Genomic DNA, 119774 nt, shown 5'->3' with positions numbered 1-119774 from the left:
CGGAGCACCCGGAGGAAACCCACGCAGACACGGGGAGAACGTGCAAACTCCACACAGTCAGTCGCCTGAGGCGGGAATTGAACCCGGGTCTCTGGCGCTGTGAGGCAGCAGTGCTAACCACTGTGCCACCGTGCCGCCCACTAATCTTCTGATCATGATTGCGGTGAAGATCCAGAGGTAAGTGGGCTCCAAGAATACTTACCCATGTTTGGAACAGGCAGATGTGAATGGCTTTATGGCATGAAGTTTTCCCCATATGTAGAACTGTACCTGCAACTGGGTTATTCTGGAGATTATATTATTATATTGATATTAACACTGCGCTATGAATCCAGTGATCCAGATAATGCTCTGTAGAGTCAGGTCTGAATTAAACTTTTTAAAAATGCATTTTAAAGACTAATTATGGCCATGAGACATAACATTTTCAATTGTTGCACATACCCATCTGATTCACTCATTGCCTTTAGGGAAAGTTATCGGCAAAGTTTACCCAGTCTGGCCAAATGTAACCCAACCCAATATGTGAATGACTCTTTCCTGCCCTCTGAGCAATTAAGGATAGACAGTAAATGTCAACTTAACCAACGATGACAACATTCCATAAATAAATGAAAATATAAGCCGAAATTGTATCTGAGCTGATATTCATGTAGCAGTGAGTTAATGGAAACCAAGTCCATATAATTAAAAAATTTTAAAAAGTCGCATTTTTGTGTAGACTTAATTGGTAAGACAACTATCCATTCTACCAACAATAGCAAAAGGCTGCAATAATTGCTTACATTTTTGCTTTGGATTGTCTCATTCATTGTAACAGAAATATAATTTCAAATATGAATCTATCATCTAGAATGATGATGGGAAATGCAGGTGGAAAGCATGAGGGACGTTGTCTTTCATACATGACAATAAATATGCAAAGACTGCTTCCTGCACAAGACATTGTGAAAAGTCCCATTTACTTTACCAGTTCAAAGTCCCCTCCCCATCATCTCAAATATATATACTCAACACCAATAAGCTGCCCCAAAGAAATAGAAAAACTGATCGACTGTCACCGAGAGATCTTTGTTAGCTCCATTTATATTAAATGAATTCTCTGGCTGTTTTTTGAGCTGGAGTCAGAGACTCCATTTTTGGAGGGAAGATGCATAGTACCTTGACCGTGCAAACATGGGGATGTGGGGTCACTTGCAATAAATTAAGTTAGCCTTAAAAATATCCCATAACCAGTGTTCCCTTGGCTAATTGCTTGCTGAAAGAAACAGAAAGTACGCTCCAGTCTGGAGATAATGACATTGTATAATTTTTAAACATTGTGCCTGAGTTCGAGTGACTCATATAAGTAGAAGCTTGCAAACAGCTTCCACCCTAACAAACCCACTTAGAATCCTTTATGTTTTAATAAGATTACCTCTGCAAGGTTTGTGAAGGTTTGTCGCTCAAGTTGAGGTTTCGGGTGTAGGTTTGCTCGCTGAGCTGTAGGTTTGATATCAAGACGTTTCATTAGCTGGCTAGGTATCATCATCAGTGGCGAAAGATATCCTGGAGAAAGATATAAATAGAAAGCAGGAGACAACAGCTTCGCTTCACTTGGAGGTCGCCACTGATGATGTTACCTAGCCAGGTAATGAAACGTCTGGATATCAAACCTACAGCTCAGCGAGCAAACCTACACACTAAAGATTACCTCACATTCTTCAAAACTCCATTGGTAGGGATACCACCATTCCAAACTTTCCTGATAAGACAACTGTCTCATCCTTGACACATTTTCTTCTTTTTCAAATATTCATTCACAAAATGTGGGCATCTCTGGCAGCATTTATTGCTTAATTACCCAGAAACAGTTGATAGTCAATCATATTGCTTTAAGTCTGGAACACGCATAAACCGGACCAAGTCAGGATGCTAGATTTCCTTCCCAAAATGATGTTAATGAATTGGATCGATTTTCCCAAAAGTTGTCTCATGCTCATCATGAGACGCCTCGCACCAACTTTTGTACTTTTTTTCATCATCTACCTTCTGCAAGGTTTGAACCCAGATGAACAGAAAACTGCCTGGGTTACCAGCTTAGCGATGAGAGCAAGAGGTGATTGCATTCCATGTTTGTTGTTCAATACTTGCTTATGAATCTGTATAAGGTTAAGCTTGCTTTACACACAGAATGTTATTGAAATGAGAGAGATTGATACATATGGGTTAACAGTAAACATGCTATGACTATTTTTAAGTATGTTCTTGAAAGCTTTTAACAATGTTTTTGTGAGCAGGAAGGAAATGAATGGCATTGATTTGATCCCCACAACTTGTTCAGTCCAGCAGGTACTTAACACGGAGGTAAGTCAGGATGGAGACTTTGACCTGCTCCAGAAGGAGATGGTCACATGATTTTATATATTGCTCTTGTACAATTTTAATTGCACATAATGAGAATTCCAGAGAATACTGAAGAACCGTGTTTGGAGGAGCTTTTAAAGCACGGCCTCATTGTTTCAGTCCACCAGCTGGGAGTGACCCCAGATGTTTTCATGGATACCTTCTGTACCAGGGATCTCTGATCAAATCAAAGTTGGTCATGCAGTTGTGGAATCACACAGCATGAAAGCAGAACGTTCAGACAAACTAATTCCCACTGACCATGTTTCCAAACTAACTTGGTTTCATCTGCCTGCATTTGGCTCATGACCATGCAAACCTATCTATTCAAGAACGTATCCAATTTCAAACAGTGCAGCTGTACCATCATCCGTCACACCTTCTGGAAGTTCGTTTCACAGAGGAACCACTGTCTGTCTACAAAAAAAAGGCCCCTCATGGCTTTTTAAAAACTCTTCTCCTCTCACCTTAAACATATGCTTCCTAGTTCAGAACACACCAACCTTTGCGAAAAGACACCTGCCATTCACCCTAACTATTTCCTTCATGATTTCATAAATCTCTGCACAGTCACCCCACAATCTCCTACAATCCAGTGGGAAAAGATCCAACCAATAGAGCCTATTGTTACAACTCAAGCCCTCCATTCCCTACAACACGCTGGTAAATCTTCTTCTGAAACCTCTCAAGTTTGAAAATATCCTTCTTACAAACACGCTGAACAGAACTGCACACAGTACTCCACATGTGGCCTCACCAAAGCCCTGTTCAAACTCCGTGTGTTGTCCCAATTCCGATACTCAAACGTCTGAGCAATGAAGGCAAACATGACAAACACCTTTGTAACAACCCTGCCTACCTATGAAGCAAACTTCTAAGAATTATGTACTCGAACCTCTAAGTCTCTCTGTTATACAACACTACCCAGGGCTCTATCGTTAGTTGTATAAGTCCTTAACACAAATTTAGCTCCATATACCACTTCTCAGTCCATTGATCTAGTTGATCAAGATCTGTTTCTAATCTTAGATAACTTTCTTCACTATCTACCACCAGTTTTAGTTTAATCCACAAACTTACTAAACATGCCTGCTATATTCACATCCAAATCCTTTATATAAATGACAAACAAAAGCGGACCCAGTGCTGATCGCCCTGCAACATGGCTGGTCACAGGCCTTCACTCCAAAAAACAACAGTCTACCACTTTTCTCTGCCTTCGACTGCAAAACCAATTCTGTATTCAATTGGCATGCTCACTCTGATTCCCATGTGATCTAATTCTACTAATTAGTCTGCCATGCAAACCAAATCAAAGGCTTTGCTGAAGTCCAACTAAGCAACGTCTACCCATCTAGTTTCATCAATCTTGTTGGTTACTTCCTCAAAAACCTCAATCAAACGTGTGAGACATGATTTCCCTCGAATACAACCACAAATGATTAGGCCTAAAGCTAATCATTCCTTTCTTCGACAAATACATGTAAATCCCAATTCTCAGAATATCATCCGAACACGTATCCACCACTAATATCAGACTTATAGGTCGGCGATCCCATGGTTTTCCTCACAGCCTTTCTTAAATAAAGGCACAGCATTAGCACCCTTCCAGTTGTCTGGCACCTCACTCACGGTTATAGATGATAAGAAGTCTTTCTGCTGGGGCTTGGTAATTTCTTCCCTAACTGTCCTGGGATATACTTGATCAGGTCCCGGAGATTTATCCATCCTTGTATTTTCTACGACTGCCACCATTTCAACTTTTGAAATGTGAACTATTTCAAAACATAATATTTATTTCCCTGAGTTATCTAGCCTCCATTTCTTTCTCTGCAGTAAAAACTGAAGTGAATTATTCGTTTAATATCTCTCCCATCTCCTGAGATTCAACACAAAGATGACCTCATTGATCGTTAAGGGTCCCTAATCTCTCTGTCGTTGTGCTTAATGTACTTGTAGAATCATAGAATTTCTACAGTGTGGAAGCATGCCGATCAAGTTCACACCAACTTTCTAAAATACATCTCACTCAGACTACGCTATATATCCTGAACATTCCGGCCAATTTAGCATGATGAATCCACATAACCTGCGCATGTTTTGACTGTGGGAGCAAACCCATACAGAGATGGGGAGAATGTGCAACCTCCACATAGACAGACACCTCAGGGTGGAATCAAAGCAAGGTCCCTGGTCCTATAAGACAGCACTGCTACTCACTGAACCATCGTATCACCCCGTGTAGAATCTCTGGATTGCCCTTAACCTTATCTGTCAAGGTTACCACATATCGCCTCTTTACCTTCCTGACTTCCCTCTTAAGAATGCCCCGACATAAGGCAATAAGATCATAAGACATAGAAGTGGAGGAAAGGCCATTCGGCCCATCTACTTCATTCTGCCATTTAATCATGGCTGATGGGCATTTCAACTCTACTTATCTGCACTATAAGAATGTGAAGATAAAAAGGTTTAAGGACGCATTTAATGCATAAAGGAATAATAATAACAAAAGAAATCAGAAAGAGTATCTCAAATACTGTAACAAGGAAGTCCAGGGTGAAGCATGAGGAAAGTATGGCAGATTGCACTAAATCAAGTAATAAACTGTGCTTCAACCTTTGTAAAATAAAAGATTAGTGGAAATTAGATTGGGGCGCAGAAGCAACAAGCAGGGTAAGCTGCTCATTGAATCAAAGGGTATAATAGAGTTGCTAAATTACTGAATTGTTTCTAGCTTTATCAAATTAGAAATTGTTGACAATGGCCCAGTTGAGAATGTGGGTGATTAGCAACTGAGCAATATAGTGACAATTAAGGAAGAGGCGCAGAAATGCTGTAGCATACCAGGTAGCGATTTCATCCCATATTGACGAAAAAGGAAACAAATCAAATTGTGAAGCCATTGTTAGAACTTTTATAGGCCTCTCCGAAGCCAGGGTTAGTCCCAATGGGATTGCAGTATTGCAAATGTAAAATCATTGTTTTATAAAAGTGGCACAGAAAACCCAAGATCTATAAGCTTGACCTGTAAGCTTGATATCAATTGTGGGAAAAGTGATGGAGACCGCAGTAAGATGTAAGGAATGCGTTAACCTTGAGACAAAATATGTTAATGCCAGACAGTCAACATGGCTTTGTCAAGGGCAGTTCAGTTGTGTGGCTACTTTTAGAATCGTGCATACAATTTTGATCGCCCTTCGACAGGAAAGATGTCTATTATGCAGTAAAAGATTTTAATGGATGCTTCTGGGACTGGACGATTTGAGTTCGAGGGAGAGGCTTAATAAGCTGATGTTTCTTTCCCTGTAGCATCGGAGGCTGAGTGACTGACCTTATAGAGGTTTATAACATCATGAGGGGCATGGATAGGATGAATAGCCAAGCTCTTTTTCTTTGGGGGGTGGGGGGAGTTCGTAATTAAAGGGTACAGGTATAAGGTGATACGGAAAATGTTTAAAAAGGATCTGAGGAGAGACCTTTTCAGGCAGACAGTAGCGCGTGTGTGCAACAAACTAGCAGAGGAAGTGGTGAAGGCTGCTACATTTACAATATTTAAACGTTATCTGAATGTGTATATGAATAGGAAAGGTTGAGAGAGACATGGGCCAAATATTTACAAATGGGACTCCGTCAGATAGCGATGTCTGGTCAGCATGGATGGGTTAGACAGTGCTGTATGACTCTATGAATCCACGCCTGATATTTAATTGAGTTCTTGGATGAGGAGCCACAGATCAAGGATAAGGGTAATTCTGTTGATGTTATGTATTTGGACTTTCAGAAATTATGAGATAAGGTCTTACACGTTAGATTGGTTAGCAAATTAGAAATATTTGGGATGGATTGATTTTTGGCAGCATTGTTTAGACGTTGCCTGAAAGATAGGTACCACAAAGTACATATGAATGGGCATTTCTCAGAGTGAAGATGAGCTGAATGTGTTCGTCACTGGGATTGGTATGGGGACCCTTGCTCTTTATCATTTGTATACAGAGAAGGACTTTGAGAATGAAGACTCTATATTTGCAGATGATAATATGCGAGGGAGAATAACGACTTGTGAGCATGACACTGAGTGACATCAGAGGGATATTGATAATTTGGCCAAATGGCATACATCTGCCAGACGAATTGCAAAGGAGAAACTTGTGATGGACTGCATTTTGGAAGGAAAAGAAATAGAGACAAGACAGGCTAAAATGGTGTGACTTTGAGGGGAGTACAGGAACAGAGGGACACTGGGTTCACGTGCATAGTTCTCTGAATTGGGGCAGGCAGGTAGAATCAAACGTTAAGAAGGCTAAAAGAAAACTTGAGTTGATAAATACAGGCAGAGAGTACAACAGCAAGGAAGTGATGTTGCATGTCGACAAATCATTGGCCAGATTACATTTGAAGTATTGTGTTCCGTTCTGGGCACCTTATTTAATGAAGGATATTATGGCCCTGAAGAAGGTGTAAAGGAGATTTACTAGAACAACACCACAAATGAGTGGTGATAGATGCAAGGGAAGATTTTTAAAAATGGCTTATTTTCGTTTGAACAGAGAAGATTAAGACGTAACCTCATTGATAGGTTTAAAATTGCGAACAATTTTGGCAGGTAAAGAAAAATTCTCGGTTTCCACTAGTTGGTTATATCAGTAAATATGGCTCATAATTTCAAAATTTTTAGCAAGAAACCATCAGTGAGATCAAGAGAACTTCTTGTCTTAGAGCATTGTTAGGTTGTGGAATGTTCTGCCTGGCAGAGTGGTACAGGCAGATTCCAGATCTTTCAACAGAGCACAATAGATATTGAGAGGGCTACGCAGATACGGATGGAGAATTAGACTAGCTAGTTAGCTCTTTCAGGAACCAGTACTACGTTAATGGGTCAATGTCATACTTCTGTACTGGAAAGTTCTGCGGACTAGAGTGTAATCATGATAATTCTAATTTTGCGTCACTGCAAGTGCAAAGACAGTGCAACTTGGAACACAACCTGTGATACTTTCAGATTCTGCAATGGAATTATAAAGAAGTTAGATTTATAATGTACTTCCTATTGCAAAGAATCTCTGGAGCTTGATTTGGACAAAAACGTCAAATGACAGAACTGACAATGAAAATGCTTATTGCACCGAATTTCCAAAAATATTTTAGTTACTTAATTTGCTAAGGTACATTTTGAGACATTTTGACATAAAAGCTGCAGAAGTTGAAAGAATATCAAACAGAAAAATCCACTCTAAGACACCGCAATAAAATTTCAATTTCACAGTATCAATTCCTTGTCAGGTATAATGCTCAAGGGATTCATCACAATTCCCAATCATTTGAGTTAGTGAGCTTGAAATGGACTCTCGACAGTGAAATTTCTCCATTGCAGGTCTGCACGAGGATTTGATAACCCTTCAGTAATTAACCCCAGACCTTGGAATTACCAGTCTGCAGCACTAATATGGGAGAACTCTCTACTCTGGATGATGAACAGGATTTGGCCGCCCAAATTCCATGTTGCAACAGGCTTATGATTCCCTTGCTGCAGTTGCATTTCAATCAGTGTATACTTGAGAACGGTCCATGGAGCGCAAAAGCCTTCATCAATGAGGTGTGCATGATGAACCTCAACAATCATCACTGCGTCTCACCTTTCCAAAGGCACATTCCACAAGGAGTGCATAATAGTTTCTTCCCCTTGAGCCACATTAAATGCATTGTGAGAATGTAGTGAGACTCACAACATGCAGGAAGGATCTAGTAGACTGTCTGACTATTTCCCACATTGTGCCTTACTGTGGCTGAAATTCCTAGCCATTCTGGATATAACTCGGAGAATTTTCTCTTTGAAATAATCTCACAGGACCAACCGTCTTCCCCTTCCATCTCACTCTTCTCTATGGGTCCTTTATACTGTACAACTCACTTTTCTATATCATGACACATTTCTTGATTGTCTGGGTACGTTATAGTGTATTATTAAACCAATGTGGTATCTTTATACACAATCGTAGATTAAACCTTTCTCTTTCTCATTTTCCTGCACAGCTACTTTATCTGGTCATGTCCATATCTCCCATTAACGTATCCGTGTATATGTAAAAGAATGTATATACTTCCCTGGTCCTGAATCACCAATCTGCAGAGTCGCCCTCCTCTACCACCTTGACTCAGCTCTGCAGGGACATTACGTTGTACTCCCTTCACTGCAGGGACAAGTCAAAAAATTCTATCTGTCACCTTATCTAACCTTGACATTTTTTCTAATGTAGAGCCATGTTCTGGATGGGAATATGGCTCGTTGAATGTCTACATCCGAATTACCTGAAAATGGGTGGGTTCTCTGCTCAAAGGTTAGTATCAGAAACATTTGCAACCCTGAAATTCAACCTGATTAAGGAGACCAATGAATTCCCTGCCATCGGATATGGAATGTATCAAGATGGATTCTCCACGTGCAGACAAATGGCGATCAACAAAACCAGAGCAAAACATGGAACTTTAATAGCATATTGCTTGGTGTTGTGCTTGAACATTGACTTTTCTAAAATTAGTTGCACGTAGTTTGAAATCCTTTTTTGAGAGCATTTGATTTCTAATCCAAAATACAAATCTATTTTTCAGAAAGGGAGCACGGATATGGGATTAAATATGAATGCAACTATGAAATGGCTTGCATTGCTTCATTAAAATAAATGTTCATGCAATTCAAACTTAATTTCAAAGAGCATTTCTGGACAATACTGGAACAACATGAGTCATGCATTCGAAATCAAGCCCTTTCATTTCCTGAGCCATCAAAATGTGTCTGCTTTCACTTAAAGCATTCTGTATAACTCTAAACCTCTCTGAAGCTCCCAGAATTGCGGGTGATTGACAGTAGGCTTCAATTGTTTCATACTGGAATTTCTGATTATATACTGGAAATACTTCAACTTAAAATTAGAACCTTGGTCAGACTATATTTCAATTGTTGTCCAAAATGTTTCACACAAATCCAAAGGTAATTTTTCTCCAATTATATTTTCTACAGCTGTAATCAAATGTATAACCTGTGGAAATCTTGCAACATCCAAGATTGTGGGAATATATTTGTGTCATGATTTAATCTTTGATAAGTCCAGTAATACTCAATTGAATTATCCTTCACAAATGGATAGGGGTAATACAGGGGCCAAACTGATCATACGTTAGTGTTTCCCTACTACCTGAAATATTTGGCAGAACTGGACAATATCCTTAAGTTGTGTTGACCAGATAAAATAATGGTTTATTGATGATTGAGATTACCATCTTGCTCCCTCGTCTGGTACAGAAATTGAATGTGCTACTCGGAATGTCTCCTCACGATATTTTAGGGGTACCACTATTGGCTCATTAACTGATCAAAATTTGCCAGCAAGTCTCCGAGGATTTCTTAGTTCCTAATCAGAGTTCCATTTGTAATTTAGCGGCAGTGCAGAGCACTTTCATCCTCAGCTGTCTGCGCTAATATATTTAATTTCTGACTGTTCTCCAAGCATATGAAGGCATAGATCTACTTATATAATAATAGAAAAAAAAGGTTTTCTTTTCTTTCCTTTTTACAAAACTCTTGAGATCTCTGACACTTCAAAATATCGCCATGTTCCCACAGCACCATTTCTGGCAGAGGTCTGTTCCATTGTTCCAGCAAGCCAAGTTCCATCAAAGTTTAGCGCAAGCACAAAGAACAACATCTTATTTTTCACTTCAGATCTTGTGGACTCGAGGACTCACCATCAAATGCAATCATTTTAGTGCCTGCTTCCATTTTTCAATTTACTTACCCACCCTCACAATCTAGTCCAGTCATGACATCAGTTAGTTTCAGCACAAGCTACACATTAATTCCTAGTACTACCTATTATTGTCAATTGTTCAGCTTCACTTCTGTCTTGGCCAGCTATCAATAATACCTTTGTCTGACTGTCTCTTTCTTCTCTCTCTTTCTGTGTGTGTGTGTGTGTCTCAGGGCTCTGTCTCCAATTTATTCATTTGATTACCCCCCACAAAACAAACTTTGACATAAATACCAATTTCCAGAGCTGCTATCAGTTCGGATGAAGACTCACCATGCTCGAAATATTAAGGCTACTTCCTTCTCACAGATGCACCCAGACCTATTGAGTTCCACCAGCAATTTCAGTTTTTGTTTCAACTCTCTTAATAATCCTATTCAACTTTCTTGCACTCACAGCAATGCTTACCTTCAGCATTCATTGTTGCAGTTAAAGCTGTAATTTGATCTCTGTTACCTTTCTTTGCAATTCCCTTTTAAGATTCATCTCACATACTCCATTGGTTTCCCTTCTAATTTCAAGCATTCCGGTCAAATGTGTCCTGCTTTATTATAATGGAAACCTTTTCGCCTTCAATTATTCACCTTCAACTTCTGTACCATCCTTTCTGTGTTGAGGAAGAGACATTAGGAGCATCTATCCCAGTCATCTATTCTTTACCTTAGCTGCTTGCCTCCCTTTGATGCAAATTGCAAACTCCACAACTTAGCTTGTGGCTGTGTTCATTCTCCTGTGTCTTTTGACTGATGCACTTTCAAATTTTCCATCCATCAGTGCAGTGCAATACACCAGTCAGCAAAGGGTAAACTGCAACACTTTAGTCATAAGATGGACAAACTCCACTGCAACTCCTCGGCCGCCCCAACCCTTCATGTAAAACCTGACACTTATTTTCTCCAGCTAGTAACCTAAACAGGAAGAAGCAGCATTGCCACGGATCATAGTGCCAGGAATCAGGAAAAAGGAAGAGTCATAGAGATCAACAGCACAGAAACCGTCCCTTCAGGCCAACACATATGTGCCATGTAAAACCAACCGCCGAGCTATTCTAATCCCATTTGGCAACACTTGGCCCTGTGTGGAAATTCATCAAGGACCAAATTCAATTCTCAAAGAACACAAGAAAGACTTAGAACCGCATATAAGATTGACCGTTTGCAGACACAATTAACACATAAAATGGGCAAATTCTTTCATTTGGAAAGAGTGAGCAAGACTAAAGGGAATTATATCCGATAATGATGAGAAAATGTGTTCCAGGGTAAGTGGAGAATGTGATTGCACCAGGACCCTCTGGCTTTTATTGAAATGTTCTTTTCTAGAAGAATGTAGTCAGCAAACTGCAATCAACTATTTTTAATCCTCATACAAAGATTGAGGGTCTGTTTCTGTGCTGTTTAATTCTATCATTGTATGACATTGGAATTTGACAGAAATCTAACATACGTTGTTCATAGTGGAGTACATTTTGATGTGTCATTCCCCACAGTTTAGTGTTGGCACATTTGCAATTCTTGATATTTACACGGGTAGCACGGTGGCTCAGTGGTCAGCATTGCTGCCTCACAGTGCCAGGGATCCGGATTCGAATTCAGCCTCGGTTGACTGTATATTCTCCCCGTGTCATAACATGACAGATACGACTGCATCCGTTCGCTCGAACTTCAAATAGCTGGGTATTGTTGGAGAAAATATTTCAGTTAATGGTCAGAGTGGAAGTAACTGAGGTGCTGACCTCAGCATGAAACAACAAACAATTGAAAGTTGCGATTTCGGCGTCGTTATGTGATTGTCCGTATGTGTTTTGGAGGCTTTTCTTAGAGCGCCATGCGATCCAATTTAGTGGATAGATGTCTTTCCCGACCGCTATGAACTGTGGGTAGACTATACACCATTATACCACCGCCATCGATACGATTGAATCACATGAAACTGACTGAATCAACACGATTTCTCAAAACAGCACGGCATAATTGAAGCTGACTGAAGAAACAGCGATTCCTTAAATAAGAGAAACCTACTCAATTACCTGGAAATGACTGAATCGTCTGCAGTTCACAAAACAAAATGAACTGACTGAACGACTTGGAACTAACTGAATGAACATCAGCTCCCAAAGCAATAGCAACTAATTGTAACTGACTGATTATAAATCGCTTCCTTAATAACAGGAAGTGACTGAATTAGCTGGAACTGACTGAAGCATCGCTAACCAATTAAATTAACCAACTGACTGAGCCAATACCAGCTAACTAATATCAATACCAAATGACTGAATCAGTACTAATTGGTTAATCCAATGCCAACTGACTAGTTACCAACTATAGCCATTGACACCTCAACTCTCCCATTCACCAACAAAGCTACACCTCAATATTTTTAACAACAAAGATTTTATTACATGTCAAAGTACAACAGAGAAGACAGAGCAAAATTGTACGTTGGTACTGAATGTTACTCTCATTTATAGCCAAGAGTTTGAGATTCCTGACACCAGCTGACTAATCCGGTTGCATTAGTACTCAGCCACCATCTTTGGTCTGTGCTGTGACAGAGGAATGGTGTAGGGTTGAGTGGCGTGAAAACAATGGGTGGAATTGTATTCATATTTTATGTATCATTCCATGGTCTATTGAGATGAGGAGAAATTTCTTCAGTGGTGATCCTGTGAAATTCTCTGCTGCAGAAAGCAGTTGAGGCCAAAATACTGAATGTTTTCATGGAGTTAAATCTCGTTCTTAGGACTAAATCGATTAAAAAGTCAGAGGAGAAAGCAGTCATAGGACAATGAATGGGATGACCAACATGATCATATCGAATGGTGGAACAGGCATGAAGGGCCTGCTACTAATTTTCACATTTCTTTATTTGCTTTACTCAAATTGATCAGAACCTTGACAGATGAGTAAAGGTGTCTGTTGTGAACTGAAAATGCATGAGGAATCAACGAAAGTGAAAGAACCACCTGTCTTCCTAGTGTGTCCGAATTTACACTACTATTAATCTCACTATTACTGAGAATATAAGACCATAAGACATAGGAGTGGAAGTAAGGCCATTCGGCCCATCAAGTCCACTCCGCCATTCAATCATGGCTGATGCGCATTTCAGCTCCACTTACCAGCGTTCTCCCCGTAGCCCTTAATTCCTCGAGACAACAAGAATCTATCAATCTCGGCCTTGAAGACATTTAGCGTCCCAGCTTCCACTGCACTCCGTGGCAATGAATTCCACAGGCCCACCACTCTCTGGCTGAAGAAATGCCTCCGCATTTCTGTTCTGAAATGACCCCCTCTAATTCTAAGGCTGTGTCCACGGGTCCTAGTCTCCTCGTTTAACTGAAACAATTTCCTAGCATCCACCTTTTCCAAGCCATGTATTATTTTGTACGTCTCTATTAAGTCTCCCCTTAATCTTCTAAACTCCAACGAATACAATCCCAGTATCCTCAGCCGTTCCTCATATGTTAGACCTGTCATTCCAGGGATCATCCGTGTGAATCTCCGCTGGACACGTTCCAGTGCCAGTATGTCCTTCCTGAGGTGTGGGGACCAAAACTGGACACAGTACTCCAAATGGGGCCTAACCAGAGCTTTATAAAGTCTTAGTAGTACATCTCTGCTTTTATATTCCAACCCTCTTGAGATAAGAGACAACATTGCATTCGCTTTCTTAATCACGGACTCAACCTGCATGTTTACCTTTAGAGAATCCTGGACTAGCACTCTCAGATCCCTTTGTGCTTTGGCTTTATTAATTTTCTCACCATTTAGAAAGTAGTCTATGCTTTTATTCTTTTTGCCAAAGTGCAAGACCTCGCACTTGCTCACGTTAAATTCCATCAGCCATTTCCTGGACCACTCTCCCAACCTGTCAAGATCCTTCTGCAGCCTCCCCACTTCCTCAGTACTACCTGCCTGTCCACCTAACTTCGTATCATCGGCAAACTTCGCGAGAATGCCCCCGGTTCCCTCATCCAAATCGTTAATATATAATGCGAACAGCTGTGGCCCCAGCACCGAACCCTGCGGGACACCGCTCGTCACCGGCTGCCATTCTGAAAAAGAACCTTTTATCCCAACTCTCTGCCTTCTGTTAGACAGCCAATCCTCAATCCATCCCAGCAGCTCACCTCGAACACCATGGGCCCTCACCTTGCTCAGCAGCCTCCCGTGTGGCACCTTATCAAAGGCCTTTTGAAAGTCTAGATAGACCACATCCACTGGGTTTCCCTGGTCTAACCTACTTGTTACCTCTTCAAAAAATTCCAAAAGGTTTGTCAGGCATGACCTCCCTTTACTAAATCCATGTTGACTTGTTCTAATCAGACTCTGCTCTTCCAAGAATTTAGAAACCTCATCCTTAATGATGGATTCTAGAATTTTACCAACAACCGAGGTTAAGCTGATTGGCCTATAATTTTCCATCTTTTGCCTTGATCCTTTCTTGAACAAGGGAGTTACAACAGCCATCTTCCAATCATCCGGGACCTTTCCTGACTCCAGTGACTCTTGAAAGATCTCAACCAATGCCTCTGCTATTTCCTCAGCCACCTCTCTCAGAACTCTAGGGTGTATCCCATCGGGGCCAGGAGATTTATCAATTTTAAGACTTTTTAACTTTTCTAGCACTATCTCTTTCGTAATGGCAACCATACTCAACTCAGCCCCGTGACACCCTTTAATTTTTGGGATATTACTCATGTCTTCCACTGTGAAGACTGACGCAAAGTACTTGTTAAGTTCTCCTGCTATTTCCTTATCTCCCATCACTTGGCTTCCTGCATCAGTTTGAAGTGGCCCAATGTCTACTTTTGCCTGTCGTTTGTTTCTTATGTACTGAAAGAAACTTTTACTATTATTTCTAATATTACTGGCTAGCCTACCTTCATATTTGATCCTCTCCTTTCTTATTACACTCTTTGTTATCCTCTGTTTGCTTTTGTATCCCTCCCAATCTTCTGATTTCCCACTGTTCTTAGCCACTTTATAGGATCTCTCTTTTTCTTTAATACATTTCCTGACTTCTTTTGTCAGCCAAGGTTGTCTAATCCCTCCCCGGTTAATCTTTCTTTTCTTGGGAATGAACCTCTGTACAGTGTCCTCAATTATACCTACAAACTCCTGCCATTTTTGCTCTACTGTCTTCCCGGTTAGCCTCTGCTTCCAGTCTATTTTAGTCAGTTCCTCTCTCATGCCCTCATAATTACCTTTATTCAACTGTAACACCATTACATCTGATTTTGCCTTCTCCCTTTCAAACTGCAGACTGAACTCTATCATATTATGGTCGCTACTTCCTAAGGGTTCCCTTACTTTAAGATCTTTTATAGAGTCTGGTTCATTGCAAAGCACTAGGTCCAGAATAGCCTGCTCTCTTGTGGGCTCCATGACAAGCTGTTCCAAAAAGCCATCCTGTAAGCATTCCATGAATTCCCTTTCTTTAGATCCACTAACAATATTATTTACCCAGTCCACCTGCATATTGAAGTCTCCCATGATCAATGTAACCTTGCCTTTCTGACATGCCTTCTCTATTTCCCGGTACATGTTGCGTCCCTGGTCCTGACCACTGTTAGGAGGTCTATACACAACTCCAATTATGTTTTTTTTGCCTTTGTGGTTCCTCAATTCCACCCACACAGACTCCACATCATCCGACGCTATGTCATTCAATACCATAGATTTAATTTTGTTCTTAACTAACAAGGCAACCCCACCCCCTCTGCCCACCTCTCTGTCTTTTCGATAAGTTGAAAAACCATATAATTACTGATGTTCTTATGTTTCGTCTTACCTTACTGATAGTCTTCACATATTATTGCTATGATGATTTGATAGTCCAGTGGATATTGTTTTCTGGCATATGTAATGATAGAAGTAGGTTTAGTTTTGCACATTAGAGTTTGACATTGAAATTGCTTTAGGCCTTGTATACTCATTATCCTACTTAGTAATTTTTATTGCATTGGCGTTTGAGTCAACATAGCCCCAGATGTTCGCTCATTCATGAGAGACAGATACTGTTTCTAGAAAAAACTGAGGGCCACCTTAATTAAAGTGAAGGGAGATTTTGAGAAGGAGAGTCATTCATGGCACCTTCAGGGTGTTGTGGACATTGAACTGATGCTGTGGCAATTACTTAGTGTCTCAAACGAGCTGCCCAGCCAAAAGCTAACCAAATCTCCAAATGCTTTACAATCCCGCTGGCTAGACAGAGTGATTCTGTTAAAAGTTTGCAGACTGAAAGCATGAACGTTGCTTGTCTCTCCACACTTCCTGTCAGACATTCTGAGGTTTATTTGTCCTGTTTTTTAAAGCTTATTTCATTGCAGGTTTCCAACATGTCCTTTACATTGCTTTCAGACACACAGAACATGTTCTATGTTCATGACTTTGTTTGCGATCAAAACCGATGGTAGAATAAATAAAGATGATATCAAGTTGGGGTGTTCACAATTCAGACACTCTCAGCTAAAATTACTACAAAGGATGTAAGACCTGTTAGATAATTGCAAGAAACTAAATATCCACATTCCCTTTCACAAAAACGGCGATATTGATTCCAACTTAGAGAATTCTGCCAGGGATTTTAATACTAAAGAAGTGTAACAATACCTGTAGGTGAATGAATGAAAGCATTTCTCACCTCTTCTGTGTACCATGCTGAATTCGTCTGTAGGTGCACATGCTGGTGAAGCAGAACTAATGCTGAATTCTCTATTCAAAATTCCTCATGATGAAGACAGGCCTGTCCATACCTGTGTAAGGATCAACAAATTGTTGATGGTAATACACATAAGAAGTAATGGAATCCATGTAAAAATATTCAGCTATTGGGCAAAATGAAACTCTAACAAATTTATACTGCGCTTTGCTTCTTTTCTTCAGAGTGGGCACAAATGACACAAACTCCGAAAGGTCTGGGGTTGAACTGTTTTAAGACCAATTTGATAATAGCTAACAGATACTGCCTCAGGCAGGAGACTTTCAAGTTTAAAAAAGAAACTACTCCTACAGTAGAAGGGGAGTGACCAGTTCTCCCAGCTCAGCTTTTCTCTGGTTTGGTTTGGTTTTTGGCAATAATGTGGAAAAAGCTGCTGGACTCAAAGAAGCAGGTCCAGGCTGATACTATCTCTCTCTCTCTCTCTCTATGACGTCTCCCTGTAAGATCCTGTGTTTGATTTTACCTTTTGTGCAAATGGGGTGTTTATGGGGAATGTTGCAAATATTTGGAATAACAACATTAAGTTAGTATGATCTGTTGCATTGTCGGGTAGGTTAAGTTAGTTCGTTTTCTGTTTTCTTTTGTTTGTGTTTCATTTGGCAATCTTGCAGACAAATTCTGATTTGTTAGAAACTTAGTGGTTTGACCAGATGATTCTCTCCTCGAATATCCAGTCTACACCTGCTTAAAGCAACAGGCAAAGTTAGGGTCCGGGCTACTTTCTTGAAATGTTTAGAGGGGGCCTGGTCTCAACATTAACAGGTTTACCGACAAATATATGACTCAGACATTTGTGCAGGAGGAAAGTCATTTGCTGGACATTGCACAATGGGCAGCACATATTTAGTACTGACAGCTTGACAGTACAGCACTCCCTCAATACTGACCCTCGTATACTGCAGCATTCCCTCATAACTGACCCTTCAACATTTTGGCATTGCCTGAATAATAACCTTCTGATGTTGCAGCACTGCACAGTTCTGACATTGTGACATTGCAATACACTCTCAGTAATAATCCCCTTCAATTGCAGCACTCCCTCAGTAATGATCCCACTAACAGTGAAATGCTCCAAGAGTCATTGCTTCAGTGTCACTGGGTCAAAAATCTTGATATTCCATCCAAATCAGTATTGTGGGTTTAAGTGCAGCAAGTTGATGACAATGGGCTCAGGAAGGCTGCCAACGGTCATTTTCTCAAGAGCAGCTAGGAACAGTAGCTGTGTGGCCATGCATCAGCTAAACTGGATGGTTTCTGTGCCATTTGCAATCATTAAAACAGTGCAGTTTCTATTCCTAGAGCTGGATGAGATTACCATGAAAGTCATCTTTTCAGTGTTGCCCTTTCCCGACTACCTCTCAGGTTAAACCCGTTGCTCGTTACTTGTCTAGTGAGAGATTGGTCCTTTGGGACTATAGTGACTTCACTTACCAAACTCTTATCAGAAAGCCAAGAGACATGATAAAGTAAAATCTACCTGCTAAAGACTGAAGGAGTCAAGGATTTTATACTAGAATTATTTTGTTTTATTCAGTAGAGTAATGATCTTCGAACTAATATTCACATTCACCACACTAACCCATGTGTTTTATAATTAATCATCGCTATGTCTGTCACATTACCCTTCAATTCTGTTTTCCTTCAACACTCAAACCCTCATTGTCTAGACATCTGAGATCATAGAAAAAAATAAAATAAATTGCATCCCTTTTATTGAAATCGCCACTAACTCCTCATTTTAAATACATAATCCTGAGAAGGTTGACACTGGGGAGAGAATCAACTGAACAATCCACTGCTGAAAACCAGCAAGTATGGTTCTCTGATTTGCAGAGAATCAGGAACTGTGGATAGATTGGATAAGAAATAGGACAAACATAAGAAACCTCTAAAAACCTCTAAAAATAGATCACTTTTTAAAACATTATTCATTCACGGCTTGAAGGATTCGCCGGTCAGGCAGCATTTATTGCCAATCTCTCATTGCTCTGAGGGCAGATGAGAGTCAACAACATTGCTGGGGGTCTGGAATCAAACATCAGCCAGACCAAGTATGGATGACAGCTTTCTTTTCTCAAGGTTGTTATTGAACCAGATGTTTCGCCAACAATCAATAACGGACTCATGCTTATCATTAAAACCTTAATTGCAGGTTTTGTTTTTCTTCCGTATTGAATTTAAAATTCCACCATCAGCCATAGTGGGATTCAAACCGAGGTCCCCAAAACATTACCAGGGTCTCTACATTGACAATCCAGCAATAATACCACTGGGACATTGTCTTCCTTTAAGCTGGTTCATCGATTTCTGGTCAGTTATTGTGAACTTAATCTTTAATCAGGTGCATCATTACAAAAACAGAGCCTATCAAATTCCTATTAATTATTCAAATTCCACTAAAAATGTCAGGCCTACAAATTAGAATACTCATTAATTAATCAGCAATTTATATTTTGATAAGTTTTAGCTTCCTGTGTAATATTAAATAAATAATCTGCTGACCAACTTACATATATTAAGCAAACCAGAAATATTTCGATTGGGAGTGAATAACAAGCAACGTTATAATCTCTGTTAAACATAATTGTGAACAGTTTAAAGGATTTGTCAATTTTATTTAAGATTACAGCAAAATGGGTCTTAGGGTTCCACTCGCAGGAATGTTTTGCTTATCGACTATAATCAAATCTAAATATTGGTAGAAGATCTGCTGGACAACTGGGTAAAGGGAAATCCTATTTCCCTCCATAGCTTCAGACGTTTTGACAACAAGCCCGTGCTAACTTTTAGAATCAGCAACAACGTAAATCTGGGCAGGATTCCACACGAACCGGAGATAGATACATAGAATTTGGAGACAGGAGCAGGCCATACACCACATTGAGCCAATTCCAACATTCATGGCTGAACATTCAACTCAATGCACTGCTCCTGCATTCTCCCCATATCCTTTGATCCCCTTAATTCTAAGAACCATGATTGCATCTTTCCTGAAATTATTTCGTGTTTTGGCCTCAACGGTTTACTGTAGCAGAGAATTCCATAGACTTACTTCTCTCTGGGTGAAAAAAGTCACCCACATCTGAGTCGTAAATTCCTCATGCTTAGACTGGAAGTTGTGGTCTTTCACTGCCCTGTCATCAAGAACATATTTCTTCCTTCCACCCTGTCAAGAATGATAATGCCACAGTGGTGACAACAGCTTAGAAACAGAGAATTATAGCCACCCTCTCACTCTGTTTACATTGCAGCACAGAATCAAAAGTTCAGATTAGTTATATATATATAAAAAGTCTTGCATACAATATTTTGTCACGTATTTTACCGATCTTTACTAGTGGTCTAACAATGCCTACAAATGTCCTGTGGTTACCTGTGCACCTACTCCGACACACGAGTGGCTTTCTCACCTTTACTTGTTGACGTTGAAACCTGTTTTAAAATGTCAATTGTAGGCAGGATTTTTTTTTCACTGTTAGCAGTTTGACGCAGATTTGGTGTTATTTTTAATTTAACCTCAAACGTTCTGTCACAGTTTCACCATGTCAACTGAAGTAAAATTAACTCATTCTAATCCTCGTGCCTGGAATGACCAGGTCAGGTTTTGAATTCCTGCTTTCACCATCAGGGCTCTTCATGATCATGCTACTAGGTTATTCATCAAAAAAACTAAGTTAATATTCTGGGAAGATGAGTTTCAGTCTCCTCATGGTGAAATTAAAATTTTTAACAAAATCTGGAATTAATGCATGTCCTATACCTATGTCTGACCATGTAACCACTCTCTATTTACATAGAGATTTTATGGCTTCTCCGATGCATGTCAGAGAAGACGAGCTGTCATCCTAAACTGGTATGTCCACTATGTCACCACAGATACAGAGAAAAATTATTGACCGTGAACTGTCATCTGAAATGGCCAAGGAAGACAAGGGATGATGCATGCTGGAATTTATCGTGAAACACTCTCCCTTGCAAGACGGAAGAGCACTGATCTGGGGCAATAGACTTGCGCTTGTCGGTTTAATTGTCAAAGCTGTTGGAAACAAGTCTAACGGAAACAGGTCCGTGAAAGTGATTAGAGTGAACTCAGCACTGCTTTCTGTGGACAGAGTGCAAAGTTGGTGATCGAGATAGAGTTTGCAGGTAGCTGAGTTTTAGTTTTGTGCAGGGGATGACATTGATTGCTAACCTGCCGATTACTCTGCAATATCCCTGTTATAATTAATTGCTTTAAAAAGTTCTGGTATGGCAGATCAGCTTGGCCACGTGGCAGCTATATCCTGCAAAATGTATGGATCAACGGATGCAACATATGTTCTACCTGTATGGAAGCAGAGTTGAAATGGATGACCACCCATCCTTCTAAGAGACAAATTGGATTTTGGATTTTTTTTGTAAAAATGTCTGGAAAGAAGAGTTTAATTATGATGGTGAGACCACGATTGATTATCAGGTAAACACATACTTGGACTCACTAATATCTTGTAGGGAAGGAGCGCTGCAGTTCTTACCTGGTGTGGGCTAAATATGACTCCAGATGCACAGAATGATGGTTGACTTGTAATTGCTGTTTGGGTAGTAAGGGTTGGGCAATGATGACGGCCTGGCCAGCGACACACACATCCTGTGAATAAATATAATAAAGGGTATGTCACAATGTCTAATAGTGTCTAATTGAACTCTCATTTTAAATATTGGTGAGGGCAATGCTTCCATTGAGCGCCATCTATCACACGTTTTCACATTCTAGTCTATCAATATGCTTTTGTAATTTTATGCTATCATCTACAGCGTTCACAAGGCCACCTAATCTTTTGTAAATAGCATGTTTGGAATTGTGACTAGCCGAGGCCCTCACACGGATTTTTGTGGGACACCAGCCACGTTCTGTCAATTAGAGTACCTACCTGTCACTTGTCACTAACTAATGTCCCAATATCAAAGAATGTGGGAAATAAATTTCGAAGGTTGGCAAAACAGAAGAGAACATCAGTTAAGAATGCAATAAAGAATAGTATTAATAAAAAGTATCTGGGACACTCAACACATCCGGATGCAGTTTACACAATCCAGCAAATATATTTCAGCGTGCATGTGCCTGTTTGAAGCAGGCATTGACAGATTTGTTCATGCCAATGACGGAAAAGACTTTGGGAAAATTTTGGGAAAGTGCTCTTAAGTAGGATGATCAGATTGGAGCACATTGAATAGAGAGTGTGCTGAGCGCCTGGCTGTTGATTCAATCATCGTGTGTTTCCAGGAACAAATCCTATTTTCAGACACAAGCCAATTTCAAATCGGCTGCATTGTCAGTTCGATAAATATAAAAGAAGGAAGTACTTACAGAAGTAAAACTGAATGGGAATCTTGGGAATTTACATGATGTTCAGAGAGAATTTACATGATGTTCAGTATCATGGGGTGTGTGGGGAGAACAAATAGAGTGAGTCACCTCCCATTGTTTAAAGGAAGGAGAATCAGAGGAGGCAGGTTTAGAAACATTGGGAATCCTGGAATATGGGAACAGGAGGCGGCTATTCATGCTTAAGAGCTTGCTCCAACTTTCAAGATGAACATGGCTGCTCATTCAAATCAGTTCTGGTTTCCAGTTTATCTCTGATGCCCTTTGATCCTTTATACCTAAGAACTCTATCATATCTTCAATATTTTGTCCCCAGTTCCTTTCTGTGACAGAGAATTCTACGGGTTCACCACACTTTAGGTGAAGAAATCTCTTCTCATCCCAGTCCCAAAGGCCTACCCCGTATCCTTAGATGCCCTGATTCTGGAGTATCTAGTCATTGGGAATATCCTTTCTGCATTTACACTGTCCAGCCCTTTTAGAATTGGACAGATTTGTATTAGATCCATTCCACATTCTTCTACTCGCCAGTGAATACTGTGGTAACTGAATCATTTCCTGTTCCTATCTGAGTCCTGAAACTATGGGGAAAGTGGCAGAGCCAGGCTACGGAGAAACATCTTCAGGCACATTGCATTTTGGATGCGAAATGTGACATCTGAGAGCTTGATGAAGGCTGATGCAATCGATTCACTGAAGTTAAACAAGACTGTTAATTGAATGCAGAGGGGAGTGGAGAGAAAGAGGATGAGGAATTTCACGGCCTGCTGGTGGTGAACCAACGGGAAATGTGTAAGAATCAACAGGAGGACAGAGAGAGGCGGTGATATCAATATTTTGGGAAGCAAAATACAACAAATGGAGGATCTAAATCAGTGCCCAGTGGTGAGACAGTGAGGATCATGAAATAACGTTGCTTCATTGCACTATCAGTGAACAGTCTATTCCTTAGTTAATTGTTCAAAGTGAAGCACACTTTGTAAAAGTTACATGCCCCTTATGTGCTTCAAGTCCGCCTGAGTTGCACATGGGAATTGCCTCACATCTTCAACTCTCATATTACACCTCTCACTGTGCGCTTCATTCTGGCCTTTGGACTTTACAAATCGAAAAATGTATTTTTCTTCTTCAGTTCTTCCTGTGAGAGAGAGGAAATGTAATGTCAGCCATCGTTTCAGCAACGGGAGAGGAAATGTGATGCCTGGTATTAAAACAACGGTATTAGATTACCTACAGTATGGAAACAGGTCCTTTTCCCCAACAAGTCCACACTGACCCTCCAAAGTGTAACTCACCCAGCCCCATTCCCTATATTTACCCCTGACTGACGCACTTAACATGATGCGCAATTTCCCATGGCCAATTCACCTGTCCTGCACATCTTTCGATTGTGAGACGAAACCCAAAAAGACACGAGGAGATTATGCAAAGTCAGAGCAGACAGGCAGCCGAGGCGTGAACTGAACCGTGGACCCGGTACTGGGAGGCAGCAGTGCTAACCACTGAGATACTGGGCTGCCCTGATTCACTGATCCGTCCAGCGTGGATCACAGTTAATTTGAGTGCCTTGTTCGGTTGTTTCCGAAACCTGCTCAGAGTCAGTCACAAAGCTGTAGGTCTGGGGTGACCTGTAGGTCTGAACTTAACTGGCTGCGGTTTTCCCAATTAACCATTAAACAAATGATAGTGACAAAAGAAGAAAAATAATACTCATTGTTTCATGACACAACACCAGGTTATAGTTCAACAGGTTTATTTGGAAGCACTAGCTTTTGGAGCGCTGCTCCTTCATCAGGTGGTTGTGGAGAATAAATTGTAAGACACAGAATCTATAGCAAAGTTTTACAGTGTGATGTAACTGAAATTATATGTTGAAAAAGACCCATTTTTAAAGTCTCTCATCTTTTAGAATGACCATGTAGGTTTCAGTGCTTTCATATGTAAATTGCAATTTTTTTTAAAGTTACATTCTCAAATGCACTTTAACAACTGGTCTCATGTCGGCCAAAAGAAGGTATTGAAGGTGTAAACTCCCTGCGAGGCTGTCTGTGCTGCAATGCTCAGAGCCGAAAAACTACTACGCCATGTTCTTTGCAGCCTGCAACACATTATCAATGAGGATGAGCACCTCGCCAAGATTTCCCCATATCTCCACTGCTCGCCTTTAAACAGATCATTGTTCATAGCAAATTACCCAGCATTCAGGACAATACCATACAACCTTGTCACGGTAGACCCTGCAAGACATGTCAGAATGTTCACACGGATACCACCATTACACGTGGGGACATCTCCCACCATAAAAGTGGCAGGTACTCATGCGACTCAGCCAACATTGTCTATCTCATACGCTGCAGGCAAGGATGCCCTGAGGCATGGTATATTGGCAAGAAAAAACAGAGGTGACAGCAATGGATGAATAGACACGGTAGAACAGTCAACATACAGGAGTGCTCCCCCCCCCCCCCCACCCCCAACATTGGGAGAACGCTTCAGAGGTCTGGGACATTTGATCTCAGACCTTTGGGTGACCATCCTCCAAGGCGGAATTTGGGACAAGGAACAACGAAAAGTGGTCGTTCGGTACCCATGTGGAATGCCCTGAACAATGACCTTGGGTTCACGTCACACTAGGTGACCTCATTGTACTATATACACACACAAACAGATGGATAAACAGACAGAGAGATAGACAGACAGACAGACACATACACACACTACGACCCTCTCACAGACTTAAAGGCCTTCACACTCACACTCACACACATACACATACCCTCTCACTGACACTCACAACACCCCAACCACCCTATCCCTACCCTCCCCCCTTCCCCGTCCCGACACACACACACACACACCCACATGCACACGTACGCATAAAAGTTTATAGGGTGAATTTGTACTTGCAGAATTACATTTCACTTTGCTCAAAAATTGCATGAATCCATGTAAGATTCTGCAAATCCGTTTTTTAAGATTAGAATCAGTCTGACCATTGTGCCACAGACAGCCTCACAGTGAGTTAACACCTTCAATACCTTATCAGGGCAGACAGGACACCAATTGTTAACGTGCACTTGAGAATGTAACTTTTAAAAAAGGTTTTGCAATGTACATATGAAAGAACTGAAACCAACATGATCAGTCAAAAGATGAGAGACTTACCAAACAGTCCGGGTCTATTTCAATATATAATTTCAGTTACATCACACTGTAAACTTTTGCTATAAATTCTGTGTCCTACGATATTAAACTCTGATGAAGGAGCAGCACTCCAGTAGCTAGTGCTTCCAAATAAACCTGTTGGATTGTAATCTGTTGTGGTATGATTTTTAACTTTGTACACCCCAGTCTAACAAAGGCATCTCCAAATCATTGTTTCATGTTCCCAGATGCTAGCTTTCAATTCCAGCATGTTTTCAAATCCAATTTCGAACCGCTGCCTTAGTGAGGATTGATCGCATCTCCTGAGAACACTGACGTATGATCACACATTCCAATAGCGACTCACCCAGCATTTCAGTAAGCATTGACCTTGGGCAGTGCCAATCACATCAGATAGAAATATCTACAAGATCCCTCAATTACCTTTCATTTCCCCTGACTGTTGATTTTGTGGACCGTTCCCCGCTGGCATCAGGCAAATTTTTCTCAATGGAATAAAAAAAACAATCAATTTATGGGCGGCACGGTGGCACAGTGGTTAGCACTGCTGCCTCACAGCGCCAGAGACCCGGGTTCAATTCCCGACTCAGGCGACTGACTGTGTGGAGTTTGCACATTCTCCCCGTGTCTGCGTGGGTTTCCTCTGGGTGCTCCGGTTTCCTCCCACAGTCCAAAGATGTGCAGGTCAGGTGAATTGGCCATACTAAATTGCCCGTAGTGTTAGGTTAAAGGGGTAAATATAGGGGTATGGGTGGGTTGCGCTTCGGCGGGTCGGTGTGGACTTGTTGGGCCGAAGGGCCTGTTTCCACACTGTAAGTAATCTAATCTAATACTTCCAGCTCGAGTGCTGAAATTGAAAACCAGTAGTCACAACAGGGTGATTGCAGTAGCTCGGATCAGGATCAGTTGAGCTGACCCAGGTTCTAAGGTGAAACAGAAACTGTGAAGACTGAATGTCATATCTAAATATAAAAGATAACCGGGTTAAACTGTTTACTGAAGAAAATGCATCTCTGTACCACTGGCATTTGAACTACAGGCTTCTGCCTGGACAGCTGAAGGTGTGAAAACCACGTTTCTGCATCATGAGAAACCGCACAGAACATTTATAACGCACTGACAGATAAAAAGGGGCGGGAAATCTGAGGCTGATAAACTTTTCGGTCAGGTTATTTTTGGTACCTGAATCTGAACTTCACTTCCTCCCCTCTGACTGTATAACTGATAACAGGCTGAGACTTTATCTCTGCTTTGATGTGATATCCTGTTAAGTTATATATCCTTACTCCCAGCATCATATTCTATCTTCTTGGAAGGATTAGCAGCAACCCTGGTTTCTAAACGTAATCGAGCTATCGGAGGGAACATAGTCCCATTCGCCCAATGCGCCCAGCAACTGATCCTCCCATATTCTGATTCGACTATAATCGATAAGTGATATATCACCAGAGAGGAGAATCTTTCTGAACTACGGTTCAACTTCAATCAGTCGAAGATAATAGTTCACCGTCTACTGCAGTGATGCAGATTGTAGTGTTCCTTTCTCTCATCCTGTTACTTGACAAAGGTACAATAGTATCTTTCAGAATGGGTGGATTTGGCATAACATGTTAATTTCTGAAACAGTTTTATCGTGTGGGTAGAATATTATATGGGTAGACAATATAAATATACATAATTCGATGAGGAAAAAATGTATATGACCTTCATCCTGGTGTTCATTGGCATTTATTATTCCCTAGTATGCATTTGAATTTTTCAAATTAAACTTGCATTCTAGTTTGCAGATTATCAATGATAATTTGATGGTTATATTGTTGTTAATGATATCTATATCATAGTGGATGTTTGAATATTGAGTTCACAGTACTCATTTGACTTTGAATTAATGGAATAAGTTGTTTTGGTTCTCGTTACAGAGTTCACTGGAAGTCTAACTCATTTTTCTTATTCAGCTGTCCACAGTTCACGATGGTCTTTGAAGCTTCCTTGGAATGTGTATGCAGTGATCAGGTCAAGTGCAGAAATCCCGTGTATGTTTGATTATCCTGATGGTGGCAGAACTCCACAAATACTGTGGTTAAAGGGAGGTTCCAAACAAGGAACCCGAGGGGTTAGCGTTATCTACAGTACTGAAGATCCAACCAATATTAACCCTGAATATGAATGCAGAACAGAACTGAAGGGGAACCTGACAATGAAACAATGTTCATTAATAATAAAACACATTAAGGAGAAAGATGAAGGAGAGTATTACATCAGGGTGAAGATTACAAATAATGGGACTGCATTAGATGCTTACTCTAACAATATTCCTGTCTCTCTCTCTGTACTAGGTAGGTTTGATTTTCATTTCCAGCTTGTACAATGCATTGTTGTACCCTTGCATATTATGTGGTCATTGCTGACTACAGCAACATTAGTTGAATATTCATAATTTCTCTGTCAAAAAGGGAGCACGCTGCTTCCTGACCGTGACAGCTCCTGGATCTCAGTGTATCCAGAGTGAAGTTAGGGAGGGGTTATTAATACCTTGAGCCAGTGCCTTTGATTCATTGGCAATCTCCCTCTGGGTGGTGAGTACGTTCGAAGGAAACTTATAGTTGCTGATGTCCCCATATATCTGTCACTCCTTCACAATACTTGAGGTCATAGGTTGGGAGCCAATGTTCCAGTGTTGATCCTTGTGGCACACGTCTGGTTACAGACCTCCATTCCAAAAAATAACCCTCCACCACTATTGTCTGTCTCCTACCTTCAAACCAATTCTGTATCAGCTGAAGAAAAATCTCTGGAGGGAGACCTTGAGCATTGACTAGATTATTACACGATGCATCATGGGGGACCCGCCGTGCTAACAGTGGCTCTGTAGAACTCTGAAGTACAGCAGAAAGTTACAAGCTTTTACAGGAAACAAGACCTGGGCAAGTCACAGGCTAACCATTAATTACAAGTTAATCAGGGTCTCTGGGTCAGCCCCACTTGATGCTGCACATTCCTCAAGTGCACAGGATTGAGAGTTATTACCTAACAGGCTGTTAACAGAGATCCTCAATGAGAGGAACAACACACATTGGCATTACATTGTAAACTAATTAATGGGGCTGAGCACCTTAAGCAACTGAGCGACATGCTCCAGCAATACATCACAATGGGGAAACATTGAGCAGGCAACTTGTGGCGCCTTGAACAGATAAGCTAAATTTTACCATTACCTCATAGAGAGAGAGGAACTAAGCAATGTGCAGGAGACTGCGGGACACATGCTAGTACTGTTCTTCTGCGGGGTGAGGGGCACTTCATCAAAATGATTTCTTAACTGCGAGGGAAGTCATGACCAAGAAAATGGCTTCCACAGTTTCCCATTGGTGAGCACCCACTGAATTCCATATTATCCAAACTTGCTGGCCAGTCTACCGTGCAAAACCTTGTCAAATACTTTATGGACGTCTATATAGACAAGCTTCCCGTTCTGCCTTCAACAATCTTCTCTGTCACTTTTTCAGAAACTCAGTCATGTCGTTGAGACACACGTTTCCATGCACAAAGCCAGGTTGAATCTCTGTACTCAGTTCTGGCCTTTCGAAAGTCATTTAAATCCTGTCATTAAGAATACCCTCCAAAAACATTGCCCACCACTGACGTCAGATTCACTGGTCTATAGTTCCCTGGCTTTTTCTTACAAACGTTCATTAAATAATGATACCACATTAGCCAACCTCCAGTCTTCTGGTCCTCATCTTTGGCTATAGATGATACAAATATCTTAGAAATGGGCCCAACATTCACTACCTAGGTTCCCACTTGCTCACTGCACTAATTTTTCGACTCTCACTTGTGCTTGTATTGTGCTGGTCAATGGAGATATGTTTGGCCAGGGACATCCTCAGTGCAGACCGAGAGGCTGCTTCTGGCCTTAGCTGATTGCGCAAAGGGCATTGCAATTTTCAAAACAGCCATTGGAATGCTTTGTTCAGTGTTACTACGACACTCACAAGATGAAGAAAAGGAAAATGCATTTTGGAGTGAGATATTCTGGGTAGAGGAAACATACTGGGGCATAATTACTTATTGTGAAAAGGAGGTAATTGTCCTCTTACGGTGTGTATTGCCCCCAACTAATTTACACTCCGTGCTGGCCAGGAAATGTCCGTAAACGTCAAATTCTACCACCTAACCCAGGATATTTAATGGTCAACATTGTAAATAAGCCATCACGATCAAAAGAGAAGGGAACAGCGAATAATAAAACCCAAGCATGTTCTTAATAAATCTGTAACTCAGGAATCTTAGACTGTAGCAGAGATCAAGAAGAAAATGCCGTCATGCATTTATTTGTCATTGTTCATACATCCCTCCTGAATATAGATACTGGAATCTCTGATTGTGCAATTTTTCTTCATTTCCATTGACAGAGAAACCTCAAATCGCAGTCTCTGGGCAATTCATTGCTGGACAACCAGCGCATCTGAACTGTTCAGTCACTCACAGGTGTTCAACTTGTGATTTTGACCTGAAATGGATACAAGATCCAGAGATAACTCCAATTCAGTCAAAGTCTGAAATTTTAAACAAATTCAAGAACTCCTCTTCTGTTTTATCAACTTTCTCCTTCACTCCATCCACTGATCATCACGGACGGATCCTGTTCTGTAAACTTACAGAGCCTGGTGGAGTGGTGGTCGCTCAAGAAACTCTTAGACTGGATGTGAAATGTAGGTAACTACTTTTCTGTTTTACTTAGCCATCTGATCAGGAAACAGTTTCAGATTCTGTCTTTTTGGTTCAGCTTGCCTGGAAAAGTGAACATTTCCAAACTGCTATTTGACTCCTTCCAATCTGCTGTTCTGATAGTGAATGAAAGGTAATGTTAGTCAAATGACTACAACAAGTCGATCAAGCATGATGATTTGAGCAACAAAAGGCCGATCTCTTTGAAATCTATTAATTACTGCTCAGCAAATTCTTACCAATGAAATTATGTACATTCCCATTCGGCAATGAAATTACATCGGTGAATTCACACTTTTCCCCCCATATATAATCTCACGCATCATTTACACTTGATGTCAGAACATTACCTAAACATAAATTTGCGTGTCCACCTTTGACAAAAATGCAACATCGCTTAATCAGCATTAACCAGATTTGGAAATGGAAGGGGGATATTACTGTCTACCACACAGAGAAAGGTAAAACAATGAGATGTAGTCTAGTGCAGCCTTCAGAGAGGAGATAAACTGGCACGTGGGAAGATAGGGAGTGGTGAGAACAGGGATCCCAGGCGCTTTGTTTTTGGAATGAGTGAAATACAACGTATTTGTCTCTGCCAACCCATCTTGGAATTTAAGTAATAGTGTACAGTGTACATGATATGCAATTTAAAAATATCTGATGCATCCTTATGCAGTTAACAGTGTTACCTCAGATTTTTTTCTCAGGTGGACTGTCCAACTTTGGCTCGATAAATGATTGTTGGCCTGGACTTTAAGGCTCTTGAAACTATTTTGTGAAATAATTCACCACAACAGTTCTGTGTCCTCTTAGAGAGGACAGTGAGCTGGAAGCTGCAGTGATATATGCATCTCCTGTTTCACATAGGTCTTAATTGATTGAAAATTATCACGCATTTGCCTCAACAGATAAATGTGATGATGATACTATGGCTTCAAGAGGCGTATTTTGCCGTGTGTGTTTTTATGAATGAAGATTGTAGAAGTACTATACATTCTGACCAAAGCCAATAAAGGAAAGACATTGTGGGGCCTTGGGGTCTTTTTTTTTAAAGTTGGAACAATACAAACAGTATTGGCCCAGGCTCCCTCAGGACCAGGACTTGTAGTTTTAATTTTCAGTAGCAGTTGTTGGGATCTTGAATGTAGATGTGGAAACTCTTATTCTCTCTCTGTTACAGTGAAAAGGTGGGGTTTTCTTCCCATAGTTGGAATTGTATGTGAAAAAATCCATTTTGCTGAAGTTGCCTTTGGCAAGGGTGATGTTTATGGAATTTTACGATATTGAAATAGTTAATTAGTTGTAGTGAACATATACACCATTTTGTTAAGCACTTCTACAGAGTTACAATTAATCTGACTCTTTTCCACTTTTTATATTGTTTATATTTTAACTGTAGTGTAAAAATAACGTGTGGTTTACTTAAAGTCGACTAATTTGAACGATCAAATTTCATCTGAAATGCAAAGCCTTTTATTTACCTGTAAAATAATAAATGTTAGGGCTAGATTATTGTCTTAATATATTTTCTGCTGGCTTGATCTGGTCCACAACAATGTTGAAATTGCAATGCAAATACTCCTGCCACATGTGTAGACAAATTCCTGACTTCACACGTGCAGGATTAAAAGAATAATAAATGGAATTCTCTTTTTTGCATTGTTTTAGATAAACCCAGACTTGTATCAGGTCTGAACTGCATTAGGGAGAAAAGTGGGTTGTCTTGTATCTGTAGAGTCAGAGCCAATCCCCCATCAAGCATCAGATGGAATGTCAGTGGCAGAAACCTCACAAAAAACACTTCAGATTTTATGGTCCATTCCTGGATGATGAACAATGGGTTACGTCAGAGCTCGCTGACAGTGACTCACCCAACAGGATCGGAAACACTGATATCATGCATCACAGAGAACAAGCTGGGCATTAGCATCAGCAGCTACGAACTCAGTTCAACAGGTACTCTCAAAATGTTTTACATTTGAATTACTGCAGACATTTAATCTCATCATTAACGCATCTGTGTTCATAGTGGCAAAGCCAGTGATTATGATGATTTTTTTCCACAAGGTTTGTTTCTTCATATTGATTTCTTCGTGCAAAACATCAGGTTTGCTTAAAACAAAACATCTGTTCAAAAAGAAATCGAAATAACTGGGTATTTCCAAAAATTGCTGTGAAAACCCAGCAGGTATCTCGGCAACTGTGGAGAGAAAGCAGACTAAGATTTCTTATCCAGCGAGCCTCTTCAGAACATTTGTTCAGACGTCAGTCTTTCACAAATCAGGTCAAATTGCCAAAAGATCTTGAATACCAATTTTAGAATGGTTACCAACTATTAAACTGTCTGATAGAAAGTGCTAATTAGCTGCTAAATGGAGGTTGCTAGATAGTGGTGTTGTCTTATAAAATGCACCAGTTAGTGTTGGCTCACAGTTAATTGCCAGGATTGGTTGAAAATATAAAATGCATTTTGATTGGTCAAGGCATTTAACTGAAATAAAAACATACCACTTTGTTATCTTTTTGGTTCAGTTTTTGGTTTATAAATCGACATGTTCATGACTTAAAATCAAATAAGGTTTCTCGTTTTACTCGCCGTTTGAAACTGAAAGCAATAATGTCAGATGGATCATTTCAAGACGTAGAGACATGGAGAGTCCTTACAGCATGGAATTAGGCTCTTTGGGCCAAAGTGGTCCATGCTAACCATCATATCCATCCACATTAATCCCATTTCCTTGCACTTGGCCTATGTCCTTCTAAGCCTTTCCTGTCCATGTGTTTGTCCAGATGCCTTTGAAATGTTGTTAATGTACCTGCCCCAAACACTTTTGCTGGCAACTCATTCTGTATGCATGTCATTCTCTGTGTCAAAACATGTTGACTCTCAGGTTCCCTTTGATTCTTTCCCCTCCAACTTTATACTGATGCCCTCCAGTCCTGGATTCCCCAACACTGGGAAAAGCACTGAGTGCAGTCATCCTAACCAAGTCTTATCTTACACACTTCAGCAAGATACCAACACCCACCCACCCCCCAACACACACACACACCCTCCCCCTGTGCTCTAAAGAAAGTTTTAGCTTGTCCAACCTCTCCCTATAACTTAGATCCTTGTATCCTGGAATCATCCTTGTAAATTTCCAGTTTAATATCATCCTGCTTAGAGCAAGGTGACTAAAACTGAACACAGTACTCCAAGTACGGACTCACCAATGTCCTGCATGACTACAGCGTAACTTCCCAACTTCTATACTCAATGTCATGATTAATGAAGGCCATTGTGCCTAAAGGCTTCTTCAGTACCCTGTCTACCTGTGATTCTACTTTCAGAGAACAATGCACCTGACTTCCAAGAATCTTCTCTTCGACTACACTCCTTAAGATCCTACCATTCACCGTGACACTCCTGCCTTGATTTGACTTAACAAAATGCAAGGCCTCACACTTATATATATTAAACTCCAGTTGCCATTTCTCAGCCCACTTCCCAGGCTGATCAAAGTCTAGCTGCAATTTTTGATAACTGCGTAACTGCCCACGATTCCTCCTATTTTAGTGTCATCTGCAAGCCTTGCACATTCTCATCCAAATCATTGATATAGATATTAAACATCAATGGGTCCAGCACCTTTGTTTACATAGTGGTTGGGTTGAGTGCATGAACAGCATTTAAAAGGCAATTAGACAACTACATGGATGGGAAATGTTAAGAAGGATATGGGCCAACTGCAGGGAAATAGGATTAGCGTGGATGGATGGTATGGATGCATGAGCGAGATGGGCCAAAGGGCCTGTCTCTGTGCTGTAGGAGTCTATGACTCTATGACTACAACTTTTATAGATTTTGATAGTTAAGCGTGTAAGTGAGTATTGAGAAATAAGGGAAAGAGGTGTTCTTTTGGTTTTGCTTTAGCCTAAACATTTCCAGCCACAAGATTTGAATGTTTGTCTGCTATGATGATATAGCTGCTTATTTGCTGAGAGTCTTTTAAGTGACCAGGCTTCTTCCATCCCTAAATTTCGACATAGTCCACGATTTTTTAGTAAGGTTGATATGTAATATAACAACACACTGAATATATAAAGCAATTGTGTTGTTTTTAAGAACATAATAAGGACGGTAGGAATGGTAATGGATCACAGCTGCAGCACGTGGGAGTTCCTAAATGTCAGTTTGTCCAGAGCAAACCCGTCTTAAATTTACATATGGATTTCAAAAACCTTCCACTCATATTATATGAACTGAAAACACTGTGATACATCAGGAGGATGGAAACATTGTTTGATTTGAATTAATTTGATTTGCTTTATTGTAGTCACATATACTTAAGTACAGTGAAATGTTCTGTTTTGCAACTGGTACAGGCAGGCCATAGCCAACAAGGATATTCAGATCACAGGATGCTTAGACACAACGCGCCATGCAAGGTTACCCCTGCACAAGGGTGTGCAAAGCCACATCAAAATTATTTGAATTTACAATAGTCAATTCAGCAGTCTAATAGTAGCAGTGAAGAAGTTGACCCTAAACCTGTTGGTGTGTGTATCCAAGATTCATCTGGATTTACAGTAGCAGGAGGTATGCACATCTCTTAAATTTTGGGGCATCTGATTTGGTCATGAGAGTTAAAAGCCATTGAAATGTACAGCATAGAAACAGACCATTTTGGTTCAGCTCGTCCATGCTGAACAGATATCCTAACCTAATGTATTTCCCGATGCCAGTAGTTGGCCCATATCCCTTTAAGTGCTTCCTACTCACATACCCATCCAGATGCCTTTAAATATTTTAATAGTACCAGCCTCCACCACTTCCTCTGGCAGCTCATTCCATACATGCACCACCCTCTGAATGAATAAAAGTTACCCCTTAGGTCACTTTAAAATTTTTCCCCTCTCACCCTAAACCTGGTTCTGGACTCTCCCACCCCAGGCAAAAGACCTTGTCTATTTACCTTATCCATGCCCCTCATGATTTTATAAACCGCTATAAGATTACCCCTCAGCCTCTCACGCGCCAGGGAAAACAGTCGCAAACTATTCAGCCTCTCCCTGTAGCACAAATCCTCCAACCTTGGAAACACACTTGTAAATCTCTTCTAAAACCTTTCACGTTTCAACAGCATCCTTTCGATAGGAGGGAGACCAGAAATGATGGAACTAATATCCTGTACAGCCAGAACACGACCGGGCAACTCCTAAAGTCAAAGCCATATCTAATAAAGCAAAGCATAAAAAACGCCTTCTTCACTATTTTATCTACCTGTGAGTCCACTCTCAAGGAACTATGAAACTGCACTCCAAGGTTTCTTTGTTCAGCAACACTGATTATTCAGGAACAAGAGACTTTGACTGTGACTATGACTACAAGTGAGGCAGGTAAGAGGAGCCAAAGGACAGGAACACAGGATTCTCACCATTTGCAATTGACCACACATGAGAGCATTTCAAGTTGCCTCAATAAGAGTGGGATCGTTCAGATAAATGACAAAAGGACTGCAATAAAGAGCATTATTCAAGCAAAATGTGTGGTGGGGTGGGGAAAACGATTCTCAGTAAATAGGAATGCAGTGGTTTTGGGGGTAATATAGAATTTTGAGGTTGTTTGACATCAGCAAGTTAAACTGAAACCTTCAAGATGGAGTTAGATAATTATTTAAGTAGAAACAACACACAAGGGTATGGGGAAGAGGCAAGAGTATTGCACCATGTCACATTGCTAATTTGGAGATGTGCTACAGAAATGATGGGCCAAATGGCCTTATTCTGCTCCATGATTCTTCTATTGTTCATGGCTCTATAACTTCCTTCGCCCACAGCAATGAACATCAGTCCAGACGGCTGCTTTCTACGATGGTTTGGGATATTAGCTTATGACTCACCAGAAGCTTTCCTAGGATGGAGGAGAATCTATGCTTGATTGCCGGTTTAGGTACCAGTAAGAGGGGCAGTGCAAAGAAAAATGTTCTGCAAAGCTATTGTGAGGAGCTCGACAGCATATTAACTGGCAGGACCTCAAAAGTCACAGTTTCTGCATTATTGCATCAGCTTCACACAAATTTCCACAGGTCGAAGAAGAGAATGATACCCGTGACAGAAAGACTGACATGAGACAAGCGTGTGCCGGTTTTAAGGGTACCGTCACCAGAAATAAAGAAACTGGAATCTGTACCAATGGGACAGACTCCATCTGAACTGATTGGGTCGAGTGTTCTTACTGTGTGCTAGTTAGGAAAGTATAGAGGATTTAAAACAGAATAGGGAGAGAAAATATCAACTTTGGAATGATGTGTTAAATCAAAGAGCGAGTTAAGGCAAAATACAAAGAAATGATAAAAAGAAGTGCCAGGAAGAGTATAAATTTAAGATTAAAACAACAGATAAGATTAGAAGTTATTAAGACAAAAAAAGGATGAAGCTGTAGACTGTGCATCCGACTGAAGATCACATCTGAAATAAAGCAGATGATCTGAGAGCGCGAGGATAAATGAATCAGTATGATCTAGTAGCTTTCGCAGAGACATAGCTCCATGATGACATTATTTGGAACATGAACCGTGAAAAATTCAGGACATTCAGGAATGACAGGAATCTAGAAGAAAGTCTATTGGGTGTCTTTGTTAACCAATTATGACATTTTCCCAAGAAGAAAGCATGACCTAAGTTCATAAAATCAAGATGTGGAAACAGATTTTGGTATCTGTATGTAGTGATAAAATGCAAAAAGTATGTATGGTATTCGTGTGCAGCCCCCTTAACTGTGGGTGCATGGTACGCTCGGACATGATTAAAGAAATCTGAGAGCTAGTCAGAAAGATAATCACGGAGGATTTCATGTATCGACTACTAATGATAGATGGACAAAGAGATGTTCTTAAAATATTTTGAGATTTTCTTTTGGAGCAGCATATTCAAGAACCAATGGGATTGCAAGTTATAGTAGGCCTAACATCATATAATTCTTCACTTTGGCTTGACAACAGCACACTATTGATGGTGATCACCACTGCCATTATGTCTTGGTGTTTAAATTGTTAGCAGTGATAATTTCTTGAATTTCTCCAGTTAGTTAAGTAGAATACACTCCACAATGGAAGAATACATGTGGATGATTGCAACAATGATAGCGAGAATCTGTTCCTTTTTTGTTAGATGATGCCTACGTAGTATAAGGTCCAAAATGCACCAATACCAAGAAAGAGGCTTCTTGTACATGCATCGTGAGAGCAAAACCTCCAGTAACCATCACATGGAATACAAATGGGCAAAACATCACCCGGAACACTTTAGATTTTAGAGTCTATTCCTGGACAAAGAATAATGTTCTATTTTAGAGCTTTCTAACACTGACTCACCTAAATGGATCTGAAGAGCTGACTATGTGTAAGGTAGAGAGTGAGAATGGCGTTAGTGTCAGAAAATACCAACTCAATTCAACAGGTGCATCCAAACCTTATATTTAATTTATCTGTGGAATGTGGGTGCCGCTGGTCGGGCTATTATTTTTTGATCATCCCTAATTACACTTGAGATAGTGGTGGTGAGTTGCCTTCTTTAACACTTGCAGCCTATGTGCTGTGAGTAGTCAGAATGCCATTCAGGAGGGATTTTGACATATTTTACTCAGCAAAACTGAAGTAATGGCAATATATTGCCAAGTCCGGATCGTGAGGATGTTGTAGGGAGACTTGCAGGCAACGTTGTTCCCATGAAACTGCTCTGTTGGTCTTCTAGTTGGTAATGGTCATGGGTTTGGATGGTGCTAATGCAGCTTTGAGGATTATTGCAGTGCATGTCAAAGATGGTGCACATTGCTGCTACTAAGTGTTGGTGGTAGAGGGAAACGTTCTTTTTGGATGTGGTGCCAATTAAGCAGGCTTCTTCATCCTGAATCGTGTCAAGCCTCATTAGTGCTGTTGGAACTGCCCTTGTCCAGACAAGTAGGAATATTCCATTACACTCCTGACTTGAGCCTTGTACATGGCGGATTGGATTTATTAAGTCAGTAGATGATTTACCCGCTGCAGTGTTCCCAACTCTTGACTGCCCTTGCAGTCTCTGTATTTTTCTGGTAAGCCTCGTATAATATCTGGTCAATGGTAACCCCGGAATGTTGAATATTGATAATTTAATCATGGTAATGCCATTGATTGCTAAAAGGCAATGGTTAGATTATCTCTTATCAGAATTGCCCGGCCTTCGTGTCAGTCAATTCCTTCTTGCCACGTATCAGTTCACGGCGAAATTTTCAAATCTTTCTGCCTTTTGGCATTGAAACTTATGCTTCTGAAATTTGTGACAATGCAGTCACTCGAACAGAGTTAATTTGTCCTTAGGGTTTTTTTCAAGAGAGGTCGTAAAAGCAGAGGTGCCAATATGTCTGGATACTTTAACAATCGCTGGCGAGACGGCCAATTCTCCCCGTTCGAACTTTTTAACTTGTTTGGTTTAGTTGTAGCAGAGAAGCTGCTGGTAGCTGCAGCAGAAGCTGCTACAGTGCAAAAAGGTTCCATGCTTCAGCAGATGATTTGTGACTGGCTTCTCTCTCTTAAATCTCTCCTGCCTTTGGGTAACATTGTTTAAATTTAACTTTTGCCTATGAGTATGTTTATAGGAAGGTATGGGAATTGGAACAACCCCTTAGTTAAGTTATCAAATTGAGTCAGTTAAGTTTTCCAATAGTTATTTTAAATTTTGTATTCTTGTGTTCATGTTTTAACTACAGCGTTTAAATAAGTTATATTTTGCTTAAAGCTGAGGGTTTCGCTGCATCAGACCTGGGATATCTGCATCACATGTGCATTTAAAATAAGAAATGTTAGAGTCTAGGCTACCTTCTTATAATATTTTGAGGATATCTGGCCTGTTCCATAACACATGCCCTGAAATTTAATTGCTGCAGATAGTTACTCCATTACTCAGACAACTAACTCTATCATTGCAAATATTCTTTCTGCTGAGACTGATATCATTTTCCAAAGGTGCACTTTACTCATAAAATGTGTACATAACAATTTTTTTTTCCCTTGAAAATGAAACAAAATGCCACAAAGGTCACCGTGCTGCATGGCCAATGTAAGTACAACATTATATTTATGCTATTCATTCAATGTCAAACTTGCATTTCACGTGGTTCTCACCAATTTGCAGTCACTTACTATATGACACCCGTATACAGTGTCTAGGCATCTGCTCTCCACTTGACTCAAGCATGCCAGGATTCACTTTTTCATTTCAGTGAAGTAAGAGCTCAACTGAAAAAGGGAGCAACTCAAAACTGTGATTGCCCAAATACAATTCTGCTTTGAAGTTAGAATGCCAATGATGCCAATGATGCAACGTTCAAATGCTGAACAGGCATCACAGTCTGAATACCAGTAGAGTTTCTAAGGGAGAAATGGTTCTTCCTTCCGTTGTCTGATTCTTCCGTTGGCTGAGAAACTGATTTAAACATAATGTTCTGTGCCAGGTTAGCTGGCAACGTAAACTTATGCTTCTGATGCTGGCCTGAAATTCGACTGATCTACAAGGATCTGAAATTATCCGGGACATTTCACTTGAACAAACTTGATAAGTAAATTGCTATCAATGAATAAGTTGGCACAGTTTCAGTGGTTGGCACTGTTGCCTCTCAGTGCCAAAGACCTGAGTTTGATTCCAATCTTGGGTTGCTGTGCGAAGTATGCACATTTTCCTCATGTCTGTGTGAGTTTCCTTTGGCTGCTTGAGATTCTTGCTGAAGATGTGTATACTAAGTGGATTTGCCATGCTTAATTGCTCTGTCGTGTTCAGACACGTGCAGGCTAAGTGGGTTAACTATGGGAGAGAGTGAGGGGATGGGACTATGTGGAATGGCTTTTGGAGAGTTGGTGCAGACTTGATGTGCCAAATGGCCTCTTTCTGCACTGTCAGTATTCCATAATTTAATTCCACCATCTTCTGTAGTTTGTCAGTAAAAAGAGCTCTTCATTGTAAATGTTACAACTGTACGATTAAAAGGCTTATCATTTGAAACTGTTCTTCCCATTAATAGGAACACCTATAATAGTATCTGGTCCGACCTGCACTGATGTCAAGATTGGCCTCACTTGTACCTGTAGAGTCAGAGCCAATCCCCCAGTAAACATCACATGGACCATCAGTGGGAGAGAGATCACCAGAAACTCTTCAGATATTACAATCCATTCCTGGACAGTTAATCATGGCCTATTTCAGAGCTCCCTGACACTGATTCACCTAACTGGATTCGGAAACCTAGTCTCATGCATGGCAGAGAATGAGCAGGGTGTAAGTGTCAGCTGGTACCATCTCCATTCAACAGGTACATCTCTGAACGTTCTTACATGTAATTCTTAGAGACAGCTTACTCCTTCATGAAGTAAACTATAATATTAATTCCGTAGTCTCTTTTCCACTAAGCACAGCAAACTAAAATTATGCATAATGCTTTATTGAATCCACGATCAAATTCAGTGATTCTATTTTCTAATCAATCTGTTGAGAGATGTTATTCACACCTCTGGGGCAGATATGCCTATGTCCAGCCCCGACTGACCACTATGATAGTGAATGCCAAACAAAGAAACGTAGAGGAATAGACAATTTCACCGCTCCAGTCTATTCAAACAAGCAATATGATAACTGCTGACCATCCAACTCAGTCCCTTGTTCTCGCTTTCTCCTGATACTCTCTGATCCCTTTTACCAGAAGAACTATGTCTGTCTCCTTCAGGAAAAAAAAATCATTCAATGTTTTGGCCTCATCTTCTTTCTGAAGATACAAAAGATATATAACATACCCAGTTTAATGTTTTCTCTGAACATGTGGCTGTGTTACTTGTAACGTTTACTAGTTGTCGTCAAAATGAATTTATATGAAGTGGGAGAACACTAAAATTGAAATGACCAGGATAATAATATTAGCTTGGTTCTCTTTGATGTCAGAATCTCCTCTCAATGTTACAGAACATGTTACTGGCTGTCATTCAGTTGGTTTAATGAATGCAAGCAGGAGTAGGCCAATTGGCCCATCGACCCTCCCGCACCATTTAATAAGACCACATTCATTCTGGTTCTGGACTGAATTGCACAATTGTGCCTGTCTATTCCCTCAACTGTGTCTCTTTTATTGAGCAAAAGCATACCAAATCTTTTAATTTATTCGTTGGCCCACGCCAACTGCCCGCTGGGAAGGGTGTTCCAAAGAATGCCTATCCGCTGAGAGAGAGGTTACTCAGTCCCCTCGGACATTCTACCAATATCAGTCGATCCCTTAAGCCCTAAGAGCAATATCCAACCCCTTCTTGAAAGCATGCAAAGTTTTGCCCTCAATCATTTCTCTTGCAGAAATTTCACAGACTCACCACTCTCTGGGTGAGGAAATGTCTCCTCATTTCAGGCCTAAGTAGACTACGTTGTACTCTTAAGTGATGAACCCCCACCCTCACCAGGTTCTGGACTCTCCTGCATTTGCCTTGTCTTGCCCTGTTACAATTTTAAATATTTTTATGAGATCCGCTCCCCTTCCATCATCAGGTGCTTCTCAAGTCCAGTGACTGTACTCCCAGAGAGTCCAGTCTCCCTTCATAATCAGCAGCTGTTACACCCATGCCTAACTGAATCTAACTGCTTAAACTGAAGGGAGCGACCCCTACTGGTCTACTTGGGAAGCAAAGTCCCAACCAGTCCCCTTACACTGATACAGTCATTCGATTGGTGGAACTGGCCCTTCACCAGCAACAATGGCTCCTTCCAATCCTCCCACCTCATCCAGAACAGAGGGGTAGCCATGAGAATCCACATGGGCCCTCAGCTATGCCTACCTCTTCGTAGGATATGTGGAACAGTCCATCATCTGCAGTTACACTGGCAAGATCCCCCATCTTTTCATCTGCTGCATTGATGATTATATCCACGTCACCTCATGCTCCCACAAGTACGTTGAACAGTTCATCAAATTAACACCTTCTACCTGACTGCTAGTTCACACAGGCCATCTCCGATACCTGCCTCTCCTTTCCGTACCTCTTCATCTCAGTCTCCGTTGACCAACTCACCACGGACATTTATTTCAATTGGACCAATGCCCACAGCTACCTGGACTACACCTCTTCCCATGCCGCCTTCAATAAAAAACACAAACCCTTACTCCCAATTCCTCCTCCTCTGTCATTAAGCCTCCCAGGAGGAGCAATGCCACTGCAGGACATCCAATATGTTCTCCTACTTCAAGTACCACAGTTTCCTCTCCCACGAGCTCAACTCCTCCATTTCCCACACCTCCACACTTTAACCCCACCCCTCCAAGTGCAATAAGTTAGAAAACCCTGGGTGCTCATCTTCCACCCAAAAATCTCTGGATAATGCGTGTTATCCTCTGCCATTTCCACCATCTTCATTCAGACTGTACCACCAAAGACATCTTTCCCTTCCCACCAATATCTATACTCTGCAGAGACAATTCCTTCATGACTCCCTCAATAGGTCCACGGCTCTGTCCACCAACCATCCTCCACACCTGCCACCTTCCCTTGCTACCACAAGAGGTGTAAAACCTGCGCCCACATCTCCCCCCATACCTCTGCCCAAAGACCTGAAGATCTTTTCAACTCAGTGGAGATTTTCCTGCACACCCATCTCATCCATTCCATCTCTTGCATTCGATCTAGTCTCGTCTACATAGGAGAGACAGAATGTCAACTCGTGGAGTTGGTCAGCTAACATCAGGGATGCACACAGCAAACAACCCCGTTGACCTGTCCCTGTACATGCAAGTTTTGGGCCTCATCCATCACCAAATCAAAGCCATATGCCAAATAGAGGAAGAACGCCTCATCTTCCACATGGCATCAACATTGATTTCTCCAGTGTGCGAATCTCCCTTCTCCCCATCTTATTACAGATCCAATCCTCCTCTTGGAACACCGTCCTCTTGACCTGCCCTAACTGCCCATCATCCTTCCTACCTATCCAGTCCACCCGCCACTCCAACGTATCACAATTACTTCCCACCTGCATTTACCTATCACCTTCCCACCTACCTTCCCCCCAGGCAACACCCTTATTTGTCTCTCTGCAACCTTCTCCTTCATATTCCTAATGAAGGGACCGAAATATCGACTCTCTTGCTCCTTGAATGTTACCTGACCTGCTGTACTTTTACAGCTTGACACTTTTCGGCTCTGACTTTCCAGCATCCGCAGTCCTCGCTTTCTCCAATTTCAGAAGTGAAGTGAGGTAGACATGTGACTGTGGATCTGAAGTGACATATTGGCAAGATGGAGTTGCGACTGTCGGGTCCATTTCCGTGAATTCAATGTTTCTGTTCTCCTTCAATGTATGTGGGTTGTCAAGCTCAGCATTACTGAGACTATATATCAATCCAAAATGTAAGGTTTAGATATGCATTCTACCAGGATTCCAATGGGAAATCATTGAAATTGGGAAAGTAATACATTGCATATCTCCAAAGTATTGTCTACAATCTCAGGATTTCTTGTCCATCTTCAGAGTGACTTTAACTATACATTTTTATGTCAATATATAGGAAGGCATACTTTCATTCAGGTAATTGTTATGCCATTACTAAGTTGTAATTTTACAGTACTGTTTTTTTCTGAATATACCTAGGAAGGCTTCGCTGGATAGTTGTCATCATTGTAGGAACAGCTTTGGCCATTATCACTTTGATTCTGATTGCAGTGAAAGTGCTGAGGTATGTGCTATTGTCAGGTATGTATAAACTCAGGTATCATCGTCTGCCCTTCGGGTTGATTGCATCAGATGACCGCATATGTGGAAGTCTCAGTTAAGAAGCTTTATTCTGAGAGTCTCATATGGCAACTGAGTTGAGAATTACAATGGAGGAAATTAAATAGGGGAGTGGCTATTTCTCAATATTTCTCATCAACCTATTGTTATACTTCTCAGCAGAGAGGACTTGAGCCCCCAGCTTTCTGCTCCAAAGATCAATTATAGGAGCCCCATAAAGAATTAAATTTCTGGGTGTACAGGTTGCAAGATTAATCAATCTGTTCAGGTACATTGTCCTAAACTCTAGGCACAGGCGGGACTTCAATGTAGAATCCACTAGCCCAGAGGGGGTGACTCAGCCAGATAGGGTGGCACGGCGGCTCAGTAGTTAGCACTGCTGTCTCACAACACCCAGAATCCAGTTTCGATTGCAACCTTGGGTGATTGTGTGGAGTTTGACGTTCACCTCAGGTCTGCGTGGGTTTCTACCAGGTGCTCATGTTTCCACCCACCACCCAAAGTTGTTAGATGCATTGGCCGTAGTACATTGCCTATCCTGTCCAAGAATGTACAGTTTGGGGACATTGGGCACGTGAAATGTAGTGTAGGGGATAGGGGTGGGTCTGAAGGTCTTTGGAGTATCTGTGTGGACTTTGTTGGTCGAATGGCCAGTTTCTACACAGTGTGGATCCTATGATATAACTTGACCACAACAATTTATGTTCCTAACTGCTCACAAGAGTGGATTGATAAAAGATTACGCCCGCTTGTGGGCATAGCACAGGTCAATTGCTGATCCATTACTTCTCTGAGCCACAGAAAAAATTAGAATAATTATGTTTAAGATTTTGTTTTCCTGGCTTAACAAAGCTGATGGTGCACACAGAATGCCAAACCTCTGAAGGACTCACTTCTATTGATTATTGTGCACATTATATTACTTTTTTAAAAGCATCTTTCTGAAAATCTTTAACAATTTTTGTCATTTTTCAGGAAGAAGAAAAGAGACACAGTTGTTATTGCTTCTGCAGCCAATTTGACACACCATCCATTGAACACAGAGGTAAGTGAGAATGTAGATCTTAAACCAAGTCAGTAAAAGCTGTCACATCATTTTGGATTCAGTTCTGAAGAACTCAGTGGAAAACCCAACGAGCGTTGCCCATTCGATGGCAATTATACATCAGCGATTGTCCACATCAGACCACAGCTTGGGGGTCACTCACTGAGCCATTGCTCTGGGAAATGAGTCACAGACGTCTTCTATGTCACCAACTTAAAAAATGGCCCAAGAATCGGTGTATCCTTCACATGCCCATAATAACAAGATTTATTTAACTAATTAGCCTCTGCCAACGTGTGTTACAATAGTTCCAGTTCAACCTCACAAAACGTGTAAATGCTGCTCTATTGCTTTGACTCCAGTCTGCGACACACTGCAGCACTTCAAAGCATTTACAAACAGGTTAGACTTCCGATGTGGATTTCATATCTAACATTTTGCCCAACTCAGTTTGGTTTGATCATCGAGCCCCACTATTTGTGGGCGGCACGGTGGCACAGTGGTTAGCACTGCTGCCTCACAGCGCCAGAGACCCGGGTTCAATTCCCGCCTCAGGCGACTGACTGTGTGGAGTTTGCACGTTCTCCCCGTGTCTGTGTGGGTTTCCTCCGGGTGCTCCGGTTTCCTCCCACAGTCCAAAGATGTGCAGGTCAGGTGAATTGGCCATGCTAAATTGCCCGTAGTGTTAGGTAAGGGGTAAATGTAGGGGTATGGGTGGGTTGCGCTTCGGCGGGTCGGTGTGGACTTGTTGGGCCGAAGGGCCTGTTTCCACACTGTAAGTAATCTAATCTATTTGAGAAGCCATGACACGTGTGTCTAATGTACAAATCCCAAATGAAAATTTATCTGACTGACCACAGCTCAGAACCCCAACAATATTCACTCTTCATCATGAAGAGGGCGTACGATTCTATTTGTTATAAATATTTATCCCATTTTAATATAGCCAGAAAGACGACCAAGAGAGGGAGTGGTTCAGACAGAGGCATGGACAGTGCAAAGGACACGGTGGATCAATGTTTAGCTTTACAGCCTCACAACACACTTTTGATTGGGCGACTCCCTGTGCGGAGTTTGCACATTCTCCCTGCGCCTACATGAGCTCCCTCCGGGTGTCCCAGTTTCCTCCTACAGTCCAAAGATGTATAAGTTAGGTAGGTTAGCCATGGAAAATGCAAAGTTACAGGAATAGCGTGGCGGACTCAGTAGGTGTGGACTTGTTGGGCTGAATGGCCTCTTTCCACACCGTAGGGGTTCTGTTCCATTCAATGACTGACATATGGACAGAAGGAGAGAGAATGGGATGGGCAACACCAGTATAAGTGAAGAAGTGAGAAGAAGAACCCAGGAGGAGATAACGAGAGAGGCTACACCACCTCGCGGTTTTCTATAGAAAAACCTCATTTCATATATTTTCTACATGATGTTCCCACTTTGTGGCTCACACTCTGCCCTACAGGCCAACTCTCCATCCTTTCTCTGTATCTCCACACACACCATATCTGTCCTGTCGATCTTTATCCCCTCACCCAGGTGGTCTCGTACTCTCCAAGTCAAAATTTCTCGCCATCTGGAGTAAGGGCATGGCACCCACACTCTCAGCCTGCCTAATTACCCCTCCAAACAGCAGCTCCAATTCCCCCCACCCACAGTTCAGACCACAACGGGAATAAATCTCGTTGTATACAAACAATTGTCTATTTTACACTCCACACGCCTAACAATCACTTTCAGTCACTTAGGGTCACAAAGATGTATAGCACGTAAACAGACCTTTCCAGCCAACTTCCCCATGCTGAACAGATATCCTAAATTACTCTGGTCCGACATGCCAGAATTTGTCCCAAATCACATTAAACCTTCCTAAAAATGCACACATCCAAATGTCTTTTAAATGTTTTAATTGTGCCAGCCTCCATCAATTCCTCTGGTAACCCTTGCCATATACGCACCACACTCTGCATGAAAAAGTTTACCCTTGGGTCTCTTTAAAATCTTTCCCCCTTACCATAAACGAATGCTCCTAGCTTTGGATTTCTGTCACCTGGGGAAAATGCATTGAATATTCACCCTATCCGTGGCGCTCAGACTGTGACAGTCCAGGGAAAATAACCACACCTATTCAGATTCATATATAACTCCAAGAAGGCGAAAGTGAGTACTGCAGATGCTGCAGTTTCGAGTCGTGAGTGTGGTGCTGGAAAAGCAGAGCAGGTCAGGCAGAATCCGAGGAGCAGGAGAGTCGACCTGATGAAGGGTTTTTGCCCAAAAACTCTTGCTCCTCGGATGTTGCCAGACCTGCTCTGCTTTTCCAGCACCACACTCTTGAATATAACTTAATCTGTCCAACACCGACTACACACTTGTAATTCATTTTTTGCATTGTTCCAAGTTTGACAACATCTTTCCAAGAGCAATGAGACCAGAATTACAAATAGTATTCCAAAAGCGATGTAGCCAATGTTGTATATAGCTGCAACATGACCTCTCAAATCATTTTCTCAATGCACTGACCTATTAGGACGCGTGCACCCAACGCCTCTTTCACTATCCTATCTGAACAACACGCTTTCAATGAAATATAAAATTGCATCCCAAGGTCTCTTTGTTTGGCAACACTCTCCAGGACGATACTATTAAATACACAAATCCTGCCATGATCTTCCTTTCCACATTTATAACCACACATTATGAAACTTTCTTGAAACTATATTTCGAATCATGGGTTATGGTGAAGATTGGATATACACACTTTGTACTGGTGATAAGTTAATGAATGGTTTTCACTGCTTTCGTGTAACTTCTTCCGATTAGGTCATACCACTGCTTCTTCCTCTAAAGTATTCTTTGAATGAAAAACCTAAATTGTTCAACAAACATAAACGGGGATTCGATTTGTTAAACAAGAAAAGGCTTCCTTGCATTTCCTCAACTCAATTTAAACAACTACAGTATGACAAGTCAAAACTTACAACAATCTTGGCAATGCATATTTGATTCTGGTAGTGCCAACTGATCCACAGTGAACCCCATTGTACAAAGGCAAATGTTTCGAGAAAAATATAAGCGTGGTGGCATGGTATTCCACTGCACGATATTATGCAAATTTACAAATGCCGCTAAAAGCAGGCAATTGCCTAGTGGCATTTTCCTTGGACTATTTATTCAAAGACTCCAGTAATGTACTGGAGACACACCTTTCAAACACATGCCAGATGCTGGGATTTAAATTCAATGAAAACAAAAATCTGGAATGTAGAGTTTAATGGACCGTGATCCATTGTTGATTGATGCAAAAAGAAAATCATCTGGTTCACTAAGTCCCTTGAGGGAAGGAAACTGCCACTCTTACCTGGTCAGTCTGAATTTGACTGCAGACCCAGAGTAATGTAGCTGACTCTTAAACTTTCCCTCTTTGCCATAAGTACTGGCCTATCCAGCGATGCCCACTTCTTTTGAATAAGTTTAAGAAAAACTTACCAGGGACAGCAATAACAGCAATAGAGATGTAATATACTTTATCAACAGTGGTAAACAAATGCTGCATTTTCCGAATGCAGCTTCTGTCCCTGGGTGATGAAGCCAAAACACATTATTACTGTGTTCAAAAACGTTTATATAGTCTTTTGAATTCCCAAGCGAATATTAATGTTGCATTATTGTTATTTCCGATTTGATTGGGAAAATAGATTAGTACTGCGATATTAAGTCTTTGCTGCATTTGAATTATTCAGCTGTTAAACTTCATAGGAAAACACGAAAGAGAATGCTTATAGCGTTAGTGACCTGATAATAGGTCAATCCCGGCGAGCGTTAGATTGCAGAAATTATAGTTATACAGCACAGAAAAGGATCCTTTAGTCAAACTTAGCTGCGTCATCCAGACACTCCAAACTGAGTTAGGCCCTTTTTGGCAGCAGTTGACCCATATCCCTCGAAACTCTCCCTATTCATATACTCTTTAATATGTTTTTTTCCATGTTGTAATTGCGTCAGCCTTCATCACCTCATCTGGCAGCTCGTTCCAGACAGGCACCAGCCTCGGCATGAAAAGGTTTTACTCAAGTCAATAAAGGAAAAGAGCCTCCTGAAATCCTCCTCCACTTTTACACTGAAGGCAAATATCTCTCGATGGGCCTTACAGAATCGTGGAATTGCTTCCTGGTTAACACGAAAAGTGCCCTTGGCTCCATTGATACTCCATAGATTTTACTGATAAACGTTCGGATATTTAATTTAGACTTCACTCAGGCAGCATTTTCTGAATAGAAAAATGTTGAGCCAGTCAAACTGAATATTTCTCAATCAATTCCACCCAATCAGGATTGGGCATGAGGTTTTTGCTATCATCAGTTTTTTATTGAATCAATTGTTTCTCATAATAAACTGGAATCGAAGTTGAACCCTTAACCTGTAAAGATTCCCTGGTACACATTGTCATCCTGGCCAAGGTCTTATGCAAACTCTAAGGGTTGGTTTACAGAATTAATTTTGTTAAAAACTGAAACAAAATGTTATTTCTGATTTGATTCGGAAAATATGTTAGTATATCTTTTAATTTCTTCAAATAAAACCTTTATTGAAATTTGTAGGTTGTTATTGCTATCGATATAATGATGAATATTTGAAGATTCATTCCACAGAATTAAGGCTCTCGCTTAATAAAAATCGTTCAATTTAGTTCATGTTACAGACTTCACTGGGAGTCTAACCTATCTTCCTTATTCAGCTGTCCGTAGTTCCCGACAGTCTCTAAATGGTGCCTAAAATATATCAGCAGTGATCGGATCAAGTGCAGAGATCACATATGTTCATTAACCCACTAGTGGCAGAAATTCTTGGGTTCTTTGCTTAATGGGAGGTTTTAGAATTATCTACAGAACCAGTAATTCAGACAGTGTAACTCTGAATATAAATGGAAAACAGGCACTGAGCGGCAAGCTGACAAAGGAACAATGTTCATTATTAATAAAACATATCAGGAAGAGAGATGAAGGAGAGTGTTACATCAGGATGAAGATTACTAACAACAAAAAATATATTAGATGTCTACTCTTAAAAAAAATTCCAAACAATCTGTCTATGCAAGGCAGGTATTTCATTCATTTCAGATCCTCTACAATTGTTTGGGTATCCATGCCTGTGATGAGGTTATTGCTAACTGGACCAATATTTATTGGATATTTGTAATGTCCCTGTCAAAAGAGAGAACAATCTGCTTTCCTGAACCCTAGATGTTCCTGGAGTGTGTAGCACCCACAGTGAGGGTAGGGAAGGGTTGTCAACACTTTGACCCAGCACCTTTGCATCAGCAACGAACTCCTTCCATGTCTGAACGATGCGTGCCATCCAGCGGAACCTGTAGTGTGTGGTATGCCCATGTATCTGCCACTCCTGTCCTTCACGATTCAGGAAGTCATGAGTTGGGAAACAATGTCCCAACACTGAGCATTGACAAACATGCATGCCACAGAGGTCTCAGCTGTTTCGAGCCTTGACTCAACCATTCTGGCAGCTAACAGCTTCAGTCTTTCATTTCAGTGAAACAACCATTCAACTGAAAAAGGAAACAGCTCAAAACTGAGATTGACAGAATCAATTACATTGTAAAGTAAATATAACCAATTATGTCATCACAGAATAACATTAACGTGCTAAAAAGGACGACCTGGCTGAATACCAGCAGAGATTCTGAGAATCGAATGTTGTTCCCTTCCATAGTTAATAACTTTTCCACTGGCATCAGAAAATGATCTAAATATCGTGTTCTGCATCGAGTAAGCAAGGAACATAATCTAGTGCTGGGATGACTGGGAGGTACCTGTGTTGGACTGAGGTGGACAAAGTTAAATATCACACAACACTAGGTTATAGTCCAACAAGTTTATTTTGACCTGTTTGACTGTTGGAATATTGTGTGCTTTTAACTTTGTCAAATTCAAATGATCAACAAGGATCTAAAATTATGTTGGATACTTAACTCCAGTAACCTCAATAAACAAGTTGTCAGTAAATAGAGTTTCAGGGTGGTTCAGTGGTTGGCACTGCTGCCCCACAGCACCAACACTTGGGTTTGTTTCCAGCTTTGGGTGACTACGTGCAGTTTTCAAATTCTCCCCATATCTACATGGGTTTCGGCTTGGTGCTCCAATTTTCTCCTGGAGATGTGGTGATTAGGGGGATTGACCATGCTAAGTTGTTCTTTCACGTTCAGGGATGCGCGTGCTCAGTGGATTAGGCAGAGGAAATGTGAGGTATGGGAGCAGGTGAGGGGATGGGACTGGGTGGCATGCTTTTCAGAGGGTTTGTGCAGACTTCGTGGCCCAAAGGCTTTCTTCCTTTATTGTAAGTATTTCATACTTGAATTTCTTTATCACCTGTAATTAGTCAATTGAAAAGAGCACTTCTATATATATATTCTGATTGCATGGTTAATAGGCTCAACATTCGATCACTGTTGCTTCATTTTGCAAGGAAACACGGAATAGTATTGGTCCAATCTGTACCAGTTACAAGAATGACTCAGTTGAACCTGCAGATCCAGAGCCAATCCCCTAGTAAACATCACATGGACCCTCAGTGGGAAAAAGATCACCGGAAACTCTTCAGATATTAGAGTCTATGCCAGGCCTGTTTCAGGCATCTCGAACACTGATTCATCTCATTGGATTCGAAAAGCTAATCACATGCACGGCCGAGAATGAGCAGGGTGTTAGCGGCAGCAGGTACCAGCTCCATTCTGCAGGTGCATCTCTCAATTCTCTCACGTGTAATTGCTTGATACAACTCACTCAGTCACAAAGACAACTGTGGTATTAAATACATAGTCACTTTTCCACTATGAATATCAAGACAAAATTACATATAATATTTTACTGAATCTATCATTAAATTCAGTGTTGATATTTTTGGATCAACCTGTTGAGAGATATTATTTCACATCTCTGGGGCAGGATTGCTTTTGTACAGCCCTGACTGACCATTATGACAGTGAATGCTAAATATGGAAACTTTGAAAATAGGAGTAGGAGTAGGTGATTCAGTCCCTCCTGTCTGTTCCAATGTGCAACATCCAATATTGCTGATCATCCAACTCAATCCCCACTTCCTCTTTCCTCGTCATACTAGTGAGTTTTGAGAAGATGTGGACAAACACTACATTGGAAAAACAGGCAGAAAACTATCCACCAGGAATAATAAACATCAACTAGCCACAAAAAGACATGACCCACTATCACTAGCATCCTTACATTCAGAGGAGGAAGGACATCACTTTTACTGGACAAGCCAAACAGACACATTGCCGAGAATACGAAGAAGCATGGAATTCCAATAGAAACTCTATCAACAAACATGTCGATTTGGACCCCATCTACCACCCTTTGAGAAAAGAAACAGGAGAACACATCACCAACACAGGAAATGGCATCACCAACCCAAGGGAACCAATAAACATAAATAGGAAGCAGTACAAAACACCAGCACTTCACCAATGATACGTCTGAAAATCAACCTTCCAGCTCAGCAGCAAACTTACATCCAAAGTGCTCATACTCTTTGATCCCTTTAACCATAAGAACTATATCAGTCTCCTTCATAAAATGTTCCATTGCTTTCACCTCATCTGGTTTCTAGAGGTATAATATTAAGATGCATATTTTTCCAGGTTCAATGTCTTCTCTGAATGTGTGGCTGTGTTAATTGTAACTTTTATTAGTTGTGTTTTTTTTAAGTGGAGGAATGCTTTTGTGAACATGAAAATGAACTGAAAAATGTGTTATTGGAAAAGCGCAGCAGGTCAGGCAGCATCAAAGGAGCAGGAGAATCGACGTTTCGGGCGTAAGCTCTTCTTCAACCTGATTCGAGACTGAATTCCGCTATTCTGTCTGGCCACCCCATAGGCAACATCTCTGTTGTTAAGCATTTACTCAGTGGTCCATGTCCACTGCTCGCTTGGGAAGAGTGTTCCAAAGATTGCCTGTCCTTTGATAGAGAGAGAAGTTACTCAGCCCCCTCAGGCTTTCTACTCATACTGGTTGACCCTTTAGCCCTAAGAATTATATTTGATTCCTTTTTGAAAGCATCCAATGTTTTGGCCTCAAACACCTTTCTGGCAGAAACATGCCACTCACCACTCTCTAGGTGAAGGTATGTCTCTTCATTTCTGTCCAAAGCAAACTGCTCCATGCTCTTAAATGATTAACTGCACCCACCCCTCCCGCACCCCAAACAACCCCCACCACCCACCCCCACCGCCTCCCCTCGATCTTGTCTCCCCGGTCATCAGGAACAACCCTGTTGCATTTGCCCTGTCTAACCCTATTAGAACGTTATGTGATATCCCACCCCTGCTCCATATTATTCTCAAGTCCAGTGCCTGCAGTCCTAGCCAATCAAGTGACGCATACTGCTTCATCCCGAGTTACAGCCACTCCAAACTGAATCAAACCTCTGGAACTAATTGTCTATTTCCGAGATAAGATGACTTAAACATATTCCCTGTGGGTCCAAAGACACACATTGACAAGATTGGCTTTGGACTCTAGGTTGCATTCCTGTGACTTCGAAGTTTTCTTTTTTCCATCAGTCCACCCGGGTTGTCATGCTCAGTGTTACTGAGATTATATTTCTATCTCAATATAATATGTACACTTGTATTCCACTGGCAGCCTAATTGGGAGTTCAGTGCATATCTCCAAAGCATTAGCTACAATCTCAGTATTATGTTGTCCATCTCCACTTTCTAAAACAGAGCAAAGTTAACTATATATCTTCATATCAATATATAGGAAGGTGTACGTTTAATCAGATAAGTGCTATGTGACCAGCAAGTTGCAAGATGGAGCTCTGTCTTTTCTGAGTATTCCTAAGAAGTCTTCCCTGAATAATTGTCATCATTGTAGAAACAGCTTTGGCTATTGCCAGTCCAATTTTGATTGTAGTGCAAGTGCAGGGGTATATGTTTATTTTCTGGTATGTATGAACTCAGGTATCATAGGCTGCCCTTTCATGCGATGCTTAATTACCCTGTAGTATCAAGGGATGTGCAGGTTAGGTGGGTTAGCCATGGGAAATGCGAGGTATGGGAAACGGTGAGGATTATGGGACTGGGTGGGATGCTTTTTAGGGTTTGTGCAGACCTGATAGGCCGAATGACATCGTTTTGCACTGTTGCAACTCGATAAATTAATTTTGTTGTCTCCTGTAGTTAGTCAATAAAAAGTGCTCTTCAATGTAAATGTTATTGCTGAATGATCAAAAGGATCATCATTTGAACACTGTTGTTCCATTTTGTACATAGACACACAATAGCATCTGGCCCGACCTGCACCAGTGCCAGGAATGCAGAGTGAGAGCCAATTCCCCCAATGAACATCACATGGACCCTCAGTGAGAGAAAAATCGCATGAAACGCTTTAGATGTTAGTGTCCATTTCTGGAACGTGAATAATGGTCTGATTCAGATCACCATGAAACTGATTTGTCTCACTGGATTCGAAAACCTAACCTCATGCACGGTCGAGAGCGAGCAGGGTGTTAGCACCAGCAGCTCGCGGCTTCATTCAACAAGTCCATTTCTGAATATTCTGACAGGTAATCTCTTTTCCAATAAACATAGCAACCCAAAATTCTGCATAATATTTTACTGATTAAGTCATCAAATTCAGTGTTGATGTTTTCGAAATAATGAATTAAAGCAAGAGTAGGCCGTTTAGCCCATTGGTGCACCAGCACCATTTAATCAGATGATGATCGCTCCGGTTCTGGACTGAACTCCACTTTTCTGCCTGTCCACCCCATAGGCCATGTCTGTCTTGTTGAGCATATTTTGACCAAACCCTTCAAATTATTCAAAGGCTCGCATGCTCTGCTCTCTGGAGAAGAGTATTCCAAAAATTACCAATCTTCCAAGACAGAGAAAGGAGTCTCTTAGCCTCCTCTGACTTGCTATCCCTTCCAGTTGATCGCTTTAACCCTCACAACTATATCTAAATCTTTCTTGAAAGCATGCGATGTTTTGGGCTGAAACACTTCTGTGGCAGAAATTCCAAAAACTCACCACTCTCTGGGTGAAGACAGGTTTCATTGTTTCAGTCTTTAGTGACCGATTTCATACACTTTAATGATGACCCCCAACCTCCGCAGAGTTCTGGACTGTTGGTCCTCAGGAATATCCTTCCTTCATTTGACTGTGAGAATTTTAAGGCTGTATTAGATCTCCCTCACCCACATCATTCTGCGATAATCCAATGACTATATTCCTAACCAATTCGGTCTCTTTTCATACATCAGCAGTTGTTGCCCCAGTCCTAAGTGAAGCTAACTCTTTGAACTGTAGGGTGCGACCACTCCTGATCGATTTCAGAGAAGACGAGTTACAGAAGGTCTGAAGCAAACTATTGGCAAGACGAGTTGGGACTGTAGATTTCATTCCCGTGACTTTGATGTTTCTTTTTTCCACCAAGTTATGCAGGTTATCATACTCAGCATGAATCAGACGCAGTTTCAATTACACGCATAATATTTAGATTTGAATTTCACCAGATTAGGTAGATTTTAAATCACATAATTGTGATTTCAATGCTTATTTCCAAAGCATTATCTACAATCTCAGGATTGCTAGGACATCCCGCCTTTGTAAAACAGAGCAACTTTAACGATATATTTTTATGTCAATATATCGGAAAATGTATTTTCATTCAAATAAATATTATGTCACTACCAACTCATAATCTTAGGGCACTAAGATTTCCTGAATATTCTGACAATGGCTTTGTTGGATATTTGTTATCTTCATTGGATGAGCGTTTGCAGTTAAGAGTCTGATTCTGATTGTAGTGAAAGTTCAGAGGTACATGCTTATTCACAGTAGATTCACTGATTATGTTACCTGGTATGGTGTTGAAACATCTGAAAATGAACCTTCCAGGTCAGTGAACAAACCTCCATCCAAAAACTCAACATGAGGTACAAATCATCTCGAAAATCGTCAACACCATTCAGCTAAAACTGGCCCAGAGGTGGTTGTATGTTCATTGTCGAGTATGTTTAAACTCAGGTCACATTGGCTGCCCTTTAAGGCTGATAGCATCAGAAGACTTCATATATGGAGTTCTCAATTTATGTGATTTGCTCTAAGATTGCAACTGAGTTGAGAATTAAGAAGGGGTCAGTTTAATGGAGAAGAAGTTATTTCTCAATATATCTAACCCACCTATTGCGACTCACCTCTGGAGCATAAGGGACTTGAGCCTCAAGCTTTGTTCTTCAAAGAAAAGGGCATTACCACATCAGCGCCATAAACATTAGGTGGTACAATTTGTGGGTGTACAAATTACAAGCTAAATCAATCTGTTCAAACACATTATACTTTGCGGTAGGCACAACTGGAACTTGAATCTCGAATGTTCTAGTTCAGATGAAAGGATGCAGGGACTCAACCACATTCTTAACTGTTGACAATAACAAATTAACAGAAGCTTACGCCCATTTCTAGGCATAATGTTGACCGATTGTTGATCCAACACTTTCCTCAGCCACAGTAATAGACAAGAATAACTGTGTTTTAGCTTTCGTCTTCCTGGAGTCAAAAAGACGCCGTCCACACAGAATACAAACGCTCTGAAGTCCTCGCTTCTATTGATTATTGCACACATTATATTAATTTCTTAAAATATCTCATTTGTAACTTTGGACGATTGTCATTTGAAGGAAGAAGCAAAGAGACACAGTTGTCATTCTCGCAGCTAATCTGACACAATACCTATTGAACACGGAGGCAAGTGAGAACATAGAAGTTAGTCCAAATCGGAGGGAGCTACCACATCATTTTGGGTTTTGTTTCTGACTTACTCAGTGGAAAGTCCAATGAGTGTTGCCCCTACTTGTTGTAACATTTATATCAGGGACTGTCCACGTCAATCACAGCTTGGAGGTGGCTCACGAGCTATTGTCCTGGGAAATGAGTCACAGACGTCTTTGCAGTCAGAAACTTAAAAATGGCCCAAAGTTAGATTTATCCTTCATATGCATATAATAACAAGATTGAACATTTTAAAAAAACTTTCGAGAACATTTACAGCATATGCAGACATAAGCTTTATAATAGTTCCAGTTCAACATCACAGGACGTGCAAATGTTGCTCAATTGCTTTGACTCCAGTCTGCAACACCCTGCAAATTGCTCACAAATAAGTTGGACTCGTGATGCAGTTATCACACCAAACCTTTTTTTATTATCACAGTTCAGTTTGGAATGATCTTTGAGGCCCCACTATTTCACAAACTATCTAATGTGTACACCAAAAAAAAACAAATCTACTTGACTGACTGCAGATCAGAATTCCAACAGAAAATGCACACTCTTTTATCATGGACAGGATGAATAATTCTACTTGCTATAAATATTTATTAAAATAACATCACCAAGAAGATGAACAAGAGAAGGAATGGGACAGAGGGAGAGAGAAAAGGACAGTCAAAATGAGAGAGAGTGAGTGAGTGAGAGAAAGAGAGCAACAGACAGAGAGAGAGGAACCTCTCAGTCAAACCCTCGTCCCCTCAAGAGAACGCACATACTCCCCCACCACCTCACCTCATCTAATTATCCTTTCAATTCGCAAATCAATCCGAAACCCACACAAACCACAGTCTGGACCACAATGGGAGTAAAACGTGGGAGACGCTGGGCTATGAGGAAGGTAGATCCAGCCTTGAAAATCAAAAACTAGGAAGGAATGCTGGTGTGATTGCAAGTCAGGTTTGTGTGTGGCTCGGCACGGAACTTGCAGGGAACAATGTTACCAAGCATGAACTGCCTTCTCCATCTAGATGATAGAAACCATGAGTTTGAAAACTGCTGTCAAAGAAGCTTTGGTGAGTGACTGCAGTGAGTTAAAGTCATAGAATCATAAACATGTACAGCATAGAAACAGATCCTTCCGTCCAGCTCGCCCATTCCGGCCAGATCTCCTAAATTTATCTAGTCCCGTTTGCCAACACTAGGTCCACGTACCTCTAAGTTCTTCCTATTCATATACTCACCCAGATCCTTTTTAAATGTTGTAATTGTACAGCCTCTGGCAGCTCGTTCCATACACGTGTCAACCTCTGCTTAGAAACATTTGACCCTTAATTCTCCTCTCAGTCTTTCCCCTCTCACCGTAGCCTATACCCTCGAGTTCTGGACTCCTTCTCAGAGGGAAAAGATCTTGTCTGTTTACCCTACCCATGCTCCTTATGGTTTTATAAACCTCTTTAAGGTCTTCCCTCAATCTCCGATGCTCCAGGGAAAACGGACCCAGCCTATTCACCCTGTCTCTCGACCACAAATCCGCTAACTCGGGCAACACCCTTCTCAATCTTTTCTGAACCCATTCAAGTTTCACAACATTCTGACTATAGGATAGAGATCTGAATGGCATGCAGTATTATAAAATCAGCCTAACAAATGTCCTGTATAGCTACATTTCTTCAAAACTCCTGTACTCAATGATTTGATAAAAAAAGGTAAGCATACCAAACACATTCTTCACTACCCTATCTACCTGCAGCTCTACTTTTAAGGAACCATGAGCTTTCACTGCAACGTCTCTTTTTTATGCAACACTTTGCACAACCTTACCATTAAGTGTTTAAGGTTTAACTCTCCAGAATACAGCACCTCACATTTGTCTTTATTAAACATCATCTTCTAGGCCTTCCATGAATTATGCACATGGTCACACGTTGTGTGCTTTTCCCCACCTGCTTGATAACATCCTGGCACAGTTAATGTACTCCCACTTGTTCCTTTAGACCCATATCTAACATATGGTTTTCTGTCACAGACCAAATTAGTTGGAAGTGAGGAGGTTCTGTGTTCAGCAGTCTGTGCCATCAATGCTCACAAACCTGACCATCTGGCCCAGGAGAAGAGCCCAGGGAGTACGCTGCAATTCAATGGATTTGTGCACATCGTGGATTCACCCAATTCACAGAAATGAAACTGATCCACAGGTGAACACAAGTAGTTTCGCAACGGGGAACAAGACCTTTATTGAACTGAAAGTGTTGTTGGAATGTTAATCTTTAATTAATAGATTAGATAGAAAAATCTCATTCTGGGAAAATGTGGAACAGGTTTTCATTCAGAAAGGTGTTTATTAAGAACTGTTTGAAACATGTTATCTTACTGCAAGTATATCAATATGAAATTTCCGAAAAGAAGGCTTTGGCTTTAAATCAGATACAGTCAATTAATGCTGAGAATATTCAAGTTTAGTTGTCTGCACAATCAAGGGAAAGGCTAAAAAAAAACTACCAAGACTAGGAAGAGATAGAACGAGCTAAGTCACAGTTATACATGTGACACGGAATGAAACTCTCATCCAGGTGTTTGAGGATTCTACAGTGACGGCATTGTGATAGTTGGGAATATAATTTGGCGATGTGTTTTGAAAGCTTATAAACCTTTTCTAAATGTAAAGAGCATGGTTGTTATCTCTTTAATTTCGTTCCATTTAATAATATCATTTTTCCTTGTTGAAAATAAGCATGCTGAGTTGCACACTTGTCTTCACTGAAAGGTTACTATGTCAAATGAAAAGAAATGAAATAAATATGAACTAACAATCCAGATGTTTGTTTCAAACCTGAGCTGTCCAACATCGTTTGGGGTAATAACAGATCCTTAATGAGGTGAACGAAATGAGAAAAAAATTATTTCAAAACAAAACTGAAATGAGGCACACAAAACATGAGTGAACTCGCTCGCCATTCTCAGCCAATACTAACGAGTGGCGCAGTGACACACTTTGTGCCACCGATTTGGTGGATTGCAATCTCCCAAATTCAGTTCTTCAAGTCAATTTTTTTGGGGTATGTCCTTTATGTTTGTGGATGCTGCAACGGTATTTACTTCCTGAAAAAAGTATTCATTACACTTACTTCAAGTGAAGGTTCAACATCTAGTCTCAACTTTCTGGAAATAGAAAATAAAATGCCATCCAACGGAAAGGAAGCATGTTTGTATTTTAATACAAACAAACATTTTTGATACAATTCAGGTGATACACGTTTATGACTCAATTCTGAACTCAGAAAAACAGCTGTTTACAGTGCTGTCTTGTAGATTACAATATACTCATTCTAAAAGGAAAGACTCTGCTGACTGAAGTCAATGGATATTTTACAGCACGAATGAACTGTTCTCTGAACTTCGATTGCGTTACTCCATAAATAAACGTATTTGTGCAGCAACTCAGATTCAGCAGCATGTATCCAATTCTTTCAAGTAAATGCAAACTGCCGTTGTAAGATATGGGATCAATTGCTGCAATTCGATAATATAAGAAATTTATTACATAGGGTGACCACAACAATATGAAGCTACTCGATATGGTGAACAGTAAAATCATTGACTTCCTTCTGCTCTCCATCTCAGGATCACTGCGCTTCTCTTCCGTGTTCTGACTCCTCAATCCTTTACGGATCCGATTTGCCACTAAAACGTATCTGACTGTCAAAGCATTGAAGAGCAAAACCAAACTGAATGGGAGTAATGGTGTTAATATCTTATCTAACCAATCAAAAACTATCCACTTGAGTTCAGTAAAATAGCTGGCCTTTCTTTGACAAGACCAGCGTAAATTGTCAACCACAATCATAGGTTCCCGTGTAATGAAAATGGGAACATTTTTTAGAAAGAAAAGAATGCAGGTTGTTGAAAGAATAACAGCTGCCGTTTTCACGGTACAATATTTCAATTTCAGTTTCTGGCAACAAATGGTCACAAACCGATCAGCGGAAAAAGTGACTGTGAACCAGACAGAACAGTCTGAACTCACAAAAAGTAGATAGTCAACCACAATGCATGCAGGTGTCGGGTGCAGGGATGATCCCTGGTAAAAATAATGGTTCAGCTGCTTGAATGTAACATCAGTGATGATGACCATCAGATCCGCTGTTGCCATGGCCACCAGGTAATGAGTAGTGCATCTGGAGAGACCGCATTTTCCTATGGACAGGGTCAAAATTGCCACTGCATTAACTGCAAGATGAAGAACTGACATTAGTTCAGAAAGTGTAGCTTTACCAATCTTGCATTTGAATCGAAATGGTAATAGGGTGCTCAGGTAGACTATTAAAATGTAAAAAGAAATTTTATTCCAATTCTATCCTACATGAAGCTGTGTTCAATAAACAAAACGAGTTGGTGTTTGGTGTTGCACATAAAGTACTGCAAAATAGTTGTGGAGGCTAAAAATAGTTAGTAGAATATGTTATTCTTTTGGAGGAAAAAGAGAGGACTGCAAATGCTGGAGATCAGAGTTAAGCGTGTGGTTCTGAAAAGGCACAGCAAGTCAGGCAGAATCTGAAGAACACGAGAATCGACGTTTTAGGTATAAGCCCTTCATCAAGAATGAGGCTTGTGGCTACACGGTGCTGAGAGATAAATGGGACTGGTTGGGCTGTGGGGAAAGGTAACTGAGAATCTGGTAAGTAGATGAATGTGGCGGAGAAGGTGATAGGTCGGAGAACACAGTGGAGTGGATAGATGGGAAAGACAATGGAGAGGTCAAGAGGTGGTTGCCAAGTTGAAGGCTTGGGACTGGGATATGTGGGGGAAGGTAATGAAGAAACTGGTGAAATCCATATTGATTCCGTGTGGTTATAGGGCCCAAGGCAGAAGATGAGACGTTCTTCCTCTAGGCATCGCGTGGATAGGGATTGGTGATGGAGGAGGCCCAACAACTGCATGTCATTGGTGGAGTGGAAGGGGGAGTTGAAGTGTTCAGCCACGGGATGGTAGGGTTGGTTCATGCTGGTGTCCCAGAGATGTCCACTGAAATGATCTGCAAGTTGGTTTCCTGTCTTACTGAATGTAGAGGAGACCACATCAGATGCAATGGATACCCCAGTAGGTGACATTGGTACAGGTAAATATCTGTTGGATGTGGAAAGATCCTTTGGGTGTTGGACAGAGGTGAGGGAGGAGGTGTGGGCACAGGACTTGTGCTTTGTGCGATGGCAAGGGAAGGTGTTGGTAATGTTGTGAGAGTTGGTGGGGTACGTGGATCTGACAAGGGACTCGCAGAGGAAATGGTCTCTCTGGAACACTGTTAGAGGTGGGGAAGTAAATATATCACTGATCTTGGGGTCTATTTGTTGTAGTGGAAGTGGCGGAGCATGATGTGATGTATACGGAGGTTGAAGGGATGGAAGGTGCGGACAAGGGGGGTTCTATTCTTGTTGCATTGGGAGGGGTGGGATTCAAGGGCGGAGGTTTAGGACGCAGAGGAAATGCACTGGTTGAACACGTGGTTGACCTCATGAGGAGGTGAACAGTTCATCAACTTCACGAACATCTTTATCCCGACCTCAAATTCACTTGGACCATCTCAGGTAACTCCCGCCCCTTCCTGGGCCTCTTCATCTCCATCTCTAGTGACCCAACTAACCATGAATATCTACTACAAACCGACGACTCCAAAAGCTACATGGGCTACACCTCCTCCCATTCTGCCTCCTGTAAAAATGTCATCCCTCATTCCCAATTCCTCTGCCTCCACCGCATCTGTTCCCAGGAGGACCAATTCCACCACAGAAAATCCCAGATGGCCTCCTTCTTCAAAGACCACAATTTCCCCTCTCACATGGTTGATGATATCCTTCAGCACATCTCCTCCACTTCCCGCACTTCCTCCCTTGAACCTCATCCCACCCAACGCAACAATGACAGATCTCTCCTGGTCCTCACGTTTCACCCAACCAACCTCCAGATACATCCCATCATCCTTTGCCACTTCCACCACCTACAAATGGATGCCACCATCTAGATATATTTCCCTTCCCATCCCTGTCAGCTGTCCAGAGAGATGATTCCCTCCGTGATTCACTTTTCACGTCTATGGCCCCCATCAGCCCTCACCCTACTGCCAGCTCCTTCCTCTGCCACCACAGCAAGTGAAAAACCTGCACCCACACCTCCCCACTCACCTCCATCCAAGGGTACAGAGGTCCTTCCACATCTGACAGAAATTTACCTGTATTTCTACCAATGTCATCTACTGTATCCATTGTTCCTGATGTGGTCTCCTCTACATTGGGGAGACAGGACATCAACTTGCTGATCTTTTCAGAGAACACCTATGTGATACCAGTATGAACCAACCCACCACTCCGTGGCTGACCCCTTCAACTCCCCCTCCCACTCCACCAAGGTCATGCAGGTCTTGGGCTTCCTCCATCACCAAACCTTAAGCACCCGGCGCCTGGTGGAAGAATGCCTCATATTTCACCTTGGGACCCTGCATCCACACAGAATCGATGTGGAGTTTACTAGTTTCCTCAGTTCCCCTCCCCCCACGTTATCCAGGTTCCAATCCTCCAACTCAGCACTGTCCTCTTGATCTGTTCATCTCCTCTCCCATCTATTCGCTCCACCCTGCTCCTTGACCTATCACCTTCTCCTTCAAGTTCTTCTACCTATTGCATTCTCAGCTACCTTTCCCCCATCTCCACCACCCTCCCACATATCTCTCAGACCCCAGGCCCGCAATCTTCATTGCTGATGAAGGGTTTATGCCCAAAACGTCGATTCTCCTGCTCCTCGGATGTGTGTGACCTACTCTGTTCTTCCAGCACTGCACTCTCGACTCCTCACAGATATACTCTTATACAATGTTCCACAAAACATTCACGATAAGAAAAAACCATTCACACCCTGTCAACAAATGAGCATGGAATTGGGGATTTAACACATGAAGATCAGGGGTAACCATTGAGAGACTGAAATGTGGTGTAAGATAAATGAAACCATTGATGAATCGCCAAATGCCATAGCCAATGTATACAACAGTTCAACAAAGTCTGTTTTCAAAATAATACAGAAAGAAGAATTCTATCAGTGAAGAAAATATGTATTGGACCTTGTTCTTGCAAATGGTTTACTCCCTCCTGTTTATTCTACACTCTAAGCACCTAACAATCACTTTCAGTCACTTGGAGTAATAGAGATGTGCAGCACGGAAACAGACCCTTCATTCCAACTTGTTCATGCTGAGCATATATCCTAAATTAACCGAATCCCATATGCCAGCATTTGTCATGTATCCCTCTAAACCCTTTCTGTATATAAACGCATGCAAAATGCCTTTTAAATGTTGCAATTATACAGCCTCCACCACTTGCTGTGGGAGCTCATTCCATGCAAGCAGCACCCTTTGCATTAAAAACGTTGGCCCTTCGGTCTCTTTTAAATGTTCCTCCTCTCACCAAAGACCTATACACCCCAGTTTTGGAGTCCCTTACCCCGAGCTCAAGAACTTCACCATTGGTCCTTAGCCTCTGAACCGCCAAATAAAATAGACCAGCCTATTCAGCCCTTCCCTGTAGCTTAATCCCTTCTCCCCAGCGATTTCTATGTAAATATTTTCTGCACACTTTCAAGTTTAACAGCATCTTTCCTAAAGCAAGGAGACGAGAATTGCACGTAGCATTCTAAAACTGGCACAACCAATGCAGTGCACAGTTGCAACATGACCTCCCAATACGTATACTCAATGCACTGACCTTTAAGGCACACGTATCAAATTTCTTCTTCTCTGTCCTATCTACCTGCAACTCTGCTTTCAATGAACTCTGAACATGCATTCTAAACGTTATTTTCTCGGCATCAATCCTCACAACCTTAACCTAAATTTTATAACTCCTGTCTTGATTTGCCTTTCCAAAATTTAGTACCTCAGATTTATATAAATTTGTGGAAACTACTTTTTGAATCATGACTTCAGTTGAAGACTGGAAAAACATACTCAGTACTGCTGATGTTTTAGTGATTAGTTTTCACTGCTTTCCATTCGTATAATGTCCCTAATTCCTCAAAATACTCTTCGAAGGAAAATTAATCAATTGATCATCAAAATAAACACGGGCTTACATTTGCTAAAGAAGAAAAGGCTTCTTTGCATGTCATCAACTCTATGTAACCACCCACATCAGGTCGTCAAATTTTCATAACCCTGATAATGCAAGTCTGATTATGGCAGGGTCAACTAATCACAGTGATCCTAATTCTGAAGTGATAAATAATTAGAGAAAAAATTAAGCAAAATATTTTAAAATATTTTTTAAAATAGAAATATAAATGCCACGGTATTCTACTGCACAGATTTATTAACATTAACAGTTTTGCTAAAGAGATGAAATAGCCTGTTGGCATTATCACTGGACTATTAATCCAGAAATCCTGGTAATTTGCTGGTGACCTGCGTTTGAACCCCGCTGTTACACGGTGGCATAAACAGTCTCAGATGATTGTGAATCCATTGTCAATTGCTGGATAAATCCGTTTAGTTCACTCATGTCTGTTAGTGGAGGAAACTGACACCCTTATCTGGTCTGGCTGAAAAGTGCCTCCAGATCCACAGCTACGTAGCTGTTTCGTAAACATTCCTCCAGTGCCATAAATACTGGCCCAGCCAGTAATGCCCATATACTATTAAGAATTTCTTTTAAAAAAAACTTACCAGGGATGCCAATAATAGCAATAGTAATGTAATATACTTTATCAACAATGGTAAACAACTGCAACATTTTGCGTATGAAGGTTCTGTTCCTGAGTGATGAAGCTTTGAATTAAACGCGGTATTAATGTGCTCAGAAACTCTTTTACAATGTTTCAGATTCCCAGGAGAATCCTAAAATTGCATCATTCTTATTTCTGATTGGTTTGGAAAAATATATTATCACGGGATATTAAGTCCCTATTGCATTTGAATTAATCAGATCTGAGACTTGAGGAAGCTTATAGCCTTAGTGATCTGATGACAGGTAAAAAAACTGCAGAAATCATAGAGTCATAGAGTTATACAGCACAGAAACAGACCCTTTGGGCAAATTCATTCAAGCCGACGGGATATCCTAATCTGAGCTAGTCTCATTTGTTCGCATATCCCGCAAAATCCTTCCTGATCATATATTCATCCACATGCCTTTTCAAAGTTGTAATTGTACCTGTCTTCCTCACCTCATCTTGTCCATACACGCAGCAGCCTCCATGTGAAAATGTTATCCCTTAGATCCATAACACAATAAAACCTCCTGAATTCTGTGTCCACTTTTCTACGTAAGGTAATTGGTACTGATCGGGCCTTGCAGAATTGAGGAATTGCTTCCTGATCAGCATGCAAGGTGGCCTTGGCTCCTTTGGTAGCCCTTAGGCTCTCCTGAAAGACCTCCAGGTACTTAATTCAGTTTCTCTTCAAAATATGTTGAGCCAATTAAATTGACATTTTCCCCAGCAGTTCTATATTCCATGTTCAATCTGGCTTTGTCTAAGGCCTTTTACTACAGCCAATAATAACGGAATCAGTTGTTTCTCATAAGAGACCAGAACCTTAACCTGTAAAGCTTCCCCGTTATAATTCTTAACCTGATCGCGATCTTATGCAAGCTAAAGGTTTGGAGACCAGAGCAAATTTTCTTCTGAAACAAAAACAGACGCTTGCATTCAATTTCTTCAAACTAATTTTTTTATTGAAGTTTGTAGATTCTCAATGATAATTTGATGTGTACATTGTTGTCATTGATGTCTATGTAATCATGGATTTTTGAAGATTTAGTACACAGTATTTGACTGTCATTTAATGGAATCATTTAATTTGTCTCTCGTTACAGACTTCACTGGACGTCTATCCATTGTTCATATTCAGATGTCCATAGTTCCCGAAGTTCTCTGAATATTCCCCGGAATGTATGGGCAGGCATCCGGTCACGTTCAGAAAATCCGTATGCAGTTGATTAGTCTGTCAGTGGCAGAAATCTATGGATTCCGTGGTTATGGGAGAGCACAAACCTGGAAACAGAGGGATGACTATATCTGCAGTCCTGGGGATCCAGACAGTGTGAATCCTGAATAAGTCAGTAAAACCATAGGAGCAGAAATTAGTCCATTCGCCCGATTGAGTCTGGTCTGCTATTCAATCATGACTGATAAGTTTCTCAAGCCCATTTTTCCACTTTCTCGCCATAACCTTTGATCCAGTTGACAATCAAGAACCTACCTATCTTTGTCTTAATTATATTCAATGACCTGGCCTCCACAGCCTACTGTGTTTTCTACGAGCAAACATTTTTGATACAAATCAGTTGTTGAATGTTTACTACTCAATGCTGCGCTCAGAAAAGCAGCTGTATATGTTGCTGTCTTAGAGATTGCCATAAATTCATTCTAACATGAATGATTGTGCTAATTGCAGCCAGTGGGTATTTTTACAGCGCGAATGAACTGTTCCCTGAACTTTGACTGAGTTACTCCATAAATAAACTTAATTGTGTAGCAACTTAGACTCAGCAGCATATATTCAATTCTTTCAAATACAAGCAAACTGTGATTGTAAGATTTGGGATCAATTGCTGCAATTCGATAACATAAGAAATTTATTACATAGGGTGACCACAGCAATATGAAACTATTCAATATGGTGAACAGTAAAATCATTGACTTCCTTCTGCTCTCCATCTCAGGATCACTGTGCTTCTCTTCTGTGTTCTGATTCCTCAAACCTTCATGATTCAGGAATTCATGAGTTGGGAAGCAATGTCCCAACACTGAGCATTGCCAAACATGCATTCCACAGAGTTCTCAACTGTTTCCAGCCTTTAGTGCGTTATGGCTTTACACATTGAGTAAGTATCTGTTCTCCACTTGACTCAACCATTCTGGCAGCTAACAGCTTCAGTCTTTCATTTCGGTGAAGCAACCATTCAACTGGAAAAGGGAACAGCTCAAAACTAGATTGACAGAATAAAATATATTGTAAAGTAAACATACCAATGATGTCATCACAGAATAATATTAAAGTGCTAAAAAGGATGACCTGTCTGAATACCAGCAGAGATTCTATGAATGGAATGGTGTTCCCTTTCATAGTTAATAACTTCCACTGGCATCAGAAAATGATCTAAGTATCGTGTTCTGCATCGAGTAAGCAAGGAACCTAATCCCAGTAGCTTCTGAGGTTGGTCTCAAATTCGAATGACTTGGAGGTACCTGTGTTGGTTTGAGGTGGACAGAGTTAAAAATCACACAACACCAGGTTATAGTCCAACAAGTTTATTTTGACCTGTTTGACTGTTGGACTATAATCTTGGCATTGTGTGCTTTTAACTTTGTCAAATTCAAAGGATCTGAAGTTATTTTGAATATTCAACTCCAGTAACCTCAAGAAATAAGTTGTCAGTAAATAGAGTTTCAGGGTGGTTCATTGGTTGGCACTGCTGCCGCACAGCACCAGGAACTTGGGTTTGTTTCCAGCCTTGGTTGACTACGTGCAGTTTTCAAGTTCTCCCCATATCTACACGGGTTTTGGCTTGGTGCTCCAATTTTCTCCTGAAGATGTGGTGATTAGGGGGATTGGCCATGCTAAGTTGTTCTGTTATGTTCAGGGATGCGTGGGCTCAGTGGATTAGGCAGAGGGAAGGTGAGGTGGAGGAGCAGGTGAGGGGATGGGACTGGGTGGGATGCTTTTCAGAGGGTTTGTGCAGACTTCATGATCCAAAGGCTTTCTTCCTTCATTGTAAATATTTCATACATGAATTTGTCCATCTCCTGTAGTTAGTCAATAAAAAGGAGCACTTCAATATAAGTATTCTGATTGCATGATTAATAGGGTCATCACTCAATCACTGTTGCTTCATTTTGCAAGGAAACACAGAATAGTATTGGTCCAATCTGCAACAGTTACAAGAATGACTCGCTTGAACTTGCAGAATCAGAGCCAATCCCTCAGTAAACATCACATGGACCCTCAGTGGGAAAAAAGATCACCGGAAATTCTTCAGATATTACAGTCTATGCCAGGCCTGTTTCAGATATCTCGAACACTGATTCATCTCATTGGATTCGAAAAGCTAATCACATGCACGACCGATAATGAGCAGATTGTTAGTGTCAGTACGTACCAGCTCCATTCAAAAGGTACATCTCTAAATACTCTTAAATGTAATTGTTTGAGACAGCTCACTCAGTCACAAACTGTGGTATTAAATACATAGTCTCTTTTCCACTATGTATATCAAGACAAAATTACGTATAATATTTTACTGAATCTATCGTTAAATTCAGTGTTGATATTTTGGATCAACCTATTGAAAGATATTATTCCACACCTCTGCGGCAGGATTGCTTTTGTCCAGCCCTCACTGACCATTATGACAGTGAATGCTAATCATGGAAACTTTGAAAGTAGGAGTAGCAGTATGTGATTCAGTCAGTCTAGTCTGTTCCAATATGCAACATCTAATATTGCTGACCATCCAGCCCAATCCCCACTGCCTGATTCCTCCTCATACTAGCAGGTTTTGAGAAGATTTGGATAAGTACTACATTGGAAAAACTACCCAGCAGGATACATGAACATCAACTAGCCACAAAAAGACATGACTCACTTTCACCAGCATCCTTATATGCAGAAGAGGAAGGACATCATTTTGACTGGACAACACACGCATTCTAGGACAAGCCAGAGACATTCACAAGAATACCTAGAAGCATGGCATTCCAACAGAAACACGATCAACAAACACTTTGATTTGGACCCCTTCTAACACCCTTTGTTAAAAGGAACAGGAAAAGACATCACCAACACAGGAAATGGCATCACTAACCCAAGGGAACTAATCACATAATTAGAAAGCGGGACATAACACCAGCATGTCACTGATGATACGTCTGAAAACAAACCTTCCATCTCAGCGATCAAACGTACATGAAGAATCCACATACTCTTTGATCCCTTTAACCATAAGAACTATATCTGTCTCCTTCACACAAAAAAATCCAACGCTTTCCCCTCATGTGCTTTCTGGAGGTATAATGTTAAGATACACATTTTCCCAGGTTCAATGTCTTCTCTGAGTGTGTGACTGTGTTAATTATAATGACTTAACAGTACAAAGTAGGCAACTTCGGACAGAAATTTAGAGACATATCTTCACCTAGAGAGTGGTGAGATGATGATGTTTCTGCCAGAGAAGTGTTTGAGGCCAAAACATTGGATGTTTTCAAGAAGGAATCAAATATAATTCTTAGGGCTAAAGGGGTCAACAGGTATGAGTAGAAAGCCTGAGGGCGCTGAGTAACTTCTCTCTCTGTCAAATTGTAACTTTTATAAGTTGTGTTTTTCTTTATGTCGAGGAATGCTTTTGTGAACATTCAAATGTCAGGAATCATTATGTTAATTTAGTTCTCTTGGCTGTCATAATCTCCTCTCAATTTTATAGACCATGTTGCTGGCTGTCATTCAGTTGTTTTAATGAGTTTCAGCAGGTGTAGGCCATTTGGCCCATCGACTCTCCTGTGCCATTTAATAAGACCACGCTCATTTTGGTTCTAGACTGAATTCCGCTCTTCTGTCTGGCCGCCCCATAGGCCACATCTCTGTTGTTGAGCAGAAACTTAGCATTTATTCAATGGCCTATGTCCACTGCTCGCTCGGGAAGAGTGTTCCAATGATTGCCTGTCCTTTGATAGGGAGGGGAATTACTCTGCCCCCTCAGGCTTTCTACTCATACCTGTTGACCCCTTTAGCCCTAAGAATTACATTTGATTCCTTCTTGAAAGCATCCAATGTTTTGACCTCAAACAATTCTCTGTCAGAAACATCATCGTCTCACCACTCTCTGATGAAGATATGACTCTTCATTTCTGTCCATAGTAGCCTAGTCCGTGCTTTTAACTGATTAACTCCACCCACCCCGCACTCCAAACCACACCCCCCTCCTCCACCGCCACCCCTCAATCTTGACTCCCCAGTCATCAGGAACAACCCTGTTAGAACATTATAGGTTTCTGTGCTATCCCACCCCGCTCCATATTCTTCTCAAGTCCAGTGACTACACTCATAGCCAATCAAGTAACACTTACTGCTTCATCCCTAGTTACAGCCACTCCCATCTGAATCAAACCTCTTGAACTGATAGTCAATTTCCGAGATAAGATGAGTTAAACATATTCCCTGTGGGTCTAAAGTCACACATTGATAAGATGGGCTTTGGACTCTAGGTTGCATTCCTGTGACTTTGATGTTGCCTTTCTCCATCAATCCAACAGGGTTGTCACGCTCAGCATTACTGAGATTACATTTTAATCTCGAATATAATATGTGCACTTATATTCCATTAACAGCCTAATTGGAAGTTCAATGCATATCAAAGCATTAGCTACAATCTCAGCATTATCTTGCCCATCTCCCCTTTCTAAAACAGAGCAATGTTAACAATATATCTTCATGTTAATATATGGGAAGATGTACTTTAAATCAGATAAATGCTATGTGACCACCAAGTTGCAATCTTGAGCACTGTCTTTTCTGACTATTTCTAAAAAGGTTTCCCTGAATAATTGCCATCTTCGTAAAAACAGCTTTGACCATTACCAGTCCAATTTTGATTGTAGTGCAAGTGCAGGAGTATATGTTTATTTTCTGGTATGTATGAACTCAGGTATCATAGGCTGCCCTTTCATACCATAGTTAATTTCCCTGTAGTGTCCATGGATGTGCAGGTTAGGTGGGTTATCTATGGGAAGTGCGAGGTATGGGAAAGGGTGAGGATATGGGACTGGGTGGGATGCTTTCGAGGGTTTTTGCAGACCTGATGGGCCGAATGACATCTTTTTGGACTGTAGAATTTCGATAAGTTAATTTTGTTGTCTCCTGTTGTTAGTCAATAAAATGAGCTCTTCAATGTAAATGTTACAACTGCATGATTAAAAAGATCATCATTTGAACAATGTTGTTCCATTTTGTATGTACACACAATAGCATCTGGCCCGACCAGCACCAGTGCCAAGAATGCAGAATGAGAGCCAATTCCCCCAATGAATATCACATGGACCATCAGTGTGAGTAAAATCACATGAAACGCTTCAGATATTAGAGTCTATTCTTGGAATGTGAATAATGGCCTGCTTCAGATCTCCCTGAAACTGATTTTGTCTCACTGGATTCAAAAACCTAACCTCATGCACAGTCGACAATGAGCAGGGTGTTAGTGCCAGCTGCTCGCAGCTTCATTCAACAAGTACATTTCTGAATATTCTGACATGTAATTATTCAAGTCAGCTTACTGCATCACAAGGTCAACTGTAAATCTGTAGTCTCTTTTACGCTAAACATAACAAGCCAAAATTCTGCATAATACTTTACAGATTATGTCATCAAATTCAATGTTGATGTTTTCGAATCAGTCTGTTGAGAGATATCATGCACCCCTCTGGGGCAGAATTGCCTGTGCTCAGGTCATGTTCCTGGCTATCATTCAGTTTGATTTAATGAATTAGAGCAAGAGTAGACCATTTGGCCCATTGACGCTCCAGCACCATTTAATCAGATGATGATCACTCTGGTTCTGGACTGACCTCCACTTTTCTGCCTGTTCACCCCATAGGCCATGTTTGTCTTTTTGAGCAAATTCTTAACAAACTCTTCAAATTATTCAAAGCTCGCATCTTCCACTCTCTGAAGAAGAGTATTCCAAAGATTACCAATCTTCCGAGTCAGAGAAAGGAGTCTCTTAGACCCCTCTGACCAGTTGATCACTTTAACCCTAAGAACAATATCTAAATCTTTCTTGAAAACATCCAATGTTTGGGCTGAAACACTTCTGTGGCAGAAATTCCACAGACTCACCACTCTCTGGGTGAAGACCTGCTTCATTATTTCGGTCTTTAGTGACCAGTCCCCTAGTTTTTAATGACGACCCCCAACCTCCACATAGTTCTGGACTGTTGGCCTTCAGGAATATCATTCCTGCATTTGACTCTGAGAATTTTATAGGTTGTATTAGATCTCCCTCACCCACATCATTCTGCTATAATCCAGTGATTATATTCCAAACAATTCGGTCTCTTTTCATACATCAGCATTTGTTACCACAGTCCTAAGTGAATATAATGCTTTAATCTGTAGGGAGTGACCACTCCTGATCTATTTCAGAGAAGATGAGTTACGGTAGGTCTGAAGTAAACTATTGGCAAGACGGGTTGGGAATGTAGAGTTCATTCCCATGACTTTAATGCTTCATTTTTCCATCAATTTATGCAGGTTATCATACTCAGCATTAACCAGACGCCGTTTCAATTGCATATATAATATTTGGATTTGAATTCCACCAGATTAGGTAGATTTTAAATCACATAATTGTGAATTCAATGCTTATTTCCAAAGCATTATCTACAATCTCAGGATTGCTAGGACATCCCGCCTTTGGAAAACAGAGCAACTTTAACGATATATTTTTATGTCAATATATCGGAAAATGTATTTTCATTCAAATAAATATTATGTCACTACCAAGTCATAATCTTAGGGCACTGTCTTTCCTGAATATTCTGACAAAGGCTTTGTTGGATAATGGTCGTCTTCATAGGAAGAGTGTTTGCAGTTAAGAGTCTGATTCTGATTGCAGTGAAAGTTCAGAGGTATTTGTTTATTCACCGGAGACTCACTGATGACGTTACCTAGTATGGTGTTCAAACATCTGAAAATGAACCTTCCAGGTCAGTGAACAAACCTCCATCGAAAAATTCAACATGAGGTACAAATCATCTCGAACATCATCAACACCACTAAGCTAAAATTGGCCCAGAGATGGGTGCATGTTTATTGTCTGGTATATTTAATTCATGTCGCATTGGCTGCCCTTTAAGGCTGATAGCGTCAGAAGATTTCATACATGGAGTTCTCAATTAGAGTGATTTGCTCTAAGAGTGCAACTGAGTTGAGAATTAAGAAGGGGGCAGTTTAATTGAGGAGAAGTTATTTCTCAATATTTCTAATCCATTTATTGCGACACATCTCCAGAGCATAAGGGACTTGAGCCACCAAATTTGTTCCCCAAAGGTAGGGACACTACCATATCCGTCATAGGAGCCCCATAACCAACGCCTGGTACAATTTGTGGGTGTACAAGTTACAAGCTAAATCAATCTGTTCAAACACACTGTCCTATGCAGTAGGCACAACTGGAACTTGAATCTCGAATGCTCTAGTTCAGATGAGATGACACAGGGGCTGAACCATATTCTTAACTGTTGACAATAGCGGATTGAGGAAGCTTACCCCCATTTCTAGGCATAACGTTGACCGTTTGCTGATCCATCACTTTCCTCAGCCACAGTAAGAGACGAGAACAACTGTGTTTTGGATTTTGTCTTCCTGGAGTCAAAAAGACACCATCGACACAGAATACAAACACTCTGAAGTACTCGCTTCTATTGATTATTGCACACACTATGTTACTTTCTAAATATCTAATTTGTAACTTTAAACAATTTTGTTATTAGAAGGAAGAAGCCAAGAGACACCATTGTTGTCACTCTCACAACTAATCTGACACAATACCATTGAACACGGAGGTAAATGAGAACATAGAAGTTAGTCCAAATCGGAGGGAGCTACCACATCATTTTGGATTTTGTTTCTGACTAACTAACTTAGTGGAAAATCCAATGAGTGTTACCCCTACTTGTTGGAGCATATACATCAGGGACTTTCCACGTCAGTCCACAGCTTGGAGGTGACTCACGAGCTATTGTCCTGGGAAATGAGTCACAGACTTCTTTTGAGTCAGGAACTTAAAAATGGCCCAAGGTTAAATTTATCCTTCATATGCATATAATAACAAGATCAACACTTTTTAAAAAAACTTTCAAAAACATTTATACCATATGCAGACGTGCGCTTTATAATAGTTCAAGTTCAACATCACAGAAAGTGCAAATGTTGCTCAATTGCTTTGACTCCAGTCTGCAACATCCCACAAATCGCTCACAATTAAGTTGGACTTGTGATGTAGTTATCATATCAAACGTTTTGTGTATTGTTACAGCTTAGTTTGGAATGATCATTGAGCCCCCATTATTTCACAAACTGTCTAACGTGTACGCAAAAAAGAAACAAATTTACCTGACTGATTGGAGATCAGAACTCCAACAAAAAATACACTCCCTTTCATCATGAACAGGAAAAATAATTCTACTTGCTATAAATATTTATTATACAATAACATTACCAAGAAGATCAAGATTACCAAGAGAAAGAATGGGACAGACAAAGGAAGGGAGAGAGAAAAGAACAGTCAACACCACTAAAAGCGAGAGAGTGAGACAGAGTGAGAGTGTGTGACTGAGAGAAAGAGAGTTAGAGAGAGAGAACCCAGGAGGAGGAATAGAGAGAGCAAAACAGAAGGACAGAGATGGAGGGAAACGCAGGGAGCAAAAGAGAGAGGATCCATCAGGATTTGCCTTTGCAAAGCCTCATTTCATACATTCCCAACATTCCCACTTCATAATGCCCCAGACTGTGCCACACTCTCTGCGATTCAGGTCATCTCTCAAACCTTCTCTCCGTCTAGCCCTCCACACACCACACCATCCCTGTCAATCTCTGCCCTCTGGCCCAGATCCCTTTGTCTCATCCCTTCTCTGTAGCTCCCCATTAACTTCCAGTCAAGCCCTCTCCCCCCAAGAGAACGCACATACTCCCCCACCACCTCACCTCGTCTAATTATCATAGAACATAGAACAGAGAACACAGAACATTAAAGCGCACTACAGGCCCTTAGACCCTCGATGTTGCACCGACCAGTCATACCAATCTGAAGCCCATCTAACCTACACTATTCCATGTACGTCCATATGTTTGTCCAATGACGACTGAAATGCGCTTCAAGTCGGCGAATCTACTACCGTTGCAGGCAAAGCATTCCATACCCTTACTACTCTGAGTAAAGAAACTACCTCTGACATCTGTCCTATATCTATCACCCCTCAATTTAAAGCTATGCCCCCTGTGCTCGCCGTCAACATACTTGGAAAAAGGCTCTCACTGTCCACCCTATCTAACCCTCTGATTATCTTATATGTCTCTATTAAGTCACCTCTCAACCTTCTTCTCTCAAACGAAAACAGCCTTTCTTCGTAAGACCTCCCCTCCATACCAGGCAACATTCTAGTAAATCTCCTCTGCACCCTTTTCAAATCTTCTACATCCTTCTTATAACGTGGTAACCAGAATTGTCACCAATACTCCAAGTGTAGCCGCACCAGAGATTTGTACAGCTATAGCGTAACCTCATGGTTCCGGAACTCGATCCCTCTATTAATAAAAGCTAAAACACTGTATGCCTTCTTAACAATCCTGTCAACCTGGGTGGCAACTTTCAAGGATCTGTGTACATGGACACCGAGATCTCTCTGCTCATCTACACTACCAAGAACCTTACCATTAGTCCAGTATTTTGCATTACGGTTACTCCGACCAAAGTGTATCACCTCACACTTGTCAGCATTAAACTCCATTTGCCACCTCTCAGCCCAGCTCTGCAGCTTATCTATGTCTCTCTGTAACCTACAACATCCTTCATCACTATCCACAACTCCATCGACCTTAGTGTCTTCTGTGAATTTACTAACCAACCCTTCAACTACCTCATCCAGGTCATTTATAAAAATGACGAACAGCAGTGGACCCAACGCTGACCCTTGTGGTACACCACTAGTAACTGGACTCCAGGATGAACATTTACCATCAACCATCACCCCCTGTCTTCTTTCAGCAAGCCAATTACTGATCCAAACTGCTATATCTCCCACAATCCCATTCCTCTGCATTTTGTACAATAGCCTACTGTGGGGAACCTTATCGAAAGCTTTGCTGAAATCCATATACACCACATCAACCGGTTTACTCTCACCTACCTGTTTGGTCACCTTCAATTCGCAGATCAATCCCCCACCCACACAAACCACAGTCTGGACCACAACGGGAGTAAATCTTGGAAGATGAAGTGTTACGAAGAAGGCAGATCCAGCCTTTCAATTCAAAATCTAGGAATGAATGTTGGTGTAACTGCAAGACACGTTTGTGTACGGCTTGGCACAGAACTTGGAGGGGGCAAGACATGTGCTGCCCTTCTCCACCTAGGTGGTGGAAGCCATGAGTTTGAAAAATGTTGTCAGAGATGCTTTGGTGAGTGACTGCAGTGAGTTAAAGTCATAGAATCATAGAGATGTACAGCATGGAAACGAATCCTTCCATCCAGCTCGCCCATGAAGACCAGATATCCTAAATTAATCTAATCCTATTTGTCCCTCTAAACAGTTCCTATTCATATACCCATTCAGATTCCTTTTAAATGTTGTAATTGTACAGCCTCCACCATTTCCTCTGGCAGTTCATTCCATACATGTGCCAACCTCCGCTTAAAAGAGTTGATCCTTCATTCTCTTTTAAGTCTTTCCCCTCTCACCCTAACCTAAACCCTCGAGTTCTGGACTCATCCACTGGAGGGAAAATATTTTGTCTATTTACACCCCTGCTCCTTATGGTTTTATAGACCTCAGTAAGGTCACCCCTGATGCAAAAACAGAACCAGCCTATTCACCCTCTCCCTCGAGCTCAAACCCGCTAACTCTGGCAACACCCTTCTAAATCTTTTCTGAACCTATCCAAGTTTCACAACATCCTGCCTATAGGTTAGAGACCGGAATTGCACACAATATTCTAAAAGAGGAGAAAGTGAGATCTGCAGATGCTGGAGATCAGAGCTGAAAATGTGTTGCTGGAAAAGTGCAGCAGACCAGGCAGCATCCAGGGAACAGGAGAATCGACGTTTCGGGCATAAGCTGAAGAAGGGCTTAAGACCATAAGACCATAAGACATAGGAGTGGAAGTAAGGCCATTCGGCCCATCGAGTCCACTCCGCCATTCAATCATGGCTGATGCGCATTTCAGCTCCACTTACCAGCGTTCTCCCCGTAGCCCTTAATTCCTCTAGACAACAAGAATCTATCAATCTCGGCCTTGAAGACATTTAGCGTCCCGGCTTCCACTGCACTCCGTGGCAATGAATTCCACAGGCCCACCACTCTCTGGCTGAAGAAATGTCTCCGCATTTCTATTCTGAAATGACCCCCTCTAATTCTAAGGCTGTGTCCATGGGTCCTAGTCTCCTCGTCTAACGGAAACAATTTCCTAGCATCCACCTTTTCCAAGCCATGTATTATTTTGTATGTCTCTATTAAGTCTCCCCTTAATCTTCTAAACTCCAACGAATACAATCCCAGTATCCTCAGCCGTTCCTCATATGTTAGACCTGTCATTCCAGGGATCATCCGTGTGAATCTCCGCTGGACACGTTCCAGTGCCAGAAGATAGGTGGAGTTGTGGACAGTGAGGAGGGCTGTTGTCGGCTGCAGAGGGACTTAGATATGATGCAGAGCTGGGCTGAGGAGTGGCAGATGGAGTTCAACCCTGCCAAGTGTGAGGTTGTCCCTTTTGGAAGAACAAATAAGAATGCGGAATACAGGGTTAATGGTAGGGTTCTTAGTCTGGTGGAGGAACAGAGGGATCTTGGGGTCTATGTACATAGATCTTTGAAGGTTGCCACTCAGGTGGATAGAGTTTGTAAAAAGGCCTATGGAGTATTATCGTTCATTAGCAGAGGGATTGAATTCAAGAGTCGTGAAGTGATGTTGCAGCTGTACAGGACTTTGGTTAGGCCACAGTTGGAGTACTGTGTGCAGTTCTGGTCGCCTCACTTTAGGAAAGATGTGGAAGCTTTGGAGAGGGTGCAGAGAAGATTTACCAGGATGTTGCCTGGAATGGAGAGGAAGTCGTACGAGGATAGGTTGAGAGTTCTCGGCCTTCACTCGTTGGAACGGCGAAGGATGAGGGGTGACTTGATAGAGGTTTATAAGATGATCAGAGGAATAGATAGAGTAGACAGTCAGAAACTTTTTCCCCGGGTACAACAGAGTGTTACAAGGGGACATAAATTTAAGGTGAAGGGTGGAAGGTATAGGGGAGATGTCAGGGGTGGGTTCTTTACCCAGAGAGTGGTGGGGGCATGGAATGCGCTGCCCGTGGGAGTGGTAGAGTCGGAATCATTGGCGACCTTTAAGCGGCATTTGGATAGGTACATGGATGGGTACTTAATCTAGGTTAGAAGTTCGGCACAACATCGTGGGCCGAAGGGCCTGTTCTGTGCTGTATTGTTCTATGTTCTATGTTCTATGTTCTATGTTCTATGTCCTTCCTGAGGTGTGGGGACCAAAACTGGACACAGTACTCCAAATGGGGCCTAACCAGAGCTTTATAAAGTCTTAGTAGTACATCTCTGCTTTTATATTCCAACCCTCTTGAGATAAGAGACAACATTGCATTCGCTTTCTTAATCACGGACTCAACCTGCATGTTTACCTTTAGAGAATCCTCGACTAGCACTCCCAGATCCCTTTGTGCTTTGGCTTTATTAATTTTCTCACCGTTTAGAAAGTAGTCTATGCTTTTATTCTTTTTGCCAAAGTGCAAGACCTCGCACTTGCTCATGTTAAATTCCATCAGCCATTTCCTGGACCACTCTCCCAACCTGTCTAGATCCTTCTGTAGCCTCCCCACTTCCTCAGTACTACCTGCCTGTCCACCTAACTTTGTATCATCGGCAAACTACGCTAGAATGCCCCCGGTTCCCTCATCCAAATCATTAATATATAATGCGAACAGCTGTGGCCCCAGCACCGAACCCTGCGGGACACCGCTCGTCACCGGCTGCCATTCTGAAAGAGAACCTTTTATCCCAACTCTCTGCCTTCTGTTAGACAGCCAATCCTCAATCCATCCCAGCAGCTCACCTCGAACACCATGGGCCCTCACCTTGCTCAGCAGCCTCCCGTGTGGCACCTTATCAAAGGCCTTTTGAAAGTCTAGATAGACCACATCCACTGGGTTTCCCTGGTCTAACCTACTTGTTACCTCTTCAAAAAATTCCAACAGGTTTGTCAGGCATGACCTCCCTTTACTAAATCCATGTTGACTTGTTCTAATCAGGCTCTGCTCTTCCAAGAATTTAGAAACCTCATCCTTAATGATGGATTCCAGAATTTTACCAACAACCAAGGTTAAGCTGATTGGCCTATAATTTTCCATCTTTTGCCTTGATCCTTTCTTGAACAAGGGGGTTACAACAGCCATCTTCCAATCATCTGGGACCTTTCCTGACTCCAGTGACTCTTGAAAGATCTCAACCAATGCCTCTGCTATTTCCTCAGCCACCTCTCTCAGAACTCTAGGGTGTATCCCATCGGGGCCAGGAGATTTATCAATTTTAAGACTTTTTAACTTTTCTAGCACTATCTCTTTCGTAATGGCAACCATACTCAACTCAGCCCCGTGACACCCTTTAATTTTTGGGATATTACTCATGTCTTCCACTGTGAAAACTGACGCAAAGTACTTGTTAAGTTCTCCTGCTATTTCCTTATCTCCCATCACTAGGCTTCCAGCATCAGTTTGAAGTGGCCCAATGTCTAGTTTTGCCTGTCGTTTGTTTCTTATATACTGAAAGGAACTTTTACTATTATTTCTAATATTACTGGCTAGCCTACCTTCATATTTGATCCTCTCATTTCTTATTACACTCTTTGTTATCCTCTGTTTGCTTTTGTATCCTTCCCAATCTTCTGATTTCCCACTGTTCTTAGCCACTTTATAGGATCTCTCTTTTTCTTTAATACATTTCCTGACTTCCTTTGTCAGCCAAGGTTGTCTAATCCCTCCCCGGTTAATCTTTCTTTTCTTGGGAATGAACCTCTGTACAGTGTCCTCAATTATACCTACAAACTCCTGCCATTTTTGCTCTACTGTCTTCCCGGTTAGCCTCTGCTTCCAGTCTATTTTAGTCAGTTCCTCTCTCATGCCCTCATAATTACCTTTATTCAACTGTAACACCATTACATCCGATTTTGCCTTCTCCCTTTCAAACTGCAGACTGAACTCTATCATATTATGGTCGCTACTTCCTAAGGGTTCCCTTACTTTAAGATCTTTTATAGAGTCTGGTTCATTGCAAAGCACTAGGTCCAGAATAGCCTGCTCTCTTGTGGGCTCCATGACAAGCTGTTCCAAAAAGCCATCCTGTAAGCATTCCATGAATTCCCTTTCTTTAGATCCACTAGCAACATTATTTACCCAGTCCACCTGCATATTGAAGTCTCCCATGATCAATGTAACCTTGCCTTTCTGACATGCCTTCTCTATTTCCCGGTACATGTTGCGTCCCTGGTCCTGACCACTGTTAGGAGGTCTATACACAACTCCAATTATGTTTTTTTTTGCGTTTGTGGTTCCTCAAGTCCACCCACACAGACTCCACATCATCCGACGCTATGTCATTCAATACCATAGATTTAATTTGTTCTTAACTAACAAGGCAACCCCACCCCCTCTGCCCACCTCTCTGTCTTTTCGATAAGTTGAAATACCATGGAGGTTTAACTGCCAGTCCTGACCCCCCTGTAACCAAGTCTCTGTGATGCCTACTACATCATAATCATTCACTATTATCTGTGCCATTAGTTCATCGGCTTTGTTATGAATGCTACGAGCATTCAGGTAAAGTGCCTTAATGCTAACTTCCTTATCATTAGAGATGTTGGAAGTCATATGTCCTAAGTTATCCTTGCTTTTTACTGTATTCTCAGTCTGCCTCAATTTTAAATCCGCCTGGAAACATGCTATCCTGCTGCTTATCTTGCCATTTACCTCCATACTCCCTGTCGCTTTCACTTTCCCTTCCCCCCAACTCAGAAGTTTAAAGTCCTACTGACCACCCTATTTATCCTCTTCGCTAGAACATTGGTACCTGATCGGTTCAGGTGGAGACCGTCCCAACGGTACAGATCCCCCCTGTTCCAAAACTGATGCCAATGCCCCATGAAGTGGAATCCCTCTTTCCCACACCAATCCCTTAGCCACGTGTTTACTTGCCTAATTTTCTTGTCCCTATGCCAATTGGCACGTGGCTCGGGCAGTAATCCGGAGATTATGACCCTTGAGGACCTGTGCTTCAATTTCCTGCCTAGTGCTTCGTAATGCCCAAACAGGTCCTCCACCCTAGTCTTGCCTATGTTGTTGGTACCAACGTGGACCACAACAACTGGATCCTCCCCCTCCCGCTCCAATATCCTTTCAAGCCGGTCGGAGACGTCTCGCACCCTGGCACCGGGCAGGCATCACACCATGCAAGACTCCCGATCCGGCTTGCAAAGGATACTATCTTTCCCCCTAATTATAGAATCCCCTATAACCACTACTTGTCTATTAGCTCCCCCCTCTTGAATGGCCTTCTGCACCATGGTGCCTTGGTCAGTTGGCTCATCCTGTCCAGAGCCCTTTTCCTCATCCGTACAGGGAGCAAGAATCTCGTACCTGTTGGACAAGGTCAAGGGCTGAGGCTCCTCCACTCCTGAACTCCGGTTCCCCCTACCTGCCTCACTTACAGTCACACTCTTTTGTGCCTGATCACTAGCTGAATGTGTATTACTTAATCTCCCTGGTGTGACTGCCTCCTGAAACAAAGCATCCAGGTAACTCTCCCCCTCCCGGATGTGCCGCAGTGTTTGAAGCTCAGATTCCAGATCATCAACTCTGATCCGGAGTTCTTCCAGCAACCAACACTTGCTGCAGATGTGGTCACTGCCGTTCACAATGGGATCAGCCAGCTCCCACATCATACAGCAACAGCACATCACCTGCCCAGCCATCTCTGCTTAGTTAGTTAATTACTTACTTTGTACAAGTATGAGTTAGAATACCTTCTGATAGCTCTCTGCTATAGTTTTTTTTACCCTAAATAAGGACTTGATGTATACACACACACAAAAAAAGTAAATTTTTAACTAGTCCCTGGTAAAGAAATAAAAATCCTTACCTTAAAAGAAAAAGCAGAGTAGTTAAGAAGGTTAGAGGAGGAGGGTGGGTGGGAGATACTACAGGTGTAGAATCTCGGGTTTAGCCGCCTTCCTGACTTATATACTCACTTTTCCTTCCCGGCTGCCCCTCTGCTTGCCGGGAAGGAAAAGTGAGTATATGCCCGAAACGTCGATTCTCTTGTTCCCTGGATGCTGCCTGGCCTGCTGCACTTTTCCAGCAACACATTTTCATATTCTAAAAGACGCCGAACAAATATCCTGTACAGCTGAACATGACTTCACAACTCCTGTACTCAATGATCTGATCAAAAAAGGAAAGCATACCAAACAAATTCTTCACTACCCTATCTGCATGCGACTCTACTTTCAAGGAACTATCAGCTTTCACTCCAACGCCTCTTTTTTATGCAACACTTTGCACGACCTTACCATTAAGTGTTTAAGGGTTGACTTACCAGAATACCGCACCTCACATTTGTCTAAGTTAAACATCATCTACCAGCCCTTCCATGGATTGTGTTTAAGATTTGACTTACCAGAATACCGCAAATCATACTTGTCTAAATTCAACATCAGCTGCCAGCCCTTCCATGGATTGTGCACATGGCCATACATTGTGTTCTTTGTCACACCTGCAAAGTAACATCCTGGTCCAATTAATGTACTCCTACCTGTTCCATCACGCCCATGTCTAACACATGGTTTTCTGTCACAGAGCAAATTAGATGGAAGTGAGGAGATTCTGTGTTCAGCAGTCTGTCCCATCAATGCTCACAAACCTGACCATCTAGCCCAGGAAGAGGAGCCCAGGGAATATAATGCAATTCAATGGATATGTGCTTATGGTAGATTCACCCAATTCACAGAAATGAAGCTGATCCACAGCTGAACACAAGTAGTTTCGAAACTGCGAACAAAAACGTTATTGAACTGAAAGTGTTGTTGGAATTTTAATCTTTAATTAATAGTTTAGATGGAAAAATATCATTCTGGGAAAGTGTGGAACAGATTTTCTTTCAGAAAGGACTTCATTAAGAACTGTTTGAAACATGTTATCTTACTGCAAGTATATTAATATGAAAATTCCGGCAAGAAGGCTTTGGCTATAAATCAGATACAAACAGTTATTACTAAGAATATTCAAGCTCAGTTGTCTGAATAATCAAGGGAAAGGCTGAAATAAAAGCTACCAAGACTACGAAGCGATAGAGCGAGCTAAATCACAGTTATACACGTGACACGAAATGAAACTCTCATCCAGGTATTTGAGGACTTAAAAGTAATGGTATTGTGTTAGACTGGAATATATTTTTGTAATGTGCCTTGAAAACTTACAAGCTTTTTTAAATGTACAGAACATGGATGTTTTCTCTTTAATTTAGTTCCCTTTAATAATACCATTTTTCCTTGCTGAAAACAAACATGCAGAGTTGCACACTTGGCTTCACTGAAAGTCTACTACATAAAATGAAAGAAATGAAAGAAAGATAAACTAACAATACACATGTTTGTTTCAAATCTGAGCTGTCCAACAATAACATCGTTTGGGATAATGGTAGATCATTTATGAGGTAAATGAAATGAGAGAAAGATTATTGCAAAACAGAACTGAAATGAGACACACAAAACGTGAGTGAATTCGTTTGCGATTCTCAGCCAATACTCGCGAGTGGCACTGTGGTACGTGTTGTGCCGCTCATTTGATGGATTGAAATCTCCCTAATTCAGTTTTTCAAGTCGTTTGTTTTTGGGTATATCCTTGATGTTGTGGATGCTGCGACGGTATATATTTCCTGAACAAAGTATTCATTACACTGACTTCAGGTGAAGGTTAAAAAAAATCTAGTCTCAATATTATGGAAATACAAAATAAAATGACATCCAACGGAAAGCAAACATGTGCTGCTGTTCGTATTTTCGTACAAACAAACATTTTTGATACAATTCAGGTGATGCATATTTACGAATTGTGAGAAACAGAACTCACTCACAAATCAGCCTGAGACAAAGCCTTGGAAACAAGAGCAATTTATTACGGCCTTGCAAGTACCGGACGCTTCTGCAATCAAGCAGAAATGCATGCGAAAACAAAACATATAAGCAATCTTATTCAGTTTGCAAGTTGTGGAATCACGCCTCCCTTTTCCCATCCTATCATAAGGCGGTTACCTCACTTGTTTTTCTCTTTCTAGTTAGTTTCTTATCTGCCCATCCTGCTGTCCTTGTGTGTCTGCATTCTTTGTTCCTTGTTTGTTACAGCTTGTCCTTATATCCAGTTTCTCTTATCATGCTATAAGCTTTATTGTGAAATGTCCCTGCTGCTTCTTTTTGTGCTCAGCTACAACCCTTCATAGTTATTTCCTAGCTTAAAACTATTTTATTTTAAAGACCCTCTATATTCATTAAAGTCTTAGCCTTAAGTATGCTACATGCTACATGCCACAAGAATTCCGTGACCGTTTGTATAATGTTCCCCTTCCCCTCCCTCCACAACGCCCCCTGCCCCACCTGCAGAAACTACATTTCTAATCACCGAAACGAATCAATTCTGCACTCAGAAAAACAGCTTATAGATTATAATAAATTCTTTATAAAAGTAAAGACTCTGCTAATTGCAGTCAGTGGGTACTTTACAGCGTTAATGAACTGTTCCCTGAACTTTGACTGAGTTACTACATAAATAAATGTATTTGTGCAGCAATTCAGATTCAGCAGCATGTATCCAAATCTTTCAAATACATGCAAACCGCTGTTCTATGTTCTGGGATCAATTGCTGCAATTGATAACATAAGAAATTTATTACATAGCGTGACCACAGCAATATGAAACTACTCGATATGGTGAACAGTAAAATCATTGACTTCCTTCTGCTCTCCATCTCAGGATCACTGTGCTTCTCCTCCGTGTTCTGACTCCTCAATCCTTTACGGATCCGATTCACCACTAACAAGTATCTGACTGTCATAGCATTGAAGAGCAAAACTAAAATTTGAGGGCAGCACGGTGGCACAGTGGTTAGCACTACTGCCTCACAGCGCCAGAGACCCAGGTTCAATTCCCATCTCAGGCGACTGACTGTGTGGAGTTTGCATGTTCTCCCCGTGTCTGTGTGGGTTTCCTTCAGGTGCATCGGTTTCCTCCCACAGTCCAAAAATGTGCAGGTTAGGTGAATTGGCCCGGCTGAATTGCCTATAGTGTTCGGTGAAGGGGTAAATGTAGGAGAATGGGTCTGGGTGGGTTGTGTTTCAGCGGCTCAGTGTGGACTTGTTGGGCTGAAAGGATTGTTTCCACACTGTAAGTAATCTATATCTAAAATGAATGGGAGCAATGGTGTTCATAGCTTATCTAACCAATCAAAACGATCCACTTGAGTTCAGTAAAATAGCTGGCCTTTCTTTGACAAGATCAGTGTACATTGTCAAACACAATCATAGGTTGCAGTATAATGAAAATGGGATTTGTTTTTAGAAAGAAAGAGTGCAGATTGTTGAAAGAATAACAGTTGCTGTTTTCACTGTACAACATATCAGTTTCAGTTTCTGGCAACAAATGGTCACAAACCGATCAGCGGAAAAAGTGACTGTGAACCAGACAGAACAATCTGAACTCACAAAAAGTAGACAGTCAACCACAATGCATGCAGGTGTCGGGTGCAGGGATGATCCCTGGTAAAAATAATGGTTCAGCTGTTTGAATGTAACATCAGTGATGATGACCATCAGATCTGCTGTTGCCATGGCCAGAGACCACATTTTCCTCAGGACTGGATCACAATTGCTACTGCACTAACTGTAAAATGGAGAACTAACATTAGTTCAGAAATTGTAGCTTGAACAATCTTGTATTTGAGTAGAGATGGCAATAGGATGCTCAGGAAGAATATTAAAATATAAAAATAAATTTTATTCCAAATTCATCCCACATGAAGCTATGTGCAATAAGCAAAGGGAGTGGGTGTGTGGTATTACATATAAAGTACTGAAAAATGGCTGTGGAGGTCAAAAATAGTTAGTAGAATATGTTGTTATTGCGGAGAGAAAGTGAGGACTGCAGATGCTGGAGATCAGAATCGAGAGTGTAGTGCTGGGAAAACACAGCAGGTCAGGAGCTGGAGAATCAACATTTTGGGCAAAAGCCCTTCATCAGGAATGAAGGTTGTGGCCACGGGGTGCTGAGAGATAAATGGGATGGGTGGAGCTGGGGAAAAGTAATTGAGAATGCGATAGTTAGATGAAGATGGCAGAGAAGGCAATAGGTCAGAAAGCAGGGTGGAGTGGATAGATGAGAAAAACAATGGGCAGGTCAAGAGGGTGGTGCCAAGTTGAAGGCTTAGGACTGGGATAATGTAGGGTGTGGGTAATCAAGAAACTGGCAAAATTTATATTAATCCTGTGTGGTTGCAGGGTCACAAGGCAGAAGATGAGGTGTTCTTCCTCCAGGCTAAGGGTGGTTAGGGTTTGGCGATGGAGAGGGCCAAGTACCTGCATGTCCTTTGGGGAGTGGGGGGGGGGGGGGGGAATTTGAAGTGCGCAGCCACGCGGCGGTGGGGTTGGTTCATGTGGGTGTCCCAGAGATGTTCTCTGAAATGAGCTGCAAGTTAATGTCCTGTTTCTCTGAATGTAGAGGAGAACACATAGGGTGCAACGGATACAGTAGATGAAATTGGTGGAGGTACAGGTAAATTCTGTCAGATGTGGGAGGATCCTTTGGGGGGTTGTGTAGATGCAGGATTTGCACTTCCTGCAGTGGCAAACGAAGGTGCCGGGAGTGGTGCAAGGGCTGGTGGGGCGTGCGGATCTGACAAGGGACTCAAGGAGGGAATGGTATCTCTGGAATGCTGATGGGTTGGGAGGGAAATATATCCCTGGTTGTGGGGTTTGTTTGAATTGGTGGACGGAGGATGATGTGATATATATGGAGGTTGACGAGATGGAAGTTGAGGACCAGGGGTATTCTGTTCTTGTTACATTTGGTGGGGTGGTGTTCAAGGGCGAAGGTGCAGGATGTGGAGGAAATGCATTGGTTGAACATGTGGTTGAACTCACGAGGAGGTGAACGGTTCATCAATTTCATTAACATCTTTACCCCGAACTCAAATTCACCTGGACCATCTCAGATAACTCCCTCCCCTTCCTGGACCTCTGCACCTCCATCTCCAGTAACCCAACTAACCATCAACATCTACTACAAACCCACAGCTACCTCCACCGCCTCCACACTGCCTCCCGTAAAAATGCCATCCCTCATTCCCAATTCCTCTGCCTCCACCACATCTGTTCCCAGGATGACCAATTCCACCACAGAAAATCCCAGATAGCTTCTTTCTTCAAAGACCACAATATCCCCTCTCACATGGTTGATGATGTCCTCCAGCACATCTCCTCCACTTCCTGCATCTCCTCCCTTGAACCCCATCCCACCCAACGCAACTGGTCCTCACTTCCGCATACATTGCATCATCCTCTGCCAATTCCACCACCTACAAATGGACCCCACCATCAGGGATATATTTCCCTCCCCATCCCTTTCAGCATCCCAGAGAGACAATTCACTCTGTAACTCCCTTGTCACATCCACGGCCCCCACCAGCCCTCACCCTAGTCCCGGTACCATCCACTGCTACTGCAGCAAGTGCAAAACCTACACCCACATCTCTCCCTCAATTCCGTCCAAGGCCCAGAGGATCCTTCCACATCTGAGAGAAATTTACCTGTACCTCCAAAAATGTCATCTACTGTATCCATTGCACATGAAGTGGTCTCCTCTACATTGGGGAGGCAGGATACCAACTGGTGATTATTTCAGAGAACATCTCTGGGAAACATCCACACGGGCCAACACCACCCCCTCCACCCGTGGCTGAACCCTACAACTCCACCTCCCACTCGATCAAGAACATGCAGGTTCTGGGCCTCCTCCATCGCCAAACCCTAACCACCCAATTCGTGGAGGAAGAGTACTTCATATTCCACCTTGGGACCCTGCAACAACATGGGATCAATGTGGATTTCACTAGTTTCCTCAGTTTCCTTCCCCCATGTTATCCCAGTTCCAATCCTCCAACTTGGCACTGCCCTTTTTATCTGTCCATCACCTCTCCCATCTATCCACTCCACCCTCCTCCCCAATCTATTACCTTCTCCCCCAACATCCTCTACATATCACATTCTCAGCTATTTTCCCCCCAACCCCACCACTCTCCCATTTATCTCTCAGAGCCCCAGCCCACAAGCATCATTCCTGATGAAAGGCTTATGTCCAAAATGTCAATTCTCCAGCTGCTCGGTTGCTGCATGATTTGCCGTGCTTTTCCAGCACTACACTCATGACCCCTCTCAGATATATTCTTATACAATGTTACACAAAAACATGGGAATAGTGGCACTCACAATAAGAGAACAAATCCATACTCTGTCAACAAATGAAGATGGAGTTGCGGATTTAACCCATGAAGCACAGGAGTAACCATTGAGAGATTGAAATGTGGTGCAAGATAAATGAAACCATTGATGACTCTTAAGATAACCAAATGCCACAGTCAATCTGTACATCAGTTCAACAAAGTATGTTTCCGAAATAATGGAAAAGGTAGAATTCTATCAGAGGAGACAGTATATATTTAACCTTGTCCTTGTAATTGGTTTACTCTCTCTTTGGACACAATCAACTGTTTATTCTACACTCCAATCACCTAACAATCACCTTCAGTCATTTGGCGTAATAGAGATGCACAGCACGGAAAAAGACCCTTCAATCCAACTTGTTCATGCTGAGCAAATATCTTAAATTAACCGAATCCCATATGCCAGCATTTGTCACATGTCTCGCTAAACTCTTTCTGTACATGAAAAATGCATTTTCAATATTGCAATTTTACAGCCTCCAACACTTGCTGTGCGAGCTCATTCCATATAAGCAGCACCATTTCATGAAAAGGTTGGCCCTTCAGTTTCTTTTAAATGTTTCTCCTCTCACCAAAGCGCTATCCATCCTAGTTTTGGAATCCCTTATGCTGAGGTCAAGAGCTTGTTTATTCACACTATCATTGGCCCTCAGCCTCTAATCTCCAGAGAAATAGACCAGTCTATTCAGCCCTTCCCTGTAGCTTAGTCCTTCTAACCCAGCAATATCCATGTAAATCTTTTCTGCACACTTTCAAGTTTAACAACATTTTTCCGAAAGCAAGGAGACCAGAATTGCACATAACATTCTAAAAGTGGCATAACCAATGTCGTGCACAATTTCAACATGACCTCCCAATACGTATACTCAATGCACTGACTTTAAGGAACAAGTACCAAATGCCTTCTTCTCTGTCCTATCTACCTGCAACTCTGCTTTCAAGGAACTCTGAAACTGCACTCAAAATATTCTTTGTTCGGCATCAATCCTCACGAACTTACCATTAAGTTTCTAACTCCTGTCTTGATTTGCCATTCCAAAATGTAGTACGTCAGATTTATAGAAATTTGTGGAAACTACTTTTCGAATCACGACATAAGTTAAAGACTGGAAAAACATACTCAGTACTGCTGATATTTTAGTGAATGGTTTTCATTGCATTCCATTCACATAACTTCTCAAATTCCTCTAAGCTACTCTTTGAAGGAAAATTAGTTAACTGATCATCAAAATAAACACAGGATTAGATTTGCTAAAGAAGAAAAGGCTTCTTTGCACGTCATCACCTCAATGTAACCATCCGCATCAGGTCAAGTCAAACTTACATAATCCTGATAATGCAGATCTGATTATAGCAAGGCCAACTAATCCACAGTGATCCTAATTCTACAGTGACAATAATTTGAGAAAAAAAACCAAAATATTTAAAAATAAAGAAAGCATTAGAAATATAAGTGCCATGGTATTCCACTGCACGGATTTATCAACATTAAAAGTTTTGCTAAAGAGAGGAAATAGCCTGTTGGCATTATCACTGGACTATTAATCCAGAAACTCTGGTAATTTGCTGGTGACCCGGGTTTGAATCCCGCTGTTAGATGATGGAATTTGAATTCAATCGAAACAAACATCTGGAATAAACAGTCTCATGATGACTGTGAATCCATTGCCGAATGCTGGACAAATCTGTCTGGTTCACTCATGTCCGTCAGTGGTGGAAACTGCCACCCTTATCTGGTCTTGCTGAAAGGTGTCTCCAGATCCACAGCAACGTGGCTGGCTCCTAAACTTTCCCCCTGTGCCATAAATACTGGCCCAGCCAGTGATGCCCATATGCTATTCAAATATTTTTGAAAAAACTTAGCAGGGATGCCAATAACAGCAATAGTGATGTAATAAACTTTATCAACAATGGTAAACAATTGCAGCATTTTGCATATGAAGGTTCTGTTCCTGGGTGATGAAGCCAAAACCTTTGAATTGAACACAGTATTGACGTGCTCAGAAACTCTTTTATACTGTTTCAAATTCCCAGGAAAATCTTAAAGTTGCATCATTCTTATTTCTGATTTGTTTGTGAAAATATGTTATCACTGAGATATTAAGTCCCTATTGCATTTGAATTATTCAGGTCTGAGACTTCATTGGAAAGCACCAAAGTGAAAGCTTATAGCCTTAGTGACCTGATGACAGGGGAAAAAAAAACTGTGAGTAATTAATTGCGGAAATCATTGAGTCATAAAATTATACAGCACAGAAACAGACCCTTTGGGCAAATTCATTCAAGCCGACAGGATATCCTACCTGAGCTAATCTCATTTTCCTGCATATCCCACAAAACCATTCCTGTTCATATACCGTCCACATGCCTTTTCATTGTTGTTATTCTACCAGCCTTCCTCGCCTCATCTTGTCCATACACACAGCAGCCTCCATGTGAAAACGTTATGCCTTAGATCCATAACACAACAAAACCTCCTGATTTCTCCCTCCACTTTTCCATGTAAGGTACATGGCACTGAACGGGCCTTGCAGAATTGAAGAATTGTTCGTGGTCACCGTGGCCTGAGCTCCTTTGGTAGCCCTTAGACTCTCCTGAAAGACCTCCAGGTACTTAATTCGGACTTCATTCAAGCAGCTGGTTTCTCTTCAAAATATGTTGAGCCAATCAAATTAGGTATGTTACTGTCATTGATGTCTATATAATGGTGGATTTTTAAAGATTTAGTACACAGCATTTGACTGTCATTTATTGGAATCATTTAATTTGGCTGTCGTTACAGATCTCACTGGACTTTTTTGTTCCTATTCAGCTGTCCTTAGTTACAGAAGTTCTCTGAATATTTCCTGGAATATATTGGCAGTCATCAGGCCATGTTCAGATAATCTGTGTGCAGTTGATTAGCCTGTCAGTGGCAGAAATCCATAGATTCCATGGTTATGGGACGCCCCACACCGGGAAACAGAGGTGAGTACTGACCGCAGTTCCAGAGATCCAGACAGAGAGAACCCTGAATAAGACCGTAAGACCATAGGAGCAGAAATTAGTCCAGTCACCCCATTAAGTCTGGTCCACTATTCAATCCTAGCTGATAAGTTTCTCAAGCCCATTTTCCCACTTTCTCCCCATAACCTTTCATCTACTTGGCAATCAAGAACCTATCTATCTCAGTCTTAATTATATTCAATGACCTGTCTCCACAGCCTTCTGTGTCAATGAATTCCACAGATCCATCACTTTCAGGCTAAAGAAGTTTCTCCTGGTTTCCTTTCTAAAGGGTCTTCCCTTTACTCTAATGCTTTGCTCTCGGGTCCCTGTGTCCCCAACCAACAGAGACAGCTTCCCGACGTTCATTCCATCCAGGTTGTTAAGTATTCTGTAAGTTTCAATCAGTTCCCCCTCATCTTTCCAAACTCCATCGAGTATCGAACTTGAGTCCTCAAACATTCCTTATATGTTAATTCCTGAGATAATTCTGATGAACCTCCTATGAACCTGCTCGAGGGCCAATACATCCTTCATGAGCTATGGGGCCCAAAATTGCTCACAGTACTCTTAATGCGTTCTGATCAGAACCTTATGAAACCTCAGAAGTACACCCATGCGTTTATATTCTAGCCTTCTCGAAACAAATGACAAAATTGTGCTGGTCTTCCTAAATACCAACTCAGCCTTCAGGTTTACCTTAAGAGAATCCTGGACTCGGACTCCTAAGTCTGTTTGCACTCCATATTTCTGATTCTTTTCCCCATCTGGAAAATACTCCATGCCTTCATTCTTCCTATCAAAGTGCACGACTCACAATTTCCCACATTGTATTTCATCTGCCATTCAACCTATTCTCCTAACATGTCTAAATCTTTCTGCAGCCTCACTACCTCTTCAATACTACCGGCCCCAGTCGTTTTATCATATGCAAACTTAGCCAGAATGCCCTCCGTGCCTTCAAACACATAATTTATGTATAAAGTGAAATGTTGTGGTCCTAACACTGTCCCTTATGGAACGCCACTAGTCACTGGTTTCCATCCTGAGAAGGACCCATTTATTCCCATTTATCCACACTCTTGGCCTCTTGCCAGACAGCCGATCCTCCATCCATGCTTGCAATTTATCTCTAGTACCATGGGACCTTTTCTTACTTCGCAGCTTCCTTCGTAACACCGTGTCAAAGGCCTTTTGTAAGTGCAGATAGATAACATTCATTGGCTCCCGTTGGTCTAATCTGTGCATTCCCTCCTCAAAGAATTCTAGCAAATTTGTGAGGCATGACCTCCCCTTGATAAAACCATGGTGACTTTGCCCTATTTTACAATATACTAGTATTCAGAAATCTCATCCTTCAAAATGGACTCAAAAATTTTACCAACATTTGAGGTCAGGCTAATCGGACAATAATGTCTTTTGCCTTACCCCCTTCTTGAACAGAGGTGCGGAATTACATTAGCAATTTTCCAGTCCTCTAGGACCCTCCCTGACTCCAGTGATATCAAAAGATCACTACCAAAGGCTTCACTATCTTTTCATCTATCACTTTCGTGGAGAACTGTATTGAGGGGCCACCTGACAAAGAAACAATATTCATTTATAATAAAACAAGTCAGGAAGAAAGATGAAGGAGATTGTTTTATTTGGGCAAAGATAACCCATAGCAGGAATGTGCCCGATGTCTATTCTAACAATATTCTTGTTCTCAGTTTTTTTTTCACAAGTGTTTTATGGGGTATGGGTTCTGAAATGTTTGATTTGATCTTTTTGAAAAAGCTTTTAGGTTTAAAAAACAAACTACACAATGAAAGGTGAGTGACAAATTCTCCCAGCTCAGCTGTTCTCCAGTTTGGTTATGGTTTTATTAGTCTAGTGAAGCTGCTGGTCAAAGAAACAGCTACATAGAAGAAGGTGTTCCATATTGAATTTCTCTGCCATCTCGCTCTCCTCTAAGACCCTTTGTTTGAGCTTACCTTTTTTTTTGGCAAGGGCTGTTTATGGGAATTGTTGCACGAATTTGGAACAGCATCGTTAAGTTGTAATAATCTGTTGGGTTTTTGGAGATGTTGAGTTATTCTGTATTTGGTTATCTTCTAGATTAGATTACCTGCAGTGTGGAAACAGGCCTTTTGGCCTAGCAAGTTCACACCAACCCTCCTAAGAGTAAGCCATCCAAATCCATTAATGCTCCTAACACGTGGTCAATTTAGCATGGCCAATTCACCTGATCTGCACATCTTTAGACTTTAGGAGAAAGCCGGAGCACCCGGGAGAAACATGGGCAGGCACAGGGAGAATGTGCAAACTCCACACAGACAGTTTCCCAAGGCTGGAATTGAACCTGGGTGCCTGGTGCTGTGAGGCAGCAGTGCTAACCACTGAACCTCCGTGCTGCCATAAGTTTTGTTTGTGTTTCATTCGATAATCTTGCAGATAAATTCTGTTTTGCTTAAAACTAAGTGCTGGGACTAGCTGCATCACTCCAGGCATATCCAGGTTATACCTGCTTAAAACAACTTTCAAAGTTAAGGTCTGGGAAACTTACTTGAAATGTTTTGAAGGGGTCTGGACTGATCCATACTATATGCCTGTGATGTGGTCATTGCTTACTGGACGAAAATTTATTGAATATTCATGATTTCACTGCCTAAAGAGGGAGCAACTCCTTTTCTGAACCGTGGCTGCCCCTGGAGCTTAGTACACCCACTTGCAACTAGGTTAGGGAACAGTTACCAATAATGTGACCAAGTGCCTTTGCTTCAGCAGTGACCTGCTTCCAATTCTGAATGGTGCATAGATTGAGAGAACTTGCAATGGTGGTTGCTCCATGTATGTGCCACTCCTCTCCCTCACAATACAGGAAGTCATGGATTGGGAAGTAGTGTGCCAGCATTCATTCTTGTGCCAAACCGTTGGCTACAAGCCTCCATTGTGAAAAACAACCACCCACTACCACCCTCTGATTCCTACCTTCACGCCAATTTCGAATCCAATTGGCCAGCCTCTCCTGGATTCTAGCCTTGTTAACCAGTCTGCCATGCAGAACTTTGTGAAGCTCTTTACTGACGTCCACTTAGACAATGTGTCCCGCTCTGTTTTCACAAATCTGTTTGTTACTCCTTCAGAAAACTCGATCAAGTTAGTGAGACAAAATTTCCCACGCATAAAGCTATGTTGACTCTCCCTATTCAGTCTTTGTCTTTCCAAATAGCGATAAATCCTGTCCTTCCGAGTCCCTACAATAACTTGCCTACCACTGACGTCAGACTCACCTGTCTACATTTCCCTCGCGTTTCCTTCCCACCTTTCTGAAATAATGGCACAACATGAGCCAGCCTCCAGTCTTCTGGCTCTTCACTGGTGACTTTGACAATACAAATACCTCAGCAGGGGTCCAAGGAATCACTTCCTTAGATTCCCACTGGTTTGCTGCACAATTCCTAGTCTCTGACCGGTGCTGGTAGCTATCGTATTTATATAGCTAGTCCATTCACCTCCTGGTCAGTGGAGATCCGTTTGATTGATAACATTTTAAATTCAAACCCAGAGACTGCTTCTAGACCCATTTCAATGCGGAAACGGCGTTGCAACTTTCAAAACAGCTATTAGAAAGCTTAATTCAACGGTTGCAGGGTGCCTGCAAAGCTAAGAAATGGGATCTGCATTATGGAGTGAGACATTCTGGTTGGTGGAAATATACCGAGGTGTAATTAACTATTGACCACAGGAGATCATTGTCTTCACACTATGTGTATTTTCATCTCTAATTCACACACCGTGCAGATGAGGAGTTGGCACTGTCACCAGAAATACTGAAAGTTGCCTATGTACCAATGAGACAAACGGTATCTCAACTTGATGGAACTGGTTTTCTTGCTGCTGGTCAGGTAGGAAAGTGCAGATGATTCAAAACAGAATGGAGAGACGATATCAAACCTGGGCAATATATTAAATCAAAGATTGAGTTAGGGTCAAAAGCAAAGATGTTAATGCGGGAGATGACAAACAGACTGTGAAAGGAAGAAAATAAATTTAAGAGTCAACCAACACATAAGATTCAAATTTATAAATCAGCAAAGGGGTAAAGTTGAAGTGTCTATACCTGATTGAAGATAGTGGCTGAAACAAAGCAGATGATCTGAGAGCGTGAGGATAAATGAATCAGTATGACATGGCAGCCTTAACAGACATAGTTCGATGATAACAGGAACTGGGACATGAATCTCGAAGGGTTCAGGACAATTATGAATGACAGGAACAAGGAAAAGAGTGGGGTAAGTTAGTCGCCTTGTTTTCTAATGATGGCGTTAGAGCAATGGAGAGGAATAGCCTAGGTTCAGGAAGTGTAGGCGTAGGAACAGATATTGGAACATATGAGAAATGATAAAAGGCACAAAGATTACTGGCGGTATTCACCTACAACACCCTGAACTATAAGAACATGTTGACTGGACACAAATCAGGACATCTGAGAGTTTGTCCGAAATCTACAATGATTTTCTTAGGGAATTTCATATATAGGCTTCAAATGTCAGATGGGAAAAGATAGTCAGAATGAGACATTCATAAATATTTATAGGATCATGTTCTATAACCAATGAGAGAACAAGTTGCAGTCGACCTGATATTGTACACTTCTTAATTTGGGCTTGACAATAGCACCCTATTAGTGGTGATCATCGTTGTTGTTACACATAAATATTTAAATTGTCAGTGATAATTTGATTAACTTTTCCACTTAGTTAAATAGAATGCACCCCACAATCTAAACATTATATGTGGATGATTGCAAACATGACAATGTGAATCTGCTCCTTTTCTTTAGATGAACCCATAATAGTATTTGGTCTGAACTGCATAATTTTAAAGACTGAGGCTTGTACCTGCATCGTCAGAGCCAATCCCCCAGCAAACATCCCATGGAACATTAGTGGGAAAAAAACCACATGGGGAGCACTTCAGATGTTACACGCTATTCCTGGACAGAGAATAATAGCCTCCTTCTGAGCTATCTAACACTGACTCACCCAAATAGATCTGAAAAGAATGAAAAAGATGTTAGTGTCAGTTAGTGCAAGCTGAATTCAACAGCGACATCCTAATTTTATTTTTACATCATTCGTGGGATTTGGGCATTGTTAGCTGGCTATCATTATTCTGTCCGTGCCTAGTTACTCTTGAGGAGGTGGTGGTGAGTTGTCACCTTGAACCACTGAAGTCCATGCGCTGTACATACACTCTGAATCCCATTTGGGAGGGATTACTAGATCTTTGACTCAACATGAATGGTGATATGATGTCAAGTCAAGGAATTAAGATGTTGTAGGGAGATTTGCAGGAAGTGGTACGCCTATGCACCCAGTCTGCAGTCTTTGCCGATTGAAATGCTCGTGGTTTTTGAACATGTTATGGAATGTTGGTGGATTTCTGCACTGCATGTTGTAGTAGGTACACACTTGTGCTAATGAACATCAGTGGTGAATGGAGTGGATATTTGTAAATGTGATGCCAATTAAGCAAGATCGTTTTTCATCGATGGTGTCAAGCCTCTTGATTGTTCTTGGACATGCACTTATTCAGGAAAGTGGAGAGTATTCCACCATACTCCTGACTTGTTTCTTTTTGATGGTGGACCACTTTAGCAAGTCAGGAGGTGAGTTATTGGCTGCAGTATTCGAAACATCTTGACTGCCCATGCAGACTCTGTATTTATATGGCAAATATAACTGAACTTCTGGGGGTCAATGGTAACCCCCAGAATGTTGACAGTAGGCAAATCAATTATGGTAATGCCGTTGATTGTTAAAAGGCAATGGTTAGATGGTCTCTTATGGCAGAGGGTCATTTCCTGGCATATGTGTGGGCAATTATCCCCTGCCATCTGTCAGCTCAAACTTAGATTTTCAAGTCTTGGTGCATTTCAGCATTAATTGCTTCCGAAATGCTCTGAAATATAACTGCTGCAGACAGTTTACTTCATTACTCAGGCAACTGTGTCAATCATTGCAAATACCGCTTCTGCTGGGACTGATACAATTTTCTAAAGGTGCACTTTACTCAAAAATAAATGCATAACAAAATATTCCGCCTTAAAAATAAAACAAAATGCCATATAGCTCTCCTTGCTACATTGTCAATGCAGGTACAGCATTATATATACGCCATATATTTAGTGTCAGGCTTGCATTCCGTGTGGTTCTCAACCGTTTCCAGACACTTTGTGCATGATGGCTGTACACGTTGTGTAAGTATCCGTTTGACTCAACCATCCTAGCAGCTGTCAGCTTCGATTTTTCATTTCAGTGGAGTTTAAGCTCAACTGGAAAAGGAAACAAAGCAAATTGAGATTGACCGAATCCAAATCATTTTTTTAAAATTAGGATACCAATGATGTCATGGTGGAAACAACATTGAAATGCTAAACAGGCATGACCTATCTGATTACCAATAGAGAATCTGAGGCTTGAATGGCTCTTCCTTCTATAGTCTGTAACGTCTGCTGGCATCAGAAAATCATGTAAAGATAGTGATCTGTGTCGAGAAAGCTGGGAACGAAATCAAATGCTCCAGTAGCTACTGAAGTTGGTCTCAAACTCGACTGATCAACATGGATTTGAAATGATCCGGGGTAGTTCACATTAGTAACCTCAATAAGTACATTGTTATCAATGAATAGGGTGGCACAGTGTGTTCAGTGTTTAGCATTGCAGCCTGTCACTGCCAGGGACATGGGTTTGATTCCAACCTTGAGTTACTGTGCTGGGTTTGCACTTCTCCACGTATCTGAGTGGGTTTCCTTTTGGTGATCCAGTTTCTTTGCTGGAGATGTGCAGTTTAGATGTATTGGCACACTAACTACCCCTGTAATGTACGCCAGCTGGGTTAGCCTTGGGAAGTGCAAGGTATGGCAGAAGGTGGGGAGATGGAACTGGATGGGATGTTTTTCAGAGGTTTTGTGCAGATTTGATTGTCCAAATAGCTTTTTTCTGCACACTGGGGATCCTACACATTTATTTCATTATTTCTTATAGTTAATCAATGAAGAAAAGCTCTTCAACATAAACATTATAACTTTATGATTAAAAGGATGATTATTTGAACCATTTTGTTCAGTTCCTGTAGGAACAACCATAATAATGTCTTGTCCGAGCTGCATCAATTCCAAGAATGGCCTCGTTCTAACTGCAGAATCGGAGCTAATTCCTCCAGTCAACATGAGGGGGGGTGGGAATCACAGGAAACACTTCAGATATTATGGTCCATCCCAGAACATTGAATAATGGCCTGTTTTAGAGCTCCATGAGACTGACTTATCTCATTGGATTCAAAAAGCTCATCTCATACACGGCCGAGAATGTGTAGGGTGCTGGTGTCAGCAGGTACCAACTCCATTCAACAGGTATATCGCTGAATGTTCTGATATGCAGTATTTGGAAGCAGCTTATTCTGTCACAAAAGTCAACCATTTTAGAAATTCATAGTCTCTTTTCCACTATGCATGTCAAGCTAAAATTATCTATATATATATTTGAAACTATTATTATATTCAGTGTTGATATATTCCAGTCAACCGACTGAGAGATATTATTCGAACGTTCTGGTGCACCCGTGTACAGTCCTATCACAGTAAATGCTGAGCATAGAACATTAACAATAAGGAGCAGGCTGCGCCATTCAATATGATCACTGGTGATTATCTGAGTCCCTTGTTCCTGCTTTCTCCACATGTTCTCTGATCCATTTAACCAGAAGAAGTGCACTTATCTCCTTCATGAAAACATTCAAGGCTTTGGTCTCATCTGTTTTCTGTAGGTGCAATTTTAAGGCATGTATATTGCCTGGTTCAACGTCTTCTCTGAAGTTTGAATGCAATAATTGTTACTCTTATTAGTCGTGATCGGAATGAATTATTGTGAAGTGGAAGAACGCTCCTGTGAACATTAAAATGATTGTAGTCATTATGTTAACGGTTCTCTTTGATGTCAGAATGTCGTCTCAACATTACAGGCCATGGTTCCAGCTGACGTTCAGTTGATTTAATGAATTCGAGCTGGTGTCGGCCATTTTGTTTATCAACTCTCCTGTATGATTTAATCATAACGTGTTCGCTCAGGTTCTGGACTGAACTCCACTTTTCTGCCTGTCCACCCCATAGACCATGTCTCTCTTGTTGAACAGAAACTTAACAAACCTTTTAATTTATTCAATGGCCCAAGTGAACTGTTCACTGGGGAAGAGTGTTTCAAAGATTGCCTGTCCTTAGTGAGAGGGAGAAGTTACTCAGCTCCCTTAGACTTTCTAAAAATACCAGTTCTTCCCTTTACACCTGAGAATTATATCTAACTCCTGCTTGAAAATATCGAATGTTTAGGCCTCAAGCACTTTTCTGACAGAAGCTCCACAGGCTTACCACTCTCGAATTGAAGTCATGTCTCCTCATTTCAGTCCGAAATAACCTACCCATACTCTTAAATGATGAGCAGCACTACCCTCCCCCTAGTTCTGGACTGTCTGGTCATCAGGAACAACCTTCCTGCATTTGCTCTGTAACACTGTTAGAATTTTTATTGGTTTCTATGAGATCACACTCTCCTACCCACGTCCAACATCACAATCTTCTAAAGTCCAGTGACTAAACTCCTAGCCAATCCACTCTCAGTTTATCCATCAGCACTTATTCTGTCCACCCCTCATTGAATGTAACCACTTGAACTCAAGGGAACGACCCCTACTGGTGTATTTCAGAGGTAAGACCAAATAAACAGGTCACTGTGGGACTGAAATCACATATTAGAAAGATGAACTTACGACTGTAGGTTTCATTTCCCTGACCTTTCTCCATCAATCTATGCCGGTTGTCACGCTTAGCATAACCGAAATATATTTCAAACGCAAATATGATATTAACATTTGAATTCCACCAATAGCCTAACTGGGATTTCAATGCAATTTTCCTAAGCATTATCTCCAATCTTAGGATTTCTCAAGCATCTTCCCTTGTAAAACAGAGTAACTTTAACCATGCCCTTTCATGTTAGTTTATAGGAAGGTTGATTTTCATTCAGATAAACGTTATGTCACGACCAAGTCGTAATCTCAGAGTTCTTTCTTTTCTGAATAATCCCAGGAAGCTTTCCCTGGATAATTGCCATGTTTGTTGGAACAGTTTTGGCCATTATCAATTTTATTATGACTGCAGTGAAAGTGCAGGGGCGCATGTTTATTGTCCAGTATGTATAAACTCATGTATCAGAGGCTACCCAGTAAGAGTGATAGGATCAAGTGATTGCATACGTGGAACTGTCAGATAAACTGATTTAATCTGAGATTTTTTGAGGCAACCGCATTGAGAATTAAGAAAGGGGCAATTTAATGGATGAGATGTTATTTCCCAATATTCCTCATCAACATATCGTTACGTCACTCTGGAGCAGACAGGACTTGTGCCCCAGACTTCCGCCCCAAAGGTAAAGACACTACCATATCAGTCATAGGATCTCCACAAACAAGGGATTTCCCAATTTGCAGATGCATAAGTTACAAGTTAAATCAACCTGTTCAAGTGCATTGTCCTCTACTCTTGGCACAGGTGGAACTTGAAGCAAGAATCCAAATATCCAGAGGAAGACACACAGCAACGCAGGATGACACATGGCTCAGTAGTTAGTACTATTGCCTAATAGCACCAGGGATCAGGGTTGAGTTCCACCCTTGGGTGGCAGCCCGTTTGGAGTTTGCATGTTCTTCTCATGTCTGTGTGATTTTCTGCCAGATGGACTGGTGTTGTTCCACCATCCAATGTTATGCAAGTTAGTTTGATTGACCGTAGCAAATTGCTCATAGTGTTCAGGGAAGTATAGGAGAGGTGTATTAGGCAAAGGAAGTGCAGGATGACCAGGAAAGGGAGGAGGAAATGTGTGGGTGGGATGCTGTTGGACAGTCTGCGTGGACATGTTGGGTGAAATCACCTGTTTGCACACTGTGGGGATTCTATTCTATTCTATTCATCATAGACAGAGGAGAGTGAGAGAATGGGACAGACAGAGAGAGCGCAAGAAAGTCAGGTAAGTCATTTGACACTAAGAATATTCGAGCTCTTTTGTGTGAATAATCAAGCGAAAAGCTAACAAACTACCAAAACTAGGAAGTGAAAGAAACAGCTAAGTCACAGCTATAGATGTGACACAGAATTAAACTTTTTTCTCCGGCATTTGAGGACAGTAAAGTAATAGCATTCTGAAACACTGGAGTATATTTTTCCACTCGCTTTCAAAACATTCAAGTTGTATGCAAAGAGCACAAATAATATCTCATTATTTTCTTTTCCTTTAATCATAGCCTTCTTCATTGCTAAAACCAAACATGCAGAATTGCACACTTACACTTCACTGAAAGATTACCATGTTAAATGAGAAATGAAATTAAGATGAACTGGCAGTTGTTATGACAAGGCAGGGAACCCTTCTGGTAATTAAACCGAACACCCAGAAAAGCTCACCTCGCCTTGTAATCTCTTAAAATATGAGTGACAGAGAACTCCAAAATCTCACTTTTTATAAGAAAATGATATCAATTTATTCTTTAACTTTAAAATTCAACATTAAACAACAACTATTCATAACTCTAAACCACATTCTCTTAAGTGATTATCTTCTGCTCCAACTCTATAACAATACACTATTCCAATTTTAAAAGTACACTTCTTCAAATTATATTCACTTACTTTCAAACCACACAGCGGCTGTCATCGTGGTATCTGCCTTCTTCTGGTTGAATATCTCCATGGGTCATCTTTGTTTTATTGCAAAAAGGTTTCATATCAAGCAGGTATATTTGATAGGCAGTGTTTTTGAAAGGCAGTCTTTCTCGTAGAATTATAGAGTCATAGAGATGTACAACATGGAAACAGAAACTTCAGTCCAACCCATCCATACGAACCAGGTATCCCAACCCAATCTAATCCCACCTGCCAGCACCCGACCCATATCCCTCCAAACCCTTCCTATTCATATACCTATCCAAGTATTAAATATTGCAATTGTTCCAGCCTCCACCACTTCTGCTGGCAGCTCATTCCATGCCCATACAACCCTCTATGTGCAAAAGTTGCCCCGTATGTCTCTTTTATATCTTTCCCCTCTCACCCTAAACCTATGCTCTCTAGTTCTGGACTCCCCCACCTTAGGGAAAAGACTTAACCTATTTACCCGATCCATGCCCCTCATAATTTAGTAAACCTCTATAAAAGGTCACCTTTCAGCCTCTGACGCTCCACGGAAACAGCTCCAGACTCTCCCCATAGCTCAAATCCTCCAACCCTGAGAACATCCTTGTAAATCTTTTCTGAACCCTTTCAAGGTTCACAACGTCCTCCTGATAGGAAGGAGAACAGAATTGCATGCAATATTCCAATAGTGGCCTAAACAATATCCTGTACAGCCGCAACATGACCTCCCATCTCCTGTACTCTGATCAATAAAGGAAAGCATACCAAATGCCTTCTTCACTATCCTATCTACATGCGAATCCACTTTCAAGGAGCTATGAGCCTGCACTCCAAGGTCTCTTTGTTCAGCAACACTCTCTAGGACCTTACCATAAAGTGTATAAGTCCTGCTAAGATTTGCTTTCCCAAAATGCAGCACCTCGCATTTATCTGAATTAAACTCCATCTGCCACTTCTCAGCCCATTGGCCCATCTGATCCTGTTGTAATCACCTTCAAAACCTCCAATTTTGGTGTCATTTGCAATCTTACTAACTGTACCTTTTATGCTCGCATCCAAATCATTTACCTAAATGGCAAAAAGCAGAGGACCCAGCACTGATCCCAGGGACTCCACTGGTCCCAAGCCTCGAGTATGAAAAACAACCCTCCACCACCACCCTCTGTCTTCTATCTTTGAGGCAGTTCTGTACTCAAATGGCTAGTTCTGTATATATTCCGTGAGATCTAACCTTGGTGAATTGCTGTTGCTCTGTCTGATTTTCATAATACCTGCTTTTTTAATACCTCCCGCATGAGATTGTCTCATTGGTTCGATGTTTGCAAAAATAATATATACAAACTCGATTGTGCGTTTGTATCCTGGGGCATATTTTACCCTGATTGGCTACATTCGAATTGTTGACCAAACAGCAACCAACTCAGGTGTCTATTTCACAGGCAAATATTTTCAATTTTCCTGCACACTCTGCGACTGCTAGTTCGTCATACACAAGGTGTTTGTAGGCTGTCAGTGTAAAACAGGCTCACTCTCTCTTAAAAAGTACAGTGCATACCTTCAAATTCATAACATGATCCAGATTATTTCTGTTTCAATTTTGAACTGTCCAATGATAACATAATTTGGAAACAAAACAGTTCACTTCTGGGTTAAAAGAATTGAAGGAAAGGTTATTGCAAATCAAAACTGAAATGTGATAGACAAAATGTGAGTGAACTCGTTTGAAATGCAGAACCAACACTAACGAGTTTTTAAATACAGTGCTACCAATCTGATGGAGTGCAATCTCCCTAATTCAGTTTTTCCTGTCGATTTCTTGGGAATTTTCCTTTATGTATGTGGATTCTACAATGATGTAGCATTCTTGAACAAAGTATTAATTACACTTATTTTAGGTGAATGTTCAACATCTTGTATCAACATTGTGGCAATCCAAAATAAAATAACATCCAACGAAGGTAAGCCTCCATTGCCGTTTCTATTTTGTTACAAACAGACATTTCTGAGAAGAATCAGTTGATGGGCATTTACTACTCAATAAAGATAACAGTTTTATGTGGTAATGTCTTACACATTGCCATCATTCATTTTAAAAGTGATGACTCTGTTAATTGACGTCAGTGGATACTTTACAGTGCTAACGAACTGTTCCCTGAACTTTGACTGAGTTACCCCATAAATAAACGTATTTGTGCTGCAACTCAGATTCAGCAACATGGATCTAATTCTTTCAAATAAGTGCAAACTGCCGTTGTAAGATCTGGGATCAATTGCTGCAATTCGATTATATAAGAAATTCATTATATAGGGTGGCCACAGCAGTATGAAGCTGCGAGATATGGCGAACAGTAAAAATCATTGACTTCCTTCTGCTCTTCATCTCAGGATCACAGTGGTTGTCTTCCATGTTCTGGCTCCTCAATTCTTTACGGATCCGATTTGCCACTAAAACGTATCTGACTGTCATAGCATTGAAGAGCAAAACTAACGTGAATGGGAGTAATGGTGTTAATATCTTATCAAGCCATTCAAAAACTATCCACCTGAGTTCAGTAAAATAGCTGGCCTTTACTTGACAAGACCAGTGTACATTGTCAATCACAATCATAGGTTCCTGTATAATGAAAATGTGAGCATTTTTAAGACAGAAAAAAGCGCAGGTTTCTGAAAGAATAACAGCTGCAGTTTTGACAGTACAATATTTCACTTTCAGTTTCTGGCAACAAATGGTCACAAACCAATCAGCAGAGAAAGTGACAGTGAACCAGACAGAAAAATCTGAACTCACATAAAGCAGAAAATGGATCACAATGCATGCAGGTGTGAGGTGCAGAAATGGTCCCTGGTAAAAGTAGTGACTCAGTTGATACAGCATGGTGTCAGCAATGATGAACATCAGATCCGCTGTTGCCATGGCTGCCAGGTAATGAGTGGTGCATCTGGAGAGGCAACATTTTCCTCGGGATAGAATTACAATTGCCAATGCATTAACTGTAAGAGGGATAAATAAAATTAGTTTATAATTTGTAGGTTGAACAATATTCCATTTGAGTCGAGATGGCAATAGGCTGGTTATGAAGAATATGAAATGTAAAACGAATTTTACTCCCAACTCCATCCCCTATTCAACAATGATCAATGAACAAAGGGAGTGGGCATGTGGTGTTAAACATGAAATATTGCAAAATGGGTGAGCAGGTGCAAGATGGTCAGTTCAGTACATCACTGTTGCAGGCAAATAAGATTGAATGGAGAGTTCTATTGACTAAACTGACATAATTCGGTTAATGGAGGCAGGAAATTACATGAGGATTGCAGCAAACTGTACATTTCCATTCTGTGTTCCCAAAACTGAACGAATCTATTCTTCCAGCCAAGGAGCTGTGGACTTATATGTTGTGAGGACACATTTTTAACATAGATGCAAGGCAAACTGCAATAGAATGATAACTATATTGCAAATACGTCAGACAGAATGATGTATTTGTCACGATTACATTACATTTTCCTGCCTTATGTGACAGACATGATCTTATAAAATGTTCCACAAGAATATGGAAACAGTGGCAGTCATGATAAGCGATCATATCCACACCTGATCAACAAGTGAACCACAATTTGGCGATTGAACTCATGAAGGACAGAGGATGACCATTCAGAAACTAAAACGTAGTCTAAGATAATTGAAACTATTGATGAATATCAAAATAACGAAACGGAGCTGGAAATTGATACTGCAGCTCAATAAAATCTGCCTTTAAAATGAGAGAAAATAGAGAATTCTATCGGGGTGAAAATATATATTTGAACGTGTTCTTGAAAATGTTCTGCTCTCTCTGTGTACACTACCAACCATCTTTTCACACTCTAAGCAACTAATAATCAGTTCAGTTCATAAAGACACAAACTATGGAAACAGATCCTTTAATCCAACTCATCCATGCTGAACAGATATCCTAAATTAATCTAGTACCATATGCCAGTATTCAACCCATAAACCTCTAAACTTCCTAAATATATACCCATCCAAGTGACTTTTAAATGTTGCAATTGTACCAGCCTCCACCACTTCCTCTGGCAGCTCATTACCTAGAAGCACCACCCTCGGCATGAAATTGTTGCCCCTTGGATCCATTTTAAATCTTTCCCCTTGTACCTTAAATTGATGTCCTCAAGTTTTGGTCTACTTTACCCTGGGGAAATGACCTTGACTACTCACCGTATCCATGTGCTCAGACTCTGAAACACCAGGTAAAGTAACCCCAGCCTGTTCACACTCACTCACTTCCTCAAACCCTCCAAACCCGGCTTTATTCTTGTAAATCTTTTCTTGACTTGCCCAAGTTTAAAAAGGTTATTTCTATAGAAAGGAGACCAGTACTGCAAGTCGTATTCTAAAAGTAGTTTAACTAAAGTTCTGTACAGTTGCAAGATGACCTCCCAATGCACTGATCCATTAGAACGCGTGTACCAATACAGTCGTCACTACCCTAACTACTATTGAATCTGTTCTCAAGGAAATATGAACCTGCACCCCAAGGTTGACAATATTTCAAAGGACTATGTCATTAAGTGTATAAGTCCTGCCCTGATTTGCCTTTCCTTGGTTTAGTATCTCACATTAGTTCAATTTCTGGAAACTACATTTCGAATCGTTAGTTATATTGAAGCATGGAAAAACGTACTTAGCACTGGTGATATGTAAGTGAACGGTTTTCATTGGTTTCCATTCATGTAACTCTCTGATGTTAGTACATATCTGCACATCTTCCTTTAAATCACTCTTTGAAAGAAAAACCTTAATTGTTCAACAAAATAAACAGGGGGTAAGATTTGTTAAAAACAAAATGGCTTCCTTACATTTCATCAAGTCCATGTAACCACCCACATCAGGTCATGTCAAAACCTACAACAATCCTGATAATGCATGTCCAATTATGGCAGTGCCGACTGACATTCAATGAACCCAATTCAACAATGGAAAATGCTTCGAGAAAAAAAAGCTCGTTGGCTTGGTATTCTACTGCATGGATTTATGCAACTTTAACATTTCGGCCAAAGGCAGGAAATGGCCAAGTGGCATTGTCACTGGACTATTCATTCTGAGACACTGGTAATCACTGGCAGATGGTGCAATTTGAATTCAAGGAAAACAAAAATCTGCAGTTAAGAGTCTAATATAGACTGTGAAACCATCATCGATTGTTGGAAAATATATCTGGTTCACTAAAGTCCTTTTGACAGAAAACTCCTGATCAACAGCAACCTGACTAACTCTTAAACTTCCCCTCATGGCCGTAAAAACTGGCCTATTCAGCGTTGCCCACAACTGATGAATGAATTTTTAAAAAGCTTACCAGGGATGCCAATAACAGCAATAGTGATGTAATATGCTTTATCAACAATAGGAAACAATTGCAGAATTTTGCCTATGACGTTTTTCCTGGGTGATGAATCCAAAACCTTTGAATTGAACCTAGTATTAATGTGTTCAGAAACTATTTTATATTCTTTTGGTTTCCAAAGGGAATGTTAAAGTTGCATTATTGTTACTTCTGATTTGGGAATATATTTACAACAGAGATATTGATTCCCTGTTGCATTCGCAATATTCAGTTCTGGGACTTCATATGAAAATACCGAAGAGAAGGTTCATAGTCTTAACGACCCAATAATAGGACAACTGCTGTGAGCAAAGTTTGCAGAAATCATCAAGTCATAGAGTTGTACAGTATAGAATTAGTCTATTTGGCCAAACTCGTCCCCGCCAACCAGACAACCCAATTTGTCCTCGTCCCATTTGCCAGCACTAGGCCGATACCGATCTAAACCTGTCAAAATCGTATACCCGTCCAAATGCCTTTTCAATAATATAATCCTACCAGCCTCCATCGCCTTGTTTGGCAGCTCATTCCAGAGTCGCATCAGCCCCTACATGAACAAGCTCAGTTCCATAAAACTATAGCACCTTCTGATTTCTGCCTGCACTTTTGCAGTTAAGGAAAATGGCATTGCTGGATCATGAAATTGCTTCCTGGTTAACATGCAAGTGACCTTCGCTCTATTGATATTTCCTCGACTTTCCTGATAACTTTCCAGGTACTTAATTCGGACATCACTCAGGCAGCCCTCTTCTAATCGGAAAAGATTGAGCCAATTAAAGTGATTTTTTTCTCAAATAATTCTATCCCATCAGGTTTTGGCCCGAGGCTTTTACCACAATCACTAATAACTGATTCAGTTTGTTCTCATAACAGCCTGCAAGTGGATTGTACTCTTAATCTGTAAAGACTCCCGATATAACATCTCAACCATGCCGATGTCTTATGCAAACCTAAGGGTTGGAGTCCAAAGTGAATAACGTTAAAGACTGAAACAAAAACAGAAGTGTGCAGCTTAATTTCTTTAAACAGAACTTTAATTGTAGTTTGTAGATTCTCATTGAGAATTCGCTGGGTATGTTGTTTTTGTTGGTAACTATATATGGTGGATGTTTGCAGATTCTGTACGCAGTATTTGACCGTCATTTCATGGACTAGTTTAATACCGTTCTCCTCACTGAGTTCACTGGAAGTCTAACCCACTTTTCTTAATCAGATGTACATAGTTCCCAATGGTCTCTGAGGTTCCAGTAATGCACCATCAGCAATCGCTCAAGTGCATAGAGCCCACATACATTTGATTAGCTTGCTTGTGGCAGGTCGAGTCAGTACTTAGGAAGGCAAACATAACGATGGTATTGATTTTGAGAAGAATTGAATATAAAAGCAGAGGTGTACTTCAGAGACACTATACAGCTCCGGTAAGACCACATTTGGAGTATTATGAACAGTTTTAAGCACGATATCTCAGAAAGGATGTAATTGCCCTAGTGCGTGTTCAGAGGTCGTTCACGTGAATAGGCTCAGGAATGAAAGGTTTATCGCGTGAGGAATGTTTGAGAACTCTGGGTCTGTATTCGCTGGAGTTTAGAAGGATAGGGGGTATCAATTGAAACATACAGAACACTGAATGACCTGGACAGAGTGGATGTTGGGAAGATGTTTCCATTGTTAGGAGAGACTAGGACTCGACACAGACTTTAGAGTAAAATCACAACCTTTTAGAATGGAGATAAAGCGAAACTTCTTCAGCCAGAGAGAGACGAATCTATGGAATTCATGGCCAGAAGGCTGAGGAGGCCAGGTCATTGGGTATATTTAAGACTGAGTTAGATAGGTTCTTGAGTATCAAAAGGATAAAGGATTATGAGGAGAAAGGGGGAGAATAGTGTTGATAAACTTATCAGCCATAATAGAATGGTGGAGCAGACTCGATGGACTGAATCACCTTCTCTGTATTATGGTACTATTGTCTAAATATCTCAGTCAGCAATCAATTCCCTCACTTCCTACTTGCTTGTGGCACACTTCTTAGTTTCTGACCTGTGCTGGTGGCCATTGTCCTTATATGACTAGTCCAGTCAATCTACGTACAATGGACCAGGCCAAACCCCTTCAAAACACTTCAAAAAAAGTAGCCTGGACTCTAACTTTGTTCGTTGTCTTAAGCAGGTGAAAAGTGGATATTCCAGGAGAGGTGCAGCTGGTCAAACCATCTGGTTTTAAGCAAAAAACACTTTCTTTAAAATATTAATGAAAGAAAAACAAACAAAAGAGAACAGAATACCATATAACTTAACCTTCCCAATGTCCCAGTTCAATGACGCTGCTCCGGATACTTGCAACAATCCCCATAAACAAAAGGTAAAATCAAACACAGGGTCTTACAGGAGAAAGAGAGAGAGATATCCCAGCATGGAACACCCTCTCCAATGTGGCTGTTTCTTGGACTGGCAGCCTCAAACTGAACTGACTGCTTTCAGGGAACAGCCAGACTGCTGAACCCAAACTAAACCAAACCAGAGCAAAGCATGAGCTGGGAGAACCAGTCACTCCCCTTTCATTGTACGTCTTTGTTTATTTTACTTGAAAGCCCTGTTTCGAGGCAGTATCTGTTAGCTATAGTCAAGTTGGCTCTAAAACCCATCCAAGTTAGAAATTTCAGAATTGCTATTTTTATGAACTGTCTGAAAACAAAACAAGGGCATCATAACCTTGTTAAAGGACAGGAGCATCACTGCTCTGACTGTGCAGGTACAGATAAGACCATTCTTGGAATTGGTAGTGTCGATCAGATGCTATTACAGGTTTCTTTACAAAAAGGAGCAACACTATTCAATTAATGAGCCTTTTAATCATGAAATTGCCGCATTTATATTGATGAGCTCATCTTTTATTGACTGGCTACAGGAGATAACAAAGTTAAGTGGTATAATCAGTGCAGTGCACAAAGAGGATATTCAACTCATCAAGTCTGCATAAACCCTTTGAACAATATCCCACCCAGTTCCATCCCCTCACCCTCTCCCATAACTCATATTTCCCATTGCTAATAGCCTATATGCACATCCCAGGACACGATAGGACAGGGAAGCATGGCCAATCCACCTAATCTGCACAGCTCCAGGAGGAAAATGGAGAAACTGCAGGAAACTCACGAGGAGAGGGAGTCCACAACACAGTCACATAAGGCTGGATTTAAACCCAGGTCCCTGACACTGTGAAGCAGAAGTACTAACCATGATCCACAGTATTCACTGACAATAATTATTTACTAAGGTTACTAGTGTGAAATGTCCCAAATCATTTCAGAACAATGCTGATCAATTGAATCAGAGGCTATTTATGCACTAGATTATGTTTCCAGTGAGCTCAACGCAGAGCACTATGTTTGAATCATTTTCTGATGGACGCAGATGCTACACACTGTGGAAGGAAGAGCCGTTAATCACTCAAAATCTCTGCTGGTGTTCAGATTGGTCATTCTTGTTTTAATACTTCAATGTTGTTTCCACCAGGACCATCTCTGACACCTCCCTCCCCTTCCTAGACCTCTCCATCTCCATTCACGAGGACCGATTCAACACTGACATCTTTTACAAACCCACAGACTCCCATAGCTACCTGGATTATACCTCATCCCACCCTACCTCCTACAAAAATGCTATTCCATATTCCCAATTCCTCTGCCTCTGCCGCATCAGCTCCCAGGAGGACCAGTTCCACCATAGAACATATCAAATTGCCTCCTTCTTTAAAGTCTGAAATTTCTCCCCGCAAGATGCACTCCAACATATCTCATCCATGTCCCGCACCTCCGCCCTCGAACCCCACCCCTACAACTGCAATAAGGACAGAAACCCCCTGTCCTCACCTTCCACCCCACCAACCTCCACATAAATCGCTTCATCCACTGAAATTTCTGCAAACAACAAATGGACCCCACCACCAGGGATATATTCCCCTCCAAACCCTATCCACTTTCCACAAAGATCGTTCACTCTACAACTACCTAGTCAGGTCCACACCCCTTTACAAGCCATCATCCCCTCCTGGCACCTTCCCCTGCCATTGCAGGAATTGCAAAACCTGCACCCACACCTCCCCACCTTACTTCCGACCAAGGCCCCAAAGGAGCCTTCCATATCCAAGTGCATTTCACCTGCACTTCCACACATGTCATTTATTTTATCTGTTGCTCCCAAATCGGTCTCCTCTACATTGGGGAGATTGGACGCATTCTCACATAGCACTTTAGAGAACATCTCCAGGACACCCACACCAATCAATCTCACCACACGTGGCCAAACATTTCAGCTCCGACTCCCACTCTGCCGAGGACATGCAAGTCCTGGGCCTCGTCCATCCCCATTCCGTCATCACCCAACACCTGGAGGAAGAATACCTTATCTTCCGCCTCAGAACACTTCAACCCCAGGGCATCAATGTGTACTTCACCAGTTTCCTCATCTCCCCTCCCCCGACCTTACCCCAGTTCCAACCTTCCAGCTCAGCACCACCCTTATGCCCTGTCCCACCTATCAATCTTCTGTCCACCTATCCACCTATTATGTTTACCCCCATCTCCTATTGCACTCTCAGCTACGTTCGCCCCAGCTCCAACCCCCTCCCATTTATGTCTCCACCCCCCGGAGGCTCACAGCCTCATTCCAGATGAAGGGTTCCAGCCGGAAACGTCAATTTTTCTGCTCCTTGGATGTTGCCTGACTTGATGTGCTTTTGCAGCAACACACTCTCAACACAGTCTTCCATTTGAGTCGAGATGACAAAAGGATAGACAGAAAAAATATGAAACTATAAAAAGAAACTTAATCCTGAGTCCATCCCACATTAAACTACGTCAAATGAACAAAAGGAGTGATGTTGAACACAAAGTTCTGCAACATGGCTGTGGAGGTGTAAAATGTTCCGTGGAATATGTTACTACTGATATAGAATTATATTGGACATGTTATATTGCAATAACTGACGTCATTCTGTTAACAGAACAAACACAAAATGTGAGGATTGTAGCAAACTATCCAGCACCCTTCGGTGTTCCCAGCAATTAACCAAGCTATTTTCTGAGCCAATGATCTATGAGCTTAAATGTTGGAGGGGCACATTTTAACACGGCCACAATGCAAGCTGACATAGAATGGCATCCACATTGCAAGCATGGTGCACGGGATCATGGCTTTGGCACCATTGCATCGCATAATCCAGCCTTACTATGCAGGCATATTCTTAAGCAAAGTTTTACAAGAATGTGGGAACAGCGGCAAGTGGACCTCGAGGTGAGATTGAACACATGAAGGACAGAGGATAACCATTGAGAAACTGAAGTGAGCTGTAAGATATATGAAATCTCCAATGACCACCAAGACAATCAAACGGTGCTGTCAATTGATCATGCAGTTCAACAAAGTCTGCCTTCCAAATAAGACAGTATGAAGAAATCTTTCATGCAAGTAAGTATATAATTGAATGTGTCATTGCAAATGGTTGCTCTCTGTGTGTGCACAACCAACTGTCTATTTGACAGTCCACATATCTAAGATTTGTTTTTAGTCAATTTGAGTCATAGAGATGTACAGCACAGAAAAAAAGACCCTTTGTTTCATCTCATCCATGCTGAGCCGATATCCTAGATTATTCTCGTCCCACATGCCAGCCTTTGTCCCATATCCCTGTAAACCCCTTCTTATTTATATAACCATCCAGTACAGTAAAAGACAAACGACACCAGTAAAAGCATGCAAGAAAGAGAGAACTCAAGAAGAAGTTCAGAAAGAGAGTGATACTGAAGATCGGAGAGGTTGGGAAATTGCAGTGAGAGAGAGAGGGAGAGAGAGAAAAAGAGAATACCTCAGGATTTGTCCCTGAAAAGCATTGTGTCATACATGAGGTTTTCCACTCCGTGATTCCCCACCCCGTGCCACATTCGAGCCATCTCTCCTCCATTTCTTTGTCTCCCACCGCACCCTACGCTCTCCCAGTCAAGCTCTATCCCTTTACCCATCCCCCTCTCTGAGCCCCACTTGTAGCCTTCCTGTCAACTCCCAGTGGCACACTCTCACACCCAGGAACAGGGACCTGTCTGCCATCCTCTGGCCTTGTCTAATAATCCCTCCCCTCAGTAGTGCCAACTTGCTATCCACCCCACAGACAGTTTGCATGCAACAGGAGTAATATCGGGAGATACAGTGCTAGGACGAAGGCAGATCCAGTCTTTCTGTTCATAAATTAGGAAGGCAACCTGATGTAATTGAAAATCAGGCTTATGTTTGGCCTAGCAGGAAACTTGAAAGAATGGTGTTCCCATGCATGTGCTGCCCTTGTCCTTCGAGATAGTAGATGCAGTGAGTTTAGAAGGTACTATCAGTAGAAATTTAGTGAGTGACTGCAGTGAATCCTATCGATTGTCCACACGGTTGCTCCTTGTGTTGTTTGCAACATTTGTAACATGCCATCCTGGTGCAGATAATATTCTGCTATCTATCCCGCCAGATCTATATCTAACATAGTGTTTTCTGTCACAGACCAATTCAGTTGAAAGTGAGGAGGTTCTGTATTCAGAAGTCTGTGTTATCAACATTCGTATACCGGAACTTCCAGCCTTGGAATAGGAGCCCAGTGAATATGTTGCAATTAAAGGGCACTGACCTCCAGGTGGATTCACCTGAACACGAGTAGTATCACGACTTGAAACAAAAAAAATACTGAACTGAAAGTGTTGTTGGAATATTAATCGTTAATTAATAGTTAGCGTGATAAAATTACATTGTGTGAAAATGTGCAAACCATTCTCCTGCCGATAGGCATTATTTCAGAGTTGTGCAAAACATGTTATCCAACTGCAAGAATATTAACACGAAAATTTAAGACCTGTAGCCTTCAGTTACAAATCAGAAAGGGTTATTTAATGCGAAGAATATTTAAGTTCAGTTGTGTGAATAATCAAAAGAAAGGCTAATAAACTCTGAAGAGTAGGAGTTGAAATTTACACTGAAGTCAGTTACAGGAGCTGCACAAATTGAAACTCTGTCATTTAAGTACTGCAAAGATTGGGAGTATGTTTTTGTCATGTGCTTTGAAAATTTTCAAGCTGTTTTATATGTGAACAGCACAGAAATTTTCTCATTATTTTCATTGCCATTAATAATATACATGCTCATTGCTAAAAACAAATGCGCAGAGTTGCACCCGTATCTTTCACTGAAATGCTACCACGTTAAATGAGAAATGAAATTAAGATGAAGTAGCAATCCAGATTTCAGTTTTGAACGTGAGGTGTCCAATAACAACATCATTTCGGATCATTAAAAAATCATTTCTGAAGTAAATGAAACGGGAGGAAATATTATTGTAAAGCAAAACTGGCGTGAGGCATTCAAAATGTGAGTGCTTTATTTGTATAATAACGCCAACATGAAAGAATGGACCACTGGCTAAATTTGGTGCCATCTATTTGATGGAATGCAAAATCCCTAATTCAGTTTTTCATGTTGATTTGTAAGGAGGTTTTTTTTTGTGTCTGTGGAAGTTGCAATAATCTAACTTTCGTGAGCAAATTATTCATTGCGCTAATTGCAGATGAAGGTTAAAAATATTGTCTTAATATTATGGCAATCCAAATTAAAACAACATCCAATGAAAGGGAAGCCGACACTGTTGCTCAAATTTACTCACAAACAAACGTTTTGGAGACAAATCAGATAGTGGATGTTTAATACTCGATGCTGCACTCACAAAAACAGTTGTATATGATATTGCCTCATAGATTACCATCAAATCATTCTCAAAGTAAAGATACTGTTCATTGGTGTTAGTGGGTATTTTAGAGCGCTAATGAACTGTTCCCTGAACCTCGACTGTGTTACTCCATAAATAAATGTATTTGTGCTGCAACTCAGATTCAGCAGCATTATTCCAATTCTTTCAAATATGCGCAAACTGTCATTGTAAGATCTGGGATCAATTGCTGCAAATTGATAATATAAGAAATTTATTACATATGGTGACCACAGCAGTATGAAGTTACTGGATATGGTGAACAGTAAAATCATTGACTTCCTTCTGCTCTCCATCTCAGGATCACTGCGCTTCTCTTCCGTGTTCTGACTTCTCAATCTTTTACGCATCTGATTCACTGCTAAAACGTATCTGACTGTCATACCATTGAAGAACAAAACTAAAATGAATGGGAGTAATGGTGTTAACACTTTATCAAACCAGTCAAAAACTATCCACCTGAGTTCAGTAAAGTAGCTGGCCTTCATTTGACAAGACCAATGTACATTGTCAACCACAGTCATAGGTTCCCGTGTAATGAAAATGGGAGCATTTTTTAGACAGGAAAGAGTGCAGGTTGTTGAAATTGTTACAGCTGCCATTTTCACGGTACAATATTTCAGTTTCAGTTTCCGACAACAAATGCTCACAAACCGATCAGCGGAGAAAGTGACAGTGAACCAGACAGAACAGTCTGAACTCACAAAAAGCAGGAAGTCAATCATAATGCATGCAGGTGTGAGGTGCAGAATTGATCCCTGGTAAAAGTAGTGATTCAGTTGATACAGTATAGCTTCGGTGAAGATGAACATCAGATCCGCTGTTGCCATGGCCACCATGTAATGAGTAGTACACCTTGACAGGCCGCATTTTCCTATGGAAATGATCCCAATTGCTAGTGCATTAACTGTAAAAGGGAGAACTGAAATTAGTTTAGAAATTGTAGATTGAACAATCTTCCATTTAGGTTGAAATGGCAATAAGGTGGTAAAGAAAAATATAAATTGTGAAAAAATATTAATTCCAATTCCATTCCACAATAATCTCAAATGAACAAAGGGAGTGGGTGTGTGCTGTTGAACATGAAGTACTGTAGAGTGGCGTGAGGATGTTAAATATTCAGTTATACATGTTGAATACAGAAATAGACTGAATATTTCAGTTGGCTTAACTGACATAATTCTGCAAATAAAAGCAAAAATTAAATGAGAAATGTAGCAAACTACATTTCCTTTCCATGTGCCCAAACGAAAACAATGAAGTTTTCTTCTAGCCAAGAAGGAATGAACTTATATGTTGTCAGGACAAATTTTAACATGGTCACAAGGCAAACTGATGAGTCCATTACAAATATGTCACCAGAATCGTGGATTTGACACTGTTACGTTACATAATCCTGAATTACAAGTCAGGCATATTCTTATGAAATGTTTTACAAGAAGATGGGGACCCCGCATCCATGATAAGAGTTCAAAGTTTGTGATAAAGGATCATGTGCAGATCCTAGCAACAACTGGACCTCAACTTGAGGATTGAAAACATGAAGGATAACCATTGAGAAGCTGACATGTTGCAAAAGAAATGAAAACATTGATGAATACCCAGATGACCAAACACAGTTGTCAATTGATTCTGCAGTTCAACAATGTCTGCCTTGAAAATAAAGAAAATAAATTGTTATCGGGGAGAAAGCATATTTTTGAACTTATTGTTGAAAACGGTTTTCTTGCCTGTGCACGCAACCAGCTGTCTATTCTACACTCTAAGCACCGAACAATCTCTTTCAGTCACTTAGAAACGTAAAGATAAACAGCATGATTGTTCCAACGCATCCATGATGAACAGATATCCTAAATTAATCGAGCCCCAAATTCCAGTATTTGTCCCATATCATTCTAAACCTTCCGAAACAAATGCTCACCAAATGCATTTTAAATGTTGTGCTTGTACCAGCTTCCTCTGTAGCTCATTCATTACATGCGCCACAAACAGCATGAAAACGTTGCCTCTTGCGTCCCTTTTAAATCTTTCCCCTCTTACCTTAAATTACTGGCCCTCTAGTTTTTGACTCTCTTCCACTGGGGAAAAGACCTTGACTATTCACCTGATCCATGACGCTGAGATTTGACACTCCAGGACCTACCGATTCAGTGTTGCCATATAGCTCAAACCATCTCAACCCATATATGCACTTGTAAGTGTTTCCTTCATTTTTCCAAGTTTATAACATCTTTCCCATATAGCAAGGAGTAGCTTGCTATAACTGCAAGTAGTATTGCAAAAGTGGTGTAGTCAATATTCTGTACTATGATGTCTCAAATCCTTTTTCTCAATGCACTGACCTATTAGAACTCCATGTAACCAACGACTTCTTGACTATCCTATCCACCAGCGACTCTGTTTTCAAAGAAACATAAACCTGCAGCCCAAGGACTCATTGTTCGGCTACACTCCCCAGGGCCATACCATTAAATGTAAAAGTTCTGCCCTGATTTGCCTTTCCAAACTTAACATCTCACATTACCCAAATTTCTGGAAATGGCATTTCTAATCATGAATTATGCTGAAGATTTGAAAAAGATACTCAGTACTGCCAATATATTGGTTAAGTTTTCATTGCTTTCCATTCGTGGATTTAGGAAACATCAATGCTTCTTGCTCCAAACTATTCTTTGAATGAAAAACCTTAGTTGTTCACCAAAATTAATAGAGGATTCGATTTTTAAAACTAAAAACGGCTTCCTTGCATCTCTTCAAATCAATGTTAACAAACGCATCAAGTCAAGTTATTACTTACAACAATACAAATAATGCATGTCCGATTGAGGCAGTTCCCAATGACACATGGTGAATCCAATTGTACAGTGGCAAATTGTTTGAGCAAATAATAAGCACGGTGGCATGGTATTCCACAGCACAAACTTATGCGACTTTACAATTTCTGCTAAAGGCAGGCAATGGTCCCGTGGCATTATCACTGGAGCATTAATCCAGAGAGTCAGGAGTGTGGTGCTGGAAAAGCACAGCAGGTCAGGCAGAATCCGAGGAGCAGGAAAATGGACGTTTTGGGCAAAAGCCCTTCATCAGTAATATTAATCCAGAGACCCTGGTAATGTATTGGTGACCCCAGTTTGAATCCATGTGGCAGATGGTGAAATTTGAATTCAATGAAAACTAAACATCTGCAATTAAGAGTCCAATGATGAATGCGAATCCATTGTCGATTGTTGGAAAAATATATCTGGTTCAATAATGTCCTTCAGAGACTGAAATATCTACCCTCATCTGATCTGTGTGAAACGTGCCTCCAGATCCACAGCAAATTGACTGACTCATAAACTTTCTCACTTGTCCATAAATTCTGGCCTATCCAGCGATGTCACAATCCTATGAATGATTTTGTATAAGCTAAACTTACCAGGGACGCCAATGACAGCAATAGTGATGTAATATACTTTATCAACAATAATAAACAATTGCAGCATTTTCCATCTGATGGTTCGGATCGTGGGTAGTGAAGCCAAAAGATTTAAATCGAACATAGTATTACTGTGTTCAGAAATTGTTATATACTCTTTCGGATTCTCAAGTGAATATTGATGCTGTATCATTGTTATTTCTGATTTGACTGAGAAAATATATTACCACAAAGATATTAATCCCTATTGCTTTCGAATTGTTCAGTTCTGTGACATCATAGGAAAACACCAAAGAGAAGGCTTATTAC

General features: G+C 41.2%; 3 protein-coding genes and 3 pseudogenes across 3 annotated transcripts; 2 read left to right on the top strand and 4 right to left on the bottom strand.

Annotated features, from left to right (window-relative positions):
* Window positions 1-27643: 27643 nt before the first annotated feature.
* LOC148139318 (sialic acid-binding Ig-like lectin 5) lies at window positions 27644-49551 on the top strand. Its single transcript, XM_087980839.1, has 7 exons — window positions 27644-27782; window positions 29862-30161; window positions 31849-32136; window positions 40217-40504; window positions 43813-43897; window positions 44929-44998; window positions 48995-49551. Exons 1-7 carry the CDS (start codon window positions 27644-27646, stop codon window positions 49046-49048), a joined length of 1224 nt encoding a protein of 407 aa, XP_087836965.1. The 3' UTR covers window positions 49049-49551.
* Window positions 49552-49852: 301 nt separating this feature from the next.
* Window positions 49853-97153, top strand: LOC148139315 (uncharacterized; annotated as a pseudogene).
* LOC148139317 (putative G protein-coupled receptor 139) lies at window positions 60112-65575 on the bottom strand. Its single transcript, XM_087980806.1, has 2 exons — window positions 65509-65575; window positions 60112-61028 (listed from the first exon to the last, which is right to left on the bottom strand). The coding sequence occupies exons 1-2, from the start codon at window positions 65573-65575 to the stop codon at window positions 60112-60114; spliced, it is 984 nt and encodes a 327-aa protein (XP_087836932.1).
* Window positions 85329-91088, bottom strand: LOC148139316 (putative G protein-coupled receptor 139; annotated as a pseudogene).
* A 7786-nt stretch (window positions 97154-104939) lies between the features above and the next one.
* On the bottom strand, window positions 104940-110312 carry LOC148139314 (putative G protein-coupled receptor 139; annotated as a pseudogene).
* A 5731-nt stretch (window positions 110313-116043) lies between these two features.
* LOC148139313 (putative G protein-coupled receptor 139) lies at window positions 116044-119532 on the bottom strand. The gene is made up of 2 exons (XM_087980838.1): window positions 119466-119532; window positions 116044-116954 (listed from the first exon to the last, which is right to left on the bottom strand). The coding sequence occupies exons 1-2, from the start codon at window positions 119530-119532 to the stop codon at window positions 116044-116046; spliced, it is 978 nt and encodes a 325-aa protein (XP_087836964.1).
* Between the last annotated feature and the right edge of the window lie 242 nt (window positions 119533-119774).

The sequence above is a fragment of the Chiloscyllium plagiosum genome, unplaced genomic scaffold, assembly GCF_037043375.1.
Source record: "Chiloscyllium plagiosum isolate Xiang-an unplaced genomic scaffold, Cpla_swu_hap1 HiC_scaffold_38, whole genome shotgun sequence".
Classification (NCBI taxonomy): domain Eukaryota; kingdom Metazoa; phylum Chordata; class Chondrichthyes; order Orectolobiformes; family Hemiscylliidae; genus Chiloscyllium; species Chiloscyllium plagiosum.
This window is presented reverse-complemented; position numbering and strand designations above follow the sequence as displayed.

What these genes read in the sequence shown, in the direction of transcription:
- LOC148139318 (XM_087980839.1), top strand. Translation starts at nt 27,644, where the DNA reads ATGAAACAATGTTCATTAATAATAAAACACATTAAGGAGAAAGATGAA. An exon ending in TGTCTCTCTCTCTGTACTAG is followed by an intron (nt 27,783 to 29,861) that starts GTAGGTTTGATT and finishes TTCCATTGACAG; the next exon opens with AGAAACCTCAAATCGCAGTC. An exon ending in TCTTAGACTGGATGTGAAAT is followed by an intron (nt 30,162 to 31,848) that starts GTAGGTAACTAC and finishes GCATTGTTTTAG; the next exon opens with ATAAACCCAGACTTGTATCA.
- LOC148139317 (XM_087980806.1), bottom strand. Translation starts at nt 65,575, where the DNA reads ATGTTGCAGTTGTTTACCATTGTTGATAAAGTATATTACATTACTATT. An exon ending in TGCTATTATTGGCATCCCTG is followed by an intron (nt 61,029 to 65,508) that starts GTAAGTTTTTTT and finishes TTCATCTTGCAG; the next exon opens with TTAATGCAGTGGCAATTTTG.
- LOC148139313 (XM_087980838.1), bottom strand. Translation starts at nt 119,532, where the DNA reads ATGCTGCAATTGTTTATTATTGTTGATAAAGTATATTACATCACTATT. An exon ending in TGCTGTCATTGGCGTCCCTG is followed by an intron (nt 116,955 to 119,465) that starts GTAAGTTTAGCT and finishes TCCCTTTTACAG; the next exon opens with TTAATGCACTAGCAATTGGG.